The sequence below is a fragment of the Sesamum indicum genome, linkage group LG9 (assembly GCF_026168435.1).
Source record: "Sesamum indicum cultivar Baizhima isolate 11 linkage group LG9, ASM2616843v1, whole genome shotgun sequence".
NCBI lineage: Eukaryota > Viridiplantae > Streptophyta > Magnoliopsida > Lamiales > Pedaliaceae > Sesamum > Sesamum indicum.
In genome coordinates, this window is record NC_142665.1 from 2456342 (window position 1) to 2594909 (window position 138568).

At 35.4% G+C, this 138568-nt stretch overlaps 19 protein-coding genes across 41 annotated transcripts; 9 read left to right on the plus strand and 10 right to left on the minus strand.

Moving 5' to 3' along the window:
• Positions 1-1240: 1240 nt before the first annotated feature.
• Positions 1241-5843, plus strand: GTF2H2 (general transcription factor II H2). Of its 2 annotated transcripts, none has more exons than XM_011091027.3 (5): positions 1241-1451; positions 2013-2305; positions 3075-3536; positions 3742-4114; positions 5077-5843. In XM_011091027.3, exons 2-5 carry the CDS (start codon positions 2021-2023, stop codon positions 5223-5225), a joined length of 1269 nt encoding a protein of 422 aa, XP_011089329.1. In that variant the 5' UTR covers positions 1241-1451; positions 2013-2020; the 3' UTR covers positions 5226-5843. The 2 variants fall into 2 exon arrangements, with proteins under 2 accessions (XP_011089329.1, XP_011089330.1); XM_011091028.3 differs by having other exon boundaries at positions 2018-2305.
• A 961-nt stretch (positions 5844-6804) lies between these two features.
• Positions 6805-21386, minus strand: LOC105170319 (E3 SUMO-protein ligase SIZ1). Of its 7 annotated transcripts, none has more exons than XR_016067318.1 (18): positions 21046-21386; positions 20776-20909; positions 16906-16986; positions 16388-16430; positions 15532-15604; positions 15067-15226; positions 14753-14886; positions 13604-13672; positions 12946-13033; positions 12769-12844; positions 12235-12308; positions 11391-11498; positions 10637-10798; positions 9310-9414; positions 9012-9092; positions 7707-8925; positions 7142-7514; positions 6805-7053 (listed from the first exon to the last, which is right to left on the minus strand). XR_016067318.1 is itself a non-coding variant. In XM_088884750.1 (17 exons), exons 2-17 carry the CDS (start codon positions 20797-20799, stop codon positions 7375-7377), a joined length of 2631 nt encoding a protein of 876 aa, XP_088740876.1. In that variant the 5' UTR covers positions 20800-20909; positions 21046-21386; the 3' UTR covers positions 6805-7374. The 7 variants fall into 7 exon arrangements, 5 of the variants coding, with proteins under 5 accessions (XP_088740876.1, XP_088740877.1, XP_088740875.1 ...); XR_016067317.1 differs by having other exon boundaries at positions 6805-7072; XM_088884750.1 differs by having other exon boundaries at positions 6805-7514; positions 15532-15598.
• A 1317-nt stretch (positions 21387-22703) lies between these two features.
• Positions 22704-35486, minus strand: SIZ1 (DNA-binding protein with MIZ/SP-RING zinc finger, PHD-finger and SAP domain-containing protein). Of its 3 annotated transcripts, XM_011091035.3 has the most exons (18): positions 35260-35486; positions 34952-35080; positions 34331-34411; positions 33814-33856; positions 32962-33034; positions 32426-32585; positions 32112-32245; positions 31008-31076; positions 30484-30571; positions 30309-30384; positions 29794-29867; positions 29045-29152; positions 28269-28430; positions 25269-25373; positions 24972-25052; positions 24127-24898; positions 23683-24018; positions 22704-23393 (listed from the first exon to the last, which is right to left on the minus strand). In XM_011091035.3, exons 2-18 carry the CDS (start codon positions 34973-34975, stop codon positions 23254-23256), a joined length of 2526 nt encoding a protein of 841 aa, XP_011089337.1. In that variant the 5' UTR covers positions 34976-35080; positions 35260-35486; the 3' UTR covers positions 22704-23253. The 3 variants fall into 3 exon arrangements, with proteins under 3 accessions (XP_011089337.1, XP_011089336.1, XP_011089334.1); XM_011091034.3 differs by having other exon boundaries at positions 23683-24898; positions 35344-35485; XM_011091032.3 differs by having other exon boundaries at positions 23683-24898; positions 35260-35484.
• A 3720-nt stretch (positions 35487-39206) lies between these two features.
• Positions 39207-41809, minus strand: LOC110011244 (elongation factor 1-alpha). Its single transcript, XM_011091040.3, has 3 exons — positions 41653-41809; positions 40501-40982; positions 39207-40419 (listed from the first exon to the last, which is right to left on the minus strand). The coding sequence occupies exons 2-3, from the start codon at positions 40960-40962 to the stop codon at positions 39532-39534; spliced, it is 1350 nt and encodes a 449-aa protein (XP_011089342.1). The 5' UTR covers positions 40963-40982; positions 41653-41809; the 3' UTR covers positions 39207-39531.
• A 2511-nt stretch (positions 41810-44320) lies between these two features.
• Positions 44321-46801, minus strand: LOC105170321 (elongation factor 1-alpha). The gene is made up of 3 exons (XM_011091037.3): positions 46661-46801; positions 45443-45920; positions 44321-45348 (listed from the first exon to the last, which is right to left on the minus strand). The coding sequence occupies exons 2-3, from the start codon at positions 45902-45904 to the stop codon at positions 44461-44463; spliced, it is 1350 nt and encodes a 449-aa protein (XP_011089339.1). The 5' UTR covers positions 45905-45920; positions 46661-46801; the 3' UTR covers positions 44321-44460.
• A 2503-nt stretch (positions 46802-49304) lies between these two features.
• Positions 49305-53018, plus strand: LOC105170322 (pentatricopeptide repeat-containing protein At2g27800, mitochondrial). Its single transcript, XM_011091041.3, has 3 exons — positions 49305-50864; positions 51453-51554; positions 52551-53018. The coding sequence occupies exon 1, from the start codon at positions 49558-49560 to the stop codon at positions 50857-50859; it is 1302 nt and encodes a 433-aa protein (XP_011089343.1). The 5' UTR covers positions 49305-49557; the 3' UTR covers positions 50860-50864; positions 51453-51554; positions 52551-53018.
• Positions 53019-54030: 1012 nt separating this feature from the next.
• LOC105170323 (elongation factor 1-alpha-like) lies at positions 54031-56510 on the minus strand. Its single transcript, XM_088884632.1, has 3 exons — positions 56351-56510; positions 55261-55738; positions 54031-55167 (listed from the first exon to the last, which is right to left on the minus strand). The coding sequence occupies exons 2-3, from the start codon at positions 55720-55722 to the stop codon at positions 54280-54282; spliced, it is 1350 nt and encodes a 449-aa protein (XP_088740758.1). The 5' UTR covers positions 55723-55738; positions 56351-56510; the 3' UTR covers positions 54031-54279.
• A 1238-nt stretch (positions 56511-57748) lies between these two features.
• LOC105170324 (4,5-DOPA dioxygenase extradiol) lies at positions 57749-58942 on the plus strand. Its single transcript, XM_011091043.3, has one exon. The coding sequence runs from the start codon at positions 57845-57847 to the stop codon at positions 58787-58789; it is 945 nt and encodes a 314-aa protein (XP_011089345.1). The 5' UTR covers positions 57749-57844; the 3' UTR covers positions 58790-58942.
• A 2668-nt stretch (positions 58943-61610) lies between these two features.
• On the plus strand, positions 61611-64226 carry LOC105170325 (elongation factor 1-alpha). Its single transcript, XM_011091044.3, has 3 exons — positions 61611-61768; positions 62522-63003; positions 63097-64226. The coding sequence occupies exons 2-3, from the start codon at positions 62542-62544 to the stop codon at positions 63982-63984; spliced, it is 1350 nt and encodes a 449-aa protein (XP_011089346.1). The 5' UTR covers positions 61611-61768; positions 62522-62541; the 3' UTR covers positions 63985-64226.
• Positions 64227-64627: 401 nt separating this feature from the next.
• Positions 64628-68865, minus strand: PDIL5-1 (PDI-like 5-1). 3 transcript variants are annotated; one of them, XM_011091045.3, is made up of 5 exons: positions 68481-68841; positions 67864-67922; positions 67577-67752; positions 65006-65112; positions 64628-64911 (listed from the first exon to the last, which is right to left on the minus strand). In XM_011091045.3, the coding sequence occupies exons 1-4, from the start codon at positions 68619-68621 to the stop codon at positions 65018-65020; spliced, it is 471 nt and encodes a 156-aa protein (XP_011089347.1). In that variant the 5' UTR covers positions 68622-68841; the 3' UTR covers positions 64628-64911; positions 65006-65017. The 3 variants fall into 3 exon arrangements, with proteins under 3 accessions (XP_011089347.1, XP_088740760.1, XP_020552346.1); XM_088884634.1 differs by having other exon boundaries at positions 64628-65112; positions 68481-68843; XM_020696687.2 differs by lacking the exons at positions 64628-64911; positions 65006-65112 and adding an exon at positions 65120-67221 and having other exon boundaries at positions 68481-68865.
• A 2182-nt stretch (positions 68866-71047) lies between these two features.
• Positions 71048-72003, plus strand: LOC148786816 (small ribosomal subunit protein eS27y). The gene is made up of 4 exons (XM_088885164.1): positions 71048-71183; positions 71278-71379; positions 71511-71539; positions 71661-72003. Exons 1-4 carry the CDS (start codon positions 71181-71183, stop codon positions 71785-71787), a joined length of 261 nt encoding a protein of 86 aa, XP_088741290.1. The 5' UTR covers positions 71048-71180; the 3' UTR covers positions 71788-72003.
• Positions 72004-73638: 1635 nt separating this feature from the next.
• Positions 73639-77860, plus strand: LOC105170328 (exonuclease V, chloroplastic). The gene is made up of 7 exons (XM_011091046.3): positions 73639-74155; positions 74390-74494; positions 75027-75148; positions 76081-76230; positions 76322-76475; positions 76868-76944; positions 77223-77860. The coding sequence occupies exons 1-7, from the start codon at positions 73814-73816 to the stop codon at positions 77476-77478; spliced, it is 1206 nt and encodes a 401-aa protein (XP_011089348.1). The 5' UTR covers positions 73639-73813; the 3' UTR covers positions 77479-77860.
• Positions 77861-79081: 1221 nt separating this feature from the next.
• Positions 79082-80606, plus strand: AAK6 (P-loop containing nucleoside triphosphate hydrolases superfamily protein). Its single transcript, XM_011091047.3, has 3 exons — positions 79082-79384; positions 80014-80159; positions 80271-80606. Exons 1-3 carry the CDS (start codon positions 79193-79195, stop codon positions 80455-80457), a joined length of 525 nt encoding a protein of 174 aa, XP_011089349.1. The 5' UTR covers positions 79082-79192; the 3' UTR covers positions 80458-80606.
• A 312-nt stretch (positions 80607-80918) lies between these two features.
• Positions 80919-103616, minus strand: RNL (RNAligase). The gene is made up of 27 exons (XM_011091050.3): positions 103196-103616; positions 102097-102585; positions 101786-101836; positions 101504-101586; positions 100464-100563; positions 99981-100059; positions 99427-99550; positions 97642-97748; positions 95899-96027; positions 94928-94992; positions 94656-94820; positions 94140-94300; positions 93982-94013; positions 91317-91489; positions 90497-90576; positions 89852-89917; positions 89484-89770; positions 87872-87979; positions 87149-87246; positions 86751-86811; positions 85568-85644; positions 85396-85467; positions 85235-85311; positions 83921-84001; positions 83621-83723; positions 81951-82109; positions 80919-81620 (listed from the first exon to the last, which is right to left on the minus strand). Exons 1-27 carry the CDS (start codon positions 103343-103345, stop codon positions 81228-81230), a joined length of 3570 nt encoding a protein of 1189 aa, XP_011089352.1. The 5' UTR covers positions 103346-103616; the 3' UTR covers positions 80919-81227.
• Positions 103617-105199: 1583 nt separating this feature from the next.
• Positions 105200-108293, minus strand: SLP2 (Calcineurin-like metallo-phosphoesterase superfamily protein). 2 transcript variants are annotated; one of them, XM_011091052.3, is made up of 2 exons: positions 106808-108293; positions 105200-105802 (listed from the first exon to the last, which is right to left on the minus strand). In XM_011091052.3, the coding sequence occupies exon 1, from the start codon at positions 108134-108136 to the stop codon at positions 106922-106924; it is 1215 nt and encodes a 404-aa protein (XP_011089354.1). In that variant the 5' UTR covers positions 108137-108293; the 3' UTR covers positions 105200-105802; positions 106808-106921. The 2 variants fall into 2 exon arrangements, with proteins under 2 accessions (XP_011089354.1, XP_011089353.1); XM_011091051.3 differs by having other exon boundaries at positions 106606-108293.
• Positions 108294-112312: 4019 nt separating this feature from the next.
• On the minus strand, positions 112313-113480 carry LOC105170332 (LOB domain-containing protein 1). The gene is made up of 2 exons (XM_011091053.3): positions 113186-113480; positions 112313-112856 (listed from the first exon to the last, which is right to left on the minus strand). Exons 1-2 carry the CDS (start codon positions 113414-113416, stop codon positions 112500-112502), a joined length of 588 nt encoding a protein of 195 aa, XP_011089355.1. The 5' UTR covers positions 113417-113480; the 3' UTR covers positions 112313-112499.
• A 7688-nt stretch (positions 113481-121168) lies between these two features.
• On the plus strand, positions 121169-123844 carry SEN2 (splicing endonuclease 2). 4 transcript variants are annotated; one of them, XR_016067249.1, is made up of 3 exons: positions 121169-121361; positions 122508-123387; positions 123475-123844. XR_016067249.1 is itself a non-coding variant. In XM_011091054.3 (2 exons), the coding sequence occupies exon 2, from the start codon at positions 122546-122548 to the stop codon at positions 123281-123283; it is 738 nt and encodes a 245-aa protein (XP_011089356.1). In that variant the 5' UTR covers positions 121169-121361; positions 122508-122545; the 3' UTR covers positions 123284-123844. The 4 variants fall into 4 exon arrangements, 3 of the variants coding, with proteins under 3 accessions (XP_011089356.1, XP_088740687.1, XP_088740686.1); XM_011091054.3 differs by having other exon boundaries at positions 122508-123844; XM_088884561.1 differs by having other exon boundaries at positions 122543-123844.
• Positions 123845-125978: 2134 nt separating this feature from the next.
• LOC105170334 (tetraspanin-3) lies at positions 125979-129053 on the minus strand. The gene is made up of 2 exons (XM_011091055.3): positions 128419-129053; positions 125979-126489 (listed from the first exon to the last, which is right to left on the minus strand). The coding sequence occupies exons 1-2, from the start codon at positions 128932-128934 to the stop codon at positions 126145-126147; spliced, it is 861 nt and encodes a 286-aa protein (XP_011089357.1). The 5' UTR covers positions 128935-129053; the 3' UTR covers positions 125979-126144.
• A 3194-nt stretch (positions 129054-132247) lies between these two features.
• LOC105170335 (uncharacterized) lies at positions 132248-137730 on the plus strand. Of its 8 annotated transcripts, XM_088884330.1 has the most exons (7): positions 132248-132400; positions 132532-132903; positions 133054-133389; positions 133579-133652; positions 134011-134083; positions 134481-134579; positions 137422-137730. In XM_088884330.1, exons 2-6 carry the CDS (start codon positions 132901-132903, stop codon positions 134550-134552), a joined length of 558 nt encoding a protein of 185 aa, XP_088740456.1. In that variant the 5' UTR covers positions 132248-132400; positions 132532-132900; the 3' UTR covers positions 134553-134579; positions 137422-137730. The 8 variants fall into 8 exon arrangements, 5 of the variants coding, with proteins under 5 accessions (XP_088740456.1, XP_088740453.1, XP_011089358.1 ...); XR_016067126.1 differs by lacking the exon at positions 134481-134579 and having other exon boundaries at positions 133054-133483; XM_088884327.1 differs by having other exon boundaries at positions 133054-133652.
• The last annotated feature ends 838 nt before the right edge of the window (positions 137731-138568 follow it).

A 138568-nucleotide genomic window follows, 5' to 3' on the forward strand; every position in this document is an offset into this window, starting at 1 on the left:
GTTTGGTATTCCTACGTTTATTAATGAGATTTTTAAATTTTTTATATACTAAAAATTGTTTTAGTATAATATTAATTTGTTGATCTTTTTACAAAATAAGTAAATATGATTAATTAGTAAAATTAAAAAATTAATTATTTTTCTCAATCTATTTCATATACCAAAAGGATAAATATTTGAGATTTACTCTATTTTTTAATCATACCAAATAACTTGTAGAAAAACTAATATTTTGTACCTCCTAAATTTGGCCATACCATAAGAGTCAAGATTTTCAAAAAATGCTAAGATTCTCGAAGGACTAGCTCTGCAAAAATAAAGGTTAACACTTTGATGCTTAAGTTAGTAACGATTTATGAAAAAATAATAGGAAAAACTTGAAATAAAATGAGAATAATGGTGAATATTCGTGTGGAGTGCAAATTATAAGTTTGAAATAGCTTAAAAACCGAGAGAGAATAGTGCAAGAAAGTAAAAATTTGAGAATAAATGTGATGTAGAACCGTGTTCTCATAAATCTGCACAAGACCTCTATTTATAGGCTTATACAGAGTTGGATACAAGGTCAATTACTGGGTGCCGTATGACATTGGAAAGCTTTTCGAGTCAGCTGTCATCCGCAACAAACCATTGATGATTTGAATAAATATTGGTTGAGATATGTGAGTTTAACTAAATCTTGTCAAATTTGCCTACAATTATGGGAATCAGTTATGGACAGATTTCCTTGCTCGTTTATGACCGATTTACCTGGAATCACTTGAAGATATTTTTGGATGATATATACAAATGTATTGGCAAATCATATGATGCGTCCCCCCAACTATATGATGACGTATTGGCTTAAATGAGTTTATTTCTTGGGCTGCCAGTTAAGTAAGGCAATAGATAAGCCCGTGGACCTTTTTTCCCTGCTGATGGGCCCTTAGCCGTCCTGTGGATGAATTTGGACTTTTTACTGGCTGGATTAGTATGCCTAACTTATGGGCTTAGTTCAATAATTTTAGGGGCATCATTACTGTTTCACTTCCTCTTTATTCTCGTTTGATCAAACCATCCCTAAATATAATGAGTGTGAAACTTAAGATGCTAAAATACGAATAAATGTCATTAAGGGACCAAAAGGATATATATCATCAGCCCATACCATTTAAACTACAACTATATTGGATCCCAATTACTAAATTCCAAATGGGCCGACCCGTATTCTCCGATTGCTCCATAAAAGGCCCAAAACAGGAAAAATGGAAAATACTTGGAAACAAGGAATCGTCTCTCCCAATTCAAGCTTTTCTACTGATCGTACTTCGACTCGTTTACATCCGAGAAAGAACTCGTCTTGACCTGTTTTTTTATGTAGTCTATACCCTCACCAAATCCTTGAACTCTTCCTGCGAATCCACTTTCTCTTAGGCGGGTTGGCGGGTCTGGACAATTTGTGGTTGCTGAAGGTAGAAACCTTCTTCGGTTTTGTTAACTTCTGTTTTGTGTGTTTTGCTTTTGATTGTTCTGGGTTTGAAGAAATGTGGGCTACAGCAGTTTATCTTTGGGTCTGCAGTATTTCAAGTATGCTGAGCTGAGTGATTTGTCTGGGTTTTCTTGCATAGGATACAATGTTAATTGTCTTGATTTTATTTGTTCGGGCATGAAGAAATGTGGGCTACAGCTGTCTAGCTTTCAGTCTATAGCTGAGCTCAGTGATTTTTCTGGGTTCTTGCATAAGATACAATGTTAACTGCACACAAAGGTTATTTTTTGTGTTGAGTTATTCAGTGATGTGGGATTGTCAGAAGACAAAAGATAGTTTCTCTAAGGTTTCCTGTATTTACAGTAGGAGTTATAGGCATGGCTGAGCAACTTAAGACAATGGTGTATGGGGATCTTTGTTTTTGCAATATTGTGGTAGGGGTGTGCTGCAATGTATAGATTGTGGATCTGTCTTGTCTTATTTTTTGTAGGATTTACTATTTTCAACTAATATATATATTGTTTTCTTTCTTTCGGAACAAAAGTTTAGACAATGTTGCAAAAAGAAAGTAATGATGGAGAGAGGCGGTTTAACAGGGAAGAAGAGGAGGAAGATGATGATGATGCGGATGGTAGGGGCCGTGATGCGTGGGAGAGGACTTATGCAGACGAGCGGTCATGGGAGTCTCTGCAAGAGGACGAATCTGGGCTTCTCCGGCCTATTGACAATAAAAGTCTTTACCACGCTCAGTATCGCCGACGTCTTCGCACAACGACAGCTGCCCGAATTCAGAAAGGACTGATTCGTTATCTATACATCATGATTGATCTTTCCCGGGTATGTGTATAATGATTTAGCTGTAGTGGAAGTTCAATGTATACAATAAGTTGTTTCTTGTTGCTTCCCCTTGAGTCTACACTTAATGAACTAATTTAGGATGAATGACAATCAAAATTTACTTCTCCAGTTTGGTTGTTAGTCATTAGTTGTGAAAAAAATTTATGTTCTTTTTACAGTTTAAATCTTGTAGGATTTATTAGATATGTGACAAAGGACTGGATTTGTATGATTTATTAGATACTTCAGAATTCTAAGACTGGTGGATTTATATGACAAAGAGACTTCAGGATGCTCGTTATATATAAGTAACTTCGGTGATGATTTTGATAGAACGCACTGCATTTATTTGTTTAACCTGAATTTTGAATTAGGATATTTGTAGAGAAGCCTGATAGACAAGTGCCTTGACAGAGTATAATTCTTTACGGCTTGATTGGTTTATAGGGTTCATCTGAATCATCTTTAGTCAATAAAGTATTGATAAGGATGATATTGGAAAGAAACTTGTTGCAACTGTTCTGTAAAGCAATCATACTGATGACTACATCCCACTATAAATTTTTTAAGTTGTTTGCAAGTGAAGTGACGTTGTATGAGAATATAATACACTTTTATCAGTTTCTGGAAATATTCTTTCCATAGGAAACTGTATGACAGCGCCAAAAAGTTGGCCAGTAAATCAAACTTTGAGGATTTTTTCATTTTCATGGAACAGTTTTGTTTATTATTTTCATAAATTATTAAGCATTTGGTATTTGACATGCAGGCAGCTGGAGAGACGGATTATAAACCCAGCCGAATGGTTGTTGTTGCTCGACAAGTGGAGGCTTTCATCAGGGAGTTCTTCGATCAAAATCCCTTGAGTCAAATTGGAATAGTAACATTGAAAGATGGGGTTGCACATTCCCTAACAGACCTTGGTGGAAGTCCGGAGTCACATATCAAAGTTTTGATGGGTAAATTGACAAGCTCGGGTGATGCATCTCTCCAAAATGGCCTGGATCTTGTGCAGAGCCTCCTAAATCAGATTCCCACATATGGTCACCGTGAAGTTCTTATTTTATATTCTGCTCTTAGTACTTGTGATCCAGGTGATATTATGGAGACAGTACAGAAGTGCAAGGCTTCTAAGGTCAGGTGCTCGGTTATTGGTCTCTCTGCTGAGGTCTACATTTGCAAATATCTTTGTCAAGAAACTGGTGGATCATACTCTGTGGCGTTAGATGAGGTGAGCGCATTTGTGAATGTCTGAATGATGTTTGCAATTATAATTGATGTAAGTAATGGCCAAGATAGAAGGAAAATGAACAGACATTCGTTGACTAAATCCTGTAAAACTCCTTTCGCATCAATGTTAAGGGAAGACTGAAACATTAAATATTTCCAACTAATATTAGCATATTTTATCTAATTCACAAATGTTTTTATGGCAGTCTCACTTAAAAGAATTGGTCTTTGAGCATGCACCGCCACCTCCAGCTATAGCCGAATTTGCAGTTGCAAATTTGATTAAGATGGGTTTTCCTCAAAGAGCAGCAGAAGGTGTAATTTCAATCTGTTCTTGTCATAAAGAGGCTAAGATTGGTGGAGGCTACACTTGCCCAAGATGCAAAGCACGCATTTGCGACTTGCCTACAGAATGCCAAATATGTGGACTAACCCTCGTTTCTTCACCCCATTTGGCAAGATCTTATCACCATTTGTTCCCTATAACTCCATTTGGTGATGTGTCACCATCAGTTTCAAATGATCCGAGAAATCTTCCAAAAAATTGCTTTGGTTGCCAACAAAGTCTCCTAAATCCTGGTAAGTGTTAACTGAAAAGTTCAATTTTGTTGTGCCTGAACTCTGAAATGCCTATAATTTGATTTGGAGTCTGCATGAAAAAATGCAATAACTGCATTGATGCTCCCATAGATTTGGACTTGAAAAAAGGATTTTAAATGACTCTATATTAGAAGAATTTCAAATCCATTATTTAGCAATACATGATTTAAATTTAGAGCTGAAGGATTTGAAATCCTTTGAATTCACAATTATCCAAACTATTCCAACTGATTTGTTACTAGGGATTTGAAATCCTTTGAATTTGTTGAATTTAAATTATGGAAACAAATTCGAAGTATTTGTTACTAGAGACTTGAGGTTTATGATTTCAAATCCATCAATATAAATATGACCTTGGGAAGTGGAAATGTAGTTTGATTGTTGAGCCACTAGTTTTTCTCGCTCATTAATAATGACACCTGCAACTTGCCTTATTTATTTCTCCGTTCACCTTTGGGTTTAAGTATGCTTTGGATCCTCTCCAGTGTTCCCCACGTTCTGTTTTATTTATATCACTAGTCTAAAATGAGGTAGTTTAACCTGAGGTTAGGTGCTCTTCATTCGTTACAGAACTTATTTGTTGTAAGAGTTGGAAACAGTAGAAACAAGTTAGCTCCTTATTTAAGTAGGCATGAATGCCTCTAGTGTTAAGTTCACCTACCAAGTGACCTTTTGTTTCATGCTCCTCTCGAATCTAATAGCGATGCTTACATATTGTTTCCTTAGTCACCAGACAAATGGAAGCATATATACAGACTTGTAAGAAAAATCAACCGTGCTAAGATCGTATGGAAATTAGAATTACTTATTCTGTAATCCTATCACAGTAGAACACTTCATAACTAATCTATTCCCATACCTGAAGTTTCCCTATAGACGGTTTACTTGGACTTGCCATGATATTCTTTATCCCTAACCTGGGTCTGCTTTTGTTGATGCAGGAAACATGCCAGCTTCTTGTGTTTCTTGTCCAAAATGCAAACAATACTTTTGCCTTGATTGTGACATTTACATTCATGAGAGCCTGCACAACTGCCCAGGTTGTGAGAGCTTCCGGCACTCTAAATCTGTTAGTACTGCGGAAGGATGACCGGATGAGCATACATATGATGTTTAAAGAACTGATATGGGAGTGGTCTTCTGCTTTCACATATAGATTATTGGAGGTGAACTTATCTTGGTGGTTTGCACTGCACCCTTAAAGAAACATGCTAGATAACATCCAAGAAACAACTGGTCTCGAGAGAACGGTATTAGTTGGATACCAGATGATGGTATTATCTTTCTGAATTTACTTTTTACAGATCATGGGTGATCTGAACATATGGAGCATGATTAGCTGGTTCAAATACCAGGTAATTTGAGTACCCTCTTTCTCATATTCCTTCCCGCCCTAATGCCTTGTATCTGGTGAAAATGGTGAAGGAAGAATCATGATGCCAAGGCAATACAACCTGCCTCATTCTCCTGATCAGTTGGTTTTATATTGGGCACAGGAATCTCGGGGACAAAAGAGAGTTTACTAAAATTTGTACTGTTTCTTCTATTCATCTCCGCAGATGTCATTTGCTTCTATTTGATCAAAGTGATGCAATTTGTTTATTCTTCATGTTTTGTCCGGTTCAAGGATTTTGATGAGAAAAGAAAGATGTCGGGTAAAAGAAATTAAGAATAAAGTTGGGTTAATTACATTTTACTATTCGAATTATGATTATTTTACACTTTGGCATCTAAACTCATTTTTGTGTCAACTTATCATCTCAATTTTATGAAATTTTAACTTTGCCATTTGTAATTATATTTTAATCAAATATTTTTATCGAAAAAAATGTTACATGCAGTACACATGTGATATTTAAGGATTTTGTGAAGTGATATTTTCGTATATGCACAGCATGTAATGTTTTTCCGACAGAAAATTCAACAAAAAGAAAGAGTCATATATGACTAAGTGCAAAATTGAGTGGTACGGTACACAAAATGTTTTGATGGCAAAGTGGAAAGATTTGATGGCAAAGTGGAAAGATGAGAATAGTTCGAATGGCAAAATGTAATTTATCCAATAAAATTAAAGAAACTACATTCAATATTGCACGGTGAGAGTAATGAAAAAAGGAAGTGGAGGGCGGCGATGAAACATGCATTGGAGAAGGAGAAAGTCTATATCAACCAAGGTGGTTGTCTTCTCTTTTAACAGCCAAAGTTGCTTTCTGTAACATTTTCTCTTTTCTTGTTCGAGATCATTGTACCAGAAGTTGGTTGATATATATCCTTTTCTAGTACATAAAAGTTGGTTAATACAGACGGCTCAAGGCAAGAGATATAATTTGGAAGCTAACCATGCTAAGATGCACGGCACATAGAACAGGCGGACAAATAGCCTAGCTAAGTATTGATCCACCCCTTTTCGGCTTTTTTTATCCAACAAAAGCAACGGTGAGTGTATATTGCTCCCTTTCTAATAAATGTAACCACTACTAGTTGTTTGCTTCCAGTTTAATTTTATATCTTTCGGCTTTTGTTTAATCAATTCTCCACTTGAAAGTCTTCCATCTGTTCCAATGCTGATTCCATTAATAAAACAATACAAATGGGTAAATGGGGACAAACTGCAGCCCGCCAGCCCGCCCACTTAAGAAATCATACATGCAAATTCTGGGATAACTATAGAAAGCAAAATTGTTTATATAAACTTATATTCCTATAAAATTATTGATTTTTTGTGATGAGATATACAGGCTGCTCTCGTTTAAGATCAAGAGCACAATGTCCCTAAGCTAAGCCTTCCCCCCTCCGCAACTACAACCAAAACTAATAAACCTGACTTCCAATTTCCCCAATAATATAACTATCAGATGTACAATTTTCCAGCACATGCAATTCACCAACAAGCAAGGGGGAAAATATGACTTCCCAACCTGTTTTGATGGACAGACCCTGGATCAGGAAAAATACCAGGCATTAGGAGATTTAATTCTGGAAAAAAACACAGGGTGCATAGCTCACCAATCAAAAGCAGTTCGTCTGGTGGCAGCAAAATGATATTAAGTCACCAGAAAATCACTGTTTTCCAAATGCAGGCATTATATTTAGCTTCTTCAATTGGTATTCACAGGTCGACTGGGCAGCAAGAGTACATCAATGCTTGTGCTTCTGGAAAGGTTCTTTACATGTGATGCATCTGGTAGCGGTCCTGAGGAATTTGAACTCATTTCCCCTGGATGTGGTACCCAACAACTTCACTCAGAGTCCGAATCAATAGATAGATATAATCTTGGTCTTACAGAGCGCCGTTGGCGAGGAAATGTAAAAGGACTATCTGATCTCTCCCTACTTGTCTTACCAGACCTATTGTCGTTCATCCCAAGCAACAAAGATGCTGCCAAGAAAAGATTAAAGAAAATGAAAATACTAAATGACAAAAGAGGCATGGTAACATCTTCAAAGAAGGTCAGAGGTGAGGTACAAGAAACACAATGCATGTAAAATGATTCATAATGCGAGAGATTCAAGAAATGCCATCAAAAAATGAGGTGACATCAACCAACTAAGAAAATGTGACATTGCATACCATTGTCTGCTAATGAGTTCAAGGTATCATCCTTCGATTGTAATTGTTGTGCTGAATTAATACCACTTGCAGCTGCAGATTCACCTTGACCCGCTCCAACACCATCCCCGAGCCTGAGAGAAATCCAGTCCTTAGCACGAATACCGTTTGAAACATCTGGATGGTCTCTCAAATCAGATGGCGCAGCTGATGCATCAGATGGCCTAGTGGGGAGAAATATTTGAAGAGAAGGATCATTGCCACTAAATGCCAAAGGATTATCTACTAAGCCATCATTTGTATTAGACCGTTGAGCACTAGACTCAGAGACAAGTGCAGCAGATCCCATGGCAGTCTCTGCAGTCAACGCATAGCCATTAATAGATGATGAGCAATTGAGCGAACCATGCTGCATTTCAACTAATGCCTCAGAAACGTCCACATCAGAACCAAATAGCTGAAAACCTGGTCCTCCATGACTACCAGAAGGCAATGTCCACATATTAACCCCAAAGTCGTCATCATTTGTGTTGTAAAGACCAAGACATGAACTTCCAACATTACCAAGAGCAGGATGTTCATAATAAGAATCAGGAATCCCATGCTGAGCAGCTGGAAATGGGACTCCACCAGTATCTGGACCAGTGTTCTTGTAACCAGCTTCAGAAGACATTAGAGGTTCGATTTCTTCTTCTGAATCACTGAGGACAATTACTTCAGCCTCCCCTGCTGGTGCAGACGTCGTTCGATCGCTAAATCCATGTGTTGGATCAATGTTCAAGGGAATCGACTCGTACTCAATACCATTGACAGTCGAAAAATCAAGGTTTCCGCCACCAACTTGATTAACACTACCATCCTCACAATCTTTGCCACTGCCTGTGGCACTACTGCTCATAGGAATTATATTCTGACCATTTTTCTCAAAGTTTTCATCAAATCTATTTGCAGTTGTGATCCCCTGCATATTATCTGGTTTATGGAATTCCCAGCAACCATTTCGGTTTTTCTTAATTCCTAGTTTAAGACCAGCATTACTATCAGAGCCAGCTTCCTGTTTTATTGGTTTAAGTTCCAGTTTTGGTTTTGAGTCCTCATCCGCAGATGCACAGATGCTACCATCAGGCAAATGCCACAACCCAAGCTCCCCAACACCCTTACGATCACCTTCTGCCTTGGCACGCCAGGAGCCATCAGGCTTCACCTCAATCTCTGCCACATCTTCTCCACAATTTCTCATCTGTAAGACATATTTGAGGAAGCATTATATGCATGCAAAATTCAAAAGAAGTGACAACTCGGCCTCTAGGCAAAATGAGACAATACCTTTGATGTGATTCGGTTGAAATACGGATCAATAATGATTTTCTCCAAAGAGTAGTTCTTCAGACAGATAGGACATTGCCACTGCATGCACAAATAGCATTCAAAAACATAAATAGGGAAGTGAAGAAACACATCATAAATAAAAGTTATGTGAGTTAGCTGACTTGGATGTACCTCCTTTTACATAAAAAACCAAATATATTCTACCAGCAATAGTCAAGGATTATACAAGAAAAAATTCTATTATCTCAAAGTTAAAGGAAGCAAAAATGAAATAAAAGGTTTCATGTTTATGTACCTTCCTGGAGCGTTGGTTCATTTCCACAAACACTTCAAGATCAAAACAGCCCATGTGTGCACAGTGCTTAAACCTTCCAGCCACTTTCATTCTTAGACCACTCATCTGAAGCACGTATGAATATATATACTACTTAGTTCTAAGAGATGAGAACGATATTAAGCACTTCCAAAGAAGAACAACTGCATGTGTCACCTCGCAGATACGCAATCACAAACAATGACCAACAATGTTCTCATCTATATCATGTTTTTATATGGGACACACAAACACATACATCCAACGATATATATATGTTGGAAATGATTACCAATCTTTTTCTTAATACAACTGCTCCTTAACTTTAATCACACGTATAAAGGGAAAAAAATTATGATGAAATTCCATGAAGTACCATCGATGTAGAAAGAAAATGTACACTTGAACTTAAATTGTTTATTAGAAAACATGATTTTGCAGGCATGCAGACCTATCGAGTTGTCACAAAATAGCTGAAAGTTTTAAATAGTTCATTCGCTAGTAACAACCATTCAGAGAAAAGTAATTGAGAAACCTTATCCCTTAGAAATGTTAATTTATCCCCGTACGCATTTTGACATGGGACTACAGGAACATGTCCAATTATGAATAGCATAGCTAGAAAAAGTCTTTATAGACAAGTCTTTCAGCAATGAAAATGGCATCTAGCAAAGAAACGGAGGACATTTTTTCTGAAAAGGCGAGACAGCTTTCGCCATGATGCAGGCATTTGGATTTGTGATTAGAAGATTTACAGGTGAAACCAGGAAACACGATGTATACAAGTCAAACAACTCAATAAGAAAAGCAGAGCCACTATCTTAACAACAGTGGAAATTGGCCATCAGGAAGAACTTTGCATTGAACTGTTAGTAATTTTAATACAGAGGAGGGAGACTTTAGTAAAGCCGAAAAGGCAGAAAGATTCATAGATCGCATATGGATCTTGAACAAGATCACAATCTTAAAGCATACTTATTGGTCAAATGCTGCAAGGAAGAATGCTAATCGAGGGTCAAGAAATGATCTAAAGCAAGTATTCAACTTGTATAAAGAACATAAGATCCTGCTTGTTATCAAACCAAAGCAGTGGATATTCAAGCCATATCATATGTCATGTACGTGCATCCAACAAATCTTGAGCACCACCAGAGATTCACTTGTGTTGGACAAACAAGTGCAGATTTCATAGATGGGCTCAACAGAAGCATAATGGCACCAGACAACATAATTGATTATACATGCATCATTTTCTTGGTCTTTTTTTCTAAACATAGTTAAAAAGCATGCATATATTGAAACTACTCACAGGACAGCGAAGATTGACAGGAATGAAATCAGCAACAACTTCAATATCACTATCACTATCAGCATTTTCTGTGGCAGCCCCACCCCCAACACATCTACGAACACGAGCCAGTGCGTCCTCGAAACGCTCGCCTTCGTCCTCTTTCGGGATCATGTTGAGAACCTATTAGCAAAGATGGCCTTAGTACCATTTTGTTTCCGCCAATCACAAATGAAGACACTGTTGAAATACCAAACTTTCCACAATCTTCTCAAAGTTAAAAAGTAACAAAGACCAATTCTCCCCATCCTTATAGGCGCAAATTAAAGGACAAGGTGTCATAAGCAGACTGCATATATATAAGCTAGTATGCAAACAACAAAGTATATTAATAAACAGTTCAAGCCCACATAACATGATTAAAAACATTTGGCAAGGACCAATAAAATTCAGAAATCCATATAATCATCCAGCCCACACTCCCAAAATTCAATCCAACTACGGAAAAAACAAAGGGTAATAACAAAACAAGTAGCTGTTGAATAACTAATTTCAACAATATGATTAGAAGTATGAATATTCAAGAAACCAACAGGAAAGTACCATCAGGCTTCCAGAACACCAAAGAAGTCGTCAAGCAGCCATAAATCATACAAGGACAAGCATAATCAGAGAACGCGTACCTCTCTCCTTCATTACTTTGAACCAATTACAATACCAATACTTGAAAAGTAGATAAAGCAATCAAAATATGAAGATGTGGAGGTCAGCTGACCTGCTGCAGTGAGCGTCTCTTGGCAATTCTAACTCCCATACAGAATATGCGAGCATCACATCCTCCTACAAAGATCTTATTAAGTCCGTCTCTAGTGCACGGTGTAATCTGACAAAGGAACAACACAGGCTAAGGAGTAAGGACAACAAAAACAATCAACAAATAGAGTCCTGTAAAATGCCCAATTGAAAAACTAAATTGAGTTAATGAACCCCCTCTCCCCAAGGCCAAAAGGGAAAAGCCAAAAAATGGGGAAAACATTATGTCAAGAATAAATGAAGTTAGCAATAAAACAAAACTAATGAAAGCACATGTCAGTTAATCACATGGATAATATAGACAGTGATGACAAAAGACAACAACTGATACAATCTCATATTCTTTCTCGCATCTATTTCTAGATTTCTCATAAATAATCACCGCCCTAGAATAGCAGCATACTCTTCCTTGGATCAGAGATGATCTCTGAGAGAGCAGAGCAGAAGAAAGGATCCACATAAATACCCATGACAAACATGTGAATTCAGTTGATATTGCAAAATACTTCATTCAAAATCTGCATTAGAAATTTATGATGACAAGTTGCAGATTATGTGGCACAATGAGAAAGGAAGATTTGACATCTAATTTTGGTGGTATAATGGCCAAAAATTGAAAATTTTCTTCATCCGGTTGCCAAAAGGGGCATGAGAAAAATCAATCAGCGGATGATTTTTTAATGAAAACATTCTTTGCAACTAGGCAAAAGGAAACATCACACGACTACAACTAACTAATACAGATAAGGGACAGTTCCTAAGTTTGACAAACAGTTAAAACTATAATGCAGTAAGAGAGAACTCACAACAGGTCCATCATCTCGACCATTTGCTCCCAGCAACTGAGACCCAGGTCTGTTTATTGCCCTCACTGGTACACCTGATAAATCACAAACACAAAAATGTTCTTTGAAAAAGGATAGTGATAGACTTCTATAAAAGTGAAGCAAGAAGAATAAGAGCTCCATCAATTACGTGAAAAAAAAAAAAAAGGAAAAAAGAATGCATAATTTAGTGAAGATCGTATCCTTCAAGCAATTCCTAAACAAATTATAATGTATGCTACAAGCATGAAAGAAATGACAAAAGATGACTTCACACTGTATACATAGTAGAAATGCATTAGCATTACATGTTTCCGCGTACAAATCACAAAAAAATTTGACACTTGTACACAAAGTATAATGTTACAGTAGCACCATATGTGTTCATCTTCATGTGAAGGCCAGAAGAAATAACATTAACAGAGGAACCCAGGTGCTACTAGAGAAAAAAAGAGCTTCATTCGTTGGACCCAGGGTCTATGAGTGAGCAATCTAAGGACTAAGGAGAAGTAATACCATTGACCTGTAGATCTGCATACTGCGGCCACTGCATCCTAAATGTTACCTTGTCGTTAAGAAGCATGCACCACGCCTAATCATCAATAGCAAAGCCATCATAAGCATGGTAGCAATTGGCATATTTGAATCATGGAGAACATATAATTATTACCATTACATTGCTTCCTGACCAACCTGAACATCATATTCTTGTTTTGACAACAAATCCCTGTCTGCTCTTGCAAGTGAAAACGTTTTCTCAATGCTCTGACTAGGATTTGAGCTGGAAGCCACAAATAAGTATCAGATGCACCCAGTTTGAAAATAATTCAAAAATGAAATGTGCATGAAACATAGAAACCCTACAGGACAAACAGCAGAAAATATGTTTCAGAAATGTATGGAAAGATGTGTTCCCAAGTAGTTACCACATGGGGCAAGAAAAACGGCCAGAACATGATAGTCAAAGTTCAAAACTATTTGCAGGCACAGTACTTTGAGAAAAATAAATGAAAGAGAAAAATTGCCACTCAGAAGGTGAATTTTGAAATTTTAATAAATAGAAAAATGAATTCGAAGACAATAATGAACTCACAATAGCTTGATATAATAAATCTAACTGAGGATAAGCGTCAGCAGACAGCAAGTAAATAGCAAAAACATTACAGTAAGCAGAACTTATTTCCTTTTCAAATAATATGATAAACAGTTACAAGGAAATCATAGCAGTTTGATATAATAAATCTAGCAGATGTTCAGGTTCAGCAAGTAGATAGCTGAAATCCTATTACATTATTAACATCTCAAATTAAGGAATTAAAGTCCTTGGTAAGAGGTTAAAGCATGTAGTTACCCATCTGCAGGAACATTTGTGATGTTCAATTTCACAGGATATAAAGGATGTGCAACCGTCACCCAGAAGCTGCATATTAAAACAACATAGAATCAACCATATATATCAAGCGTCCAAAAGGATTCCTGATTTAATCCACACAGAAGAAATCAATTGCAGCTTGGGGATGATAAGGCACTATAGAAGGCATAGTATCTTGTTTCTAAGCTGTTTCCACATAGAATAACAGACTATCTGCTGAATAATTCATGGAAGCAGAAATAAAAATTTTGATGATTTCTGCATAATCTATTTGATAATCATAAAATAAAGCATCCAACATATAAATAAGGTCTTCTTGCTCCTGGGAATCTTCTTCAGAATAAATAATAATGTAAAGGACACCTACAACAGAAGTAAAAGAGCATGATAGTAATATACAGGCTTACCCATTACTGAACTCGACTACTACACCAAACTAAAGAATCTCTTAAATATCTTAACCAGTTATAAGCATGTCCACGAGACTTGCTATACGATTATGATCTCTATATACATGGTAAGCAATCATCAGAATTTTTTCCCAAGAAAGAGTTAGCATAGGACGAAGATAAGATTCTAAGCCAAATTACAAATCATAACATATGCAATTGCATGGTAGCACCAAGATTAATTAAATCTTTTTACCATTGTGAATATGCTCAATAAACAAGTCTAAGCCAACCTTAAAAGAATCGATTGTCAAAAAACCTCATGAACTTATCTAGTATCTACTTTTTCCCTTCTGCTTCGAAGTTCAGATCTTTATGAATCAATTGTGAGAAACAGAAATGATCATCAAACTCAACTTCTCCAAACGAGGAAATACTGCATCCTCGATGCAAGAAAGCAAGTCAGGTAATAGAGAAGACAACTAGAGAAGTCCCCTTACAGCAAAAGCTAAATAAAGAAGTGTTCATCTTTCTTTAGTGAATAAAAGATAAGATAACTTACCAAATTATCATTAAATGAGATAATTTACAGATAAACTACTATACCATAGTGAATCAACAAGCTTCAACAAGAACAATCAGCTGGTATCGACAACAAAAAAGTTCTAGAACCAAGAAGATAGGGAAGATGGCATATAATGATGCTACACATCAAGTGAAAAGAAACATTGTGACTTACGGGTCGGCCCGACTCAGTCTACAAACTTCACAGTAAAAGATATCTGGAGGATTTGGCAGGATGCCCTCTGTGGGTTTCTCGGGAATCAGCACACATGCCATATGCTGCCAGACATTGCACCTAGGATCTTCGCACTGTACCAAAATTTCAGATTGTAAAAAAAATACAGATGCATCGTAGGACCAAAAAGACTTTTTGATCCGGAATGTTATGCCCACATGAAAAACAACAATACATCAAAGAGGATGAAAAAAGTTCGGTACAGGAGTTACATGAACACATGCTTAAGATCCATTAAGCAGATTGTACAATACCTTGATCATTGAATCAGTTGGCAGTGTGCTTCCACAGAGGCAGCGTATCTTTTCCATTTGATGGCGGTCTTCAGTTTCCTCTTTGGGTCTTATGTTTGAATTATCTGAGACAGTTTGTGATTTCGAAGCCAAGTCAGATGCACCGGAGACCTGCATTTTCCTGAAAAGTTCAATGAAAAAACACATGTTTGATCATCTAATGTGGATAAAAGAATGCACCTCGCAGTGCAATCCCATGATAACCCATTCATCGACTTTCATACCGACTCTAATGGACATGCAATTAGGCAAATTGAAAGCATGGCTTGATAATTCATAAAAGCCCTCTAATGGACATGCAATTAGGCAAATTGAAAGCATGGCTTGATAATTCATAAAAGCCCACAAATAAACGTAAAATGAGGAACATGAAGCATTCCAAGCATGTGTTTCGCACAAGGCCATGTAGCAAACAGAAAAAAACACCTGTAAGTGTCATCAACTAGCTTTGCCACATCCTCCTTACCAACAGCATTTTTCTTGGCCCACAATCCTGAAACTGGTAAAATATGGTATTAGATACATCTGGTGTCACATGCAGTGAAGCACTAAGGTGCAAGGACGTATAGCGCATGATGTAATCAATGTGCGCAATTCCTGACTACCACATATTTCAGTCCAAGCATGCAAAAATGACATGTCGTAACTTCATTTGTCTGGAAGTTGGTCGTTTTTATACTCCCACAATCCAAATGTGACTCAGCAGAGTCACATAATTGGTTTCTAAGCAATACTTCCTTTACTACAAATAGAGAGAGAGCAGAGATGTAAGTAGTTTCTTTTAGAGAGCAGCAACTTCCTCAAGAATTTTCGTTCTGCTACCCACTTTATCTTATCTCCTATTTCCTCAAGGAACTAACTTGGAATACTTTATTTCCACTACACAATATATGAACATGAAAATTGCCGATATGTTATTACTCTGCGAGAGTGCTGCTAACTTCAAGTTAGCTGGAATTCTAAATTCAGTCCTGCTCATATAGTAAAAGAAGAAAATAACACAGAGAAGAATATGCAGAGGTATTCAATTATGGATGTAAAAATTAGAGTATCAATATAGTCGATTACAAAGAAAGAAGCTCCTATGGTTGCAGCCAGTACATAAAATGATGACCAGACGTAATAACTGTGCAACTTAAATCCAAATGCCCAAAAGGGAAACGAGATTTCATTTCCAGATTTTAGCAGGAAAGGAAATGGAATAAAATAACACACATACTTGTAGAAACGATTTTGTCATAATTTTGCAAGCTAATTAACTAAAGGGTCGAATTCTATATACCTCGTTCATCGGAGAGAATGGCTAGTATCCGATCAACAAGGTCCTGAGAGGAGACAATGCAAACAAACAACTAAATATCTTCCAAGTTTCAACACGCCATGAGCAGATTATGTGAACAGTGAACCAAGCCTATTCATAGGCCTAATAACTTAAGAAATATTAGGTTATAATATTTACAGTCTCAAGCCAAATACAGGACCAAGATTAAAGATCATTCTAAAATCCAGGTTCACAGGCACACATTGAGTTACTGTGACAAATTAGATAGTTGCTTAACATAACTAGTAAAGACCATATTAACCATACACCAACAAAAGATGTTTCTGCAAGCAAATTAAAAAAAGTTCCGTGATAATAAAGAAAATAGCAACTGGGCGATAAAGCATAAGGTAAGCAACAGGTCATCTCCCCATATCCAGCCAATAAGTGAAAGCAAATAAAGTTAATTGAGACTAGTGATGTGATTAGCTCCTCATTATAAAGATTCACAAAGATCGATAATGTTATTCACATTTGACCTGCTTCTTTCCCTGCTTTGAAAGCCCTAGTTGGGTAAGGACATCCTTGAGCTCCTTTATCCTAAAATATGCTAACTTGTCCTGCAAAACAAAACAAACTAGTTCAGACTTTTTAGATGAAAATAAACACATTAGATTGGCTTAAGAAAGTACAATTTTCAGTTCCCTCGTCATAACAAGACCAGCAGGTGGATGGTTAAAAATAACAGCAGGCAACCTATGATAAATGTCATATGAAGTCTTACAGCAAAGGCAGGAAGGAGCAAACATATAGCATGATTAGATTCTCAAAGTAAATGAGAAGCAGATGTACAATGACTAAGTTTCACGGACAATCAGCTTTAGCACTGTACATTTCAAGATTGTAAGGATCACAAGTTGGGCAGTATATAATTAAGATTTCTCAGGAAGGAAATAGAATAGGCTCTCCGATCTCTCAGGTCCTCCTCCCACTCAACTCCTACCAAATACGCCATTAGGTTTTTGTTCTTACATTGCAAATTTGAACAAGAAGTTATCAAATGATAGGCATAAAGACCCAGGTCTATGCCGGTTGATCCTAAAGATTTCACATCCTCTTCCTTGTATTCATCAATAAATGCAAATGTACACATTACTTAATCTACATCCATACTCAATATTGGAATGGTTATGTAGTTGATTAGATATTCAACAACACCTCACCTTTAGGGATCCAAGTAGAACGGAATAGAATTCATCTAAGGACCATCAAATTAAGGCAGGTTTATCAAAGTCATACATCTTGGACAAGGCTATTGATCTGATGGTCCAAATCTTTCTGGGAGAAAAAAGAGAAGGGTGTTAGCCCAGGCAGAAGATCAGTTCAGTTCTTCAGTCTCGTCCCAATCTATCATTTACCACTACCATACAAACTTTAAATATTATCGTACTCTACCATCAAATCAGTGATCCTAGATGGTCTAATGCCACCAAAGGTCCAAAACACCATGTTTCATAGAAAATACTCTGCACACAATCATACTTGACAGCTTCACCTTCCTCTTAGAAAAATTAGATCCAAGGAAAAAAAAACACTATCTCTTGGGATACAAAGATGACTAGAACTTTAAATGCTAAACTCCCATCTGAGAAAATGAGATAGGCTGGAGACCTCAAATGTCCCAAAATCATAAAATGTGCCAGCAATAATAACCCCATGCATCGTCGTCGACTAGACATTTTTTGCAAACTAAGACAAGTTAAAATGCTATTCATAGCTGATAGCTCCAACATCGGTTAGATTGGAAAAGATTCAGCACAAATAATTGAACGGAATAGAGTTGGGCCCATTTCTCTACACAATCCAATATAAATAAAAACTAGGTGGAGACTGGATCAGATAATTGGCAAGGAGGGATCACCGCTCCAGAGACCAGGGAGCGAACTAGCACGTTTGGCGCAGAGCAGCACTCAAATTGCCCTCAGTTTGGAGAAAACAGCTATGAATATGCACGCTTCTGGAAGAGGAAACACTTGGGTAGATTCGATTTAGCACATAAACAGGAAAGATTGTGGTTTTGCATAGAGAAAGAGAAATGTGGTAGCAAAAGTAGGAAGAGAAGATCCCTTTGAACCTTTGCGGCGGCGACCAGAAATGAGAAAGGAAAAGATCTATTTTAACCTCGGCAACAAAAATCAGGAAGGGCGGTGATGGGCAGAAGACAGCTGGAGCTTGCTGTCACTTTCCATTTATTCTGCGTAGTCCTTTTTTCTTAGAGCCCAAGAAAATTCAGGGATTAATTTGAATTTCGAAACAGCTATTCTTGCGCTTATATTCAGAACAAGATTCAGGAAATATTGCATTTTAATATTAGCTTTCTGAGCAGTTAAATTTTACCAATTATATCACATAAAAGTATTATCTTTCAATTACATGGGTAGATGCTGTAAGTTGCTCATGCTCTCTAGTATTTTTCATTTCAGCCCCTTCCACAAGTGCCAAAGGTGGACCAGTATTACATCCATAGCATACAAGTAGTTCTGGCTAAACCATAAAAGTGAAGATGACAAGGTTTTAGCTCAAAAGTTCTGTATTCATCAAAATTCAAAATGAAAAGAATTATATAATCCTTACACCACTCTGCAAGTAACACATAATAAACTTATCATCCACCAAATTTCCTAAAGCTGGAGAAAACAGGATATGCTTCCCTCATAACCTAACCCTTTGGATTATAGAAGCATAAAGTACAACTAAACTTCCACGTCTCCCTTAACTAAAATTACCAGTGAGGAACTCCTCACTAAAGTTGGATCTAATACTCATGCCTCCAAAAGGAATTTCACTATGATGATTTTAGGTATTACTCAAAACTTAGGGCTTCTGATTCATCAAAAGTATTGTGCTATAATCAGGAGGTGGTGAAATTAGCCGCACGGTTACATCGTATTTCACATAAGCAGAGTCCTAGGCAAATGAAGAAGATGCATGGCATCGTAATTACAATGGATTCTTGCTCTGATGGTTATATGGAGGACAAAATAATTTGTGAATTTCACCCTCCAGTCCATGGCTGGAGAAGTTGTATGGAAGGATGCCATCACATATTGAGCAGTGAAGGCAAGGAAACAATCACCGAATAAAGCTAATTGCAAACAGGAAACAACTTGAAATGTAAAGCAAATTTGGGCAGAGACAGGATAGACCAAGGATAGTGCATGACCATTTGGGAATAAAGTAACAACGATACTAAAGTTCCCAATATGGACTTCATTCTTATGTTCAGTGTTCTTTGTGATATGTAGAACATAAGTATGCGAAAGGACAGATCGGAAATATCTGATCACCAGTCTTGGAGGACTTTCAAATTGTGACCTGATCTTCTGCAAAATAAAATGAGATTTCTAATTCATGGAAGTTACTGCCAGTATGTTCAATGTCTCTATTACCTTTTTGCTACGTGCTGTGGATGGCTGACCAGATTGTCATCACAGCACCAGCAGATGCATGCAGATAAAAATAATTGGCTAAGGGGCAATAAAGTAGGGGAAGGTGATCCAGAGGATCTTGAACCAGGCTGTATAGGTGGATGAAGCTGTTTTCGTATATCTAAAACGGCTGAATGTGCAGCTTCACGAAGAGCTGCTGCATGTGGCTATGGTAGATGGGCAGAGGGCAGGATGATAGAGAGGAATGGTGATCGTGGTGTATAGGGGAACCTACCATTAAATTAGAATCATATTCCTTATTATGTTTAAATTAAATGCATGTGTTTTGCAGGAATACTCGGTGTTTATCCCTAACTGCTTGAGAATTGTCAAACACAGAACGGAGTGGAAAAATAGGAGGTCCATATTTTCTCCAAGAGTTCCATGGGAATATAATTCGTCAAGGAATCAAATAACACAAAACAAAAGATTGGGATAGGACTAAGGCAGAATTGCATATTCTACACCCCGCATGGAAGACTGATTACAGGACATAATAGCAGTCAACTCTTGAAATCAGTTTTAATAAAAAATATGGCTATATGCATTGCTCAAAGTAGCTTAGTGTTGATCAGCAAATGACTTTGCGTACAAAGTTATCTAAATGAATCTAGTACTCAAAAGAACCAATGGAGTAGTCAATTCTAAAATCATGTGAAAGTAAAATATTTTTAACTAGCTAATAGTAATTGCTCAAAGTAGCTTAGTGTTGGTACCCAAATGACTTTCAGGACAAAGCCATCTAAATAAATCTAATACTCAATGAACCAATGATCAAGTTTAGATGAATGATCAATCACCAGCAATTGTTGCCACCATCATTCACTAATGATACAGTAAACTGAAGAATTCGAAACAGAAAGGGAAAACATCAATCCAGGAAAACCAAATTCAACAATACCTTGAAGAAACTAAATTTACCTTGCAATTAGACACCAGGTCCATCCTCTTAAACCCCTGAAGGAAATTACTCTACCACAGCAGACCTCAGCAGAATTAGCAAATGCTCAATTAAATTTCCAGTTACAGTTCTCATGCAGCCTTCCAATTAACAACTGATCGAACCAAACAAACAAAAATTAGCCATCAAAATGCCAACCACCCACATCATCAGTAAATAAGTTCAATCGGAACCAGACCAAAAACAGAAAAACTTCATGCAATTTAATTTTTAAAAAAATGAAATCTTACCCTGATACAGCCAAAACGGACAAATTAACAAAAAAATTTCAAGAAACTAGCGAAAACTGGCGAGTCCTTGGGCGGCAAACGCAATTAGGGTTTTGGGGTGACAGGAGAACACACGGCGACACCGCCTCTTCGCCGCCTCTCTATTCTTTTCTCTCTCTTTCACTCTCTCTCTCAAGATACACACACAAGGTAGGAAATGTGCGTTTTCTTTTGACCGCAAGAACCAGCCGGAAGTGGAAGCCCACCAAATTTCCGGACGTATCGTCGGTTATGGATTCCGGTTAGTTCCCCGCAGACACATCCGGGTTCTGATTATCTGCGGTCGAGTCCATGTGTCACTACGTTTACTTGCTTTTTTAATTTAATTTATCGAGTCATAGGTTTTGACGTAAGTGCGCTCGTCGCATTTTGTCCGCACTAAGAATTACCGAAAATAATAATAATAATAATAGCCTACACCGGGAGCAGGAAGAATAAAACAAGTATGGACACGAGGGTTGTACCATCATGACGATGTTTTGACCTTCTGTACCATGATCAGCAGCTTTCATGTCAATAGTACAATCTCTTGTAAGTGCCATCCATGTAAAGGTAGAATTGAAATTATGTTATGTTGGTGGGGATATTTAGATAGAGCCAAGTCCTAAGGTCATGGATATTATGGTAATGAACCCCACATTAATTCACTCAAAAATATAATAATATTCAATAATTTATACTTATTTATATATAAAGAAATTAAAGCTAAATGCTCAAAATTGGTATTGAAATGCTGTTGCCAGCCATTGAGAAGAGTTCTCGTAAACATGCATATTTATTCGTACAATTCAAAACCGCCTCCAACAATATATAGTAATTAATTTTGGTGCTTCTGTACAAGGGATCGAGCATTATCCTTCTCGTCATTACTGATGGCACACATCTTTACGCACTATTCTTATCGATGTATCCCGCGATGTCAATGATGAATTGTTTATAACTGTAGCTGGTTAATAGCTTGCTTACGACATTTTGTATTCCTTATGCAACGGAATTTTTATCGCTAAGGTTTCAGTAGCATATTAAAATGTGCTCGTTTCCTCTATCAGCTCTTCTCCAACTTCCATTTAATCAGTTTTGCTGCTGGACAACAGTGAGGGGTGCAAAGACCTGCAACTGCACAGAATCGTACGCCTCCTCTTTGATAGAAGAATTAGTTCCAAAGGCATAAAAGTAAGCGAGCATCAAGTTTTATTATTCCTCTCAATGGAACATATAGTGTTTAGACAGGTGGTCCAATTGTGAATAAAATCAAAGGTGGTAATGAGCGGGTGCTGAAGTTAAATTAGCAATCATGTTCTTGTTTAAAGGAACGACATCACCAGGAAAAATTGGGCAGTCATTGCAATAGTCGCCAGAGATTTAGAAACAAACTGGCCTTCCTGGATACATGTATGATGCTGGTTCTTGGTGTGAAGAGGTAGAAAAGACATGGAATTTCACTGCACCAAGGGGGGCCTGCCAATTTGGGATGGCTGGAGGTAGAAACCTCGTTCACACAGTTCCAGGAGAGGCCAACACTTGATGGACAAAATTAATCCTGCTGCTGCAGAGCCAACCAACTCAAGAAATAGAATCACTAATCACATGCAAATATTGAGACGATTATAGGAGGAAAATTGATACACAAAATTATATCCCTATAAAATTATTGAACTTTTACGATCAGATATACAAGATATTCAAGACAGAAGAGCACGAGGATCCTACCTAAGCCTCCCCCCTCCACAACTACAATCAAAACTAATTTAACTTCCTATCCAATTTCCCAATAATGCAACTGTCGAATGTACAATTTACCGGTACTAAACCTGCAATTCACCAGTGAGCAAGGTAAAAAGATGATTGCCAAACCTGTTCTGACCGATTGACCCTGGATTTGGAAAAAGTACCAGGCGTTGAGGAGATACAGTTCTGGAAAATGACAGCAGAGTTCACAGTCACCAGTCAAAAGCAATCCCTTTGGTGGCAGCAAAATGACTTTAAGTTACCAGAAAATCACTGTTTTCCCATGTGCAGATACTTGGCTCTTGCAATTTGCTTTCAGAGATCGACCAGGCAACGAGAATGAGACAGCAATCCTTCTGGAAAGGTACTTCAAAAGTGATGTATCTGGTAAGGTCTATTTAACAGGAAGATGATATTTCCAAAATATGCAATCCAACAGCTTTACTCAGAGTCTGAATCAATAGACAAATATAATCTTGGTCTTACGGAACGCCGTTGGCGAGGAAATGTAAAGGGACTATCTGACCTTTCCCTACTTGTCTTACCAGACCTATTGTCGTTTATTCCAAGCAACAAAGACGCTGCCAAGAAAAGATTAAAGATAATGGAGATATTAGATAACAAAGAGACCCACTGCCGTCCACTAAAGAAGGTTAAGAAAAATAGCCGTAAATCATTACCAGAAAGTTAGAAGATAAAACTGTTAAAAGCAATGCATGACAACAATTTCCTACTTTCACTTCATTATGAAATCACTGAAAGTGAAAAAACTCATCATGCAAGTGAAATCTAAATCAAAAAACACCACAAAGAAAATAGGTGACATCAAATACTCAGAGAGAAAGATCAAATATAAAGTGAGAACCATACCGTTCTCTGCTAAAGAATCCAAGGTAGAATCCTTAGGTTGAAGTTGTTGTCCTGAACTCAGATCATTTGCAGCTGCAGACTCAGCTTGACCCCCTCCAACGCCATCCCCTAGCCTAAGTGAAATCCAGTCCTCAGTACGAATTGCATTCAAAACATCTGGATGGTCCCCCAACTCAGATGGGGCAGCTGATGCATCAGATGGCCTAGTCGGCAGAAATATTTGAAGGGAAGAATCATTGCCGCTAAATGCCAAGGGATTATCTACTAAGGCATCATTCGTATTAGTATGTTGAGAAGTAGACTCAGGGACAAGCGCAGCAGATCCCATGGCAGTCTCTGCAGCCAATGTATAGCCATTAATAGACGATGAGCAATTAAGAGAACCATGCTGCATTTCAACTAAGGCGTCAGAAACGTCCAAATCAGAACCGAATAATTGAAAACCTGGAACTCCCTGACTACCAGAAGGCAATGGCCACATATTCACCCCAAAGTCATCATCATTTGAGCTGTAAAGACCAAGGCATGAACTTCCACCGTTACCAACAGCAGGATTTTCATAATAAGAATCAGTAATTCCGTGCTGTGCAGCTAGAAATGGGACTCCAGTATCTGGTCCAGTGTTCTTGTAAACAGCTCCAGAAGACATGAGTGGTTCAATTTCTTCTTCTGAATCACTGAGGACAATTACTTCAGCATCCCCAGCTGGTCCAGACGTCATTTGATCACCAAATACATGTGTTGGATCAATGTTCATGGAGATTGACTCATAATCAATACCATTAATTGCAGAAAAATCAAGGTTTCCACCACCACCCTGATTAACACTAGCATCCTCACAATCTCTGCCACTGCCAGTGGCACTGCTGCTCATAGGAATTATATTCTGACCATTGTCCTCAAAATTTTCTTCAAATCTGTTCGAAGGTGAGATTCCCTGTATATCATCTGGTTTGTTAAATTCCCAGCAACCCTTGCTGTTTTTTTTAATTCCTAGTCTAAGACCAGCATTACAATCAGAACCAACTTCCTGTTTGATTGGTTTGAGTTCCACTTTTGGTTTGGTTTCTGCCTCCACAGATGGACATATGGTACCGTCAGGCAAATGCCACAACCCAAGCTCCCCAAGACCCTTACGGTCACCCTCTGCCTTAGCACGCCAGGAGCCATCAGGCTTCACCTCAATCTCTGCCACATCTTCTCCACAATTTCGCATCTGTAGAACATGTGAGGAGGCGTAATGTGCATGCAAAGCAGAAAGAAGTGAGCTGGAAGGGATAATATTATACCTTTGATGTGATTCGGTTGAAATATGGATCTATGATGATTTTCTCCAAAGAATAGTTCTTCAGACAAATAGGACATTGCCACTGCATCCACAAACAGCATTTAAAAACATAAATAGGGAAGTAGGAAAAGATAAATCAGAAATAAGAGTTCATTTAGTTACTTAACTCAGAAAGTATCTCCTTTTTCTTAATAAGACAAAATACATTTTATACACAATAAGAGTTTAAGGAGTATAAATGAAAGAATCCTATCTAAGAGGAAGCAACAACAAATAAAAAGGTCTCATATTTACTTGCCTTTCTTGAGCGTTGGTTCATTTCCACAAATACTTCAAGATCAAAACAGCCCATGTGTGCGCAGTGCTTAAATCTACCAGCCACCTTCATTCGTAAACCACTCATCTGAAGCATGAATGAAAATAATATTACTCAGTTTCCAAGCGATGAGCACAATATTAAGCACTTCCAAGAAAGAAGCACACCCACGGGCGTCGCCTGTGCTAATATGTCATCAAAAACCATGACTATAAGATGGATCTCATCCATACATAATGCATACATTTAATCACATATAAGAAGATAAAAAATTCTGATGAGATTCCATTTAGTACCACCAATCTAGAAGGAAATTATATATTGGAACTTAATTGATCTATCAGAAAATATATTTTTGCAGGCATGCAAATCCTCAGAGTTGTATTTGAAACTGACAGCAACATTTCAAAACAGCTAAAGAGGAATTCCCTATCTCAGAAGAACAAAATGGTGCAATTGACAGTAACAACCATCAGAGAGAAGTAATTAGAAACCTTAATACCTTACCAGTGGGCATTATTCAACAAACATTTTTCAGAGGGAACCTCAAAGTGGCTCTATTTCATTATATTCCATCCATATCCTAATTCCATTCATTTAATACCCCTTTGGTGTCGTTGACATAACAGACGTCGTTTCTAGTCTATCTCTTTCTGTTTCTTTTCTATATATGGAAAGTTCAAAAATCATCATATAATAATCCAGAAATTGCAATAGAAAAGAAATAAGGGAGGTTTGTGATCATTTTTCAATCTTTCTACTAGGTAATCTAGTATCCTTATGCATGAAGATAATCAATTCAGTCGTTGTGGTTGTACTCTATTATGGATTTCTGACCACATTCTCCATAGGCCCCTCTTATCTCTTCCTTCTCCGAGCTCAGGTTATGGAAGAAGGAACCGAGAAGAAGGTATCAGCAACAACTGGTTTTATTACGGGACAGCTCATGATGTTCATATCAATCTATTATGCGCCTCTGCATCTAGCATTGGGTAGACCTCATACAATAACTGTCCTAGCTCTACCATATCTTTTGTTTCATTTCTTCTGGAACAATCACAAACACTTTTTTGATTATGGATCTACAGAAAATATTCAAATCATGAATAACCACAACAATCTTTCAGCAAAGAACGCAACATCTAGCAAAGAAATGAAGCACCTAGAAATGAAGGATATCATCTTTTCTTGAAAAGAATACAAATAGCTTTCCCCATGAATAGAATCTTTATTTGTTATCGACTAGAATACATTATGCTCCAGAATGTCTTACATATCGTGTCAGATGTTCCTCCGACCCAATGTCAGATCACATACAGCTTCTCCAATAGATATCTTGGTTTGTTATTACCTAAAATACACTACACTCCAGAATGTCATACATACCGTATTATACACTCATCCAACTATGTCGGCCACAACACGCCAAGTGGCATGCATATAATTAATCAAATTCTGACACATCTAATGTTGTCCAAAGGCATTTCAGGCATACTTCAACGGAATTTTTGTAAGATTTTTGGACCCAATGAATTTTTTAATATATTTTAGAAAGTATAGATAATAAAAACCAACAAAAAATTACAGTATTTTAAGCTTACTTTTTCTCTTTTGACATTTCTTTAGAGAGATTTATTTTGTTCATAGGTCCTCTCCACCCTATTTCCAGAAAAGTGTTATCAAACTGACATACATTTATATATATATATATGAACGGGTGCGTGCTTCACATGAGTACTTATAGCATAAAAAAGATATTATAGAAAATGATGATTGTTGAGCTTTATTATGTCCTAAAATTTTAAAAATATTTCTGTCACATGCCTGCCCTGTGTTGTGTTTGCATCACTGTGTACATGTCCGAGGACCTTAGGTGATTAGATGATTTCCACTCTGAAACTGCAAAACAGGATGTACGGCAACTCAATACCAAAAGCAGAGCACTGTCTTAACAAAGACAAGAATGGACCATAGCATCCCCTAAGCTTGAAAGCCACGGAACTAGGGAACATATATAGATCTTATACCAGCTTATTTTCAAATAGTTACGGTCAGCCAACTATGTTCCTCAACACACTTACATTGCGTATCACCATGCCCATGTCTGAGCATCATAGATGATTAGAATATTTACATGGTGAAAATGGAAAATTGGATGTAAAATTCAGACAGCTTCACACCAAAAGCAGAGCCACTACCTTAAGAAAGACAGGACCAACAAATCATCCTCATCCTCTTAGCATGAAAGTCACTGAAACTAGGCAATGCACATGGATGTTGCACCAGCTTATTGTCTAATGATTACACTCAACTAACTATGTTTCTCAATACACTTACATTCTTCAATTCTTCCAACGCATCTTATAATAAATCACATCAAAATGTGATAGCTCTGTGCAAAACTATCATTTCCTCAAGGGCACACCAGTGAATAAAATATGTCTCAAGCAAATATTTTCTACATTGTGGGCAATCATGTGGGACTAGCAAAAGTTAAAAGAAAATACATGCAAGGAAATTGGCCACCAGGAAGAACATTTCATGACAGCAATAAACAAACTATTAGTAATTTGTGACAGCAGAGGGAAGTTTAAGTGATGCTCAAAGGGCATAGAAATTTAGCAGTGGCATATGGATCTTAACCAAAATAGCACTGTTCCAAGGCATGCTTATTGTTACAATGCTGCAAGGTTAGACATTAAACTACACTGCAATGATTTAAAACAAGACTCAGAATATTCAACTTATATAGAACAACAGACACCCTTTTGTTGTCAAGCAAACATAGTGGAATATACAAAACGTATTGTATATCATATACGTACAACATCAAAAGATTTACTTGTGTTTGAGAAATAAGTGCAGACTTGGTAACTGAGCTCAATAGCAGCATATTGGCAAGAGAACAACAATATAATTGATTGTGCAAGCATTCTTTTCCATACCCAATAGTTTAACCATGCAAATATTAAAACTACTCACAGGACAGCGAAGATTCACAGGAATGAAATCAGCAACAACTTCAATATCACTATCACTATCAGCATTTTCTGTGGCAGCCCCACCACCAACACATCTACGAACACGAGCCAATGCATCCTCAAAAGACTCGCCTTCATCCTCTTTTGGGATCATATTGAGAACCTATTAGCAAAGATGGTCTTAGTACAAATATCTTTCTCCAATCACAAAATAGAGACAAGCGTGGAAATGCCAAAACCTTCCACATATTTCGCACAGTTGTGAGCAATAAATCATTTCTATTTATCCATATAGCAGCAAATCCAGGGACAAAGTGCCATAAGCAGACTGCAATTATGCAAGCTAATACGCAATCAACAAAGAAAACCAAAAAAAAAAAAAGTTCAAGCCAGATAAGACACCCAAAAACAATTTGGGTAAAGACCAATAATATACAGGTATCCATATAGAACCCCATCATCACCACTCCCAACCGCAACCAAGGAAAAGGGAAGAAACTAATAAATGAATAAATAAATAAAGGTTCTAGAAAACTAATTTCCAACAGCATGATAAGAAGTACTTACATATGCAAGGCACAAGCTGGGTAAAAGTACAGAAAAGCCTCGAGAAAACCAGAAAAGTCATCATAACGTCAAACAGGCATAGATCATATGAGGGCAGCATAATCAAAGAAAGTATACCCAGTCTCCTTTACTACTTGAACTAATTAGAGTACCCATGTGCAAGAAGTACATAAAGCAGTTAAAATACAAAAACTTGGAAGATCAGCTGACCTGCTGCAGCGTGCGCCTCTTGACAATTCTAACACCCATACAGAATACGCGAGCATCACATCCTCCTAAGAAGATCTTATTAATTCCATCTCTGGTGCAAGGTGTAATCTGATAAAGAATCAAAATGTATTCAGGACAACATAAATAATCAACACATAAAGTCCAGAAAATGCAGGATTGAAAACTTAAAATGAGTTCATATTGCCTTCTGCCGGACCACAACAGAGGAAACCCAAGAAAGGGGAACACATAAAACGAAAATGAATAAGTCAAACAATATGAAGACGCATATCATCTTAACCATGTGGATAAGTTTTCAGATGAACCAAACAACCGACTCTATCTCATGTTATTTCACATGCATCTATTTCCAGATGTCTCACAAATTATCACCACCCAAGAATAGTAGCATGTTCTTCCTTCAGATTTGGAGATTAACTCTGACAGGTGACAGTGCACAATGGAAAAAAGGATCCATGAAGACAATCCATAACGAACATGTGAGAGAGCTGTGTGAATTGAGTTGAAATTGCAAGATAGTCCATCAAAATTTGCAGCAGCAATCTACCACAGCAAGTTGAACTAGTGTTGCAACATGTGGAAGGAAGATGTAACATATAAAAATTTTGGTCTTAAGGCAGACAAAAGGAGAACTTTCCTTTAATGAACATTGCACATCAGTAGACAGAAAGAACAGTTGTTTAGTTCCTAAGTAAAATAAGATGTTGATGCAGAAGAAAAAAACTCACAACAGGTCCATCATCTCGACCATTTGCTCCCAGCAACTGGGACCCAGGTCTGTTTATCGCCCTCACTGGTACACCTGTTGAATCAGAAAGGCAAAATGTTCCCTAACAAGGATAGTGGAAGACTTTATAAAGGTTGAGAAGCATAACAAAAGCTCCATCAGTTTATAGATCCTATTGCCTCTTCAGTCAATTCCTAAACAAATTATGCTGTACCCTATCAAGCCTGAAGTAGTGCTATACATTCTGGTCACAACAGGAACTAAAAGTCAAGATGATTTAACACTGTATAAAGAGTATAAATGCACTAGCATTTAACATGTTTTCCATGCATAGGTCAAACGAAAATGGGGATGCATGTATACAAAGTAGAATTTTGCAGTTGCGGTTAATGTTTTCATCTCCATGTGAAGGTCAGAAGCAAGAACATCTACAGAGGAAACCACATGCTACTGGGAAAGAAAGCTTTCAATTTCCATTAGATCCAATGTCTACAAGTGATCTCAGGGAAGTAATACCATTGACCTGTAGATCTGCATATTGTGGCCACTGCATCCTGAATGTCACCTTGTCGTTAAGAAGCATGCACCATGCCTAATCATCAATACCACAGTGATCATAAGCCTTACAGCAATCAGCAATCTAAACATGCAAAAGATATAATTGTTACTGTTACATTACGTCCTGGCCAACCTGAACATCATACTCTTGTTTGGACAACAAATCCCTGTCTGCCCTTGTGAGATGAAATGTCTTCTCGATGCTCTGACTAGGATTTGAGCTGGAAAGGTCGCAAAAAGGTATCAGATGCACACAGTTCGAAAGTAATGGCAAAAATGAAATGCGCACAACCAGGAAATACATAGGACAAATAAAGAGGAAGTAGACATCATATGCTTCATAACAAAAATTTGGAAGATGTGGATTTTTATGCAAGAAAGTAGTCAATGGGCAAAAAATAACCCCAGAAGACAATAATCAAAATTCAAAGCTATTTTCTGCCACGGTAATTGAGGAAAAATAATTCAACAAGAAAAGGTCGAAATCTAGAAAATAGAAAACAAATTCGGAGTACAACAGGAAATGACTGACAACAACTTCATACAATAAACCTAAGAGATTTCAGGTTCAGCAAGTAAATAGATTAATCCTATTACACCAATACATCTTGAATTAAGAAATTAAAATCATTGTAAAAGGTTACAGCCTGTAGTTACCCATCTGCAGGTACATTCGTGATGTTCAACTTCACAGGATACAAAGGATGCGCAACCGTCACCCAAAAGCTGCATATTCAAAAATGAAGAATCAACCATATCATCAGGCATTCAAAAGGTTCTTTTAATTCAATAAGCAGATAAGAAGCCAAATACAGCTTGGGATGCACAAGGCACTATAGGCACAATTATATTGTTTCTAAGCAGTTCCTACATAGAATAGGAGACTACCTGCTAAATAATTCATGGATAGGACTTAGGAGAAACAAAAGTTTCATGCTTTTTGCATAATCTATTTGATAGTCATAAAAGAAAGCATTCAATATAAAAGCAAGGTCTTGGTTATGAGTATCTTGTAAGAGAAAAAAAAAGGATAATGTAGAGGACAGCTGCAACAGAAGTCAAAGAACAAAAACGGCGAAAAAAAAGTAATATGACGAAAAGGAGGCACTACTTGCCAATATTAACCACAATCTAGATATCTCTTAAATCTCTTAATGAAAGAAAATTTCACCAATTATAAGCATGTCCCTAAAACATGCTATAAATTATGGTTGGACTTCCTACACATTAAATTCTATGGCAAGCAACAGTCAGAATATTTTTTCCAAAGAAATAGATAGCAGGAGACAACGGAGAAACCTCTCAGCAAAATTACATACCATAACATGCTCAACAGACAAATACCTTATTCTAGTCTGGGGCAGACCTTAATTGAAAAGCACACCTCAAGAAATTATCTTCCCCCCTTTCTTAATTTTTTTTCTTTTGAAATGTTTGGAGAAACAGAAATGACATCAATTTAGTATTGTGGCAAGAGCTCCATATAGGAAATACTGCGTCCCCAAACAGAAGAAAGCAAAACGAAAGCATGTCATAGAGGAGAAGATTAAAAGTCTACTTCCATCAAAAGCTAAAACAAAAAACCATTCATCTTCCTTTAGTGAACAAATAATAAGGAAGCATACAAATTATTCTTAAATAAGATAAATCAACAAGCTCCAATCAGCTAGTATTGCACAAGAAAAAAAATGCAGCAAAATGACAAATCTGTCGGCAGATGATGATGATACTAATCAAACGAAGAGGAACATTGACACTTACGGGTCCGCCCGACTCAGTCTACAAACTTCACAGTAAAAAATATCTGGAGGATTTGGTAGGACACCCTCGGTGGGTTTCTCGGGTATCAGCACACATGCCATATGCTGCCAGACATTACACCTAGGATCTTCGCACTGAAATAAAATGCAGATTGTTAAAAACATAAAGATGCATCACCACAACCAAAGGAACAACTTTGGGAGCACGAATTTTATGCATGCATGAAAAATGACAATAGACCAAAGATGAAGAAACATCACACCAGGAGTTGCATGAGTACATTCTTAAATCCCAATGAGTAAATTGTGTATTACCTTGATCATTGAATCAGTTGGTAGTGTGCTTCCGCAGACGCACCGTATCTTTTCCATTTGATAACAATCTTCAGCTTCCTCTTTACATTTTATGTTTGTACTATCTGAGACAACTTGTGATTTTGAAGCCAAGTCAGCTGCACCAGAGACTTGCATTTTCCTGAAAATTGCAACAAAAGCATGCATTTAAAATCATCTAATGAGGATAGAAGAATAATCTTCTCATTCTAATAACTGGATTCCCCATCTATCCACGGAGTTGGACAACTCGGAATTTTAATTTTTCCACATTTTTTCTCCTATGCAGTTTTATTCTCTATTCTGCTTGTTTTCAATTTGAGCTCAAAGGTAAAAAGTTGTGATTGAAGTACAGTGACTTTCATACTGGACTCCAGATGGACATGTAATTAGAAAAAATTTAATCATAGCTAGATAATTCATACAGGAAGAAAAAAATAATATCAAGATAAGAAGCAACACAGAACATCCCAAGCATATGTTTTGCATAAGTCCATGTAGCAAACAGAAAAGAACACCTGTAAGTGTCATCAACTAGCTTCGCCACGTCCTCCTTACCAACAGCATTTTTCTTGGCCCATAATCCTGAAACTGTTAAGCATGATATTAGATAAATCTGGCATGGCATGCAGTCAAACATTAAGTGCACGGACATAGGAAGCTTGACATAATCAAACTTTTGGGGTCCTATCTACCTAATGTTTCAGTCCCAAGGATGGAAAAAAGACAATGTTGTGTCTTTTTTGTCCGGAAATGGATTATCCGAATACTCCCACAATCCAAATGGTGACTTCAGCAAATTCACTAAATTTGGTTTCCAAGCAAGACTTTCTTTACAAGCAACAAAATAAGGTTGAGTCTTTGAGAAAAAGCAACTTTCAAGAATTTCCTTTATGTTATTGACAAAATATGGTGCCCCGTGTCCTCTCAAGGATCTAATTTGGAGACTTTATTTACTTTAAACAATATATAAACATGAAAGTTAATGATTATTTTTTGCAGGATGCAGCTAATTAACTTCGTCTGAATCCTATAATTGATTCGGTCAGATAATAGAAGAAAATAACACACAGGAGGACATGAAGGGACATTTGATTATGGATACAAAAGCTGCAGCCCAGATATAGCCAATCACACGAAAGAAGCCCCTAAGAACTAATGTGATGTTATAATAGTGAAACTTAAAATTTTCCAATCTTCAAAAGCACAGTCAAGAGGAAAAAAATGCAAATCATCTATTTATAGCAAACTAAATTTTCATTTCCCAATTTTAGCATGAAAAGGAACGGACTGAATATCGCACAACCTTCTGGAAACCAACTTCTTACATTTTTTGAAGATAATCAACTAAAGCATTGCATGCCATTTACCTCGCTCATCGGAGAGAATAGCCAGTATCCGATCAACTAGGTCCTGTGTCAAGACAATGCAGACAAACCATCAAATATCTTGGTTTATGAAAACATTGCACGAACTGATTATGTGAAACTAAGCCAAATAATAGGGTGTTATCACTAAAACAATAAAAGTTTACAATATTACATTCTAAAGGCAAGTAAGGGACCAAGATTTTAAGAAAATTACTCTAAATACAAGTCTCCAGCTTCAATTAAATTACTATGACGCATTAGATATGTTGCTTAATAAACCTGGTAAAGACCATGTTCCACTAAAAAGAAGTGAAGTGTTTGGCAAGCAAATTCAAACAAAATCTAGGCCAATAAGGAAATTATTTTCTGAACTATAAAACAAAAGGCAACTAATCTTTCATTTCCACATCTCCCTTAACCAATAAGAGAAGACAAATAAAGCAAAGCAAGTGTAGAGCAGTTATTAGCTCCTCATTATAAAGATTGACCATAATCAATAATATTTTTGACATGAAACCTGCTTTTTTCCTTGCTTTGAAAGCCCAAGCTGAGTAAGGACATCCTTGAGCTCCTTTATTCGGAAATATGCTAATTTGTCCTGCATAACAAAACGAAAACTCTTCAGATCTTCTACAGAAAGTTAGTTCCCCTCACTGTAACAAGGGCAACAAGTGGGCAGTCAAAAACCTACAATGCAGCAACAGGGAGAAACTGTGAGAATATGAGGAAGTCTTATAGCAAAGGCAGGAAAGAACAAACAAATAGCATGCACAATTGATGGTTTCTTAGCATACATCAGAAGCAGATGGACAATGATTAAATATCCATTGTTGCAAAAAGCAACTCATATCAGTTTTTACATTGCCCAAGCATGCTGCGCATTGTGCAGGAAGACATGGCTCAAGTTCCTAAAACAAGCTCTTCAACTACACAGAAGTGACATACTTCTAACTTATGCAGTAGAACTGCATATCATTTCTGACCTAATGACCAATGACCAGGAAATGTTGGCACCATCATACACTAATGACACAGTAAATTGAAGAATCCAAAAAGAAGAGCAATCTCATAAACAGAAAGGGAAAAACATCAATCCAGATAAACAAATTGAACAATATCCTGAAAAAACTAAATTTACCTTGCAACTAGCCACCAGGTCCATCCTCTTAAACCCCTGAAAAGAATTACTCTGCCACAGCAGACCTCAGCAGAATCAGCAAACGATCAATTAAATTTCCAGTTACAGTTCTCATGCAACCAATCCGCACTGATCCAATCAAACAAACAAAAATTAGCCAAAATCCGAACCATCCACATAATTAGCAAATAAGCTTAATTAAAACCAATCCAACAAAACACGCGCACGCTCGCGCACAATAAAAAAATATATTCACAAGTACAACTCCTCCATGCACTTCAATTTTTTTCAAGGAACTGAAAGCTTACAGTGACACAGCAAAAAAGGGGCAATTACTCCCAAAATTGAAAGAAACAGCGAAAATTGGCGAGTGTTTGGGCGGGAAACGCAACTAAGATTTTGCGTTGACAGGAGAACAAACGGCGCCCCCGCTTCTCCGCCGCCTCTATCTTTCTCTCACACACACATACACACAGTGGTAGGAAATGTGTGTTTTCATTTGACCCCAAAGAACCAACCGGAAGGGGAAGCTACCAAATTTCCGGACGTATCGTCGGTTATCAATCCGGTTAATTCCCCGCAAGCACGTCCGGGTTTCGATTACCTGCGCTCGAGTCCACGTGTCGCGACATTTTGCCCTTACTATTTTACTACTTTTCCAAGTCATTGGTATTGACGTAAGCGAGCTCGTGGCATTGCGCCCGCCTTGGGATTACGAAGAAACAATCCCCTACAGCAGGAGCAGTAAGAACGAAAGAATCTCGACAGTGAAAGTAGTACCGTGACTACAGTGATCTGACGTTTCTCCATCTTGACCTTTCAAATGTCAAACGTACAAGGCCGTGTAAGCAGGCATGTAAAGGAAGAAGGTTGGTTACGTTTTACTTTGGCAAAACCCAATATGAAGGACAGTGGTGTTCTGATTTGGGTGGGGGCCAACGAGGACATAAAAGTAAAAGTTGCGTGGGGTCCAGCAACTACAATTCTTAATTTTGATTTATGTTAACCAACCAGGGAAGTTTATTTTTATGGATTGAATAAATGATTGACCAAGCACCATTAAATAAACGTAAAAATATAATAAATTAATATTTTTTATTAAATATTTATTCAATTGAATAGAATATGTGATATAATTGAATTATATTATTATATTCTCAAAATTAAATAAATTATCAAACTTTATTCATTGCTTAACAAATATTATAGGTAAATTTTGAGAAATTAGACATCAAAGTAACTTTTGAGTGAAATTAGAATCCACAAGCTAATCCTCGACGGGATTGAACAGCTACTTAACATTTCATTCTTTCAAATTAATAATTAATTTGTATATTATATTGTTTAGCTAGTGAATTCATTAAATTTAATTTGTACTATTTGATTTAATATTTAATTGGAAATTTTAATAAATTTGAGTATATATAAATTAGTGATGGGTTGAGTATTTGAATTAAATATATCGTGGCTATTCAATAAATTACTTAATTTATTAGACATAGTTATTGTTATGATTGATTTATTTAATTTAATTGGATTTATTACCATATATTTAATTATATGTGCGGGTATTTAGGTACTGTTATTGTAGTGAGGAATTGATGAAAATTTATAGATTATCATGAAATTTTATTTGAGAAATATTTGAAAATGATATTTTTTTAAAAAAATTAATAATATAAAATACATTTTTTTTTTGAAATAATCTAATTCAAAATTGTCATTCAGAACAGAGTTATAAAGAAATAGATTATTATAATTGACAAACTTTATATAGGTTTAGGAAGATTAGATTGTCTAGTATTTAGAAGAAACGAAATGAGAACCTGAATTTTGATAGAAATGAAATATTAAAAGATTGGTGGAAAAACTTATAAATATACTATTCAGTATTTTGTTTACAATTTACAACAATTACGATATATAGATTCTATGCGTTATCGCTTATTATAGGACACGAAAATAAAATAGAGGACTGAACAACTCCCTATTTACCAATTCTTGTAACATCGATGTAAGTTTATTATATTATTTTTATGTAAGTTTATGATTCATGCTGAAACTAATCTATTTTGAATTGTATGGGTGATTGATTGTTTAGTTTTAATGATTAAATTGTGAAAATGAAATGAGAAAATGTATTGAAATATCCAGTTTGTTGAGTGATTTGTTGTTAGTTCTTACAAATGAATATATGTTGATGTGTAATTGCAAGTAACTAGTTGCTTTAAGAATTGTGATATGTGAAAATGAGGGAGTAGCGAAAATAAAATATAATTATTACGTAAACACCGTTTGATGATCTTGAATAGCATGTGTCAAAATGAGATGACAATAGCTACAATGCAAAGAAAGAGATTTGATGGGAAATGAAAAGAAAGAGCAATGACACGAAACGATATTGATGAGCCTGCATGGCGTGTCAAGATTCACTTAAACATTATTCGATGAATAGTGAAGTTGAATTGGTGGTGAAAAATACTTTACTACTTTTTTGTAAGCAGGTTAGGAAAAGAAGTTTGATTGATTGTTTTGTCACGAGATAATTATATTGTGAAATAAAATGATACGTGTTGAAATCAAATTGATTATATGTTCTTGATTTGTATGGCCTAAAACTATACTAGATGTACATGAATAAATGATGTATATTATTTACTTACTAAGTTGCAAGCTCATTCATCTACTTGTATTTTTCAGGAGTAGATCTTCCGGTGTCTACCAATTGAGGACTAGGTCAAACCCTTGCATTTTAGTTAGGTCGGCATAGTATGCAGTTTTCTCCTCACCCGTCAATAAAAATAAAAATCACATTTTGAAAATGTATAAATACGAATTAAAAATATGGTTAGCTTGTGAACTAATTATAATAATTTAATTTTTGGTGTTTGATATGTGTGTGTATATATATATAATATTGTGGACAAGAAGTTAATTGTGTTTGTTGTGACGAGAAGATTACGTATGTGTATTCCGCAAGAATTGAATTATATGCACATATATATATATATATATAAACAAGATTTATTTTAAGTGCGATATAAGAAAAATACAATTGCGGTGCCATTTTATGCTACATAAAATATTATATATTTAACTTCTCCAAAAATTATAGTCAAAAGTGAACACGTTACTTATATTCATTACTCTATCAATACTAATAGACATAAATTGAACCACTTATAATTATTTTTAACTCAATTTCAACAGTTATTCTAAAATTATTATACCACCTAAATCATTTCACTCCAAATAAAAGAGGGCTTGGTTGATTAGCAAAACATTCCCCAATCTTAAAGTTAAATGTCCCATCATTGAATTTGAAATTAATCTGTGTGACACATAATTGGTTAAAAATAACAAAATACAATTATTATTTTTCAAATATAATTTCATAAATTATATTGTAGTTTTTTAAAAATTATGTACATCAACCTCTGATACATGGCTGCGGCCGGAGAGAAAAACATAGCCAAGGAATATGGAGCGGCACTGAAATTGAAGAATAAGGATAAATTATAATAATGAATCGTAGGTCTATAAATGAGTAGAGTTCTATCCTATTCAAATTCAAATCCCAATAAATTAATTTAAATTCAAACTCTATGCAATTCATTAAACCTCATTTAAGATTATGGTAAGATTATGGTTTTCGACTAGATCCAGAGTTTGGGTTCGGCCAAATCCAGGACTCAATTTTTTTTATTTTTGTTTTTCTCTGATACATTTTTTCTACAAATCATATACTAATTATATTATTTTTTAATTTTTTTTCATAATTTATCAATAAATTCAAAACTATTGGAACCAAATCATAATTAACTCTTCTTTTTATAGAATTTTTTAAATAACATACCATTTATTATACTATTTACAAAAATATTATAAGATAAATAATATTACGATATTTCCAATTTTTTTAAATTTGTTCACTTGAATGAAGATCAATTATAAATAATAATTTAATTGAATAAAGAATAAATAAATATATTTTTTGAATCCAAATTAGGTACATACATCATGATTATAGATAAGTAGAGACTCAACTCAAACCCAATATATATTTTATTAGTGGATCTAATTTTAAATTTGAGTTTGGATCTAATAATATTCTCAAGATCTGAACTTCAGAATTAATCCATGAGTTAAGAATCTACCCTTACCTTGAAATCACGAAAATATATTAATTTAACACCCGACTCCTTTAACATATCTACGAAACTTGCAGCATGAAACATAAAACCAAGCAAATGTCTTGACAGCATGGATAATTATATTATAGAGTAATTGAAGCAAGGATGCAGACACAAAACTCCCGAGCCGCCCAGCATAAACTGAAGCACCTCAAACACAAAACGCAAAATTAAAATTTAACTCAGGCCACAGTGCTGTAAATCACGCCACCGCCTGTCAAGTACCCAGTTCTGGGATCTAATACCCAACAGACAAGGTAGAAATCTACAACATAAGGAAAATAGCTGAGCTAATACAACACAAATTATGCAAATGAAGTTTGTATGACACATTCTGTTGTAATAAACTTCACAAACACCAGCAGGTATTGAAAGAACATGCACCATTCACTTGGCGCCCTTCTTGGCTGCAGCCTTGGTGACCTTGGCACCACTTGGGTCTTTCTTCTCCACACTCTTGATCACACCAACAGCAACTGTCTGACGCATGTCCCGAACAGCAAATCGACCAAGAGGTGGGTACTCGGAGAAAGTCTCCACCACCATGGGCTTGGTGGGAATCATCTTAACAAATCCAGCATCACCATTCTTCAAGAATTTAGGCTCCTTCTCAAGCTCCTTACCAGACCGCCTGTCAATCTTGGTCACAAGTTCAGCAAACTTAACAGCAATGTGGGATGTGTGACAGTCGAGCACCGGGGCATATCCATTTCCAATCTGACCAGGGTGATTCATGATGATGACCTGGGAGGTGAAGTTGGCAGCTTCCTTAGCAGGATCATCCTTAGAGTTGGAGGCAACATAACCACGCTTGAGATCCTTAACAGCAACATTCTTCACATTGAACCCAACGTTGTCACCAGGAAGAGCTTCTTGCATGGATTCATGGTGCATCTCAACCGACTTAACTTCAGTGGTCAATCCAGATGGGCCAAAGGTAACAACCATACCAGGCTTTAGAATACCAGTCTCCACACGACCAACAGGGACAGTACCAATACCACCAATCTTGTACACATCCTGAAGTGGGAGACGCAAAGGCTTGTCCGAGGGCCTCTTGGGCTCCTGAATCAAGTCAAGAGCCTCAAGGAGAGTTGGGCCCTTGTACCAATCAAGATTGGTGGATCTTTCAATCATGTTGTCCCCCTCAAAACCAGAGATGGGGACAAATGGAATTTTATCGGGGTTGTATCCGACCTTCTTGAGGTAGGAAGACACTTCTTTCACAATTTCATCATACCTAGCCTTGGAGTATTTGGGAGTGGTGGCATCCATCTGCAGAACATTAATAGCATTATGTTAGATGTGGCTAAAATAGTAATACTAGGTAATTTAAGCTTACAGGTTGTGTCCTACCTTGTTGCAGCAACAAATCATTTGCTTGACACCAAGAGTGAAGGCAAGCAATGCATGCTCACGGGTCTGACCATCCTTAGAGATACCAGCTTCAAAACCACCAGTCGTGGAATCAATGATGAGAACAGCACAGTCAGCCTGTGAGGTTCCCGTAATCATGTTCTTGATAAAGTCACGATGTCCAGGAGCATCAATGACAGTGCAGTAGTACTTGGTGGTCTCAAACTTCCACAAGGCAATATCAATTGTGATACCACGCTCACGCTCAGCCTTGAGCTTGTCCAGCACCCAGGCGTACTTGAATGACCTCTTGTTCATCTCAGCAGCCTCCTTCTCGAACCTTTCAATGACACGCTTGTCAATACCACCAAGCTTGTAGATCAAGTGACCAGTGGTGGTTGACTTCCCAGAGTCGACATGGCCAATGACCACAATGTTAATGTGAACCTTCTCCTTACCCATGATTTACTTTGAAAAGAATGCTGCATTAAAATATTCTTTGTCAAACTACTGTTGTTGCAGAAGATATCAAAACCATCTAATATAATTAAAAGATATTACAAGACAAATTTCGTAACAAAACTTCTGCAAGATGAAGAATAAATTTCAAAATTCAAATAAATTATCGTCAAATTTGATTTATTGTACAGTAAACAGTCAGAAGTTTATCAATCAAATATTATACATTATTATTGATTTCCAAGATAGAAAAAAAATTAAACAATTAGCTCAGATCCATATAACTGTCTCAGCTCAAACAAAGAAGAGACTCATGCAACAAGGCAAAACATACACGCATCCAGGAGATGACATCGTTTACACAGAGAATAACAATATTTTCGGCAATACCTCATAATTCCTTGCGCACATTGTTGATAATAAACACCAGATCAAATAGAAGGAGTTTTTGTTATAAAGTTGAGATCTATAATGTAAAACATATCTGGTTCGATTAAACATATATCCTTCATTCATCAACAATAAATTACCAATCAATACCCAAAAAGAACATCGGAAAATCAGATTAATATACAAACAAACTTTTATGCACATACATAAATTCATTCCAAAGATAACTGAATATATATATAAACACGGATAAATTTATATATACACACATACACACGTACAGAAAGAAGAAATGAAACTGACCTTGGAGATAAGAATAACAACTTAAGCAGAGAGCTCCCTCACCGGCGCAAAATTAGACAGGGTGAGTGTTTGATATGGGCTGTGAATGAGAGAAAACGAAGAAATCGCTATTTATAGGTGAGTGTTTAAGAAATGAGGTGCATTAGGGTTTTGTTTGGGTCGTCCGATCAAACCAGATCCGACGGATAGAAGTAGAGAAAGACTCCGAACCAGCCACGGGAATTCCCATTTGTTGCTCTCTAGTGCGCCTTGCTTTACCTAATTTTTGCCCGCAGCTTCTAATTGCATTATTGTCCTCAAATGTTTGGTCCATGTCCCATTTCAAGGTGTACATCGGTCGGGTCAGGATCAATACGAACCAATTCCAAAAAACTCGAATTTCTGAATCCCGGCCTAGCTTAGTTCGAATTAGGCCCAATCTATTTCTATTTATTTATAAAATTTGAGGTCCTTTTCGAATTATTACTTTAATTTATGATTAGTTTTATAAATAAATAAATAATAAATTAAATCAAATAAAAATTTATAATAAAAAAAATACAGTTAAAACTTCGTAACTTAAATAATTATATGACTCGCAAGTTTATAATAATAAATGTATATAATAACAAGCAAAAAAAAAACTTAAAATACATTTTTAAAAAAAATAAACAAAGAGTATTAATGAACTAATGTACTAAAAGTTTAAAATTAAAAAAAATGAGATAAAATTTTTAGAGGTTTAAAAATTTTAAAAATCTATTAGAATAGTCAATTTTAAAAAATAGAATAAAAATTAAGTGTTATGCATTATTAAAAAAATAAGCTCTAGTTGGGTCAACCCACGAGCCCAAACCAAAGCCACGATCGGTTCAAAGTCAGGTGATCTTGAGCCATGAGTTGTCAATCCCAAGTATTAGAACTTAGAAGCGGCCCAGAACCAACTTGGTTTTAAAGGGGTTTGAGCCGCACCAGTCCTTATTTATTAGGTCAATATGGTCCTAGGCCGGGCCAATCCAATCCAGCCCACTATGTATCTTAAGTACCACTTATTAATTGTTTTCAGCTTTTTGCCCCTAGCCTAGTTTTATTTTATGATTGCATAATTAATTATAAGATAATTAATCATAATTTAATGAGTTGACTATACTTAATTATCTTAAAAATATAAATTATATTTTTCTTTCAAACAAAATTAAAATTATACTTACACCTCTTTAGAGAATTCTTTGTTTGCTATTGTTCCTCTTTCATTATGATTTGAACAAGAACTGCAGATGTTAGTAAAATATCATATAAAATTCTAATTTTATCTCTAATTTTTTAGTCTCGTAAACTCTTACAAAGGTAAATGTTATATATATATAAAGTAAAAAGTATGGAACTATAATAAAATATCATAATTGAATAAAAAGTATTAATTGATTAAAGTAAATTTTATCTGTCTTTATTATTTTACATTGTTCACTAACGTATTCGATAGAAAGTAAAATATATCACTTTGTCAATATTCAACAATTAGATCCAACACATGTTAAGTTGTGAAGATTGATTTGAAAAGGAAAAGGATAACCTGATTCAACTTAGAAATCCCAAGTTGAGTTGGAGAAGGATAACCCGATTCAAAGTTGAGTTGGAGAAGGATAACCCGATTCAACTTAAAAATCCCAAGTTGAGTTGGAAAAAGGATAATTCATGGTTATATATATACTACTCTTATTTGCATTGTTTTGTTGAGTAGAGTAGAATAGAGTAGAGAGAAAAGAAAGAGTTGAGAGGGTGAGTGTTGTCTTTCACGTGTGGTGAAGACTTGCATACAAGTGTGTGTGTTGTACTCCTCAATTTTTCTCCTCTTTGAGTATTTTCTCCTGGCTTGGTATCGCCGCCAGACGTAGGATTTATATCCAAACTGGGTTAACAAATTCGTGTGTCTTTTATCGTCTTCATATTCCACCTGTTATCCATCTTAACCCGATCCATTTCCTAACAACACAAAAATTGCTAATGCTTTTAAATATAAAGTCAATATACCTAATACACAAAATTTGGTTAAAAAAACAAATAATAGTGTCAAATTATTTATTAATATAAATTCACAACTTTTAAAACTATAATGACCAATCGGTATATCAAGAGTTCCCAAAAATAGGTAAATTAATAAAAAAACAAATGCTTATTTGGGGAGAGAGAACTGTTCCAACTAATTCAAATAAAATTTTAAACAAGTCAACCACAGTTTATCTCTATCTAATTCATTCGGTACCATGTTTTTTCTTATTTGATAATTTATCTAATTCATTTGGTGCAGGTTTACTAAACATTAGGATTCTACGAGTCACACCCTTATATCAGCATGATCTTATATTGTTTGCCGTCATCCGCTTGCATTGACCATAGTTCCAATCAAATTTCTATAATTTGAACCAGAAAAAATTTGCGCTTTTGTTTCGCTTGCCCTCGTTCAAAGTACAAGAAAAAGCAGCAGTGGTGACAAAACCTTGGAGGTTACGCAAGTTCACTACAATTATAATTACTCGCAAGGAAACACCACAAAACTCTCGAGCCGCCCAGTACAAACTGGAGCACCTCAAAACACATAGTACATGAAAACAAGAAGAAAATTCAACACAATACTCCAGGCCGTAAATTCTGCCACCGCCTATCGAGTACCCAACTCTGAGATTGATCACCCGATAAAGACGGTATCAAACGGCACAAGTAAAATAACCAACCTAATAAAGTACTAATGATGTAAAGAAAGTTCTCATGACAAATTTTATTAAGACAAAGTTCCCTTGCACCAGAACCAGATCCCAGAACCTTCACCATTCACTTGGCACCCTTCTTTGCTGCAGCCTTGGTGACCTTGGCACCACTTGGGTCTTTCTTCTCCACATTCTTGATCACACCAACAGCAACTGTCTGACGCATGTCACGAACAGCAAAACGACCAAGAGGTGGGTACTCGGAGAAAGTCTCCACCACCATGGGCTTGGTGGGAACCATCTTAACAAGACCAGCATCTCCATTCTTCAAGAACTTGGGCTCCTTCTCAAGCTCCTTACCAGACCGCCTGTCAATCTTGGTCACAAGTTCAGCAAACTTAACAGCAATGTGGGAAGTGTGACAATCAAGCACCGGGGCATATCCATTTCCAATCTGACCAGGGTGATTCATGATGATGACCTGGGAGGTGAAGTTGGCAGCTTCCTTGGCAGGATCATCTTTAGAGTTAGAGGCAACATAACCACGCTTGAGATCCTTAACAGCGACGTTCTTCACGTTGAACCCAACATTGTCACCAGGAAGAGCCTCTTGCATGGCTTCGTGGTGCATCTCAACTGACTTAACTTCAGTGGTCAAACCAGAGGGACCGAAGGTCACAACCATACCAGGCTTGAGGATACCAGTCTCAACACGACCAACAGGGACAGTACCAATACCACCGATCTTGTACACATCCTGAAGTGGGAGACGCAGAGGCTTGTCTGAGGGCCTCTTGGGCTCCTGGATCATGTCGAGAGCCTCAAGGAGAGTTGGGCCCTTGTACCAATCCAGGTTGGTGGATCTCTCAATCATGTTGTCTCCCTCAAAACCGGAAATGGGGACAAATGGTATCTTCTCAGGATTGTATCCAACCTTCTTGAGGTATGAAGAAACTTCCTTCACAATTTCATCATACCTTGCCTTAGAGTATTTTGGTGTGGTGGCATCCATCTGCAAAATGTAGTAAATCATAAAATTAGGCATAAAGTCATGTACTAAATTATCATACTATATCTAATAAAATTAATTGTACAAGTCATCTTACCTTGTTGCAGCAACAGATCATTTGCTTGACACCAAGAGTGAAGGCAAGCAATGCATGCTCACGGGTCTGACCATCCTTAGAGATACCAGCTTCAAAACCACCAGTCGTGGAATCAATGATGAGAACAGCACAGTCAGCCTGTGAGGTTCCCGTAATCATGTTCTTGATAAAGTCACGATGTCCAGGAGCATCAATGACAGTGCAGTAGTACTTGGTGGTCTCAAACTTCCACAAGGCAATATCAATTGTGATACCACGCTCACGCTCAGCCTTCAGCTTGTCCAGCACCCAGGCGTACTTGAATGACCTCTTGTTCATCTCAGCAGCCTCCTTCTCAAACCTTTCAATGACACGTTTGTCAATACCACCAAGCTTGTAGATCAAGTGACCAGTGGTGGTTGACTTCCCAGAGTCGACATGGCCAATGACCACAATGTTAATGTGAACCTTCTCCTTACCCATAGTGAATTTCTACAAGCTGCAAATTCAGAAAGTAAAAGAAATACCAAATTTTCAGTGAGTAATGAACTAAAGAAAAAGTTCGGACATAAGCATCCAGTGAATGCAAATCAGAACAAAACTGAGGAACAAAGGATTCCCACACACAAAAGATAATGAACATGCAAATCTATCATGCATCATAAAAGTCAAAGGCAATTACGCGCACAATAAACGTGTTTTTCTTTTCTTTTCTTTTTTTTTTTCGGTGCGGTCTTTCCACTAAGTTCACCATCGAGTCCTAGATCTATGGATTTAGAATACATTTCCAGATAAACTATACTAATAATGACAATATTCAACCACTTCAACTGTGAAACCATTTAAACAATCAAGTAATAACAGACAAAGACAAATAATCCTCTTCAAGCACACCACATGAATGAATACATCATCAACCACAAAAAAATCCCTCCAAAACCGTACAAAATTTCGTTCCCAAAATCACTTCAACAAACAAATCATAAGAAAAATCGCAACACTTGAATCGATATAGAGAATTAACAACTCATTAGATTCACCGGATCTAAACAGACACGAGCCTACAATTACAGTCAGATCACTTCAAAAACCAACAATTCTATAACCTAACAGAAAGGAAACCAACTTCTTCCACAATCTCAAACTCAACTCGAGCATCAAACCATCATATACACAGATAATTAGTAAACCGAAAGACAAAATTAATACAACAAGAGAGAAACCCAGAAGCGACCTAACCTGGTAGACAGATACTAGACCAGGGAAATAGCGAGACTTCGCTTGCAACTCGGAGCAAGAGAAGCGAAATGCGGAGAGGGAGAGGCAGTGAGGGTTCCACGGCCTATATATACCCACCAGACAGTCGAGAACTAGGGCTTCTTTTTCTGTGAGATGTTTCCAGGAAAATTACCAAATTGCCCTTGTACTCTCTTCTAGTATCCGGACATCATGGCGGCTTTGTATCAAAATTGTGACGACATTCTCTTATGTCTTTACTTACCACTCTTTTGTCTTTTTACATTTATTTTCCTTATTTACTTTTATTATTTTGCAAAATACAATATATTATAAATTTCTACTCAAATTTATAGTACAGATAAATTTATATTAATATTTAATAAAATATAATTTAAAATTAAAATAATATTTAAAATACTTAAATTTAAATTTATCCTTTAAATTTCATTAATCTAAATCAAATCAATTTAAATACGACTATATATGCATCGAGCTTTTACTTGCTCTAAAAATATATCAGAGTTCTTCATAATTACGACTATATTAATTTTATAATTATACTTGTAAAGTTTCAAGATTTTAGTTTTCAAATTTGAAGTAAATACTATTGATTTTAGTCAAAATAAAATATCATTATCGAATATTATATGTGACACATGTTTAATATGTATATATTTGAATCCATTTTCATAATTTATTTTGTAATTATGACTCATAAAGTATTAAAATTTTATCATTTATTTGTATGATAATAATAGATACTTATATAACTTTGTTATAACTTTTAAATTTAAAGTAGTATATATTTTTGGGTGAATAACAATTTATCCTCTTGTGATATTGAAAATAAGCACATTATCCCCTTATGAAAAAAATATAATAATTTACCCCCCTGTATTTCTTAAAATGAAGCAATTTGCCTCCATATATAAGGAGGTAAATTGCTTCATTTTAAGAATCATATGGAGTAAATTGTTGTATTTTAAAAAATTCAGAAAGATAAATCGTTGTTTGTTTTTTCATAAGAGGTAATTTGCTGTTTTCAATATCACAAGGGGGTTGATTGCATTTTTTCCATATATTTTTATTAAAATAAAATATTATTTGTGATACGTATATAATATATATGTACTTTCAACGTACAAATATTATTTATCAAGTCTAAAATATATAAGAGATATGAGAATATTATTCAATTATTATCTTATATATATATATGCAGGAATTACATGAGAATAATTTTACATTGAGGAAAATAAAATTTAAAATGACACTCGTGGGCAGAATGCTAATGATCCAATCGTTATTTTATTTAATTTTTTTATTGTAAAAACAATTGTGATACAGGTGGATGGTGGGCCCCGTGCCCTGTAAGGAGAACTGAACCGGCCGACCAAGATTGACCTGTCATGTTGTCATTGGTTGATTCCTACACGACGTGGTCGGCCTAAATTCATTACTCCGCTGCTTAAGTATTAAGCTAACTGAACTTTTTGGGCTTCATTTTAGTTTCTTCACATAAGTACAAAATCACCCCACGAATATTTTCAAACAATATATGTTTAATCTTGCTATAGTTATTGTGTAAATTCTAGAACACATCTTGCTCGTCTTGGTGGATTATTATCAAAGTAATCCACCTATTTATACAAGTCAAATTCAATGAGTTTTTGTGATGCACCAAAGAAAAATTATAGAAGAGAGCATTTGTGTGGTGATCAACTGGCTCGTACTTACACTTGTATTTGAGTTATTATTCCAAAATGTATTTGAGTAACTACAAATTCTATTTCATATAGAATATATCCTATACGAATCCTTATTACATTATATATCGATGAGATTCCAAACTCTATTAGATAAAATTATTCAAATGAGTCATTATACCAATATAAAGTTAGGAAATTAAAAACTTTATTAGATAAAATTATTCAAATGTGCCATTGTACCAATATAAAGTTAGGAGATTTCAATTGATTCGATTTTTCGATTAATTAAAAATTGAATATGCCCAAAATGACGTATCAAATATCGAATTCGAATTAGTCAGTTCGATTCGATTATAGCCGAATTTTTTTTAATTTGATTTGATTCGATTAATCTAATTTAAAATAAAATAAATTTAATTGACTTTTGAGCACTGGATAGATTTACCCAACTGAAAGTTTAAAAATAGAAATTGGAGAGAATTGGAAGTGGTGTATATTTTATGAAAAAAGATCCATACGTAGAGATATCTCAAATGCCTTTTCTTTGACTTAATTATTATCTCATCTGTTATTTCTCTTCATATTAATTAAATTATATAGTTGTTATTATTGTAATATGGATTCCAAAATCGCGGTGCAATAAATTCTATGTAGCCATAAACGAATATAATACAGAAAATAATTTAAAATCATCAATTGAATATTAAAATGTAAAAATTGGGTACCATTTGTAAATAATTGGATACTAAATATTACACAAATGTTGGAATACCAATGTAAATTTTACTATAAGATTGAATAGTTTCATGTATAAAAAATAAAATGAAGGTTTCTCTTCAGTTTATTATTTTCCCAAACCAAAGTTACTGAAAATATAATAATAAAATACTTGAGTTTAATATATATATGATTTATTGAAAATTTTAATTGGATTCTACATATATACAATGAAGTTGAGTTGATCCAGAAACGAGTCTGGGAATTTCATCAAACACCTGTTACCGTTGCCTACAACCCGTCCATCTTACTAATTTCAGCCCCTCCCACTCCAGCGCCGTCCTCGGCAACAACCAGGGGCCCTCGTTTCCTACGACCGGCTGTAGAGCTTCACTCCAATCAAAGGAATAGCATACTTGAGAACCTCCTTCAGACTTCATCATCTATGTGAAAATCCACCTTGTTCTTAACATGTTCGCTATACCCAGAAATCAACTTCAACACCATTACTGCAATAAGAACCCTATCTATAGTGGTTTCTACTTAGCCGTATCACAGACTCACGTTTCTACCTCAACCACAGCCCAAAGGCACTCAAATTCAGCCTGTTCTTCCAATTCCACAACAGCCCTCTTTCGGTTTCTCGGCAAAGAACCCAGAAATGCAATCTTTTGTAGACACTCGATGGTTGCTTTGTATTCTTCAAGAACGTATAGAGGGCCCATATCAAGATCTTTGAGAAGGAGAATCAGCAAAAGGGCCAAAGCTGCGGCGAAACCTGTTTTAGATCAAACACTTTTTCAAAGAGCTACATCCCAGCTTCCGCCTAGATTCACACATGAAGAGCTTCACAATGTAATAGCTTTACAAGACGATCCCTTAGTTTGTTTGGAGCTTTTCAATTGGGCTTCCCAACAGCACAGGTTTAGGCACAATGTGCTGACATATCACATTACTATCAAGAAACTTGGTGCCGCTAAAATGTACAAGGAGATGGATGACGTTGTGAATCAGGTGCTAGCTGTTCCTTCTGTTGCTTCTGAGGCTCTTTATAATACCATGATATATTATTTTACTGAAGCTAGGAAATTGATTAGGGCTGTTAATATATATAACCAAATGAGGAGTTCTAGGAAATTGGATTGCAGGCCGTCGATAAGAACTTATAACATACTATTTGCGGCACTTCTGAGTCGGGGAAAGAATTCATATGTTAATCACGTGTACATGGAGACTGTAAGATGCTTGTTCAAGCAAATGGTTGATGATGGTGTCGAGCCTGATATTTTCTGCTTGAATTCTATGATCAAAGGATATGTGCTTTCGCTTCATGTGAATGATGCCCTAAGAATTTTTCATCAGATGGGAACGGTTTATAATTGCCAGCCCAACTCCTATTCATATGATTATTTGATCCATGGGCTGTGTGCCCAAGGCCGAACAAGAAATGCAAGAGAGCTTTGTGATAGAATGAAGAGAAGTGGATTTGTGCCAAGCAGCAAATCGTATAACTCACTTGTGAACTCTTTGGCTCTTGAAGGGGAGATAGATGAAGCAGTGAAGTTCTTGTGGGAGATGGCTGAAAACCAAAGATTAGCTGACTTCATCACATATCGCACCGTGCTGGATGAAATTTCCCGGCAAAAGAGGATTGGAGATGCTTTGAGGTTGCTGGAGGTGTTTCAAGAGAAGAACCTTGTTGATCGGCATATGTACGGAAAGCTTTTGTATGAACTGGAAGATACTTCTAGGGGTCCTAACATCAGAAGTTGATTCAGGTATTAAGAAATGGTTTTGTCGAAAGAACAAATTCCCCCCCATCCCCATTAAAAACAAATGAACGGGGGAAGATGCATTTGAAGTATTAGATGAGGAGATGTCTGATTCAAAATCCAATTTGTTGTCGTTCGCAAGTCATTTTTAAGTCATAGTGGTATCCAAAAATTGTTTCAACAATGCATGGTTCTTGTTTCCAAATGGTCTACGTTGCTGCAGGTATTTGGTTTGTGTACCCTATGCATATTGCTGCTGGTATTCTGCGGATATTATGATCCAATAATTATGTTCTTTGTTTGTTGCTGAAAATAAACACATCTATGTCTTTCCTTCTGGGAAACCAGATTTTGTAATAACGTATCCGTTCTCTGTCAATACATGCCTTCTCAATACTATCAAATGACTAAAATTGAGTAGGTTGTGTTGCTAAGTCTCCATTTCACCAGAATGTGACCCTTTTACTTATTCTTCTTTCCTTTTTTTTGGGTGTTGCGGGGGGGGGGGGTATGAGTGTGTGGAAATCCTGTCTCATGTCTCACGCCAATATATCTTCTTTTGATGATTGCATACTGATAATTTTATAATTGCAGCATAACAAACAGGAAGACTTGAGAGTTTGCGTGCGTCGGTTTTGCATATTCATAAGCAGTGGCAGGATCTCAACTCTGTCAATATCAACAGGATCCAGAACGGTAATTTCCCAGCATTATGGCTTTTTCCTTTTTTTTCAATGTATTTTGCTTTCACAAAATTTTTTATGCATCTAAAATGATTTCTTTGTTGTTAGGAAGTCTAGGAGAATTCATTGGTCTTCTCATCGAGCCTACAGTTTTTATTGATTTTCACACAAAGTATTAATGATGGATAGGATCATAAAAAGTTTAATGGCTTTTCTGCAGATTGCATCCATCAAGAATTTATCAGTGTAACAGATTAATAGGCATTCATATGAGTAATTGTATGCCAGGAAGGGGAAAAACTGAAGAAAATTTATCACATTTCTTTTGCAATAGATCAGCTGGAAATTTTTAACAGCATGCTAACTTCCTTTGGTGGAATCGAATACTATGTGGAACTCTATTCTGTAGTAGAAGGTACACGCCCACAGCGACAGGGAATGAGATACTTTGTAGAAAGTAAAGCATGAGTTGTGAATGTTGATGTTGAAATCATAGCATGTCATGTCAAATATCTTCCCTTGATGAAATTTATTCTCAGTTGCTCTTTATGTTGTACTCATTCAGATTTTTCTTCAAATCTTCAGCTTCTCCTAGTTCTAAACTGGAAAAATAAAACTTAGCCAATGGGAAGTAAATATCAATAAAAAGAAATCCACATTATTCAAATACATCTGTTTCAAACGGCATTGAATTATCCTATTTTTGCAGTGTACCATATCCATACCTGACAATGATAACAAACACAATAGAAAAAGTAAAAAAACAATGCTTTTGCAATCTTCTATACTTTTCAACAAAGCACTTGATCTAAATTGCCCCCCCCCCCCTGCGCGCGCACTTTGAGGTGGTGTCTTTTGTCTCATGTTGCTTGTAAAAGATATCTGCCTTTTCTGTTATATAATTGTAAAGGTCAGAGGCAGGGAAGAAGAAAACCGAGGGAAAGGTAAATTAGTGTGCTTTTTTAATTGGACACTTATGTTTACAGTGGCAACTTTTGTTTGCTTACAGTGGCGGAAATAAAGGTTCTACATACCCAGAGCTGATTGTTGTCCTTGCCATGTTGATAAATAGTTGCAGCACCTTAGGCAGAGCAGATGATTTGAAGAAGCCAAATATTTTCATAGAGGACACTGATTCAAAATCTGTAGAAGGAGATCTTGCTAGCAAATGACAAATCTGCATTGGTTCACTTCTTGCTGGATTTCATTCCTTTGGAGAGATTTTCAGTGACAATGCTTATGTGATAGTCAAATAATGTTTCATTTGACTTGTTAATATTTTCTTGATGTCTTATGGCAAAGGTATTACTACTTTAGCTTGTAATCTTACAATCGATTTTTTTTTTTTTTTAAGTTGTGTTTGTCATAATTGGCATAATTTTGTACCGTCTTATTCTGTAAGAGGTAACATAGCACCCATACACTTAAAAATGAGGTGTTTAATTTCTTAAAAATAAGCAAATTACTGTGCAATTCAGTTGTTGTACACAAGTTGTTACTATCCATTTTGCACCCAACTAAATTTGCTATTTGTTTTTTTAGTCGAAACAACATTACTAAGTGTTTCAATTCTTGTATAACTATTTGTTTGAGAATTTTTTCTACAATATTGTGATTTTGAATATTTTATAATCAAACATTTGGTTTTCAGGATGCTGCCTTGAAAGATAATTGTTTCCAACAATTTTCACTCAAATGTGGAAGCATGAAAATTCATACAATATGGTTGAGAGAACAAGAAGCTTGGGAGAAAAATCTGTGTATATTGAATTAAGTAACAGAGTACATCTTCCTCCTGGCTTAAATACACGCGGCAATTAAGAAGAAAAGAACCGCCATAACAAACTAACCCAAATGCCAGTTGGAGCAAACAGCAGCTGACCAGGAAAGACAAAACGCTAGCCACTAAAAACGTACTGTGTGAACTGCCTTCATCCAAACTATGTAATCCCAGTGAATGATGCCTGATACGTGAGCTCTGTTCCTGAGAACCATGATCTCCAACAAAATGAGCTGATATGGGAGCTTCTGCTTGTGATCTGCTTATCTGACATGTATTTTATAACTACAGACGTTCATGGAATGCGATATAAACCATTCTTTGTGTATTTGCAGGTTCACAATTAGACTAAACACAGCTAGAGGGTCTTGAGCATTTCCGCAGTTCTGTGGTATCGTTTTTGCCCACTCCTAAAAGAAATTAAATAATTTTGTAACCTAAATATATTAGTTAGACATCAAAATACTTGAAAGTATTTTAGTAGAAATAAGAATTTGTAAGTTTTTAAAATTAAATACACAATTTTGTTTCTAAATGTAACTAGCTATATCATTTCTAAATAAATATAATATAAGAATATAATTCCGTGAATATTATTATAAACTAGTATGATTCCATGTTTATCAAATGGGGAAACAGGTCATAAAGCAGGTTTGGGTTCAGAAGGAAACCAAGATAAGCAAATAAAAGAAACTAGTTTGCCGCATCATTGTAAACTTAATAGAATCCATTCAAATATAATTTAACATAACATGTACCAATGCCGTAAATCTCGCCACCGCCTATCAAGTACCCAATTCTGAGAATGGCTACCCAACATAGAAGGCAGAAAAATACAGCATGGCAAGCAATTTAACAGTCTCAATAGAGCATTCGAAAAGAAAATAAAGTTTCTAAGACACAAATTAAGAATATAAAATTTTCTGTAGCCATGAGCAGAGCCAAGCAGCAGCAAAATTCACTTGGCACCCTTCTTCGCTGCAGCCTTGGTAACCTTAGCACCACTTGGGTCTTTCTTCTCAACATTCTTGATCACACCGACGGCAACTGTCTGACGCATGTCACGAACAGCAAAACGACCAAGAGGTGGGTACTCGGAGAAAGTCTCCACCACCATGGGCTTGGTGGGAACCATCTTAACAAGACCAGCATCTCCATTCTTCAAGAACTTGGGCTCCTTCTCAAGCTCCTTACCAGACCGCCTGTCAATCTTGGTCACAAGTTCAGCAAACTTAACAGCAATGTGGGAAGTGTGACAATCAAGCACCGGGGCATATCCATTTCCAATCTGACCAGGGTGATTCATGATGATGACCTGGGAGGTGAAGTTGGCAGCTTCCTTGGCAGGATCATCTTTAGAGTTAGAGGCAACATAACCACGCTTGAGATCCTTAACAGCGACGTTCTTCACGTTGAATCCAACATTGTCACCAGGAAGAGCCTCTTGCATGGCTTCGTGGTGCATCTCAACTGACTTAACTTCAGTGGTCAAACCAGAGGGACCGAAGGTCACAACCATACCAGGCTTGAGGATACCAGTCTCAACACGACCAACAGGGACAGTACCAATACCACCAATCTTGTACACATCCTGAAGTGGGAGTCGCAGTGGCTTGTCTGAGGGCCTCTTGGGCTCCTGGATCATGTCGAGAGCCTCAAGGAGAGTTGGGCCCTTGTACCAATCCAGGTTGGTGGATCTCTCAATCATGTTGTCTCCCTCAAAACCAGAAATGGGGACAAATGGAATCTTTTCAGGATTGTATCCAACCTTCTTGAGGTAGGAAGACACTTCCTTCACAATTTCATCATACCTGGCCTTGGAGTATTTTGGCGTCGTGGCATCCATCTACATAATACAGATAACAATATGTTAGACCTGGCTAAGTCAATATTAAATAGCATAGTAAAACTAAGATACTTAAGCATATAGGTTATCCACCTTGTTGCAACAGCAAATCATTTGCTTGACACCAAGGGTGAAGGCAAGCAATGCATGCTCACGGGTCTGACCATCCTTAGAGATACCAGCTTCAAAACCACCAGTCGTGGAATCAATGATGAGAACAGCACAGTCAGCCTGTGAGGTTCCCGTAATCATGTTCTTGATAAAGTCACGATGTCCAGGAGCATCAATGACAGTACAGTAGTACTTGGTGGTCTCAAACTTCCACAAGGCAATATCAATTGTGATACCACGCTCACGCTCAGCCTTGAGCTTGTCCAGCACCCAGGCGTACTTGAATGACCTCTTGTTCATCTCAGCAGCCTCCTTCTCGAACCTTTCAATGACACGCTTGTCAATACCACCAAGCTTGTAGATCAAGTGACCTGTGGTGGTCGACTTTCCAGAGTCGACATGGCCAATGACCACAATGTTGATGTGAACCTTTTCCTTGCCCATTATAAAACCTTAAAAACTGCAATCAGTGAAAATAACAAGGTTATGCATACATGATAGATTAATCAGGTGGTTATCTAATCTTTATCAGATGGTACAGACTAAAATAATTTCTTAAAGAATTCTACAGGTAATTCCACTCATGCTGTGTCACGAAATCAACGTTTTGGAATAAGAATCGACATCAACTACAATCCACTAAATCAAAATTGCTCATGCTAGTAAAACCAAGAGCTATCATCAAAATGAAAATATTGCACAGTATTCGCAAAGATACGCCAGAAAACAAACAGAGCTCCTTCCACCATACAGATATACAAAACTTAAACAGATCAGCTCGATCCAACCGGCTATATAAGCAAAAAGAAACATCCACATCCATGCAGACAAAGCCAACATAAGACATGTAGACACACGAAGAATCAGAACACTCACATCGAAACCTACACACAAGAAGCCCGGAATACACATTAAAACAGAACCGATCACAATTCTTTGCAATCGATATAAACAACAGAGTGAAACCAGATCCAGACAAAACACATCCAGTACAAACTTGTAAAAAATCCACAAAGCATACCACAACACAGAAAATAAAAGGTACGAAAGAACAAATGAGAAAACATCTGACCTGAAGAAAGACTTGCAATAGAAAGAGAGAGCGAAACAGCCTCCGCTTAAAACCCTAGCCGCAGGAAACAATACTCAGAAGCGAAGACGCAGCAAGGCTGTCTGAGGGGTTCTATGGGTTTATAATGAGAGCTAGGGCTTGCGCTGGGAGATCTTTTGGAATGCAGGTTTACCAAATTGGCCTTGGATCCTTTTCCAAATACACCTCCACTTAAGTACGGCGTGTCCAAGTCGGTGCTGGCATGATGTAGAGAATCCTAGGAGGGTATTTCCGGTATCCAATTTCAGACCTATTCTTTTTGTTAATTATTATTATTATTACCACTTTAATTTCTATGTGTGTCTTCTACTTTTTGGGTATCGTATAAAGGAATATTTTACAAAAAAAATATATAATATGATAATTAATTCATTAATTATTTGGATTTTCAATAAGTACATATTGGTCATCGTTAACATACAACTAATGCTCTTGATTTTTTAAAATCATAAATTCAAACAACATAATTATTCTTTTTAACAGTATTTATTTCACAATTAATTATGTAATTGTCCAGCCAAATTGAGACATTTAATGATGGTTTTGTATCAATTTCATTTGATTATATTAAAAATAAAAAGTTTATTTTTAAATTTGGATCTTATTTTGCATTTAAAACCATAATTTATAAACTTATTTAAGAATTTAATCAGTATATACCATTATTCGTCATTTATAAATTTATTACGCTTCAAACCACATCATAATTAATCAAACATGCAATCATATATACCACAAATACAATCAACGTAAGCAATGAACAAAATATTATTCATCTTAATATAATCTCATCCAAATCACTTATTTATAAAACTCGTCATTAGGGTATTGTAACTCACCTATACTCGTTTTATTTAATTTATTGAGTTGAACAGTATGTGATTTTTACCGTCTCATTAGATGAAATGTGAGATAAATAAATTTTATATCGAAATAAATAATTTGTTGGATTGAAAAAAATATAAAGTGAATTTTTATTTACATGGTGAGAACACTTTTAGATAAAAATATGAATTTTACAAATTGCCTTAACAATTATATTTTTAAAATTTTTCGTGCTTATAAATTTTACCATCCATAGAGTTTTTGGATTAATACATAAAATTTTTAAATATATCTTAGAATTTATAAAATATCATAAATTATTTAAGGATAAATTAAAAAGTACAATAGTAAATGCTTATAAACTGGGTAAAAAAATACGAGTTTCTAACTTATTTTTAGTTTGAATTTTAATACATCAAAATGATAAAGCTTACATATGACGAAAAAGTGGATTGAACAAAATAATTTTACTTCATCTTGCATTATAGTGCTCTTGCAAACGTAAGCACCAACGTAGGAACCGTGAGCAAATAAAGGTAAGAAAATGAAAGCTTACCTGAGTAAGCAACTCATCTCCACCGAAAAAGTCAACATCGACGGGATTGGCGGTTTTGCAGAACCCACCACGGAATGCACACAATTTCTCCCTTCTTTATATACGCGATCGGATTCCTCTCTTTCTGCATCATTCTTGCACTGAAATTCTCAAACCTAACTGAAACCAGCGAGTTCTCCAACGACGCCACGACAATGGCGACTGAGAAGAAGGGGATTAAAGAGACCTTCTACATCTCGCACGGCTCACCGACACTTTCTATAGATGATTCCCTCCCTGCCCGCCACTTCCTCAAATCGTTCCGGCAGAAGGTGTTGACGGAGAAGCCCAAAGCCATTCTCATCATTTCGGGCCACTGGGAGACTTCCGAGCCCGCGGTCAACGCAGTTTCGGGTCCCTGCGAGACTATCTACGACTTCTACGGGTTCCCCGACGTTATGTACAAGCTCAAGTACTCGGCTCCGGGAGCCCCGGAATTGGCGACCAGAGTCAAGGAATTGCTGTTGAAATCGGGGTTCGGGAGCGTGCACGTCGACAAGAAACGAGGGCTGGATCACGGGGCGTGGGTGCCGCTCATGCTGATGTACCCGGAGGCCGACATCCCCGTGTGCCAGCTCTCCGTCCAGACCCACAAGGACGCCGCCCACCATTACCGTTTGGGGAAGGCGTTGGCATTGTTGAAGGACGAGGGCGTTTTGATAATCGGTTCTGGCGCTGCTACCCACAACTTGAGGATGATTAACCGACAGAACGGCGATTCGGTCGCTCCCTGGGCTTACGAGTTCGATAATTGGATCAAGGAGGCGCTGCTGGAAGGCAGATATGAGGATGTGAACGATTATGAAGAGAAAGCGCCGTACGCGCGGGTGGCGCACCCAAGACCCGACCATTTCTACCCGCTCCATGTGGCGATGGGCGCCGCCGGGGAGAATACTAGAGGTGAGGTGGTCCACCATAGCTGGAGCTATGGGACGCTTTCTTATGCGTCATACAAGTTCTCGGATAAGGCTGAGTACTGAATAGAAATCTGGAGTTTTGATTTCTGATTGATTTAGTATGCAGATACAATGCTTTCCTGTACATGAAGTTCTGTTCTGCTCACGTTGTGTTTGACATATGTACTGAATGAGTTAATTCTTTTTCGAAGAGTGCAACACCGATCGTTCAATGTATACTTCCAGCCAAAGACTTGAGGAAAATTTACTTTTCAAACGATTTTTAGGACTGAAAATCATAAGTCCATCCGAAAAATAGGTTATGCTTATTACGGAACTTGTTGAAGAAATGAAACATAAAGAATCATTTGATTATAGGTTGAATTGATCATGAGAATAAGAACAAGAACTAAGAATTAAGCGTGCCACAGAGGTGGAATCCTTCTCAATGGAACCGTGTAGTGTAGAAGACATGTGGTTTTGTGAAAGGCTTAGGAAGAATGGCTAGCGCCCAGTTAAAATGGCACAGTAACGGTACGTTGGTGAAAGCTATTTTGATATCTCGAAAGATGAATGTGATGACAGTGTTTGAAGAACGAACTGAGGTGAATCAAGAAAATATAGATGACACTGTTTCATCTCCATTTCTCGTCTCAGCTGATCGTAAATGCAACAGCATCCCGAATGACAACTGTGATGTCTTTGATGGTTCCCGGGCAAAAAACAACCATGTATGTAAAACACCAAACTAGACATGTATGAGCATTACTTCGACAGTGTGTATTCTGCTGAGCCCTTAGAATTGGAATTGGTATACTTCCTCAACAAAGTGAGCACAGTATCATCATCAATTACCCTCGACTTCTGATCAGTTTTGGGACAAAGGAATGACATTCCTCAGCGGATGAAACGCTGACACAGTGTGGATGAGGCATGAGCCCCTCCTGTTATATGAAGTACTTTAGCAGATTTTCAATGACATTTTTGTTTTTTGAGAAGGCAGGGGAGAATTAGTATGTGTAGATGCTGCATTTCAAAATATGTAGATGATAAAATATGCATAATTAAATAAAGGGAGAGAGGGTCCCTTGCAGAATTAGTATGTGACACATATTTATTCTTTGTGCAGAGGCGAATAGAGAAGCTCGAGGGGACATTCGGGGTGTGGCAGTGGCTCGAAATGCACCGAGGGTCTCCCATTTAGTCTTTGCTCATGACACGCTCATCTTCTGCCAAGCATCGATTGGAGTTATGAGAACAGTTCGGCATATACTGAAACTGTATGGAGTTGCTTCTGGCCAGCTAATTAATTTTGACAAATCTTCGGTCTTTTTTCAGTCGTAAAATTCTAGTTGAAGAGCGCAAAGAACTGGCACGTATCCTAGGAGTCCAAATTAACATAAGCCCTTCAAAGTACCTCATTCTCCCATTTCTGGTGGGGAGAAATAAATGTGTGGGGGGTTGGAAGGAAAAGCTTTTGTCACAAGGAGGTAAGGATATTCTTCTTAAGTCTATTATTCAAGCTTTTGTCCCCTCCTATTGCATGAGCGTGCAAGCTTCTAATTACTCTGTTTAAAGAAATCGAAAGTATATCGGCTAACTTCTTTGGAATGACCCCTTCAAGAATAAGATTCACTGGGTGGCTTGGGGAGAAATGAGCTGGAGTAAGAAGGACGGCGGAATGGGATTTCGAAATCTCCAAGGATTCAATTTAGCGATGCTGGCTAAACAAGGTTGGAGGATTCTAAAACATTCAGACCAACTGATCAGCAGAATATTCCGAACAATGTACTTCACATTGGGAGAGTTCTTGAGCGTGAGACGGGGTCTCCAATATGTCGTTCACATGGAGAAGCATTCTTGAGTCTCGTAAAGTTATTAAGGCGGGGTGAGATGGAGAATCAACAATGGTCAGCGAGTGCATGTGTGTGATGATCCTTGGTTTCCAAGGCACCATACATTTCTTCCTATTACTCATCGAAACCCTTTCCTACAGCATGTTTGGGTTTAAGATCTTATGAGCTCTTCACAAGATAGTTGGAATTATGAGTTGGTGGGTTTTCTCTTTTATCCTGAAGATGCTGAAATTATTAAATCTATTCCGGTCGGAGGTTGCCCTCCTGTCCATCAAGCCTTCGTCAGCTAACAAAGCGGAACAGAGTAATAAATCTGATAGCAGTTGGTCGTTCATTTGGAAGGCGAAGGTACCACATAAAGCTAGAATTTTTGCATGGCGTTTTTGTCATAACGCTTTTCATGCAAACACTTCTGGAGAGGCACTAGCTATTCGTCTTGCGGTTGATCAATGCCTTTAGTTTGGGTGGGGCTCTTGCATCGTGAAAGGGGACTGCCGATCGGTTATTCAAAAGATTTGTTAATTGGAGTTGATTTTTCCACCATTGGTCCTATTATTCAAGATATCAAATCTATCATCCCTATTTTGGGGTGCGTTTCTTTTTCCTTTGTGTAGGACTGCTACTTGTTGAGACTTTGAGGGCTGATGTCCCATCATAATTTATATATTTCTCTTATTCCCTTTAAAAAAAAAACATACATAATTTTTTGCCTTCAAAACTATTGAACATTGTAAATGATTTTGTATGTACCAAAGGCTATTGTGTTTGTACTGTAAATGCAGTTATATAATCAGTTGTTTATTGTTCAGGAAATTTTGTTTTAAAAATAAACCAGTTTTAAAGAGAAAATATTTAAATAGGGAAAGCAAATGAAAAAACATAACTGGTAATTTGAGAAAAATAACGAGGGTTCAACTGTAAATTTACCGAAGTGAGCTAAGAGTAACGGGCACTAAGGCAGCGGATGGACGCGGCCCTGTTCGGAAAGACTTGTTCATTTCCATCCGTCGGATCTCGTTTGATCCACGGCTCAGCAGAAACCCTAATCGTCACACTCTCTTCTATTCTATCGAACTCCCTTTATAAGGCTCTTTTTCCCACCCCTGAGTTTCTCTCTCATTTTCTACTCGAGTCACAAAATTTCTCTCTCTCTGACTCTGCAATCGGCGGGCGGGAGAGCTCTCTTCTAACTAGTATTCTCTCCAAGGTTAGCCCCCTCCCCCCCCCTGTCTACATATATATCTCTATTTATGTATGACTTTATCTATGTAATTATGAATGGAATGCGTTTGTGTATACTGGGCATGTTTAAATACTTGACTGAACATATAAGTTTTGTGATTTGTCAATTTTTCTATTTATAGATCTGTTTAAACTGATTACTTGTTGTTGATGACTTATTACGGCATGTTCAGTTGAAATAGCTTTCTTTTTCTTTGTCTATTTATTTAGTATCATGTGCTTGAGTTGCTTTCTAGTTGTAATAGGCATATCTATAAAGTGATACAGTGGAAGGTACTGTTAGATCTGTATAGAAACTTGATCAAATTTGAATAATCTAAAACAGTTTTCTATGGGTTTAGGACTATGGAGTATTGTCCAAAATATTGATTCTCTCTGTGGAAGATGTTAACTTGAGATCCGTGTCTTTTGTTTTCAATCTTTGCTGTAGGTATTTTAATTTGCTTTATCTGTATATGTTTGTTTACATCAATATCTGTTAGGTTAATTAGTTACTTTTGGCAGATGCTTATTATTTATGATGTTTGATGGATAAACTTGTGACTGATAATTGTACAAACTAAATAGACTGTATTCATTTTTGTTTATTTGTTTACTTAAAACTTTCAAATGACTTTTGATGAAGCTGTTATTTTGATGTTTTAATGTAACTTTAATCATAAAGGACTGTTCTGGTACTTGTTCAATTGCTGTGATCTGACAATATATTGCTTTGCAGTATTATTTCCAAAGTTAAAGATGGGTAAGGAGAAGGTTCACATTAACATTGTGGTTATTGGCCATGTCGACTCTGGGAAGTCAACCACCACGGGCCACTTGATCTACAAGCTTGGTGGTATCGACAAGCGTGTCATTGAGAGGTTTGAGAAGGAGGCTGCTGAGATGAACAAGAGGTCATTCAAGTACGCCTGGGTGCTGGACAAGCTCAAGGCTGAGCGTGAGCGTGGTATCACAATTGATATTGCCTTGTGGAAGTTTGAGACCACCAAGTACTACTGCACTGTCATTGATGCTCCTGGACACCGTGACTTTATCAAGAACATGATTACTGGAACTTCACAGGCTGACTGTGCTGTCCTCATCATTGACTCCACTACTGGTGGTTTTGAAGCTGGTATTTCAAAGGATGGTCAGACCCGTGAGCATGCCTTGCTTGCCTTCACTCTTGGTGTCAAGCAAATGATTTGCTGCTGCAACAAGGTGGATAACCTAGATGCTTAAATTTCTTAGTTTTTCTATGCTATTTTACATTGACTTAGCCAGGTCTGACATTATGTTTTCTGTATTATGTAGATGGATGCCACCACACCAAAATACTCCAAGGCAAGGTACGATGAAATTGTGAAGGAAGTGTCTTCATACCTCAAGAAGGTTGGTTACAACCCTGAGAAGATTCCATTTGTCCCCATTTCTGGTTTTGAGGGAGACAACATGATTGAGAGATCCACCAACCTGGATTGGTACAAGGGCCCAACTCTCCTCGAGGCTCTCGACATGATCCAGGAGCCCAAGAGGCCCTCAGACAAGCCCCTGCGACTCCCACTTCAGGATGTGTACAAGATTGGTGGTATTGGTACTGTCCCTGTTGGTCGTGTTGAGACTGGTATCCTCAAGCCTGGTATGGTTGTGACCTTCGGTCCCTCTGGTTTGACCACTGAAGTTAAGTCAGTTGAGATGCACCATGAAGCCATGCAAGAGGCTCTTCCTGGTGACAATGTTGGGTTCAACGTGAAGAACGTCGCTGTTAAGGATCTCAAGCGTGGTTATGTTGCCTCTAACTCTAAAGATGATCCTGCCAAGGAAGCTGCCAACTTCACCTCCCAGGTCATCATCATGAATCACCCTGGTCAGATTGGAAATGGATATGCCCCGGTGCTTGATTGTCACACTTCCCACATTGCTGTTAAGTTTGCTGAACTTGTGACCAAGATTGACAGGCGGTCTGGTAAGGAGCTTGAGAAGGAGCCCAAGTTCTTGAAGAATGGAGATGCTGGTCTTGTTAAGATGGTTCCCACCAAGCCCATGGTGGTGGAGACTTTCTCCGAGTACCCACCTCTTGGTCGTTTTGCTGTTCGTGATATGCGTCAGACAGTTGCTGTTGGTGTGATCAAGAATGTTGAGAAGAAAGACCCAAGTGGTGCCAAGGTTACAAAGGCTGCTGCAAAGAAGGGTGCCAAGTGAAGACAATTCTGGGAAGATAAATCAGTACCAATTTTGGTTCAATGCTCCAATTTTCACATTGTCTTTTTTATTTGGACAACATTTTTCTGCTGTTATGGTGAAGAAATGTTTTCATCATTGTCATCTAGCCCTTTTACGTGGATGGTAGAGTATTAAGCAATTTGGATTTCAACCTGATTGCTTAATAGACAATGGTGGAAGATTTGTAGACATTCCTTTTTATGGTTAAGAGCTTCAGATGATGAGATGCGTTGAACGAGTTAACTCTTCAATTTTTGTTTAAACTTGATTTCCTATCTTTTAAGGCTCTTTATCTTTGTTATTGACAGTATTTATTGTTCAAATCTTCCTGATTCTTACCTGGGTAATTTGCTATCTGGCTGTAAAATTCATGTTAACAACTAAAATGGTCATTTTTAGGAATAGCCTCTTCAATCTTTTTATCCTTTATTATCGTGCCCCTAGGCCCTGTTTACCAGGGTGACAAATAACCCCTCTGCACCGCAACTTATGACCTAGTGATCTCGACTCCTGCGTACATGAAGGAGTGCTTGGAAATTGATCAGCAAAAAACTTTTGAGGAGCAACGACTTGCAAAATGATCTCAACAGTATTAACGAAAATGTAAATGATCTCAACGGTATTAATGAAAATGTGTAGACCATCTTGAAGCTGGAGATAGAAAAATATTCCTGAATGAGAATTTCTCATGGTACAAAATTTTGCTCAAACGATTAGATCCAATGGAAGGTAGCAGAAGCAAAAGCTATTCTGTTTGTTGTATAAGTCTATTTCAACAATCTATCCTAGACAGCTAATGCACAGCATCAGAAGAGTATAGTCCCAGGGTGGGTAGTCGAGGACACACTGTAGCAGGCTAGCCATCTTAGCAGCCAAAGGTGAAGACCCGAGTATGAACTTCCAAAACTGCCACAAACAGTGTATGGGCAATTTGTAATATGGAGAGGAAGGGGGGAAACCAGCTTTCAATTAATAGAAGAAAATAGGAGGCCACGGTCACCTGAAAGGTTAGTTACAACTCGCCATCATGGTCAAGTTGTGCTTTTGCAGCTGCTTTTTCTGTTTCTTCCAGAACAAACGTTTTGAGTGATTCGACATCCCTAGCTCCTGCGACATTCAGTTTTGTCAGGGGAAGTTAGATCCAGTATATATATTACTTCTTTCACCACAATGCTCAGTATATATATTACTTCTTTCACCACAATGCTCATACTCAGTATCAATAACAAGTTCAAACGAGGACCCAGAATTTTCACTCACTAGGATTATTAATATGACTAATGGTGTCCGTGTTCTCAAAAGGAAAAAGGGGGCCACATGTGCGGATGTACTAGGTGTAAAGCTCAGCTGTAAACCGAAAACCTAATAATTGCATTATTTTCTCGTCCTTGCATTCAGTTGTGATACAAGAAGAGAGATTTTACAGAGTAAGGCCAGGTTCGGACCATCTCATATTTACTTCTGTTTTCTCAAGCACAGATACTCATCTTTTTGGATACATTTGTTTGAAACAAATTCAGGAACTTTTGGGAAAAAGAATGGGTACAATCTCGGAAGAGATAATTGTACTGTTGGCTTTCTCAGACTTCACAGGTCAAAATTCCAGGAAAGTACAAAAAGTGATCTATAATTGTTAAACCTAAGTTATATGTTTGCACTATGTCGAATAACAGGGGAACAGGTCCAGGCACTAATTTTCATCACTTTATTGTTTGTATAATGAAAATATGGAACTTTAAGGAACTCTCAAGGGATAAAATGGATGTGAAATAAATGAGAGAAAAATAAGCAATTTTAGACAGCTAAATTCAACTAGCATATTATTTAACACTAAACTGAATATATATGCAACAAACCAGTAATAGCCACCAAAGTGGTCACAGGGCAGGGGAAAACCCAAGTGGTTGTAATAAGTAGAAGTTAACTTTTACACCTAGCCCAAATCTCATTTCCATCTCAAGAGGCATGGCAGAATAAGTTGATACCTACCAATCTGTAGCTCATATTAAAGTTTACGGCTTTATAGTTTTTCCTGTTCTGATGAATTCCTTTCTGAGGCTCCATAAGCATACCTTTTTTGCAAGACGTCACTGTGTCAAAATTCCGATGATAGACTGAACTATGATCATCCATTTAATCTTGAACATAATCCACCGATTTTTTGTATAACTTTCTTTGGCTCTCTACTGAACAAAGAACATATTGAAACCAATACAAGGAACAATCATATAATACTAGGGCTATATTGGAATTCATTTATTCCAAATTTGATAATTCTTTTTTTGGATTAGTTAGGAGTTTCGATCAGATTTGGTCTTAGTCTTTCATTTCCCAATCAAACTACTAGAAAGGAATTGAAACCGTGATAACTTAAGGTATAATTGCAGAAAAGCACATTTAAGTCCACAAAATTAAGTTTTCGATATTAACAAATTTTATCAGTATACTGCAGCACTTAAAATTGTCATATAAAGGTAAGCCATGCCATAAGACCTTTTGATAGTTAAACTCTAAAGAATGAACATCAATAGAGTGTGAGAGCAACAATGTCTTTAGCAGGTCTTAACGACTAGATGCATACGAATATTCTTTGCGATGATTTAAAGAAAAACACAACACTGCATCAACTAACTCATAAGTAGCAACAAATCGCATATAAGCCAAAGTAAATGAAAACCAGCTTGCTTGAATAATACTCAAGAAAAGTTAAACCCAGCTTGATTTTTAATTCTGACCTTTCAAACTAAATTGACTGACCAGCTCTAACTCCAACTCAAGTACCAGTTACCATTTTAGATAAAAGGGGGAATTTGTGGAGCGGCTGGAGCCGAACAAACAGGATACTGATAATTTCTTAAATAAAGATACAATAAAACACGTGTTATTTCGAAAACACATGAGGTAATTAATGAAGCATTTTTTAACATAAAAATGACACAATCATGGGAGGAGAAGACAAACGATTGATAGCCGCGAAGAACCTATTCTTCTAGAAGTGATTGATTTATTGAAAACATAAAACATGTGCATGATTTGGATTCAACAAGATGACAATACAAGCAATTTGACTTTTCCCCTTCATGTAGTACCGTGACCCATGACGACGGATTTCATGCAAGTGTTTCCCATTAACTGCTGCGCTGCAGAAGGTTATTAACCCAGCAACATGTCCATATACTGGAGATTCCCAATTGATGAGACATCCGATGCTGCTCCCTTGACAATTACAAAATTTCTTGGTTCATCTTTAAAGGAAAAAATGTAGTACATTGTTTCTAAATCTTCTCTTTTTATTGCTTTCTGTATCTAACTGATACCAAAATCTTGTTTATTGATCACATAGTACTGGAAATTTGGAACACTAGGTCTGGTTTAGCACTGATATTCATGGGAATGAGCAGACCAAAGCACAAGGAACAACAATTTATTATGTAGGTTTTATCACATCATAAAAAATTGTGGATAAAAAGTAATGGGGCAAGCTAAATGTAGTTAAGATGGAACAAGAAAGAGAAGAGACAAAGCAATCAGTTCTCACAGAAGTACAGCTTAAAAAATAAAAACAAGTTACCTTGGTACTTTGTAACTTCTTCTCCATTATAGAATAGCTTGAATGTGGGATATGAATGGATATCTACTTTAGAACACACTGGTTTATTTGTTGCACAGTCAACTTCTCCAATCTCTACTTCATCCTCACCTTCCATCTCCTTCCCCAAATCCTCCCATAATGTCCCCAAATTTTTGCTGGAAACATATTGAATTGTTAGTAAGCAAACAATAACTTGTACTCGATCCAAGGTGAAACTCATTTATAACAAGAAAAAGACAGGCATAGGACCAACAATGGAAATTTACCAGTGCTTGCACCAAGGCACGCAGAACTTAACGAACCATGCTGTATCTTTCTCCTGCACCTAAATAAACCACACAAGGGGCTTGAAAATTTTGAACCACACTACACCTAGATAAATCTAACAGACTCAGTCCAACTCGTTTCACATTCATCAATCATTAACATTTTACAACAAGTTCCTCGCTCCGAATATTTGATGCCATTCATTATGCTTTCAGCATGTATAAAGATAGAAAAAGCTAGTCAAGGTGAGAGACATTAAAGGGAAAAAGAAAATTGATTTGGAAAAGAAACCAAAAATCAACTATAATAAAGCATCTGAGAGCAAAGATCATACTATTACATTAGAGATTAAACACGCATCCCAAACGCCTTGGGCTAATATTTTTGTCACGTAAGATAGCAAAAAAGAAGAATTCACAAATAAACAAACAAAAACACCACATTCAGCTAACATTTCATCATTAATTGATACAGAAAATCTGTGAGTTTATCACCTCAAGCAACCCATATTACAACTTGATCGAGAAAGCGTATCCAGAACCTTTAAATACGCGTGATCTATGACAGAATCCCAAAACGCGTATGTTTTCTTAACAGGGAACTCACAAACCCTTACCTTGTCACTAAAAGTTTCGGTCGTTAATGTTATCACTTCAGCATTCGCAGAGAGATTGCTTATCGAACTCAAGATAACAATGGAGGATATAAATAATAATAGAACCGAAACTGAGAGAGTGGGGAAACGGTTCCACATCATGACCGAAAGTTGCCCCGTATTGTTAATCCTCAGAATCGGGAGCTCCCGGGAAGAACAGTCGGGATTCAGAAGCTGGAGAAAAGAACCCTAAATTCTGGTTATGTCAAAAGCAAAAGAAAGTAGGGTAATGGGTCCTTTATTGTTTTTTTCCGCGAAGAATAATTTTCTCAACAAAGGTTATCGAAACATTGCACAAGTTGAACTTCTTCAGATGCCAATGAGATGTTAGGAAGATTTTAGTATATTTCAATTATACATTAGCGGTCATAGGTATTTGGAAATGGTGTCCAAATGGAACCTGCATTCTCAAATGTTATTGTTATACAATTGAATTCCACATATTCAATCAATTCAAAAGAGAAAAAAATCAAATAAATAAATTTGTCATAAAACTAATTTCATTCCATTAATAATCATTCATTTTCACTTATCAATAATGTGAATTAAACTAAATAAGGAACGACAATTTTATTATCTTTCAAAAATTTTACCTATACACAACATACTCGTATTATTTAAATATATTTTTTTTTCCATCCTTATTCAATTTCGACGCACCAATCACGCTCTTTAACACTAAATAAGATCCAAGTCCACAATGCGAACTTTGTTCACCCTTTCTCCATATTCTTATTTTTAGATGTTAACAATTTAGTAGCTCATTTGTAGGTTTATGTTAAGTATATAAAAGATATTAAGAATCATTTTGCAAGAAAACAAATGAACGTTTAAAATCAATATAGTTTGGACATAGATATATTGAAAATAATTTAAACAAAAACTACGGAGAAAAAAATTATATATTTTACTGAAGAGACTACTACAGAAAAAAAATTATATATTTACTACTGTAAATATAATCAAATAGAAAGAAAATCATCTTCTATTAATACAATATATGCAAATCAGCCTCAATATTCCCCCTCGAGTATTGCAACTGAGTAGGCATATGTTGCATCTTACATTTTGTAACATGCAATGGATAAAGTGATTATCAATTTCAATATGTTTTTTCGCTCATGAAACATGTGATTTGCTACAACTGTACTACAATGCAAGTCCACTTGAATGTCACAACACAACACCATTGGCTTAGAATGGGTAACTCTAAGAATTGCAAGAAAATGACTGCAATCATATGAGTTCACTAGTGGTTCTGACTATGAACTGATATATAGCTTAAGCATAAGACCACAATACTACATTTTCTTTTTTTCTTTTTTGTCTTTGTTTTTTTAAAGAACGAAATACCCAATGAGTTATTTTCGTGTAAGACAATTAGCTCAATTTAAATTACAATAAGCTTTTGAATCTTACACCGTTATCAACTCTTCAAAATAATCAATTGATCTATCAAATATTTGACAAACCAAACATCTGAGTCCATATGTCCTCGTCAAGAATTTTATGAGAGTCAAATCAAAATATAAAATGCAAGAGAGATGTTTGATGATATAATCATAACATAAATCAATTGTCCTACTTATAAGTGTTTATATAAATTTTTACTTATAAGAAAGTGTCAATGAAAATTACAGTTCAAATTTACAGGATGTATTTATAATTTTATCAAAAAATATAAAGTATTTACTAATTAGATAAACTCGATGTAAGGCTTATAAATAGGCCCAAATGAAGAAAGTCTTGCAACATAAATTGTGAGGTATCACTAGGCCCAAACATTTTCTGGTAGCATCAATTACACATAAATTATATTTTTCTTGTTTCAAAAAATTTAATTAATTTCAATTCTCATTGCCATCGTTGATAAGGACATGCCTCTAATTTTATATAATTTTTTTCTATATACTTACAGATTATCTATTAACATAAACTTTCATGTTGATAGAGAAAATCGAATCCATAACTATTTAACTAGTAGCGATCCGTTAAGTAAAGAAGTGTGGCTATTCTTATAAAATATGAAAATACCTATATATATAAAACAATAAAAATAATTAAGACAAAAGGATGATAATTTTTTTTCAATTCAAACAAATGCATATTTACATTTTTAAATTAGATGAAAATTAAAAAATAAGTATAAAAATAAAAATAAAAACAAAAACAAACAAGGCACATGTCTATGTTTGGTTATGTGTTTATTATCATTTTCTTGTTTTGAAAGGGAGATATGTGTTTTTATTTTTTTAGAAATCTTGTGAATTAGTTGATGTAATTGTATTTCTTGTGAAAATATTTTATTATTATTAAGTAAATAATTAAAAAAATTCTAATATATTATTTATTTTTAAATATAATTATCCTATGAAATACTAATTAATTAAAAATAAAAACAAAACAAAACCGTTTAACATTTTTGTTTGAAAGTTAAAAGGCGAAAGTTTACAAAAGTTAGAAGCAATAACTTTGTTATTAGACAAAATTAGGTGGTCGAGATTCAAACACCACGCGATATCCGACGGCGCACGCATCTCACTTGTGTATATAAAGTGTTGCCAAAACCCTAGATTGAGACTCTCTTCTCTCGCCACACTCCAGCCTTCTAGGGTTTCTCTCGCCTCTCCACCCGTTCACGCTATCTCTCTTCTGTTAAAGATGGTGAATTTATGATGCATTCTCAATAATTCTCGATTTTGTGTTTGATTTTCGATTTTGTTTTGGCGTTTATTTGACAACTGATGCTTGCCAATAGGTTCTGTCAAACGATTACGATTTGCTCAACCCACCGGCGGAGCTCGAGAAGAGGAAGCACAAGCTCAAGCGTCTTGTGCAATCTCCAAATTCATTCTTCATGGTACTCTTGTTCGTTTCTTCTTCCCCCCCCCCCCCCCCCATTGTATTAGTGCTTTTAATTCTTTCTGTTTTTTTTTTTTTTGTTGTTGCTGTTGTTGTTATATTGTATTTATTTGCTGTTTGTGATTGTAGGATGTCAAGTGTCAGGGTTGCTTTAACATGTAAGTTATATTTTTCTTGTGTCTTATGTAATTGAATTTTCTGATTTGAAGAAGTTGAATCAAGTGATGTATGAAAAAACAATATATATGTTTGCTTATCTGTGATTTGATGTGTGTGCAGAACCACCGTGTTTAGCCATTCGCAGACAGTGGTGGTGTGCGGCAACTGCCAGACAGTGTTGTGCCAACCCACTGGAGGGCGCGCCAGACTTACAGAAGGCTGCTCCTTCCGGAGAAAGGGTGACTGACGGACTTGATACTATATACTCCGTTTGCATTCTCGAGAAGGTTTAAATAGTTGTCAGGGTTGATTTGCTGAGTGAGAATGTGAGGTGGTCGGTTTTTTGGGTGAATGTTGTCTCTTTGGATTTCTAATCACTTTTAAGATAAGTTGGACTAGGAAATACTATTATGTCATGTTACCTAATTTTATTATTGAGCTTGAGAATGGATTTTCATTACAATTTTTTGTTAGCTTGTTCTTGAAGCATTGTTTGTTAGGTAAAATTCCGTTGTTCCTTATGATCTATTTTTTGAATTGTTCGATGTCTGTGCTTGAAATGTGTTTAAAATTGCACTGCTGTTGCATCTTTTTCCTATGCTGTATTCACATAACCAAGATCAACAAACCTTGGATGCTGCTGTGATCTTGCCAATCCCAAAGTTTGAAATGCATGTCTGAGACTTTGCCCTGTAGCTTGACTTGTGATTTTAATGCAACAGAAAAATATATTGTGTTATCATCCAAAATAGACGTACTGGAGTAGCTATCTTTGTCTAGTATTTGCAGATTTTCTCTCATTTATTCTTCAAATACAAAGGTTGATGGATAGATTTGTTTACCTTCACATTGGCTGGCCTTTTAGTGTAGGACACGCATGCCTCAGTTTAGTTTTTTTGCCTTGGACTTCTTAATTACACGGTACACCATGCTAATAAGGACGTCCCCAAGTTCTTATGTGAAAAATTCTGTTACATTCATTGAGGTGCTTAGAGGAGAAGTCTGTTACCCATATATACTCACAAATTGGTTGGTGTATTGAAGGATCATAGGTGGGATGCTGATATCTTAGTGAAACTATAGGTCTTCTTTTTTAGTTGAAACAATTTGAAGGATGTTGTTGATATAGAATATTCTGTTACTATATGATAGATTATTGGTTATTGTTTTTTTCTACAATAGTTTCTTCTGTTGTTGCCTCTCTATTATTGTTCTTTTTGTTCGAGTTAGTTAAATCCATTCCATGGTTTATAGCAGACTCAGGATCTCCTTTTGTGTTTTATTAAGGAGATCAACATATGTTTTTCATCCTGGAATATAGAGTTATTCTTGTGCTGTGATCAATGGTTTCTTGCATAGTGTTAGCAAAACTAGTGTTGCTAATTATGTGTTGATTATTGGTATAGGATTCAGTGTTTCGCTTCAAATGAGGAGCTCCTTTATTGCCCCTGGAGAAATACTGTCTCATTGCAAGAATTTTTTTTGGTCTGATTTCATTTGACAATAACATTGAATGATAAGATAAACTGAAGTGCTCTCTTATTGTGACCAAGTGCTGCGCACAACTGATGATTCCACATTACCTGTGTCGGTACAAATGCCGTCGCTCTAAAAATGCACCAAAATCCTAAAGAAGATCCCATTAATATGAAAACATAAAAGAAACTAATTTTGAATTACACCACCACCCACTCACCAAATTTTCCTCGTTCAATAGTAAATACTGTTTTGCGTGTTCAAAATCCTGAAAATTGTTTTTTTTCAAAAAGAAAATCTATTGTCCATCCATAATATAAGCTGCTTCCGTCCTCCTTACTCCATCAATCTCACCGTGATTTTATACGAGTCTTGCTTAGACCTAGGATTTATAATCTTTTTCCTAGCAATAATTTAATTTAATTTTACAATAGCTCTCACCCCTGTGCCTCTTTTGACATTTGAGCATCAAAACAGTAGATTTGACGATTATGTGCAATTCTATCAAATATTAATTTAATGAAATTATTTGCTACTCGAATGACTCCATTTACATAGTATTGATTTTTTCGTCGATTAGAAAAATATGGTAATAACTGTCTTAAAAACCTTATACTAAACTTACAAGATGTTACCAAAAACAATGCAATTGTTTCGCTATACGATAAGCATTTGGTGCAAGTACAAAATGGTCCCCACTGGACCCTCGCACATGGAATAACTTTCCTTCTCCATCGGGGGTGGTCGTTCTAACGGTCACTTCACCCGAATAAGCCGCGACCGCCGCTGCCCATATCATGACACACTCACCCACCGACACCTGTTCCGATGACAACACCTCCAAAATCCCCGTTGAGATCATCGCCGAAGAGGAGATGGCACTCATTGAAGCTGCCTTAGCCGCCGCCGTGCCTTCCGCTCTGTTTCCCCAGAATTCTAGGTCAATTCGCTCTATCACTCTCTTGTCCAAGCGTCGGCTATCTGCTTGTACGTTCACCGGGTCACCTGACATCGAGGACTCGGGTGGGGTTGTTGGCTCGAATAGCCCCCAGAAGAACAAGAAGACTAGAGTCCTCGAGTCTTTTCTGCATCGATTCCGGAGGGGAAGAGGTCTATCCGTCACGGACATAACAGCCACGGTACTATAACTTTTCCTTGATTTTATCGTTCCTTTGCCGCATTTATTACTTTAAACGTTGAAGTCGGATCATTATTGAGAGAACTGTGAACTGACAATTTTCCAACAAGGGGAAGTGATTTCCATTTTCTCGTTATTGGATTTGGTACGCGAAATACTTTTGAAGAAGTTTTGTTGTTTGCAAATATTTGCCCAATCCTGAAACTTGTGTCTTAGTTTTCTTGTTCTAATTTAGGAATGGTGTGAAAAGCAAATGGAATTTATTCTACTCGTCGGCAAACCCGGAAAGACGAAAGCTATGCAAGCAGGTAGTGCCCGCCATGCAGCACTTGAAGGAGAGGTATATCTCCAAACTCTTATTTTGAAAAATACGACCAATTTCTCATGGTTTTGGTTTTTTTTTCTTGGAAAATCCAGGAAATAGTAGTACACATTTTTCTAGTTTTCTCTTTTCTTTTTGTTTCTGGGAAAATGTTATGCATGACGGCATGCATTATATTGTGTACATGGCAGATCCCATATGAAGTCTGTTATTGTACTGAAACTGAGCTGATGTCTAATGTTTCGCGCAATTACTTAACATATACCCATGTCAATTTGTTCATGGTGTCATTTAGTGGAAAAGGATATTTAGGTGATTATTTTTGACTTGATATATTTGTAACTTGTTGCCTAATTGTTTGTTTCTTTACTTAATCTTCTTGTTGCTCCTCAATTGTAATTTTGGAATATTTTGATGCTTCTGTATTTGATCTTCTACTGCTGCATTCTCGACCTCTGTCTGATCAGGTAGAGTATGAATAGGATTGGACACAGCTTCGCCACTATGCTCTTTGGTAGTGTTTGTGACTTTTTCTTATGAATTTGGACAGGTGATCAAAAGGGTAAAGGTTCATGTTGAATCAGCTGAAGATATGTGGGCGCTTAAATTTATGAATTTTATTGTTGGTGCTAATCAACTATTATTTGATGGATTAACGCGCGAGTTACCTTTGTAAGTTTGTTGTCTTTGTTGATTTTCATATACAAATAAATGTATGTGATGTTATTTTACATCAGTGAAATGGTTGAATGTTGATGATTTGACACGTGATGGCCAGCTACTCATGCATTAGATAGAGTGCGGCACCTGGTGAGGTTAATTTTTCTTGAGAGTTACTACCTTCTACATCTAGAAATTAACGCTTCTAATCTATGAATGGTGTTTTTCTGGATGAATGAAATTTTATTTTGTGGGAATTTACTCCTAGAACTTAATGCTCCTAGTTGGAGAACAGTTTAGGAAAGGATGAGGGAATATGAAGATCTGTATACTGATTGCACAATGTTGTCATTTGAATCAAGTGCACCATGTTCGAGAATGCTAAGTGAATACTTCAGAGGAAGTCTGCAGAGAGGATAGTTTTTAATGATCAATATCCAAGTTGCTTGAGCTCATCTTTAGCAAAGATTCACTAGCTTTGCCAAGAAAACTCAAGACAAACTTCTCTCCTGTGTATACAGTTTTGTGCGATGGAATGAGAATTCTGACAAGAAAAAAACCTACTATGAATCTAACCTAGCTAAGTCATATTATGGATAGCATGTTATTGAACTTCTGCCATAGAGAATTTCTGCAACTAGTGCTCTGAGCTCAGCTTGTTCTGTCATTTGCAGTGTGTGTTGGTAATAATTTATAATTCCTTCTCTTTTCTTTTGATTTGGAATAATTCATTAATTCACTATGAACTCGACCAACATTATTTTGCGAATTTTTGCTACCTTTAGCTGAATTCCAATCATTATACTGTTAATCTTGTGTGGATTCGATGTGTTGTCCATAGAAACCACTATTGATGCTTCATGTTTACAGTATGCTGTGTGAATCAGGGGAATGTAAGTTGTTTACTCTGACTTATATTAGATTTTATCTTAACGTGCCTCCAGAGTAGGCTTTGTAGAAGGTGTATGGATGGTGGGAATAATAGATGAAATAAGGATGCCTGAGTCGGAGGCCAAAAGACTGCCAATATTGGTTGACACCAAAACCCGTGTGCGAGCTACACTTCCAAGTGAACCACAAAGGAGAAATGGAAGGTTTAAGATTACTCATTTCAATTGGTGACACAAGTTTTCTTTTTGCCTCCCTTCTCCCCTCTCTGAATTTAGTCAAAATCTTGTTTGGCAGGCTTCAATTAATGTGCTACAAGTACATGTGGGACAGTTTAGTTGCCGAAAAATTTCCATCACTTAAGTTTTTTGATTTCTTCTCATTGAACCCCAATCACATTTTATCCGAAGAAATTAGAGAAAGTACATCAACATCAGGTTTTCCTTCAGAGGTAAACAATTTCTATCTGATCTGTCTTTTAATATTTTTTTTGCATGGAGATGTTCTATAGATGAATTGGTTAAGCTACTCAACACCATTTGTAATATGCTCATTACTCTGAAGAATCAACTGGGTAGAGATCCATTTGAAACCAGCTGTTATCTCATTCATCGATCGAAAGAAATCTCAATCTGATGCTGAGAATAATGCTAAAATACCTGCCAGACAGTGTTAAACTAAAACAAAAATTATCTTACACGAAGCACGATGCTAATTTGCGGATCACTTATGCAAGTGAAATCTTATTTGTGGGAAAACTAGAAAGAAGAATGTTATTAAGAAAATTTTTGAATACTGCTGTTGATGCTTGCTTTAATTTAATATTTGTTTGGTCTAATGCAGACTCTCAATGATGTGGTGAGGTACTATGGAAATAGTTGTCGCCTGCTGCCTCAGGCTCATGACCAGCTATTGTTGAGGTGAGCTTGGACTCAACCTCAAAGTAGGTTTGGGGTCTTGGACATCCTGCATGTTTCTAGACTTGGTTGGATCTTATCCCAACGGATATTTTTGGTCTGCCAGTTTCCCCAAAAGAAATAAAACAAGTATGGGATGGCAATAGAACTCTCATCCGTTGTCATGTTAAGTGGCACGATCCTTTCCTGTTTCTTCATGCATGTTTTTGCAGTCTGTATTTTATCCCAACATCTCACTTTCCTAATCCATAATAGATGAATTTGGTTTGTGTGGTGGGCAGATATGAGTTACAGGAGGATCAATCGTTACTAGGCGAAGACGCGTTTGCTTATGAGCCCAAATGGGTTAAGGATCAAGTTAAATCTTGTCTTGAGTTTTGGCTGGGGGAGAGAGAAGCCAGCTACCCTCCAATGGACGAACGCTGGAAATGCAGATCTTGTAAGTTTGCCTCCACATGTCCTGCAAACTCTGACCCCAATGGTTCATCAAGCAAAACAAAGAACGAGGACATTCTTTCTGCTGAGACGCCTTCATAAATGAACCGCCAATTCTTAGTATTCAGTGTTCCCCTGCAGAGAAGCAATCAGTTTTGTTGCAGCTTCTTTGCGGTTCTGGCTGAGGCTGCTGCAAATTTAGCTCTGCCCATCTTCATTCATTATTTATTCACTTGTTATTGTTAAATTGTTGTTGTAAATAACCATGGAATACTATTCATGTACCTCCCGGTGTGTGGGTTGTTATAGTTCATTTGTTGTTGTACAATGTTAGAAAACAGATGATCTATCAATCTGCAACGATAAACGTTTAAGGTTGTATAGCTTCTAACAGCTGCAGGCTGGTGCTGCAAGAACCGAGCACTTATTTCTGTAGTATTTTGAAGCATTGTTAATAATCCCAGTTTCATAATTTATGATGAAATGTGATGTCCAAAGAAGAATTTAAGGAGAAATTTGAATATAAGTTATTTTATAATGTCTATTCAGAAAAAAACAATACGCATATGCAGACTTCCACAAACTTGACAGATTTCTGTAACGGTATCCGGGCTTGAGAAATTACTGTTGTATGTGAAATATCGGGTTAAAAGCAAAATACCTCCCGTGTTAGAGATAAAGAGTAAATTACCCTATGTGATAAATTAAAAAACAAATTATCCCCCGTGATTTGAAAAATTTAAAATACTGTCTTTCTGCACAAAATTAAATGTTGGTGTGAAGGGAAAGATGAAAATACCCCTTCTTATATATGAAAATACTGACTGCTGAGTCAAAATTAGGGTTTTTATTATTGAACTTGTTTCTGGAGAGAGAGAAAGAGAGGCGACTGACCACGAACCCTAGAAGCAAAATCCACTCAAAATATTTGAAAATGCACCGTTAAAACTACTGAATATTGTAGTGATGTGATTTGTAAGTATTCTAGTAACTTTTTTTTTGTTTTTTTTTCATTTTTTAGTTTATTGATTTTTTATTTGTTTATTTGTTTTCTAGAAAAAATAAGGACGTAGCTAAAGTACTTTTTCAGATCGAGGAGAAAAACTTGTATGTAAAAAGGTAAAATGTTTAACCCTTTATTCTTTGAGTTTTATTTTTTTTGATTTTATTCTGACTTTTCTGTTCTGTTTTTTTCTTTTTTTATAATGTTGGATTCATTAAGTAAGAAATGGTTATCTATTATCAGTTTCTATATAAATTTTAAACATAAAGCTTAAGATATGTTAATATAGGACTTATTTGTTGAGATGACTTAATTCTGAGGGTATAGTGCTTGTGAGTGTCGAAAACACCTAACAAACCGTCATTTTGTTCCAAAGGTTACATAATTGATTCTCAGAAAGAAGTGATTAAGCGTTGAATTCACAGTTTTATAATTGATTGTGTAAATGCATATTTTAATTAAATTTCACAACTAACATCATTTTAAAATAATGAAGAAATTTAAAAATGATCAAATGTGAATAATGGACAATTAGATTGAAAATAGTTTATGTGGGATTAGAAGTAAAAAATATAGTTTTAATAAAATTCAATTGTAAAAGTAATTATTAGAAAATTAATCAGATAGTATAAAAAATTAAATTTGCGCCTTTGATTGTTCAATCTCATGGTCGGGGAAATATAAATTCGTCTAAAGTCGCATCTCAGTAACAGAAACACGCAAACAGTTGGAAGGCCAAAAGCCCAAATTCATCAAACGTTCACTTGTTCGGAGCCCTAATCACCCGCTCTCAGTAGTCGGCAGCGTGTGGAGATGGCGCAGAAGAGAGAGAAGCCTAACATACTGATTACCGGAACGCCGGGAACCGGTAAAACGACGACGGCTTCAGCTCTGGCGGAGGCGACCAGTCTTCGGCATATCAACGTTGGTGATTTGGTGAAGGAGAAGAACCTCCATGATGGCTGGGACGAGGAGTTCGACTGTTACGTCATCAACGAAGACCTTGTAAGTTGTCTTACTTGTACATGTCAATATAATGGAACTGGGAGGGGAGTGAAACGATGATTTTTGGGCAAAATCGTAGGCAAGGCTTTTGTTTAATTTGAGAAATAAGGGTGCGGGAGAGATTTTCTTTCTTGATTATGTTATCTGCAATGATAATGAATGCATTGCCAGTGGAATATAGTTGTCGCAGTGGTTGGTTGAAGCTTTGCAAACAATGCAAAGTATAGATGTTTGAATAATTCTGTCGTTAGGGTTGCGTTTTACGGCATGGAAATGAGCCTTGTTCTTGGAAGCGAAAAATATATGTACTGACCAATTAATAGCTGAAGGCACATTTTTCTATTCTTAAGTTGGAGGGCTGTATTCAGAGCATAAGCCTGTGTGTACTGTGCTTCAAACGTGTAAATCTATGAACAGTGGAGGTGTTTTGGAGAATCTCAATCTGGTTGAATATAAATATGCATTGAGAAATACGCTCTGGTGGTAAAATAGCTTAGTCTTGGTTAACAACCTATCTTCAATCTTTTAAGTACTCGGGACACTTCAGAAGTGGGAATAGAGCAAAGAGTATTACATGAACCACAAGTTTTGGGCATAGTTTCTATCATTATGTGGCTTGATTCTGTCAGGTGTGTGATGAGCTTGAGGATTTGATGGAGGAAGGTGGAAACATTGTGGATCACCATGGTTGTGACTTCTTTCCTGAACGTTGGTTTGATCGTATCGTGGTTCTTCAAACTGACAACTCAGTGTTGTATGATCGACTAACTAAGAGGTAATATGCTTCCCGCTTTATCTGATTGATTTTTCCTGTTGTTTCATTTCTGATTTTTTTAACTTGTAGTTGTGTGCTGATAACATTACTTGGTCTGCTCCCATGTGGCAGGGGTTATACAGGGAAAAAGCTCTCAAACAATATTGAATGTGAAATATTTCAGGTTTTATTGGAGGAGGCCAAAGACAGTTATCGAGAAGATATTGTCGTGGCACTAAGAAGTGACTGCATTGATGATATACATAGAAACGTCTCTACTTTAACTGATTGGGTTAGAAGTTGGAGCTCCTTATCTTGATTTCACATCTTTGTTTAAAAGGAACACGATGATGTCCCACAGAGAAGAGCAAAGTTTATATTATGGTTATCTTATTTGATGGGCTACAGTTTTTGGCTTTTAAGAGAGTGGAAAATTTTCATTACTTAATCCATCCTTCATTTTTATCATCTCAACTGCTCAGTTTAAATATGAAACAGCAATCCTTCTCGCTAGCGACAACTGACATACTTATCTGCTCATAACAAAATCAGGATTGACAAGGGATTGTTGTACGTTATATGTAGGCGTCCAGATGAATAACGTTTTAAAAGATTGTTATATATTTCTCGTTCAAGTATAACATGTTTTCTTTCTCTATTGTCAACAGGAAACTCTGGGTTTGCGATTCATTTTTTTCGAGGAATACATTCTTCTGCTGTTTTGAATTCAAGAAAAATTACAACCTACAATCACACAACTCTTTCATTGCAACACGTGAATGTCTTCCACAAGAATAACATTATGCCTGAAATTCTCATTAACATCAACAACGCACAATGAAACGGTGAACAAAGTTTTATTTTGGTTTGTGGGACAAACCAAAATAGCCCTAAACGAAGCCAACAAGAGTTTTGTTTGTTATATTCATCATTATCGAACGACCAGAGTGGAAAACTCATGCTACAAAACTTCTCTCAACTTGCAGTAGCATTCACGCCGTACCTCTCAAATACAAAACTGTGGGAAGCAACAACGATTGGAGTACCCGAATTAAGAAAAGAGCTAAACTAACAAAGAGCTAACAGCACTCAGAAGAATTCAAGAACCCCAGTTATGTTGATGGGCGGGTTGATCTCAACACGAGTAGCCTTTCCTTCTGCAAATAGATGAGGCAACGTATTTGCTTCTTTGGCTGCAATTCCCTCTGCAGTCCATAGTGTTACATGTGGCCATTCATTTTTTGAATTTATTTTCTCCCCATCAACCACCCCAGGGGAAGCTTCCAATGCTGCCAATTTGTCTGAGAATAATAGTGCATTCATATGAATAGGTACATTTCGGTGCAGATGCGGACCATAACTGGCTACAGCAGCTACGCCATGACTCCTCTTGTGCGCAAGAGTTACATGGGCTTTTGTGAGGCTGCTATTTAGATTCTTGTTCTTGAGGAAACCTTCAACTTTAGGATCCTTCTGACCTAACTGTGTCAGCAATAGCAATAAAAAATAATCATGAGTTCGATAGAGAACACATACCTGAAACTACTTTCTGGATACAAAACTAGAACAGGAAATCAGATATGGATGAGAGAAATTAATGTTAGAGCAAGAATCGAGCTACACACATGCAGACATCATTTGAGTGGCTATGCTACCCACCACATATATAGTATCCAAAAAGATTACAGACTTGGGTCAAGAGTAAGCAGATGAATGAAATAGGCACTTGGGTCTTCCATAGTGTAGAAATTCAATAACATTATCACATTATGCTCCTGTTCATCAAGCTGTCAACCGTGCATATTAACTTACATCTTGAAGGAGACTTAGGATTTCTGAAACCGGTAGACTGACAGCTGCAAAGACGATGGCTCCGAACCTCCGTTTTTCAGTACTAGGTGCTGTATAGTCTCCCTTAGCAATTGCTCTTAGTTGTTCAAGAACCTTTTCAACGGCAAATTTGAAAGGCACCTGAGGCCACAAAGTAGGAGATTTACCACTACAGCTAACAGGGCAAAAAACTGAAAATCTTTGACAGGAATAGAAAGTGGATAAAAAATCTGAATCTTTCCCAGGAAGAGGTGGCAGACCAGAAAAGATAAACACTAAAATTATGCAGATGAGAAATCATCAACTTAGTCACTGACTGAGCTGATGCAGATTTTGACATTACAAGTTCGTAAGTTGGCATATTTGAGTGATACTATTTGCTTTGTACCATTTCATTCAAACAAAGACGCAGTGCCGAAACAGATCAATTTCAACGGTCACAGTTACACTGCTCTTCTACCAGCTAATAATTGTACAGTCAGTAATTCTACAGTCATAATATAGTGTGAAACTCACAAGCATGCCTAAATCTTGAGACGTAACTTCTACACCAGGACATATCCGCTGTCTTTGGTTTCATTTTCTGAAAAAAGGGTCTTCCCAAGACATGAAACCAAATTCAACATCGTTTTAAGGAAGGACACACCGTCCCTCTCATTAAACTGGCCATTGCCTCTTCTAAAAGATGCAGGCCCATCTCTGCCTCAATTATACATACATACACATGTGATTATATACAATAAAGTGCATGCATACAAAAAATATATATCTACAACTTAGGTAATTTTGTAGTATATTAAACAATTTAATTAATACTAAAGAAATTAACTAGTTAAATGATTATTGAAATGCTTACTAATTAATCAAAATAAATTATTATCCTATATATATCAAGCGATCATATATATTGTTATTGATTAATCATACATTATTCTTTTTGTTTGTAGCGCATACGAACTTCACTCTTATATATCATATATTTATAAGATGGATGCATCTTTAAAGGTTAAATGCACACACCCTCCAGAACTATAGGAGGTATTGCAAGTTCTTCTAATCCTACACTATAGATACTCAAAAATTGTTTTTTATAGAACTTCCAATTAATGGTTATGATATATAAGTGCCTGTGTATTTGTCTAGTGAATAATATGGGCTACTTGGAATTTGACTTGATGACAAGAGATATCATGTTGTTTTAAATATAGAGAATTAAAAAGGAAAACTTTGGTATCATCATCATCTCCCATTTATTACTAACTACAAATAATCCAAATTACATGCATTATCTATGCATAACATAAGACTGACTGGAGGAATAACCACAAAATTAACTTTTAATTTGTCTTATATGTAAAAACATAGAAAAATCATAAAAGTAATATACCATTAGACATAACTACAAATTTGTTGAAAAACTCACATATTAGTTTTGGAAATACTCCAATTTATTCAACCAAAATAAGGGTTCCATGGTAACGTAAAGTGCAAGATTTCAACTAGTTTAGGTGGTTAAATTCAGTTTTCTTAAAGGTTCACAGCAAAGTATACATAACTATTATAGAATTTCTGTCAAAAGAATATTCCCAGGACACCAGGATACCTGGATACTGAGGATAGAATCACTGGTTAAGAACAGCCATAAAACTGACCTGAATAGAATTTAAATATTCACTATTTCCAAATAAAGTATCACGTAATTGCTGCTCCCATTTGGTCCACTCTTGAGCATATGTGCCTTTGGTGGACTCCATTCTACAAAGAATATGAAGAAAGAAGGAAGTATTATCAAACTAAATCAACAACCAGCAGCCAACCACAAGCTCAACATTATTGATGAACTCTTATATGCAGACAGGTTGTTGAGGATACATTATAATAATCCCAAAAGACAAATGCAGTTTTTTATCTCAAACCCAAAAGATAAAATACACAAATGGGGCAGTGACCACCTTCCATGTCTTCTAGTATGAAGCTTGTATAAATTTATTCCTTCTTCCAAAGTAGACCTAACGCATTCTGGCAAAGGAGATCTTCACATGCAGAGAGAAATAGAAAGAGCTGTAAGTCCTTACCAATGACAAGATAATAGGATATAAGCATTCCACATATAAGGCCCACAGCCATGAAATACGGCCAAGAGAGAAAAAAGATAACCCTTTCAAAATTCAAGTAAGGCATAAGACTATCTATTAGGTCTACATTCAACTGCAATTGCGCAGATATAGATCAGAGCAAGCCTAAATGGGAGCATAGTAAACATGGAAGCAGAGTTTAGTCCCAAAATACTTATTTTGCTATCTAATCCCCTCTTTTTTCTCTTGCGGACCATTCTTCATGCTATGCCTGCATCATAGTAAAAGCAGATATAATCTTCCATATCGTTGAAAGCATTGGATTCCAGGTCCTGCACTATGACGATATTGCATGTCTAACCTCGGATTCCGAAAGACAAGTTGCTACAACAAAAAATTGCAGCAATGAGACTCTAGTGATCATGTCAACATAAGGTGAAGCCACGTAACAATGCGACTCAGCAGTTCCAGAACCCATTTGCGTGCCCAATAATGCAGTACGTAGCTCTTACCCACTGTTTAGATCAAGTTTTCCAATAACACTGAAACTCGTCAAAGATAGACCACATGGCATGCAATGCATTTGAGGTAAATAATTTCAAGCTAAAAGGATGCATCCTTTTCAGGCAGAAAACTTGCATCTATGCGTTCCTCAGATCCCAGGTGAGACGCTGGATCTAGCTAGTTGGCCCTTGCATAACGCATGGTTTTAACCTGCCGATCAACTGCCAGGACCAACTATTGGCCCACTAAAACCTACTAAAAAGAGGACTGACCCAATAATTAGACACTAATTAACTAAGGGATCATGTAATTCATGTCAAAACCAAGAAGAATATTGGGTAGTAGGGTGTGCTGTTGACCCATTCTTAGCAAGTCATGACATGGTCATGTACTGCATGTAAATGGACTTGTTCCAATTGAACCCTACTAAAATGCTATTTACTCTAATCACAATCCATATTCATCGCAATACCCAAGCGAGTTGAATCCTTGAATTCATCCTAAAAAGTATAAGAATACTTCAAGAGGAGAGCATGGATCTACGAACAATTGACAGGTTAAATTAGACTGAAATAAAACTTTGTAAAAAGATAACAACAAAAGCACATACCATATACTAAACCAAATTATAGCACTAAAAGAATTCAATTCTTGCACAACTAGTTAAATCCTGGATATATGAAAAACCTGTTGGATTCCAACAAAGGGATCTTCACAAGTGAGCCAAAACGTTCTATTAGCTCAGACTCAAACTCCCTGCGACTCTGGAGATTACAGGAAAATGGTATCAAGAAGAATAGTTTGAAAGGGACAAAATGACAAACCAGAACTACATAAAATAACAGTACCTTGCCATCATATAGATGATAGAACATTAACAAAACGTAACCAGCATTTGGAGAATTCTTGTCAAGATTTCCCTTTAAGATAAAAATCAAAACAGAAACCAGCATTGTTGGTTAAAATTTTTCTGAGGTGGTGGAACGGCCAAGATGAGACAGTAGCTAAATTGATTATTACCGGATGATTATCACGGTGAAGCACTCTGAAAATAAAAACAGCAAGAGCATCAAGAGAGAAAGGATTTGATTCAGTTCCTGCAAATTTTCCAAGGATAAAGTAGACCAATAAGCCAAACAGAAACCAAAGATGATATTTGAAATAATGAGAAAATTTAGAGAATGACCAAGTACAGTTGACTGGTTCATATTTCTCAGACTGCAAAAGATACATTGAACAAAAGCATGAAATAAATGAGAAAATATCAGGAACAAAAAATATGGCTCTTTACATGCCAAACAAGGACTTCCAAGTATGAATGTGATGGAAATACCAAAGCAATCACAAAGCACTCAGTAATATCATTCAACTATATTTACCACATCATGTTGGCCAGTGGATTCCTCATAATGTGGTCATAGTAGGATATGCTGAATAGAATGTTGTATGATTTAGAATTGAGTTGTACCAGTACTATCAATTGCAACATTTACCAAAATGGCATATGCTCATCCTATAATTGGTTTCAGAGCTATCATCACAGTTCGATTCCTAGGAGCAATTGGTAGGGATAAATGCTATGCCTGTATGGCAAAAATGTTAAGGGTTCGCTCTCGTGTGTGGCAACAGATCCGTAGCTGGAAGGGGGGGCGCAATTGAAAAGCAGCACTAAAGCTACTAAGCAGTTTAAAGATTTGAGTTGCACTATTGCTTTTACCTATAACTTTTAGCACAACAATGGTGATTGTTCCTACAAATTAGGTTGTGTTATATGAATCATAATGCCCTCATTAAGAAATTACAGGATATACTAAAAGCCCAAATAGAACATCCAGCTGGAGGTCCAACACGTGCCATATCACTTTTGGTTTGACCAAAAGCAGGTTATATGATCACCTTCGATGCTGGGATAATTGATGATTAATATACTCTGGTGCTCATAAATGTCACAAGTAACAGATATTATCGAAATCTGAAACAAGAATTCTGGAAGGTTTATGCTTGCATACTACTTTCAGGTAATAAAAAGTGAGATTCATCATATACTATATCTTCAGTAAGAGAATAAACTGTTGAGAACACAGGCCTCGGAAAGCATTCACCTCATCATTTCTGGAATGCTTTCAAACAAGAAAACACAAAACTGATAGCATAAAGGTAAACCTTGTGCAAAGATGATAAACATCAACAGGAGGAAAATAACCTTCTGAGTCAGGTACAACTGGAACTGCAGAAGCTTTTGTGCTACGACACATGTCCTCAATCTGCAAAAAATCATATTACTAGATTAAGCAACTCCAAAAAATCTTATAAGTACGGGGAAATGCAAAGTGAAGAATCATTTCAAGGAAAAGACAAAAAGCTTGTATCTTGCTTTCATTATACTTCCCCTGCCAGAAACAGAAACAGCACCCTGGCCAACACTTGAGTTACCCAAATTAGGCTGTATATGCATAGTATTATTACCAACATTCTTGAAGTGGAAAGCATAATCTGCACTACGGTGAATAACCTTCTTTTGTACAAATTAGAAAAACTACACAGATGCTATTACACCAGAATCATAAGCGAGCTTAAGAATGAAAAGGATGAATATATCACCTGGCTCCAAACTTCTTCATTGGGAGCATTCTTGTCAGCAAGCAGAATAGAATAAGGCTTCTTCCGGCGCTCTTCAGCAACCTTTCCCCAATACTTTCCTGTAATGTTACAATGGCAAACTGAATTTACAGTACAAAAACAGAAGACAATCTCCAGGAAAGAATGAGGAAGTGAACAGTTGTTGAACTTTGACATGGGAAAACAACCTCAGAAATGATTTCACTCTCAATACAAAGATCAATAGCTTAAAATATATATATACACTAAGATATATGGTCTTCAGGAGTTTGCAGCATATGATATGCGTTAGCCATATCTCTCATGCTTGCGGTTGAGTAATATGCCCTTCAAGCACCCAAGAAGTTTCATCAGACGAGAGTTAACTCTGTATGATTTTAACAGGATGGTTATGTTTCATCAGAAGACAATAAACTATTGTAGTCCAAATATATGAGAAAGTTGATCATCATGGGAACTTGAATTGAAAGATGCAGAGGGCATGTTTACAAGTACCAAATCAGCAATATGATTTGACCACCAAAATAACAAGAAATCACCCTAGCTTAGATCATATGCAGAAAAAGGTGGAAATCACACAAGAAATCGTAGTTGATTAATTTTATAGTATGCCTGCTAAGTAAAATCAGAAAGATTACAAGATAAATCTCAAGAAAAGCATAGTCGGATAAGTACAGGAGTTTATTGAAAAAATAGGAAGAATACCTTTGATAAGATCACCCATCAAACTACGGACTGGACGATCATCACCAAGTCCTCCAGGAGCATTCAGTATCTCTTTACAAAGTGCTGACTTAGCACAACCAGGTATTCCTAAAAATCGGCAATTATGCTGCAGGTCAGAAAATACAAGAGTTGGAATGAAGGAAACTGGACAAACATCAGGCACATGATGATCCTTGTTCAGTTCAATATTGTTGGGGAAGGGGGAAGATAAGGAAAACACAAAAAAATCAAAGAATGATGCCGTTGCCAAGAGGAAACATGAGTAAATGCTTTACATGTATGCTTCTTTAATTTCTGCATGCACTCTAGGGTATAAAGGTTTCAAAAATTAGACGTAGGACAAACAATGCTAGGGTTACTATAACAGTGATGTTTTGTGTTGTTCTGCACCAGAATTATTTATGTTAGCTAGTTTCAAGTCAAAAAACTAAGATTAGGCTGAATTTATTTCAGAATGTGCATAACCTTTTTGTTGTAAGAAATGAAAACTTTTAAAGCTGGGCCTTAGTAAGTTTGCCAAATGGAAGCGGAGTGTCAAATTTAGTCACCTGATAGCAGTAATGCGAGTTTATCATATCTGATGGCAGCTAATACCTGAAAAAACTTGACCTTTTACTAATCAGCATCCTAATCATGTTTAGTGTCATCATCATTGTCATCTTCTTCTCTTCCCTTGCTTCCTTATAGGCCCTTCATCTTTCTCTAACTACCCCCTCCATTCTTCATTTCATTTCCTGTTTCTATTACGTGTCCAATTTTATTTCTGAAAGTTACAGCTGCAATCCACGGATTATTATAAGCTGCGTGTGGCAGGGTGCAGCAGAAATCTTATAAGAGAATCCCTAGCATGTTTCTACTACACAATTAGGCTGCACCTATACAGCCAAGCCTATGCAAAAAGATGATAAATGGAAAATCCTGATCAAAGAAGGTAAGCACAGGAAATTTATAAGTTGTCTGTAAACTATGGAATGCATCATGCCTAAGAAATTATTTAGAGTATTTAAAGGGAGATTTCTCCAAATAAAAATTTTCCTTAACATGCACCAAAACAAAGACTCCTGGTGTTGGAGAACATAAAAGACAGAGGGATTGATAGCATGTAAGATGAGTTGAACTTTAACATATAATCCTAACATGATAAACCGATCGATGTTTGGGAGAAAATAATGTATGTGGAAGTGCAGATCTCATGGAACAACCTTTTCGCCTCTTGATATGCCTCATGAGATAAATAAATTCAAGGAGTAAGATACCACAGGGACAGAGTTGACATTGGTTTCTTACACTTAAGTCTCCCACAAGAAATCTTCTAATGAAATCCCTCATTAGAACTTGTTTGCTGTGGTTTGGTATCTTAAACAGCTAAATTTCTTACACTTGTGATAATGTTCCAAATTCCCTATATAACTGGTTCAAGTGGACACCTCATTAGAACTCACCCCTTCAAAGACTCTATGCAGCTAATTTTCTTGAAAATGGCTATCAATAATCACAATGCTTGACACTTAATTCATTCTCAGCAGATCAAACAAGTGAAGTGAAATAATAGCATATAAGGAAGAGTGCAGGAGTCTAGCATAACTCCTACCAGGGAAGAAGACGATTAGCCCCTCGTCTTTCCTAATGGTTTCCTTCACTGTGGGAGTCAGACGTGAAGGTATTACATCTCTCACGGGCTCCAGGTCACCCTCTTCATCTCCTCCATCAACAATGGCCATGAAATCTTCAGCTCTAACCGAACTTCCAGCAGCTCCCACCAGAGCCCGATTTTGTGCACTGCGCTTTGCATACTGTTCAAGGAATGGTTCGGCTTCACTAAGGTATGTGGATGATGGAAGCTGCTTGTATCCATATTTTCTCCGTATAAACACAGCCCTTGACAGAGGCAAAAAAACAAATTAAATACAATATGACGACCTCAAAGCCAAAGGAATGCCAAGAGAAATCCAGAAATACCATTCATCCAGCATCTTGCTGAGTGCTCTTTGCTTTGCAGGTGATGTATTCCATTTCTGCATTTGCCTGGAATGGAAACAGAACAGTTATAGATACAGTAAGAGGACTGGGCATGCCACCATATTTGTTTAGAAGACAATACTTCTGATTAGTTTCAGTACACGTCTCCTTTATTAGATGAACTCGGAATGGAGCACATCATTAGAGGTACTGCATGGATTACAGCATCTTGAAATTTGGAAAAAAAATTGAAAGAAATAAGAAGTCCCTAAGAAACAGATGATGTAGTTCTCAATATCAATACAAAGTTGAATTGCTAGTGTAGATGCAAATGCTTACATGATACATCACAAAAAACTGGTCCTTAATTAGTCTCTCACGTGAATTTACCTGGATTTGGACATTAAATAACAATAATTGTGCTAAAAATATCTGGAGAAGTTTTCTATAACACTGAGACGAGAAGCAGAATACACTCAAGGCAATAAAACTAGTCAAACAAGGAAGACAAATTTGCATTCATCTATAGCATCTTCCAACATTTTTCAGTATTGCTGTCAAATAGCACACACACACACAATACCTTAAGACGGGAAAGTATCATATTATAGTTACCCCTTAAATGTGGTGCTATAGGAAACTAACCTCAGGTAGTAGGTCCTGTATGCAGCTTCACCTTGTTTAAAAAGGATGGGTAAGCCATTCCGAATCAAAAAGGTCCTTATCTGCATATTTTAAAAGTTGAAATTTAAGAATAAAACTAATCCATCCATCACTTGCTAATGAACCTCGTAGAGTGACAGGTCCCGAAACTGTCAGCAGGTGCAGTGTATGAGCTGATTATGAATCAATATAACCATCTATTCTTATTATGTGAGTATTGGATGCTTGATTTCAAGATTATTCCCTCTCTATTGTTTGTCTTCTGAGATTTATAGATCAGTAACCAAATATCATAAAGACAAAATAGATAGAAGATGAGTATCTAACTTAAAATCCAATATTTGAACAAGTACAAGAATATCATTACTCGCTTTCAGCTAAGTCATATAACCAAATACAAGTAATTAATCAGATCTCTTTCTCTACAACTGTTATGTTCATTACTCACTTTCAGCTGAGTTTTATCTCAGAAATCAGAGCTAGAATTAAAACCCAACTTCAGTCTGTCGACACCACAGCTGGAGTTTTTTAGTTCATCCCATTCATTTTTCATTTTTCAGCAAGTTGTTATTGTCTTGAGGAGAATAAGTCATATTAGCAGGTTATGCATTTTCTGGGGCAGCAAGCCTTTACTCCCAGTCACAGCTAAATTGCACCATTTGTTAAGGGATAAAAGTATGGCTTAAAATCATCCCTCGGCCACATAACTGTAGATAACATCTTAAACAGGAAAATAAAATTGATCTCATATATGACCAAAATAACTGAACAGTATATGACTGCGAGCCAACGCATCTCATACCTTATACGTCAGAAATTTCAACTTGATCATCAGGTTTGCATCTTCATCAGCTAAATCATCTTTTCCAGATTCACCATTTGCTCCACCAGTTTCTGGTAAAGCATTGGTTTCCTTGGATAACTCCCCAGTCCTCCCCTTATTAGCCTTGTATAAGTTTAGGTCGACAAAAAAACCTGGAAAAGCATGAAACACGTGTAAGCTGATTTCTGAAGTTGTTATCATATGTTAGCAACAAGGAAACAGTTCAGAAAAACCAAAATAAGTAAGTGATCAACAATAAGAAAGAATCAGATAATGGAGAGAGAAGCAAGGGAACAACTAATCCCTCCTCTCTCTCTCTATGGGGCGAAGTAATTAAGTGTTATGAGGTTCTGCTCAAAATGCCTTCTCTGTTTTAGCAAAACTTGCAACTAGGCCCTTCCTACTAGAGATCCCACCAGAGATTGTATGAAAACATGTTATACAATTTTCCCATTTTCCTTTAAACCTGACATAACCAAGCTGCTATACTGGAGCTCTTTCTTGTCCAATATTAAAGCAAGTGTACAGCATCAAAAGCCACCAACAAAGAAGACATTCTAGTGAGAATCACAGAGAAAAATCATTATAGATTTCACAGGGCAATAAAGAGTGCCAACAGAAAGGTTCAGTTATTTAGATGGCACATTCCAGTGCATGACTCTTCCAAATGAGCATAGTACAAAAATGCAATTTCATATTTTCATCAAACATAGTTTCTAAGAAATTGCATGATTCTAGAAAGTCATCAGAAATTTTGCTACCACTAGGAGAGTACGAGCATATTCATATGATAAGCCACTATTCTACAGAATATCAGCCCTTTATAAACAAAAGGAGAGAGATGCCATTCAGTCATTATCTTGACCAAATATCAGCTCAGTCGGAAACTTTTCACCTACAATAAGTAGATTCACAAGGAGAGAAATTCCATTCAGTCATTATCTTGACCAAATATAAGCTTAGGCAGATGATTTTCACCTACAATAACTAACTTCACAAGAGAATACTGGACCTAGTGGTAAAGTGACAAGCTACAACACTTTCTTATGGTAGCACACAACACCTTATCCTGTTTTCTCCAACAGAACAGACTCGTCATGTCCCTTTCAAGGCTTAATACCACAGAATTAAGAGTACCAGTGTATGTTGCAAACTGTTTGGCAAATGGATAGCCAAATTTTGGTCCACTAAGAGGATGCCCAAGGACGACTGCATGTCCTTGTTACAAATTTATGTCTATACAACGTGATGTAGTGGTAACAATATGGAAAACTATTATCGGCATCTCAAGATATATCACCTAAGATTATCAGCTGATACTTAACTAGTATTGGTGATCTATAACTGCCAGAACACATTGCCGAATGTCAGGAAACTAAATTAAGAAAAAAGGCACCAATATTAGATTTAAAAAAACAGACACACTTGATAACAAAATATCACCAACTAAATAACAAAAAACAAGTTCCAAACAAAAATATGAATTGCTATGCATTATATTGTAGATCTAATTCATCACCAGTTCTCAAGTTCAGACTATTATTTAAAATCATCAAAACCTTGAATTTTCCTAACACCAAAACTTTCCATCACAGGATCAGTACATCATGTCTTTCAGCCATTTGAAAGTCACATATCTCACTTGTTATTCATGACAAAATTGATAATCCTGCACTAGATGTGATCAGATGCAGCAATTTTCCTTTCGGTCATTTGGAAGATATGAAATAGTTGTCAATTAACTATAAAACAACATAATAACAAGTTCCCGCACTAGACATCATCATAAAAGCAGTGATTACGAAAGAGGTGAAACCTCAAGACAACAAAACTAATCCATCAAGAATAAGTACAAGACAAATGAGACCAAAAGGATTTGTTTTCAGTTTTAGCCAACAGATGGCCTGTCCCCGTTTTGGTATATACATGGTCTGTCGCTACCTGCTCTACTCAGCATCAGCTGACAATAAGTCTGCTGTTGGTTGTCAAATTGTCTCACGCTGTTGTAAGCCCTAAACAGTCCACCAATTTCAAAGATCTCCTTATTGAGGACATGTTAGATGGCTAGCTTGGGTCTGTAAAGCAATGCAGTACATGTTTTCATCACTCCATGGCAAAACATTGGGATATATAAGTCTAGGCAATTGGGGCAGCAATTAGCAATAGTCTGACAGTATCAAAACCATTGGGAGTACAACATAGTTGTGGAAAGTGTTAAAAGAGCAAATATTGCCTATATGTTGTCATTATTCATATTAAAGTGTGCTGCCATTATATGTCAACAAAAAAAGTAAATATGTCAACCAAAAGGTAAAGCAGTACACCAATACTGAAGTAGTTGTCAAAAGTGTTACACAAGCAAATATTGCCTATAAGTTGTCATCGTTTCATATCAAGGTGCTGCATTTATATGATGACAGAAAAAGTATATATGCCAATGAAAAGGTGAAGCAGCATATCAAATACTATCATAAAATACTGCAACAAGCAAGGCCCTGACTGTTGTACATTAGTTATATGGGAAACTCATAGGATGGTTAACAAGTGATACAATGCTCCACATGAGTTCTACATATACACTTTGAAGAACAATAAGTAATGAATACAGAGATACATTCTCCAGATTGACAAGTGAAATATATACCTCGATAAAGTGGCCATAATCCTGGATTGTACCTGCAATATACCATCTTTCTTAGTAAATAAACCACAGGCTAGGCACACTGGCATACAATGGCCAAATTTGTCTTATGTGGATAAACGAAGGCATTTATAATAGATATATAGATTTCATAATTGGACCTCATCTCTTTCTGATACCGTCTGAAAGCTGAATCACTGTGGACATGAATAACCATCTTAAAATGAAGATCATCACTTGTAACAGAGTTGATCTTGTGAAAGTTATGATAACACTTAAATGCAGCTGGGAAACGTTTCTCCCTCATCAGACGAACTATTTCCTGATGAAAAGATTAATAATGTTAACATCATTGAACTAGAAGACAATCATATATCAAGATACTAGAGAATACCAACATAAACAAACAACAAAATCCTACAAATTGCAGAAACTATCAATCCTCTCATCTAGCGAGGACAATACAATACATTGTTCGAAAGCTAACAAGGAAAAACATCAGCCAGCTGAGAGATAGTTGTGCCACTCCCCTACCCTCAGAATTGTCAAGTAAAAATGAAAAATGCAGCATTGGTCAAACAAATACTTAAAGGTAAGCATTTAACATTTCTAGATTTATCTTTGCAACTATCTCAATTTGAAAATCAGTAATACATTGAACAATGAGAATAGCCTACCTGTACTTTAGCAGTGGAAGAATCTGCAGGACGCGCTTGTAGAAATTTTGACAGTACAGATCGATCTGCATTTCTTGAACGAGAATCAGCACCCTCACTTCCAACCCAATCCAAGTAATTTGGGCAGAAGGAGGTACCAACACTCTCAAGAAGTGCCTTTATTTGCTGTAAATTATGCCCAAACAAAATAAAGAATATGAATAATTTCAAGTACAATTTCTAAACGAGTAAGTGTAAAAGTTGATATTTTACAGAAGAAATATCATAGTCACCTCCTTCTCATCAGTTCTATTTGCAGCACATATTTCCCGCAGACTGGATCCAAGATGCTGGTCAGCTGAAATACAATATGTAGATACTAAGTTTACAAAACCAAGAAATAATCAGACCAGCAGTAGGATAAGTATGTGGTATCACCATATATGTCAGAAAGGAGGGATAGAAAACATATAGGAAATTGGAAGCACCAAAGATATCACTCATGTTTGACAACCCATAATACGAAAGACAAAAAATAAGAATTTCCAATGCTCCAGATTGATGCCAACGACAATTGTTCTCTCATTGAACTAGGAACTATAAAAGCAGTTAATCATAACAAAAATTCTAAAAAATCTTGAACCCTCTGTTTTTTTATAAAGATTAGAGCAAATACAAATGTTGCTGTTATCAGGACAGATTAATACTATGGAGAAAATTCTTCCCAGAGTTCTTGGCATCAGGCTAATCATAACCAGTAAAACATCTTAACTCGTCCTTTTCTTTACAATTGCACCCAAGAAGATAACTGAAAGTTTAAATCCAATCTAAACCTTTCCACATGATACACAAAGCATTTTGTAAAAAAAGAGACAACAGCATTTCGAATCGCAAGTTGCACTCATGATATCCATCATACACTCTCCGAGTTTATAAATAAGAACATCGACAGACTCAATAAACAAGAGTTCCCTACCGATGAGAACTAAAACTGACAGCTCACCGAAGGGCGGTACAAAAGTTACTGGAAGGAGGTAGGACAAATAACCGATTCTTTAAGAGCTCAGATTCATGATACTTTTGGAACCTACTTGTCTAGTGTGTTTGGATTATGGCCTAAACAGTGAATATATGCTCATATTTTCGCCCTTCACTTTGGATTATGGCCCAAACAGAGAATGATGACATCACAAAAACTCGAATATCAAAGACTCTATTATATTTTCTGTAAATAAGAAGGGTAAATTGAATAAAATCAAGTTACCTCCCTCCAACGGTGGTGGAGGATAGTCCCTAAGAACCTGCTTCATATGTTCTGAGCTCTCATGGCTTACTACTCGAGCCACTAGACCTTCCAAGATTTCACCCTGCACCTTTATATGGTCTTTTGATCCTGCAGGTAAAATAAAGAAAGTCAGCTTTTACATGCAACTACTTCTCATAAAACATACATATGAAACATAAAGCAGCACTTGCTATATCTACCCTGGACGTTGAAGACAGGAATGAATGGGGGCAAAGAAACAAAAAGCAAAGCAAAAAATACCAGCTCCATACTAATATCTGATTCTAATTTATTAAGGAGGGGAAAATATGGGAATATTGTCAAGACTAGGGGTGCAAACCAGCTGAGCTCAACCCGAGACTGGCAGAATATCAGGCTCAAGTTCAAGTACACCATTTTGAGCTCGAGCTTGCGAACCGAGTTCGTTGCTCATTTTTTTATTTTCAACATTTTACTTTTTTCAATACAAATACATCATTATAAATATATAATAATAAATATTAATTACAAAAAGTGTTTTGTGATTGTGTTAAAAACCATATGCTACAATAATTTGATCTTATGAATATATACTTCATAATATCTTTACTATAAATCTGATATTAGTTTGGTAGTCACATAAGTAGAAAAAGTATAGAAAATATACATCAAATTACCTAAATCCTTATACATAGTTCTGTATAGTTATATATTTACCAAATAAAAAATATTAATAAATTATTAAAAGAATTCAACAAATACTCATAGTACGCCATTTTGAAACATATTTGTCCAGATATTTTTTTTTCGATTGAATTATATAATATATTGATTTTAATAAAATGGATAAGCATAAGCTATTTTTTAAAACTAAAATGAGAATGATCATTAAAATACATTTTTAAAATATGATGATCGAAAATTTAAATTTTTATATCTTTCGATTATACAAAAATAAAAGAAGAATTTTTTAAACCACGCAGTAATCGATCTCAATTTAGACATACATATAATGCAATATCAATGAAAATAAGTGAAATTGTTCAACCATCATTATTCTTATTATCTTTAGATTAATTCATGGCGATCACCAAATCTCAATATAAGTTTATAAACAATAAAACAGAAATATCACATATTACGTATCCTGAGACAATATATGCTCACAAATAGATAAAAAAATTATAAGTTAATTGTTAGAACTTGATGAAGCCACGGAACACTGAACATCGGGGGTGTCAAGGGCCACAGGCTTGATTAAGAGTCACACCAAAAGCTAGTGACACGATTACGCGAAAAAGGATGAGAAATAGCAAGAGTGGTATAAGAGGCGAAGGTGGTTTGGGTATATATTAATACAAAAAACTGTGCAGTACACAATTGAATACTGAAGACATATTTTATATAATTTTGAAAAAGAAAATCTTAAAAGGATGAATTGCCCCCTCAGCATTTTTCATAAAGTGGAAGCGCCAGGACATAGTAGGAAAAGATTCTGAATAGAAGAAGATGCATTAGTGGCAATGATAGATGATAAAAGTTTTTTAATAGCCTAGCTTGGCAATGGTGAAATCAGCAGAGTACATCAAATAGAAAATAACACTCTTAACAACCAAACCACATAAAATTCACTCAAAGTAATAATAGGACCATAGTCAGCTAAAACTACATGATTATTTGATAGAAAAATAATGGCTTTAAATAGTTAGGAGAAGTCCCATTTTCAATCTGAATAAATCTTACCAGGTATAGATATATCTGCAATTTCATCAAGTGCCTTACATACAGATGTCGCTGTTCCCTCTTCACAAAGTGCATCATAAGCAGCAAAAAATGATGTTACCGACTTTCTGAAAATGAAGACACCATACAAATGCATAAGAATTTAGGTCTTAATTTTTCAGTAGAGCAAGGACAAAGGTAACAATAAACTCAACAATTTAAACAAAATTGCATTCAATTTCTTGAAGCGCTACATGAAGTACTTGTTCGGACATTTACAAAGAATAGATGCAACAATGGTATTAAACCCACCCCATATATAGGAATATAGGAAGTAAAAAAAGCACCAAAAGATAACTAGTTTTTCCATTCATGAACACCTACTTTGTATCCAATGGCTATATTTCAAAACAATATTTTATTACTATTACATCCTTTTGACTTTATATATATTATAGTTACCCCTTTCAAGCACAAAATATTACTAGGGGATGTTGGACGAGGGTTAAAATGGAAAATTGACGTGAGCATTTTCCGTCTAAACCACAGAAGGAGTTAGTTGTAAACGGAAAACTTTTGGAGAAGGTGTGAGTATAATTTTGAAACTTCTTTGGGGGAATTGTTATTTCACATTTAGAGAGAGGGTATAAGTGTAATTAACCACTATTAACTTCATAGGATCTCAGCCTCAATGCTAAGTCTAGAACTATCTCCACTAGCTTACAAACTACCTGGACTCCTCCCGTACTACATGTTTTCAATTACATCTACATTGAGTTGCTAAGAAAGTAACTAGAGGACATCTTACACCATTGTACATGTATACACATTTATAATATAGTTATTTATAGCCAATAACGATGGCTCTAGTACTTCAAACAGAAAAGAAAAGTCAGCATCATGAACAAAAGTAGATAAACTTGTGAACAAAAGGGTTTAAAGAACTTGAAAAGATCTTGCACCACAATCATTTTACAATAGACTTTAGGAAAGAGTACAGAAGGCGTAACAGAACAAATCCACCCAGCTTAACTTATCTTCTTTCTATTTTCTTCTTTAATGGTGGTTCTTTCACGATTCTATTGTCGGTGAATGATTATTCCAATAAGTTTGCACTTAAAAAACGATTAACCGGACAAAATTAAAAAATACAATGGTAACCATACAACTTTATTTTAGCTCAACGTTACTACCAGATTTTGAAATTGCTTTGGCTTCTAAACTTTGGATAAGTCCTGCTGTTCTTCTCAAACATGGATAGGGAAAACCTTGGGATCATATAGGATAATTTACTTCAGAATAGGAAAAGGAAATGGAAATCCTACAAATTGGATACTCGTGTGTCCATGGGATACATCCTATTTGGAAATATAAATTAGTGCAAATGGTCGACAATGACAACACTGCAGCATGTAAACTATGATTTAACCAAATTTGTTGAAACCATTAGTTAGCAGGCGAAACTATGGTCATGAGCCATTAGTTAGCAGGCGAAACCTAGACCAAATTCAAAAGAATTAGACCGGCCTTAATTCTGCACGAAAGGAGTAGCCTTATTTCTTTGTCCAACCAGGGGCATTTTGGCATCTAAGTCTCATTTTAGTGGATCAAACTCATCCTGTTAGTAATCTAAACCCAAAAGTACCATATCAACAATTCCCAAGCAAGAACAGGCACTTCACTATATGAACAGATAAAAATTTAAGGGAAACCAGTCGGTCATCGACTAACAAGCTTCCAAATCAAACTCATGGTGCAATCTCAGGAAACAAAATCACTTCATTACATTAATACACCAAAAATCACCTTGTTGAGAACAACCACACATGATTTGTTGGTAGGCGCCATTTTCTACAAAATGCGATAACATCAGGAGTTGAATAAAATTTTGGTTTTCCACATCCCAACTCAGTTACTGCAGTCACAACCACTGCCAAACATAGAAAAAAGTATCAGCCGAGGCACACACAACCAAAATTCATGCATAAATTTGAAAACAATTTACGACAAAATATTCCATTCCTAGTTTCAGGTAATTTCCAACATATAAAATGAAGAACGCTAAACAATGACGCATTCTTAATTGTGTAATTCCCACAATGTGAACTAAAAGTCAATTTTCTATACTTCTGAAAGAGAGAGCACTGAAAGGAATAAAACAGACAGTTAATAGAGCCCAAAGACAACAAATCTTTCAATGATGTAAGCATGTCAAGGAAAATACCAGAAAACTGGCATATTTGATAAGTTGATTCTTAAGCACTTAAGATAAGTGTTTAAATACTAGTTAAAATATCCACTCTCATGGGATATTTATGTAAAGTGAATATGATCATAAAGTACATCTTTTTCTGCCTCACCATAATCTTCACGAGGACGTTGCCCATGGTCTCCTAATACAGCAGTAACCAGCTCCATTGATATGCACATGCGGTTCCGCTGAGTAGACCAAAAGGTTAATGTTCATTTTGAGATCGCAAGAAAAACCAGTGAAGGAACACGGAGCATACAAAATCCACATGTTTGTGTAGAAATCTTTGCATATACTCGTATACTTCGAGCATAGTTAGGAAGTATTCGGTTTTCAATACCAAAAAGTTCTGTAGACCATGATAGATAAGAGGATATCTTCATTGGACATAAAGATAAAACGAATAAAGATCCATACAGCTACAGAAAATGATGACAACTCATATTCTCTCAACTTCACTCCATAACCTCCAACCAAGTTCAAAGTTTCAACTTCACCACTATTAGGCAAATAGAAAAATTCCAAGCCTGCATCAAGAATCTTCTCAATGTTGTAGCAGTCTCCACTATTAAAATGACCAGATCAGATTTACCTCGAGGAACTCGTTGAACTCAGCCTGCTTCTTGCTGGCTTCTGGACCCCAAGCTTCACGGAACATGCGTCCAAGTACGAAGACACCGACAGCAGTGTAGCTGCAGGTACGTGCATGTTGCTCAGAAAACTTCAGCAAAACATAAGGAAATGCAGCAAGTGCAATTAGGAGAATATGCACCCATCTCACAGCTCAAATCACCTAATTGTTAAGCACAAGTTAAACTCAGACTTATTGCATGGTTAAAGAGTTTCAGGCGGGCCCACTTGAAGCAACTAGATAATCTGAGACATGAGCAACATGACCAAGAGTTACTAACTTGTCATGTTGGAATGCAAGGCTTGTGGTTCTTCATTCCTTTCGGGCTTAGGCGCCCTTTGTTGTTCGAGGTAGAGCTTGAATATTAAATTACAGTTTAACTTTTTCACATCCAATGGAACTTTTATCTTCTTGGGCGTATTTTCCTTTTAGGATGGGTGGGGGTTGTCTTTCGCATTCTAACTGGGTTCTCAGAACCAATGTTCTAATACACAAGAAGCATTACTTGAAGCAGCTGTTGGCAGAATTAATACGGAATCTGCTAATAGTAGTTCAGAAAGAATTTCCAGTTAGAATCACCTTGTCAGACTACTGTCATGGTCCAGGAACTGGAATCACTAAGGAGTCGGGCATTCATAACTAAGTTCACAATTCAAAGAGTTCTGTTACTTTTATTTATCTACATGTGCATGGGAAAATGGGATTCATTATAGTGGAAAACAGTAGCCCAGATTCCTTCCATAAACTGGTTAGTAATATTGAGTTAATGTTAAATTTCTTGCTACTGTCAAAAGAGAAAAACTCCCCTATGACTGTACCAGTTTAGATAAATCAGTACTTAGCAGTCAACAGTGAAATTTCATAATCATTGCAAAAGCCAAGTGTAATGAGCAACAACACGGAATACTACAAAAGTTTGCATCATCACACAACTCCATGATCAGAGAGAATGGCAAAAGAGAAAGTGAAGGACAGCAAGGACCATCAAACAATGGGCTTACATATTGCCAAAGCTATTCTTGGCATATGCTCCTCCCTCATGTCCAGCGTACATGAAAAGTGACCCAGAGTGCTTGAGCGAAACCTGAAGAATTGTCAAAGTTACTAAGAGTCCTAAAATGAATATGGTGAAGCCAAAAAAGGAGTCGGATATTGTACATAAACAACTAATTGGGTGATAGCAAACAGAGGGACAGGAAGATGCAAAACAATATTAAATTAACCAAAAATTGGTCTGTAATGATCTGCAATGAAAAGCTTGCAGAGGAAGGTAATTGTCCCACCTCCAATGTAGCTAAGCCTTTGGAAACCACCTCTATCATCCTTGTCCTGACCTGTGACATTTAAAGAAGTTGCACATGTAATTTTGGCCCTCGAATATGGTTGTATCAAGATATTAACTTCCACTTCTGGTGAATTAAGTTACAGGATGACCCATGTTATACTAATAACACAAGGCATTTAAATAGAAACTTTCACTTGAAACAATGAATAAATCTCAATGTCAACAGATCACCTCAAACTTGTCACCAAGCTACTATACTCTGCATCTTGTTTTATCTGGATAACCAAAAGAAAAGATGAGATATCTTACCTCTTGATCAGTCTTCTCGTTTTCAAATTTTGGATAAAAAGTCGCTCTAACTCGGGCAAGTGAATATGTTGAGTTGTCCACGATGAAGTTATCCAACAATTTACCACTAAACAGCTTACTCAAAATAGGATTTGGTTTCCCATTGGATTCCGACCGGATTCCATTCCCCAAGGCTGTCGTTTGATCAACTGGAGCTGTACTGGTTTCTACAGCTGTACCTCCAGTCACTGTTCCATATGCCTTAGGTTTCCATTGAGCTTTTTGTTCGTGAACATGTCCATGATTTGATACGCCCAAGCTCCCGAACTGTATGGATGGTGCTGAAACAGGAGACTGCACTTTGCTTTCTGCAACACTCAGTGTATTAAGCCTGTCAGTTACAGCTTCAGTAGTTGCATTTGAGAAAGCCTCCGACACCGATGTCGGTGTAGATGGCGTATTGAATTTCGGCTTCTCTACCCATCTTGGTCCAATGGAACCTCCCCGTCGCTGAATTTCAAAATATAAATCCAATAACCACTGGCACGGCTTAGTGGGAAGAGACAACCAGCTAAGACTAGAGAGCAATTTCAAGCAAAATATACTTAAAGCAAGATGACTTGCAAGGACTAAGTTCAGTAAAGGTTAGTCGGGTACACCAGAAACAAGAATGTAAGACGCAGTGGAAATATTAATCAGATTGCCCACCTTCTCAAGCCCCCAACAATTCAGACGTACCACATACAAAAGGTAAAAAATATTGGAAACAAATTCCAAACTCCTGCATTGATGAGACTGCCGATTTCAGACCAATCCAACAGCAAATCACTGACCAAAAAGCTTAAGATAACACAACACTCTAATTATTAACCGAACATCACAGACAATAAAGAATCACCTAATAATCATCAACACCAGCACTCGTGACATCCCTTTGCCAGCGCAAAACGATCCTCCACCGGTTGCGGAAAAAATAAAAAAGTATCCAACAATAACAAATCAAAAGCAGAACATCCACGTACGACAACACCACGAATTTCACAAAACAATATATGCTACAACATTCAAACACCCATGCCCCCAATCCTTCACACCAAAACTCACACACACAGTAGATTACCTGGTTGCGGGGCATGGTCGAGTGTGAAACAGACGAGTGACTGAGTGTGACTGGGAAAGGGCGAAAGCAAAAGAACCTTCTGGAAGAATAGGGCGAGCGAGAACACAAAGTATGAGCTAAGCCGCAGAGGGTTCTCTGCGAAACCGACATTCAACAGAAGAGCAATGGAGAAAAGGATATCTATATATAGAAAGAGATAGAGAGAAATGGACGGAATCAAACAGGGATGGGGGGAGGGCTTCGGCGTAATTTACAAATCACACCGCCTCGCTTAGATATGATGATCTTTCGCGGACCGAATCGCGAGTTTGAATAATCGACGAATCAAAAGTCCATGGCATGCAGAGGTGAGGGAGCAACTGACGGGCTCTGTTGTGGAGTTTCTGCTTCTCTACTCTGTTGGCCTCTCCATCGAACGACGTGTGCACAAATTAGAAATGCCGGATTTTTCGCAAGGTTCATAATTAAAATTTTCTAATAGTCCGCCATCTATTTATTTATTTATTTAAATTAACTTATCATCTTAATTTTATAAAATATGTACTTTATTATATATAATTATTTTTTAATTAAAAAAAATATCACATGCATTGTATTTATAAAAAACAATATGAATAAAATATTATATCTATAGTGCATTTAATGTTTTTTCCAACAAAAAAAATTATAATTTATTGTAAAAAATTATATAATAAAATATAAAAATAATAGAATTTGGGTAGCAAAAAATAATTTACAGAAAATTTTATAAAAATATAATATTTTATATATATAATGGTGGATGTGGCATATAAAACAAATTAAATAATAGAAAATATAACGATTAGGAGTAATTATACTCCGCTCCCTTGAGATTTAGTGAAATTACATGTGAACTTTCTGTGTTTTTTTGACAAAATTATATCTAACATCTTTATGGTTTGCTTCTACCTAATAAATAAGTCAGTATGTTAGTCAAAATTTATTATTTTATTTAAATTTAAAATATTATAATAAAAAATAATAATAATAAAAGTGTATTAGATGTAAAATAAAGCTAAATTATGTAAGTTTTTAGGCAAAGTTAAACAATTATCTACTTATTTAATTAAATTTAAATAAAATCTAAAAAAGAAATTCATTGAATAGTTTTTGGTAAAAATAAGTTAAACAATCATGTAATTCCTAATATGTCCATTTTATTATATTTAAATTAGTATCCCCTACCCAAGCACCATGAAATTATATTTATTAATAAATAAATAAATATTTAAAATTTTAAAGTATAAAATAAATAATAATTTAAAAGTTAAATTGACATAATTAATGAGTAACAAAAGTATTTGGAACATAAAAATAAATTGAACTTATTCTACTAACAAAATTTATAGTCTGCATTTCATATCCGCTTGTAGTTGATGAGTAAATAGTGTAATTTGAAAAGGTTGAAGGATGAATTTACAATTCTAACAAATTGTAAAGTTAAAATATGGAATTGATATAATTACAGAATTAAAATGCAATGTCGCAAAATCAGAATGATGCGTGTATTATTTACCTGGCGTTCTTTCTTGCCTATGGAATATCAAACTTTGGATCCAACTTTGCAATGGTGGTGGCGGGTAGGCGGAACTTCTTGGTATATATAATATATGCATAGGAAGAGGCAGCATACTCCGATCCAATAACAAACTGATACTTATGATAGTACAAAGGGTTGGGATGGATTAAACTGGACTAATTGAAGGTAATACTAACCATTTTGTGCTAAATCGTTAATAATTTTAATATTTTCGCAAAGAGGTATAATGTCTCGTTCAAAAGGTCAATACAGTGACCAAATATTTATGCTCGAAAAGATTTTAACCAAACAAAACTCGAGTTGAACTTGAATATCTTAATTCTTTTTGGTAATTGACCCGTACTTGAGAGCTTATCGAAAGAAAGTAAAAATCTAAATAATTTTGATAACTTTCATATGCCCCCACCCAAAAAAAAGGAAAAAGAAAAATAGAGAGCAGTAAATACTAGTATTAAGAAATTCTTTTTGATTGATGAACAAAAAACGCACACATACAGTCTTTGAATGCAATTCATTTTTTCCCCACAAGCACACAGACCAAGAGTAAATTATCTTCTAACTCTCAGTATAAGACCTCCTCCCACGCCTACCTACTCCATCCCCACATGAACATCATCAACATTCAACAACATAATCATCATCCTGGTAGTACTGTATCTTTAGACCCTTAACCTTCTTTACATTTGGTTAAGGGTCTCCAAGATTGTGCCAGACGAGCTCCTCCTCCACGTCAATTTCCTTCACCCTTCATTCAGAAGCTCCAAATTCACAGAAAAACTTATTTAAGACAAATTCACAGCACACAAATATAGGAACTCAGACAACTGCAATTGTCTGGTTTTTCAACAACCTATTCATAATAAACTCATGCAGGACATGATGCAGCTACTTTAATTCCATTGAGCAAATCAGAGTCCATCTGCCCCATAGAAATTCGGTTACTCAAGTTGTCCAGACAGTTGCTGCACATAACCCAAAAACTCCCTTAGCTCCTTCAGGATTATAAGCTTGACTTCCTAATCCACACTTTTTATCCTCTTTATGCTCTGTAATCCGTTTCAAAGCATCAGTAATGAGTTACTCAAAGCATCTATCAAATCATAATTGTACAATCATTCCCACAACTACTGATTCAACAATGCAAAGCAGCAGAAAAACTACCCAAAAAGAATGGACAAGAATTTCCAGGATATGTCACAGAGCACCATATCTCCATTTTTACTTATTATATCATAGCATATCTCAACTGCAAACTCCTGGAAAATCTGTTAGACTAACCATAAAGCTATCTTGGCTTTATGGCAATCTAACTTTCAATTGTAATTTAAGTGATATATATATATATATATGAGAATCATAGCTCATAATTTTTAAAGTCGAAAGATACAGTTGGGTAGGCTTTAGATAAGAAAGTATTGCATGATAAAAAACTTAGATGGCGACAAAGGTAGAAGTTTTCAAAACAGTAAACCATATGAAGCTGAGAAGATCATGAATACCCTATACAAAAATCATGAACATAATCAGCAAAGTAAGAGGTCTTTAAGCCATCTATTGTTCACATACTAAACATTGCCTTAGGAAAAGTACCATAACCAGTGCAATGCTACGGTCCTATAGTTTTCTATCAGCTGTGAAACCTCAATAATTCTGGCATTATTACACAAGCTTGATTACAAACTTCAAGTGAAATGCAAATTGTGCATAGCATTTGTGCATTCTGAGAGATGGAAATATACGGGATGCAACCAAAAAATATGTGGAAAACAAAATTAGTTCAGCAGCAAATAATTAAGCCAAACCTTTGAACATATAACCAACAAAAACCCGGGCAGAAATAGAGACTCACTTGTATGTAATCACAAGGGTCAGAGCTGTTTAACAACTGAACAATGTCACCGTTCATGATTAAAGGTATCTAACAATTTTCTGATCACCTTTGCCTGTGACTATTTTGGCAATTAGGTCAATTGAAAGGAGTAACAACTCCAAGAATTAGTAAACCTTGACGAACTTGAGGCATTTAAACAGATCAATACTCAAGCATTCACCTGAGTTTGCCTAGCAACTTCAGGGACTGAATCAAGCCCACCCTTCTTATTGCCATGAAATGACTCCTTGTATTCTTTCAAATACGAAAGGATATCCCAATAACCCATCAACACTCAAGCATTCACCTCGACTTGCCTTGCTCTTTCTTCAGGAATCAATGATCCAAGCCCATTGTTCTTACTGGCATGCCTAGGAGCCTCATATCCTTTAAAGTACAGAGGATTGGATGTCAAAACCCTGAGTTCAGAATGTTCATTGATCTCCAAAACCTCTGGAAATTTATCACCACATAACTTAGACATTCCCACATCAACCCTTATTGCACGGTTGCCACAAATAGCATTAATACCATCAGACTGAATTGTATGCCCCATGATCATCCTCTTCACCCCAGGAATAGTCTCAAGCACGTGCTCAAGCATCGAACAATCACAGTCCTTGGCCAACTCATGCGAGAAGCTTCTCAGCCAAACAATGGAGTTCCTTCCCCTCACCAACTGATTGGCTACCTTCTCCTTCACCCCGCGAATCCAATCCCTAACCTCCTCATTCACACGTTCCAAGCCATAAAGAACGTGTTTCTGCAACAACCCACCATGAGCAAAAACTGAGTCCCCCACTACAACAACTGTCTGGTTTTTCGACAAGAATCTATTTGCAATCAAGCCACTAGGCCTCAGAGCAGCAAAACGAGCCCTAGCTCCATTCTGAAACTCCTTATTAATCCTCGGAAACTCATCAGGCACGCCATCAAATAAATCCTTAACCACAACATTTTCATCCATCCCATCACACCTCTTCTTCATAGAATTCCCAACACATTGCCACACTCCCCAATTCTCGAACTCCCTGAGACCCTCCGGGGTCACATACCGGAAGTCCCCATCCACATTCATGATTTCATGATTCCCATTCATGGTAATAACCAGACCACCAGATTTGGCAGCCTCCCTCTTCAATTTCTCGAAGAAATACAGCAACTTAATCTCATCTCCCCCTCGATCAAAAATATCACCAACCTGAACAACGGTGGTGGAGCCGCCAGACCAGCGATCCTCTGGACCGATCAAACCGGCGAGCCTCAAGGCCTTCTTGGCCTTGGGAAGGTCTCCGTGGAGGTCACCGATGGCAATGAGACGTGTGGGCTGATCAAATACAGTTTGCAACGGACTATTACTGTCCTTAATCGGGTCCGGGTCTGGAGGCAAGAAAAGGCCGCCGCTGACGGAGAAATCGACGAAAGTGTCAATGAAGGAGGAAACGAGGGAAGGGACAGTTCCGCAGTCGACAGCCGAGTTGCTGCTGCTTGGAGGCTCCGTATTTGCCATTTTTCTACTTCTTCACCCGTATTACTTGTCAGAATTTCTGCAGCGGAGGTGTATTTCGGAGGTTTCGGCAAATGGGGGAGGAGTGACGAGGAAGAAGGGAGCTGGGATTTTGTTCTTGATTTGCTGTGCAAACCATCTTCCAACAAGGGAAATATCTTAGACTTTTCAATTGAAAAATATTTTTAAAAAAATTTCACAATGGGTTAATGGCATTTTACCTAATGGGGAACGGCAAATGAGTAAAAAACTATCTAAATAAAAGAAAATAGGTACCCACCTTTTGAATAAAAAGTTGTGTTCGTATTTATTTTTAGCACTAGTTGTCGTGACACTTAGTTTTTGTATGTATATAATAAATAATATTTTATATTTTAAAATATATTATAAATAAAAAAATTATATATAAATCAATAAATCATATTTTATTTTTAAAAAGAAAAGAAATAAACAAAGAGAAGAAAAAGAGAAAATAAACTAATGAGTATTATAGGCATAATAATAAAATTAATGTTATGATGTTATAACTGCCGTTTGTGATATCAAAAGATATTCTTTTTATATAGTATAGGTGATAATTGTCATTATATATATATATATAACATTTATTGTGTTGATGGCAAAGGAAGAATGTAATTTAGTATGTAGGGTTTTAAATAAATAAGTAGAGGTAAGACAAGAATTAGCATACAAAAAATGAATTACTAATTACACTGTAGAGGAGTGAATTGCATAAGAAGTAAATAGTATTGGTTCACTGAAATGATTTTTTCATTTCGTTGTCCTTGTTTTGTGCACGCGCATAACAAAGTTAGGATGGTGGTAGACAATTTTTTGGAGGAAGGTTAATGATTCCTCCATAGCTAATAAACGTGTAGAATATGAATCTATGGTATGCATGATTAAAGAGCCCTTATATGCTGTCTTTGGCCTTGTTTATTACTCTCCTTCTGACTGATTCCACCAATGTGTACATTGTTATTGTGTTGCATGTATAACTGAAAGCTCTTATGTTGTTGTCTTTGGTAGACAAAAAACATAATCAGCTCTTCTATGACTAGCAAAATATAAAAACAATGTTGAAATCATTAGAACAAACTAAATTGCCGCCATTTAGGGGGAAATGTGTTTGGTTTCAAAAATTTTTAGGAAATGTTTTCAGACAACAGCCTTATTTTCGAACCTGAATCATGGTCTGCCGCAGTCCATTATCCAGAGGCATAAACCTGTTATTATTTCTGCAACAAACTTGATTTCTAAAAATGAAATGTTGAATCAATATGCCGTTGAATCTGCCTCTCCTGCTCCAACTGCTCCAGCTATGCAGCTTTCAATGTAGTTGTTCCATCATTGCCAGTACCAACGTGCCGTCAGCATCTGCAACACCCAGGGATGCCCAGCTGCCCATGTCTCCTGATGAAAATATTCAACCAAAAGGCAAGTACATGGATGACACGAACTCTGTATCTAGCCAGGAAAAAGGGGGAGAAGTTGTCCTGGATATCCAGTGAGCATTGGGCCGGGATGCTACTGGAATGGGCAGGCAAGAGTTTCCAGGTGGTGAGTCTGAAGAACAAGGCGATCTGTCGATCAAACATACCAACTGCAACACCAGTATACAGGGGTGGTTCGGTTTCAAATTAGTAAGTAAAACATATTATTGATTCTTTTACTTTGAGTTCATACATTTTAAACTGTTTCTTGCACAAATTGTGATAGGATGGGAGACCACCTACTTATGTTGAGCTGTTTGAGAGAGGCTGGAAAAAAGAAACGTGAAACATGGGGATAGAGAAGTTCAGCTGCGATAGCGTTCCTTCTCCATCAAGTCTGTTTGCTTGTTCGACTAATAACTTTGATCAGTCCTGTATTCCACCTTATGCTTCTGACCAGGATGAGAGCTTCATAACGAGATTATTGCCTCTACATTCGGGAAAAAAGCTACTTTTCGGTCTTGTTAGTTGTTTGGGCTTTCTTGTAAATGAATACAACTTCATTTTGAATTATTTTTATTTTCACTATAATTAGCTTAATCAAAATTTGACATTGTTGTATTGCACATGTAGAGTTGATACTAGTGTTTTTTAAATTATTCTAATGAGTTAAAACTATTAAATTAGTCTTGCAATTTTATATTTTTCATTTTTTAAATTCTATTCTTACATCATTTTATATTATTATTACTATACTATATAAAATAAACTAAATTACTGTGACTAATTAATGAGAATGTATTCTATTTTATAGTAGCAATATTCTATAAGAGTCTCATATTTTAGTGAAATAATTACTGTTCAGAAAGGAATTTCATCACTACAGTAACACTAAAATCATATCCTACAATCGTATAAAATGTCTACCCTCACCAATAATACTATGTATCAAATGTTGGATTCTTCCAACTTAGATAATGACACAATACAGTTCATTAATTTGCACTGCCTCCACATAACTTGATATCCAAAGATAAATATATGGGTGTAAGGCCTAAATTTATTAAAAAATAATAAATATGTACAGTATATCATTTATTACCTTTTTTGAAATAAAAATATTTCTATAACTTTGATTTTAATTATTATCACATATCAAATTATGCTCTTAGAATATAAATTATTTACGAGATATTTATAACTTACTCATTAATATAATTCTCACATCGATGGACTGATTAATTGAATCTACAGCCGTTGTTTTATTGGAGCAGAGACAAAAATGTTTGACGGCTAGACAAGGGGCAGTGGACATGTTAGTTATTAGTGCAATGAGGCAAGCTGTGTGTGTGTATAGCTGCTGAAATAAAAGCATGTTCATGTCGAAAAAATGGGGAAACAAACACAACCCACATGATCATTTGGACTCCGACAGAGCTGGATTTGCACCCCCCATGTCCACGTGCGCTGTATGATTCTTGTTTTTTTGGTTATTTTCTTTTAATTAGTAAGTTAATAAGTGAATCTTAGAAACTAAAATGTGTATTCTCAGAGATGAATATATAGTCTAATGCGAGAAATTTGCAATAATCATTGATTGTAAAAAGATGAAACATAAGTTGAGCAAAGTCAAATGGAAGTTGATTGAGAGAGCCGCAAACAAACAATCCATGTTAACTCCACATCCTTTATTATTGACCCTTAATTTGTCTCATGGATTTTTTTGTGTAGTTTTGGTTGCTCACCATCGATTTTATTAGTACTGATTTATATATGTATCAAGCTATTGAATAGTTAAGAATTTTAGACACGAGATTTTATTGAATAGACAATATCTTGTTCGTTTATAGTTACAACTCAAATTCTTGATATGAATTTTGAGTAAAATTTTTAAGAATAGTCATACATAAGGATATTTTTGCATTCTAGTCAAAGAAATAAGTCAAAAAAAAAAAACAAGGATTTTGTCTATCGACCTAATTATTATTGTATAAGAAAGTGATAGAATGATATAACGAATAGAAAATTAAGATCGTCTTTCTTTTTTTCTATTCAGCTAAGACTTGCTTCACTTCACTTTTAATTTTTAATATTTATATTGTTAATTCAAATCATTTTATTTTTATAATTTTTTTGCATAAAACTGAAAATATATATATATTGTAAATCTTGAGAATGAATGTTAATATATATATATATATATTTATTTATTTATATTAAGTATTGTTTCTAAAAATTATGATTGAAATAGAATTTCCAAACAATAGTATTTATCAATTCAAGAAATAATTATCTTGTGCCTCTAAAATAAATGGAAATTGGGAGGGATCGATTCGTTGAAAAAGATTAATGTGTGATATGATAGAAAACATTAATTAAAAAAAAAGTTAGGTAACCAGAAAGATGTCTCAAGTTTGAACCAAAGGCAAGTTATGGGACATAGAGAGTGACATCTCGTCTTTTTAGATGATAAGAATAAGATAACACTCACCAATTAAAATTTCTATTTTAAATATTATTATATTTTTTATTTTATTTGATATATAAAATTTATTTTATTTGGAAAAAAATATATATCAAATAAGATACAAAATAAAATAAAATAAAATTTGTTATAGAAAATTCAATCTGCACCACTTAGTCTCATCTCTGCCTCTCTAACACAATGATTAGAAATACAATATAACAACTAAAACCATACTCCATCTATTGATCTTCTTATTATACTATATATATATTATATTAATTACGATATCTGAATCACTTAGGATGTGCATAAATACTCGATATTTCTCCTCTTCTTATAACTAGGAGAATGAAATGTATGGGTATCAAATCAAACTCAAGTCAAACAATAAGAATTCGAGAAACTAAACAATAATAAAATCTTCGAATTGTCAATACATGTCGACAATACGATCTTAAAACGAGCATCATGTCCAGAGGGGCTCCCAGAGAAGTTCAAAATTGTTTTCTTCGAGGAAGCTAGTGTTGCTCTGGTAACTATGGGGACTACTGTTGAAATCGTCAAACGACTGTTGGTCGTGTTGGGGCAACGTTTGGGACGACTGTGCCATTTCGTCACAAATGAGGGCCATGAGATGGGCGTTTTGTGTTTGCATGTTGGCAATCTGTGCCTGTGCCTTGGCGAGTTGTTGTTGGAGTTCATTCACTTGGTTTTGGAGTTGGCAGATTGCACCGGCACAGCCGTAGACAGGGTCTCGTAGCCTTGCGTTGGCCTCGTACACCATGCTGCTCACTGCATCAGCCCTTTGTGCCTCTGGGAGTTCCTGAAGAGTATTGAATAAGAAACATTAATAATTCTTAATTTTTATAAAGTCCCGGCTAGAATAATATCTATAAATATACTTAATTTTTTCAAATTTTTAATTTTAAAAAATTAAATAATTAAAAAAAGATATAGAATATGATCTTATGAGTTAGATGAGAGTAGGAAGCAAGGGTAGGGTGGGATGCAAAGCTGAGTTAGTTGGATTTGAGGGCTTATCAAAATCCAGAGCATTAAGTGATTTATGAAATGAGGATGATGAGTGAGAGCAGTTATTACATTGTCCTTCTGCAGTTGTACATAATCAATAACGTCAATCAATTAATATACCTGCAACAACTTGATTATATTGCTGGCGCCAAACACACGATGAGCGGTGGTGAACTTGAGTGGATCAGTGGGAGGAAAGTAAGGAGCCAAGACGCATTTCTCCACGCATCGTCGCCGTAGAATCTTACAGGCGGCGCAAGGGCTCATCACCACCGCTGCAGAGGAGGAAGATGTCGACGACTGGGTCTGGGTGCTGCTCACTCTCGCCACCTCGTTTCCCTCCATATTCATTAACTAGAACTACGATGTCGTCGTCTATTTAGGAAGAAGAAGACCAAGATTGAAGAGAGGTGTACTGAGGTTAAGTGTATTTATAGGCAGCACAGCAGAGCAGAGACACAGCCGTTATCTTTGAAATCAATTCAAGGAAAATTCTTGGCCGTGTATCACATGTGTGATTGTTCGTTTTTTTTTTTTTTAACTATACATCAATCCCAATGTATGTTTATTACACTTACCATATGATTAGTTCAAGTTCGATCAGCCGAGTTCATACTAGAATTTTCCCTTAATTACAACTAGTTTTGGTTCGTTGCATATCCTCGAACTATTTCACCTCGTCAGGATATTCAATTTGTCCTAATTATAAATACATTTTTATTAGATTAAAAAATTATAGTTACATATCTTGAAATTTGTTATATTTTTACATGTAATTTCATTTGTTAAGATGTTTGCAAATTTTGACATGTGATATTTCAAAAAATCTCCATAAAATTCTAATGATAATTTAATTATTTTTCTGGACTAAATTGTATTTTAAATTGAACTTCAGCCAGTGCATCCCTAATCATTTTGTTGGTATCAAACTACTTTAAAGTAAAGATTGTCGATAATAAATTGATGAAAAAACATTTAAATATGACGACATGGGCGAAACGATATAAAAAGACAGAGAAAATAAACAAAATGGGTGTCATATGTCATTATCTATTTTGGACATTTTTATGGTATTGTAAAATTTTATTTAATATTTGTTCTGTTTTCTTTCTGTAGGAAAATTTAAGTACTTTTATACTTGTTCTATTGTATTAGTAATATAATTATAATTTTTAATTTAATATAAATATATTTGTAATTAGATTAAAGTTTTGGGGGCGTGGATTTAATTTTCTGGATCTATCAAGAAAACCCCACAAGAACTGATGAAGAAAACTAGAGTAGATATGAAGCAAAAATCTAGAAGTGAAATTCCACTTGAAAAAATAATAAATATTCTTTTTATTTTTTTAAAAAAAAAAGAGAGAGAAAATACGGATAACATATGTGGAAATCAAAACTAGTAAAGTACATGACTCACTCTTTTTATTTAATTTTCCACCAACTTTTCTAACCCTAAGGAGAATTTCTAGCCCTCGGATTAGGTGTGTCCCCACATTTGATTAAAACTTCTCCAACTCTTTTGGATCTTAATCCGATTGGTTTTACTAATACAACTCATGATTTCCATTTTAATATATGGAAAATTCTAATTTCATCGTATTTTAGACGAATTAAATATATTTATCATATGATTATATTCATAAAAAATAACAATTATATAACCACTGAACATAGAAGTTGAACCATAATTACCCAATTACCATAACATAACATGTATAGTTCTATACTATCTGTTATGGCTCAGAACTTTGGAATAAAGAGTGATACAATATGAATTATAAAAAATTCCCTTAATTATATTTAATTGCTTAAAAAATAACCAAATATTTTGATTAATTAATTTCATCAAGAATTTTATGTTCGTACATATTTAAAGTTCATTTATTTTAATAACTTTGATCAATTTTTCATTTATCTTCTTTTTTTATTCAATTAAATAAATATAATAAAAAAAATAAAATTAGCACACACATCGATTGTGCTCTAATTGCTAGTGCTAATTAAATGAAAAAATCTGTAATAACTATTGTTGATTTTAATAACTATTTTCGATTGAAAATATATTAAAGACTAAAATACCCTTAAAATGTACTTATTTTTCCATCATTTCTTTAAATTTTTCATCATATTTTTTTTTCTAAATTTTATGATTATTTCAGATTAATTCATTTTCTATCAATTTTAATCAATTAATTATTTAATTAAAATACATATAATAAAAATACAAATTATGTACAAACATGGAATATTATAGTAATTGAGAATGTGGGGGTAATTATGGCAGATGGTGTGCAACCAAAATGGAAGACAAGTGCAGTTTTCCTACTCCCCCAACCACCATTGGCGTACGTGTCGGTTTCAATCATGTAATGTAATTAGAAGGGAGGACTCGTAACGTGGGGCATCATCATGGTCATGGTCATGGTCATGGATGGGCAGTTCGGTCAGCCGCTTCCGCACCGCACATTCACTTATTTGCTTTTGTTGTTTCCTTCATTTTTTTTTTTTTTTTGGTTTGCACTTATCTACATCTATATTAAAAAAAAATAAAATCATTTTTACCTATTTCAATTTCATTAATATTTATATAGATTTACAAGACTTTGAATGAATATAAAATAAATATTATCATATAAAACTAATTATATATCATTTTTTTTATATCAGTCCTTATGATACATTTTGTAAGTACATGATATTTTTTTCATTAGAAAATTTCATATTTAATTTTTTTTCATTGATCCGAGGACTATTTCTAAAGAATCCTTGTAAGCAACTTATAATTCTTAGAGGCTCTTCTGTTTTATGACGATGATTAGAGTCGAAGTTTTAAAGAGTGTACTTACTATTCATCAACTCGTAAAAATCCCACTTTTTCTAAATAAATTAAGGATTTAATTTGTGAAGTAAATGTGGATTTAAATTTCTACGTAATGTTCTAACTTGAACGTTGATTGCTTCATGTGGTCAAGTTTTGATTTTTTTTATAGTATATTAACTGTAAAAATCCTCACGACATTCATAACACAGGCGCAATCCTCCTTAGAGGGTTTGTGGGGTGTTATCTCTATTTTTCCTCTTTATAACCAAAACTAACAAGTTAAAAAATTTTTTGTATGATTTGAGTAATACAGTATCCATCGCTTTCCTATGTTTAATATAAAAAAACATATATAAACATAAACCTAATTATATATATATATACACACACACAATAGTCATGATTCTATTTCTTGACTCTTCTTACTTAGATCCAAGCAAATGACACAAAATTTCCAAGTTTTGTTCTAACTTTGAAAAAAATGTTGTCCCAAGTTGGAAAAATAGCTTTATGTAAAAAAAAAAAGAAAAAATCTCACTCTAATTAATCCCACTTATTCAAGAGTTTCCATGTAAACTTGCTATCCTTTCTTGACTTTACAGTCGAAGCAGTTTGATCAGGTCTTCAATATTTCTTCATCTTGCATGTGAACCTGCCAAAAAACAAATACAGTTGTAAGCTTTTTATTTTTAGTTTTCAGATATATATTTGGAGTTATTCTTTTTAATTACTTTAAATTGTGAAAAATATATTCATTAATTTTCAGCTATTAACATTGCAATTAATGAATACTTGGCAAAAGCAGAGATATTACATGGGAAATTTTTTATTTTATTTTTACTAAAATGACCACATTTTGAAAAATGAAGTGTGTGTGACAAAAATATTATTTTTGATGAATAATAAAAAAATATTAATAATTATAAAAAATAATAATAATAAATTATTAATATGACCAAATATTTTCAAAAAGAAGAAATAAAATTGGGCAGTCTAAAATTGGTACGATCAAAAAATTTTCTTCTGTAGCAGTATAGATTATGAAGAAGTGATAATATATGGAAATAATAAAATAAAACCAAATTAAAATTTCTAGAAGACACCTGGGAAGCAACTTAAGCTTAACATTGAAAAATAGGTCCATTGGAAAATTTCCAGCAAGCTAGAAAGAAAAAAGCTTAACATTGAAAAATAGGTCCATTGGAAGATTTCCAGCAAGCTAGACAGAAAAATGAAAATTCAAATATTCCAAAAAGAGAAAATAAAAATAAAAATAATAAATAAGGAGTAGTATACTTCAACTGGTGTGTTAGTAGTGGGATAGTGAAAGCTAGGTGTATGTATAAATGTTGTCAAGTACCGTATAGGACTGGGCATAATTATGGCGCAATTAATTGGTCAAACATTCTACTTCCTACCCATTAATACACTTTTCTTGACACTCTGATTGTGACATATGGAAACGGACACGAATACAATATGATACGGATATGATGATACAAAAAAATTTTAAAAAATTAAAATACAATACAGCACTAACACAACTATATATAATATATATTTTTTATTTAATATTATCAATTTCTCCTAAAATTAAAATATGCAATATGAAAAATATGAAGACAAAATATAAATTTATTTTAAAAAGTAGATAGAAAATATTTTAATCATCCAAATTAGTTAAATTATCATGAGTATTTCTCGAATTTTTTCACCTAAACTTTTAGTTTGACTGAATTAATTCTTTTTATTATTATTATTATTATTATTATTATTATGCCCAAAACTCTTTTTTCCTAAAGTCACCCTATTTTTTTTTTTGAAATTATAAAAAAAATCCAAAACGTATTCAAAACCTGTAATCTTTTTCTTTTTATTTTTTATATTCAGAACGGGGATGTCATGTCCAATACTACACCAGATTATAGCACTTAAACCTCACTCTAACACCTTTTCCATAATTATGGAATATATACATTTCCACCCTTTTCTCATTGAAAATTACATAAACTTCCCATGCAAGTTTATATGTACGTACGGCTGTAAATAATGCGAGCCGAGCCGAGCCCATCACTATTTAAGTTTATTTGAATTATTATCAAATTTCAAAATTTATGCTTGAATTGATTGTCGATCTACTCGAACCCGAACGAGCTTTCATTAGATCAAACACGAGTTGAACTCGACTAATTTGATAATATTTCTTAGTATATTTTATTAATTCTGTACTTATCCACCCAATACTTTAATGTTTCACATGTTTTGTTATATGAGTATTTTTGGAGCAAATTTTGTAATGCTGTGAGTTATTTGATGTACATTGAGGTTGTATCTAAAACTTGAAGAAATCATTTCAAATTCCTTAGAATAAATCTATACGGAATTCTGATTTTCAAGCAAATATGAGAATCAAAGTAATAACAATGATCACTTTTTGTGCATTTATTTTGCAGCTTGTAAAAGCAGAAGTAGGTCCACAAAACTCAAGTCCCTATCAATTAAATTGCAAATATTAATAGAAAACTGTTTACATATCTTTCTATTTAAATTAATTAATTTAAGTACTTTAAAATATTGAAAATTTAAAAAAAAAACTTATTTGCGATAATAAACTGATAAGAATTTATTTTAAATATTTACAAATATTCTCCTATTTTTATTTTTTTTTTTTAAAAAAAAAGCTTATTATAAGTACTTATTACGAACTTTGTGAATGCCCTTGGGCCAAACATTCTTGACCATCATTATCACCTAAGTTGCATACCTAATTAATTTGTGTCCATATCCAAAATGTGCAACACTTGTCATTTCAAAACTGTTTTGGCATACATATTTCAAAATGGAAATGCATTTCGCGTGTTACCACGTGTGTGTATATATATATATTTGTTTTAAACCAAGATATATTCTTTTTTACCGAACAAAATTTAAATAATTTTGATTTCAATTATTATCATCGATCGACAATCAAAATATACATAAAAAACTGTATAACTGACACGTTGAGAAAAACTGACTATAAACTCTAAGTCTATGTTTACTTTAAATGATTGAGTCAGTTATTGTAAGATATCTAACTATATTACTCGTTTACTTGTAAATATTATGATCCGTTGTTAATTCCATAAGTCAATTATAGATCTTCATAAATATTACCGCACAAAGGTCTACGTGCATAAATTCATAATTCAAATACAAACAATTCGAACTTATACAAACAGACCCTCTTCGTCATCTTTCAAAAATTTATTGATTATGAATTTTGATGAAAGGGTAATTTTAAAAATTGATCTCGAACACAAACACTTTTCACAATCAATGCTCAACTAATTAGAGCCAACATTGGGTTCAATAACACATGAAAAATCAAACCTTTTTCTTTGTGGAATTATTACGTCGCAGTCACGTATCACGACTCTCTCATCTGCCCATTCTCATTAATTAATATATAGCTATTGAATGTGGTTTGAATAATCCAATTCTTGAGTCAGCAAGAATGAGACTTTGCAGAAATATCGATTGAATTTTGTATTTTAAAGTTTGTTAGAATTTTTGTTCCATTTAGTATATACACGTCTACTTATTTAAAAACTAAATTATTTATTTTATTTAACGAATAATTTTATACATGCACATGTGTATATTAAACAAAATAACAAAAATATAATAAATTTTTTAAATAAAAAATTCAATCCAAACTAAATAGGCCCATTAAATGGTTTGTTTTTTTATTGGGAAAATTAAGTCAACATTCATTAAAATTAGACCTAATTATAAACATATTATGCCTTTTATAAAATGATAAGTACACCCCAATTTACATTAATACTTTCTTGGAGACAAAAACTTATAAGTATACCCTTTCAGATAAATTATTATTGACCCCTAAAAAATGATACTTACAATTTTGCAAAAAGTAAATAATATTTATGTAATTAGACCAACAGTAATTTTTTTTTGGTGGATTTGAAGCCAATGAAGGAAAATGGGATGGATTGAAGCAATAACAAAGTGCAAATAGATAAGACATTTAAATTATTATTCTTTATATAATTAAAAAGAAAAAAATAGGACGACCAATATAGTATTTCTTTTCGCGTGTGATTGACTAATTATAAGAATCACAGTTAGATTTAAAGTTCATAAGTCACTCAAATTTTTTGTCTGTAACTAATATGTGGTGGTGGTGCTTGGCAATATCATCATTCCCTAAACTAGAGACTTGAGACGGCTCTGTTCCCATAGAAGACTCCAATTATACAAAATGCAGTGGAATTGATGTCCATTTTACAAGATATTGTTCGACTTGATTAAATCCTAACGATTTTTTTTTTTTTAAACTTCTGGCTGGGGAGATTACACTTTGAGCCTAACAAACGACTCAAGTTTTTCATCAGCAGATTATGGGAAACAACAATTTCAATAATTATTTTGATAATAATGTGATAAACAACAAGACAACTAAAGTGTACAACCAAACTAGAATTTTGATAAGGTTAATGACCAATTCCCCTAAGCTCAAACCTCACAGAATGTAGAATTTTCTCATGTATATTAAAGTGTTTGGTGGAAAAAACATGGGTTTTAATATTCCCAAAAAGTAATGATGATTCCAACACTGCAAATTGGAAGTATGAAGAAATGTTATTTAAATAATTAGGATTGGAGGAGAGGACAAGTCTGAATAATTAACGTAGAGGTTGAATTATTAATTACTACTTATCATCAAACTACATATCTTAATCAACCGTTAACTGTCTTTTCTCAGTCTCTCCAAAGTCTTGGTGGCTAGTTGAGTTAGGTCCGGACTTCACCACTTCACTACTCCTCAATTACTTTTGTTTCATTAATTATTTCGTTTGCCTATAATTTTCGTGTTCTGGCGGCCTTACGGAAAAATCACTTGACCACAAAAAAAGAATAATTAAGTGATAATTTTAATATTCATTAATGATATATATTAAGTTATAAAAATTTGTCATAAAGTTGTCACTGTAGTCAATTAGTAAGGCATGAATACTGATGGTGTATTGGCACTAAGTAATTATTATCGTTGATTTGTTACTATTTATTAATAATTATATCGTATCAAGAATTAAAAATAAAAGACATAGTATGACTATATAATATAGTGAAATGATGATTGATATTGGGCTTCATGGAACTGAGCCCAGTGGAATATCTGTAGGCCCAGCCCATGAAACTTCCACCTAAGCCCAAGTCCAAAGCAAAAATAATTTTATCTAATTTATTGTCTGAATAATGTGTTGTCTAAATTATTTCATTTTCATATCAGAATAGTATATCTACTACCACGCAGCCTTGTCGCCCGGAGCCGCCGTGTCGGCGAGTGTATTGGACTACCCGTCGCTTTGTATCGACCAGCATTTCAACTTGGAAGGGGGAGGGGGTTGGAGTTCGCATTTGGATTCGGCCATTCCTGAGGTCCCTGCTCAAAGTCAAAACTCTAAGGTGCATTTATACGAACAGCTGGTGTTCATTGGATGCTTTTGGGGTTGAAGTTTTTTTATTTTATAAATGAGTCCATAGTGCGACGTTTATGTAGAATTTTTTTCTATTTGTGCAGCGACTGTTTGCTTTTCTTTTGCATTTTTATTTAATTTCTTGGCGTTTTTGTGTACTGTGAAGTTCCCGCGCTGTGTGTCTTTCAAATTCCGGGATTCCTCTAATAATATTATCTTGGTTTTGAAATTAAGTTGGTGCTTGTGAACTACAGCGTCGGTGGATTTTGTATCGTTTAGTTAAATCAAGATGGTCATTGACGATCATTTCTTGTGCCTATGAGGCTTTGCGATTGTAGTTAGTGACTTTACTAGGACAAAGGAGAGAAGCCAGATATGACTTTACTACGATCACTCAAATACTTCTGTTAGTTTGTTGATTTTTCTCCTTCATTCATTCTCTTTTGGGCTGATACATATTGTTTTCAAGTTGGTAAATATACGTAATGGTGCTCCTGAAAATTGGTTGTGTTAGATCAATCCCATTGAAAATAATGTGTTAAGATAGTCTTTTCTTTTATTATGTTATTTCGGGATCAATAGATTTAAATTCTTGTTCCTTATTCTTTTCTCCTGAAATTAATTTTCTATTTTCCTATTGAAACTGGTCATTTTCGATAGGAAAGTTCGCTCTCTTCTGGTTCACGTAAACTACACAGAACTTTGTTCTTAGTGCCTGCATTGTAGTTACTATGAAGCCTGGTTTGCTTCAATGTCAGGGTTTTTGTCGCACCATAGCTAATACATCTGTCATTTGCAATTCTATACTATTTGTAGTTAACCAGCAGTTTGTTGCTCTCTTGTGGTCTGACAAAAGATAATTACCTTTATCAGCATTCATGCCTTATGTATAAAAGTTTATTTAATGCATTTATCATAAATCTTTTTACCTATTGAATTTAATATAACAGATGGTGGGCGTTTACTATAAGTCTGCTATTTTTACATGATATATGGTTATCTGTGTTCTTGAAAATATTTTGAAGAGATAATTATGGTAATCATGGTTATCTCAAAGCTCTATATCCATGGTGGACGAAAAGAAAATGTTCTTGTACTATATTTTGCTTACTTTCTTCACTTTTGGCATTTTCAGAAGCATAAAGGGTCTTATCATATCCTGTGAAGCAGATTATGGCACCAAGGTGGAAAGGAAGAGCGGCTGAAGCAAAAGCCCTCGCCGAACCCTTGTCCAAAATTGTATCTCGGCTTCAATCCTCTTTGGTTGAGTCTAATTGTCAAGGACTGCTTTCAGGGTGTAGCGTGCTTCTTGCAGCAGATCCTGAGCAAACTGAACTGTTTAACCATGCATGTTTTGGTCGTCCCATTATTACCTCAGAGAAGGATAAGCAATGGTTTCAATTAAGTCTCGAGGAAGCTCTTTACTTATGCTCTGTGATGAAATGCATCAAAATTGTTGGTGACGATAAGTGCGTAAAAGATGAGGAACAGTTGTGGCACTACATGACGTCCAAGAGGGCTTGTTTCCCAATTTTGTTCAAAGCATATTCTCATCTTCGCATGAAGAACTGGGTGGTGAGGGCAGGATCTCAGTATGGCGTTGACTTTGTTGCATATCGTCATCATCCAGCTCTAGTGCACTCTGAATATGCGGTTCTCGTCTTATCCGATGAAGAGGGAGACAGAAGCGCCCGGCTGAGGGTTTGGTCCGATTTTCATTGTACACTTCGACTTTGTGGTAGTGTTGCAAAAACTTTGTTGGTTCTTCACGTCAGCAAAAATGGTAATGGTGCTATGTCTTCTTCAAGTTTGGAGCATTACTGTGTTGAGGAGAGGATTGTCACCAGGTGGAATCCCGAGCAAAGCCGCGAGAACCAAGCAATTGTACAGAAGAAGTTATGCAAGTCATGAACTTAGTTCTCTATGTTATGCAATTCCGGATCTGTTGTAAGATTACCTTACCCTGTAAACACATGGAGATCATTACAAAAAGCTCCCTCGAGGCTTAAATACAGGTGAAGTCTTTTACTTTTCTGAAATTACATCTACCTCCCCAAGCTGCATGTTAGAATTGAATTTAGTCAGATTGTAAACACTTGCAGAAAATATGACAAGAAGGTAACTGTAAAACAAAAGAGTCACGTGGTTTGGAGAATTCTTTTCCGTACACACGGTTCAAGATTGATTCTTACTGAATTGTTTCGAGAAAATTTAGTTGAATCTGGGATCACCAGATTTAGATGTAATATTGGGACAGAATTCGCACTCGAATACAACCAATACTCTGTGGGAGGTGGATGTAATCCTGGAAGACCAAACGTTTGGTTTTTGTAATTATATTGAAAGCATAGGATTTGTCACAATTCATGTAAAGCATGATTGATCACATGCATGCTTTTCTCCATCCCTTTATGCAACACTGTCGTTTTGCTGAGCACTATAGTATAGTATGATATTATCTTTTCAAGCCGAGAGCTTTGTATTGTTAGTTTCTTTATTTAGTGGGTGACTCCACTCCTCAATTTAACTCAATTTGTTTGTAGTTGTGCTTCTAATACATAATGAAAAGCAACAATTATTACAATAAGTGCGTTTTGTAATAGCACTTAAAAAGCAATTAGTAAGCCAAAGTCATTTATGAAATATATAGGGATTGGAAATTGGAGATGCACATTTGCTGTTAATGGAGGGACAAATATGTTGTTTTGTTCTTTTTGGTGATCTTTTTTCTTAAAAAAAAAATATTGATAAAAAGTGAAAATAACTATTCAAATATTAGGTTAGTTCTTGGGATTTGACTGTTTTATGTTGAACGGAATTATGATTATTCCTTGAAAATATTATACATTTATATTACCAAAAAAAGTTTAAATTATACATATATATTTGATTTTGGGTTACAAAAATGCAGAATCAGAAGGGAAGCCCACTCTTTATCAGAGCCAGGTTTCGATCCTGGGACCTGTGGGTTATGGGCCCACCACGCTTCCGCTGCGCCACTCTGATTTTTGTTGAAGTTCTATCCGTTAAAAGCTACCTGTATCGTAATCTCCTCCTTACTTTTATAAAAAGGATAATCATATATTAAGTCAACATCTTAATCAATATATCCATAAATAATAATCACATTACAATAAGTAATAAAAAATATATTACAAAATTACTCACCATATCTAAATTCCAATCACATTTATTTATTTTTTTATCTTTATTCAATTTCAAATCTAATACTAACTTGAGCGGCAGAGTGTTAACGTCTTTTTTGCAGGTCGTCCATCGGCCCAAACATTGAACAATAGTTCATATCCATTGAACTCGTGCATTTTTTGAACGCATCACATTTTATTTTTTAAAATTAATATTTAATTTAATTATAATTATAATTTTTAATTTAAAAAAAAAAAACAATATCAATCACCTATTAATATAAAGCCAATCTTTTAACATCAAAATATGATGATCTGCGTCAAAATCCAACCCCCACCATATCACCCCACTTCCCCGGATCCATGTCCAATTTCGGATCCTCTTGCACATGCAATTGCTTATATTACATAACTACAACACAAAATGAATCTATTTTAACAAGTAAACATGCCACCTTTCTTGGAGTATAAAAAACACCCCATGCATTTCCCACCACTTTTCCATGTGGCCTGTCACTTTCTTCACTAACTTCCCCAAAAACCCACACATCAAAGTAAAATAAAATCCATTTCTATTTTCTATTCTATTTAATATACAGATGTGATGTGTGTAAAAATTAAATTATCTATTTCATTTAAAAAGAAAATTATATTTATAGACTATTGATATACATGGTTCAAGGAAATTTGACTCAAGGAAGAGCAAAAAGGCCCAAGGTTCTTCATTGGCAATTTAAAAGCTCGTGGGGGGTGATTATCCAAAATATTAGTGGGTTTAGCTCAAGAATGTGGTCCAACAAGTGGTGACCGACCCAAGATCCATATTTAAATGCTCCCACATGGCGTACACCTGAACCGTCAAGTGTACCTTATAAACAACATGGAAGACACATGTCAAGAGAGATTCCCTAAAAACTTCATACTCTTGGATAAGAAGGACTCCTTGCGGATTAGGAGTCCTCGTCTATGAAGGATCCCCTCAATGTGGAGAATGACTTGCATCAATAAGATTAACAGAAGACAAGATTGTGGCTTACCCAACAATTTTTATCTATTCTGCCCAAGAATAGGTCACACGTGCATAATCCCAACGAATGAGACACCCCTTAAAAATATAGGTTTGATCCCTAGGCAATGGATGCCTTCCAAATGCTGGAATATTGGTGTCAACTCTAAATTTGCCTTCTCATTTGCACTCTTAACACGATTCTCATTACAATTTATATTTCGTAATTATTTTATTTTAAACCTAATACTAACTTGAACATCGAAGTGTTAACGTGTTTGCTTTTGTAAAATTTCATTTCTCAAGTTTTTCTATTTCTTGGCCCAAGTCCAAACTCATCAGACCCATACTATTTTCGTACACATCATATATATATATATAGATATTAAATGAGATTGAAAATACAATAAGATTTGAAATAAAAAATCGAACCGAAATAAGATGCAAGAAGCAATTACAAAATATACAAAAGGCAAATTTTTCTTTAAAAGAGAGTCAAGAGAACCACAGCAATTACAAGTCCCTTTTCCATCTACTAAAAACTAAACAAACTGCAATTCCCACACTGTGCTTGAAAATGATCTTAAAATTTCAATAATTCATTCCTCTGGTGAAAGCTTCTAAAAATGTATCCTGCTGGGCTGTGCCTTCTCCATCCGGGTCTCGCCGTAAGGCTCGTCATTGTCGATCCGTTTGTTGTGCCTGAAAGCTGCGCAGGCAACGACGTACAGTATAACGAGGAGGATCAGTATGACGATATTGATGACTGAGACTTTCCTCCAGCTCTTCTTCAAGCTGGCTAACACGCCGGCTTTACAAGAGTCGCAGTTGTAGCATAGTTGTTCTTGGTCGTTGCTCCACCGCAAGCAATCGGGGTCGCTTCCCACGAGTCCACCTCCGGGGTTCCAGACTGTCTCGTTTATGTACGTGAAGCCACATGATGTGGGGGGTTTGCAACATCCGGACTACATAAACCATGGGTTAAGACTTTCGTTAGCGAAAAACAAGTAATACATCCATGACCATGAATCAAGAATTTGGATTTGAGAGAAAGAACTGCAGAAAGACGCCAAATCACTCCATATCATATGAATCTACTATTTCGACTCCAAAAGGCCCTAAAACGAGAGCTCAAGATTCCAGATCCATTGCATCATGAAATTTTCAATTAAGCTCAATGGATTGACCATTATAAAATTCTAAAATCTTTAATCGCATATCCATCAAATTTAAACACAACCTTAGATCAGATGATACAAGTATTTTTAGGAGCTAAATCCCTATCGACGACTTTCAAACCAAGGGAATAAACGCAAAGTGCATCAAAACATGAGATAAGCCAAAATACTATGACCTGCTTTTCAAACACCATATAAAGAAACATAAGAAATAAAGGTCTGGCATACTTTTAACTTGATTCCTTAGCTCACCCAAATCAATTATTGATCTTTCAAAACTCAATAAAGTAAGAAAGCCAATCAACCAGTTTCATCATCAAAGTCATCCTCACCAAACCAACCTTTTAAAAAATCTATACTGCAGTTTCTCAGGTGTTACATCATAGATATTTCTACAATTCTAATAACTTAAACACACAATTAAGTCAAATCATTCTGAATATATTACATACCTTAGTCACATATATCTTCGCCAAAAAACAGTTGCTAAGCATTTAAAACGTTATTAAGTTGTACTGAAAAGGGGCTGAAAACATAAAGCCCCACACATCAGCAACTAGAATATCCTAGAACCCGCTAAGAAAACTCCCAAATTATTACCAAAGCCTGCTCTTGATCAATTTCAAGGAAAAATCCTAGTAGTACACAACATGGTGTACACAGAGTGCAGCCCATCCCTAAAATACAGAAAAGTTGACCTCAAAACAATAGAAAAATAAGCAATAGAACTGACAGCCTATCTTCATCCTTATAGAATTAAATACCAAGAAAATATCCTCAGTCATCACTCATCAGATGATTAATATGTAATAAGAGGACCTATCTGTTAAGTCAGACCATGTGAAGAAGTATGGAGCACGTCACTGGCAATTACTCATCAATGCTTGCGAAAAAGGCCCATGTCATGAAAACTTCCCTTACTAAGAAAAGAGTACTTGAAATGTATACAAAAGAAAAGGGAAGTCTTTTTGGCTTCTGGCAGCTGAGGAAAGACACATGCTGAATTTACAAGAAACCATTCTAAGTTACAGCAAAGAAAAAGGAACCAAGAGGACTAAGAACAGTGCTGAAATGTTGCTATCTATCCTTTTTCATTACAAGAAGCAAGCAAGTAAAGAAAAGCCGAAAATGGAGGATTCTTGAAGTAAAGAGGATTTTCACCGAAAAGCTCATCCATCCATCCACAGACTCCAATGAAAACGTTCAATAAAAGAATTCTACTTTATTCATGAATGTAAAGAAAAAACCAGCATCTTCTTCTGAAGATCAACTGAGTCTGAGTGCCCATCATTAAAAACGACAAGGAAAAGTGGTTTTCATGTCTCAATATTGCAGGATAAAGGCTGAAACTTTGAAAAGATGACTCTATTCACATAATCAGACAGAAAACTATGGAGAGCCCAGGTGTTCCCCTATCATTTCTCTCAACTTTATCCATCATTTTTTCTATAAAGTGAATGATTGTTTCATTGACTCTGAACTGCCAATCCCTTTTGGTAAAATTCCGGGTTTATCTATTAATCACAAGCATTAATTGAAAAACAGTGTTTAAATTTGAAGTCCAAAGACAGTTCTTTTTTGAGCTGCTCCAAAGTTGTAACTTTTTTGAAGAGTGTTGGCAGCTTTTGGGCACTCACTATATCAATTAGATGAACAATAAAGAGTGAAAAAACAAAGTAAGCTGAAAATTAGAGAAAAAAATCACTTTGTATTTACCTCAATAGGACTGAGTTTTCTGAGGTAGAACATCTCGGCGGACTCAGGAACACCCGCAAAAGTCCTGCCCATCTTCCGACACACATGAGAGTCCCTTATGCAAGAACTGATCTTACTCCAGTAGCTCTCACTCGCCACCCGATCCGCGAGCCAAGTACCTGAGTAATCCCGGAGCGAGTAGTCGAGGTAAACCCGGTTCAGGACGGGCTGGCCTGAGCCCTTGTCGGTAACGGCGTAGGCAAAGATGACGAAGCCTATGAGGGCGGCGACGATAAAGAACATGGCCCACAGGTAGAGGTACATGAGGAAGTTGTTGCGGTAGCAAGCGCCGGCGAAGCCGGCAAGGGAGACGACCATTATGGCAACGCCGATGATGATGACTGGCCACTGGAGGAACTTCATGCAGTCGGTGTTGTTGGCACGGCTGCTCAGCCATATGCCGCCGCCTAGGATGGGGATTGAAAGGAGGAAAGTGAGGAAGTTAAGGAAGCCGATTAGGTGGTTGCTGGTTCTCATGGTGCTGCGGGGGGGTTGAGGAAGTTTTTGAATTTCTTGTTTCTGTTTGTGCAAGTTTACTGTAATGTACTGATGTATGTTTCTTGGGAGGAGATATGTATGTGTGTGTATATATATAGGGTGTGTAATAAAGGTTTTGGGAAAATTAGATACTTTGGTTCGAGTGTTTGTAGCGTGGCTCAGTTTTCTTAATGTGATTGACTAAACTACCCTCCACAAATTGGGTGACTCCTTCATCTTTTGTTCATGTTTCTTAGTAGGTCAAGCTTTAAATCCACTTGCATTTATGATCTTATTAGTAATCAATTTAAGCAAAGCCGGGATAGGTAAATCTTTAAAAAAGAAAAAGATTTGTATTTAGATTTGAAAAATAAATATAATTGACCGATAACGAATTAAAATCAATTAATAAGAGTTGATTGAGTTTGATTAATTAAATTTAACAAACCAAATATTTTGATCGTTAAACTTTCAAATTCTATTTAAGCTCGATTCTATTAACATAAATACAATAAAATTTATTCGAAAATATGAAATTGATCGAGCTCGATTCATATTTAATTCGATTAAATGAACTCAATTCAATCAATAAATAAATTAAAATTGCATAGATTTTTAAAATCGATAATAATTCAAACACGTTTGGAGGTCAAAGTAGTAAAGCAAAAGATGAGAGGAATTATTTAAAATCAAGAAAACAACAAATAGTGTGGATTTCATAAATATGAATATGGTGGTTGCATTACACACTCATAGCTTAGATACTTTTGGAGCCCAGCAAACCCACCACAATAAATAACTTTATTTTTTCCTTTTTAATTGTTCTAAATAATTTGTTAATAATATTTTGGTATATAGATAAGTCATTTTCTCTTCCCTTTTCTCGTTTAATTTGTTGTCCTAAGTTCTGTTGTTTCTTAAACTGTAATTAAATAATTACACCAACATTTTAATAAATTAAACAATATATTAGTTCAATAAATTCATTAATATAACTAAAATAATAAGATAAATTATAATATTTACAGATCTACATAAAATGTGACAAATACACATACATAATACATCCCATGAAATTTAAATCAATAGTCTTAAATATATTCATAAAATTTTAACCATAATTATTAAACTAAAACATCATTGGTTAATTAATCCAAAGTTCTGAAAGTAACAAAAAGTTAAAAGCCATTCCCCACTCATGACTCGGGAATCTTCTGCTCTCAATTTATTAATCTAACACTAATATCCCTAATAAAATCAAGTTTAGCTCAATTAATTATTGTGATTATCTGCTAACCATTTCTTAGAAAAAAAGATGGCAGGTACCATAAATGTCTTGTTATCTCAAGGTTGGGGTTTTACCAACAATTTTGAAATCATATGCTTCAAAACATATGTATTTATGTATGAATATTTATCTCAATTTATTATAATTTATATAATTATATTTTATTATATTGATCGTATTATTTAATTTATTAAAATATTAATATAATTCGTGTAATTATAACTTGTAAAAAAAAAAAAAGGAAAGGTGAGAAGTAGTTGGTGGAATTATTATGAAGAGTTGAACATAAAGAGTGAAAAGTTGTAGCGTTACTTTTTGTTTTTTGGTGGAAATAAATAATAGAAAAGAATTATGATTTAACAGTAGCAAAAATTGAAAATAAAAATTAAAAATAAAACTAAATTGAAGTTGAAGTGATGGAAAAACAATTCATATTTATAATTTATTAATAAGCTGTAGAAGTTGGTGAAGAGTTGTTTATGTCTTTTGGCTTACATCAATTTAATAAAAATAGTTGAAAAATAGAAATTGTAAAATAAAAATACTAATTTTGATTTATTTTTAAAAATAAGTTAATAAGCGCTTGCAAACACCCTCTTAGTCGAGCCCCAATATCATGATTTTTTTTACATAATTAATCAATTTATTTATTAATTAAATTGAGATCAAAAGTAATATTTAAATGAAGAGAGAGAGAGAAAGAGAGAGAGAGAGAGGATTCAAAATTAGGAATCAGAGTTTTGTGAATTGATTTTATTGAAATGTGAAATAATTTAATTTGTTAATTTACATAATTAAAGGCTGGAAATATTATTAAATAATAAAATTGTAGAGGAAGCAGAGTCATTTATGGCCCACAAGAGATTAATAATCTAATGTGCAGACAAATTTCCATATGCCAAAACGGTCAACTGGTCGGTGGTTATGACGAGTGGTCCCCCTGCCTTACATTAATACCCCTAAACTATAACCTAAATTACATCAACATCCTTCAATTTACTCATGATTTGTTATAATTACACATAAATTTTTTATAATTTATTTAATTATATATTCACATAACAAACAAACAACATATTTTAACAAGACAAGTAATGGGGCAGGCCAGTAATGGGCTTCTAAACATCATCTAATGGGCCTATTGGGCCAGATGTAGCAGGCCCTTTGAGCAGATGAGGAAGGCATGAACTGAAAATGAAACCCATTTAACCCTTAAATTTAATCCATACTCAAAATTTGGAAAAGGATTCTTAGTGGCAAATATTTATTTTTAATTTTGTTTAGATTCTGGTGTGAAAAGAGAATATATAAAATTGTAATGTTAAATTAATATATTTTTAATACGTATAAAAGGATATATTTTCACTGGCCTTAAATAGCTGTTTGGTTAAACTTTTCCATAGTAAGCTACAATTCAATGATTTGAATTCCATCTGACGAAGTGGAAGCAGAGACGCGCGGCGTGGCGAGGACTTGAAGAAGATGATGATGATGATGCTGTTGCTCTTGATCTTTTTTTTCTCTTTTTTTGAATTTTATATTTTATAAATTTTAACATATGAATTAAATTAATTATGTGTTTTTATATTTAATAAATATATTAAATATTAAAATTTTATTTATTTTAATTTATATAAATAATATAATTTATTTGTTGTAATTCACATAAATAATTTTAAAATATTATTCAAGACAAAATACCTTAACTAATATTATTTAGGAAAAAATATCATGTAAAATTATTTACTATAATTTATATAAACAATATAGTTTCATAATATATTCAACAGAAAAACAAATTAACTAATAATATTATAGGACAAAAATCATGTATTTCAATTCTAAAAACATATAAATATTAAATTAGTCCTGAATATTTGATACTTTCATATGTAAAAAATGTATAATGATGTAATAATATTTTTTACATATAAATATTATATGAATAATAATTGTTTAGTATTTGTAATAAAATATGAGAAAAAGTAAAGAATTAATCAAAAAAATAAAGTGGGAATATAAGCATAAATATCAGAATACATTGGTGGGCGGTAGAATAACAGTCTCCTCTTTCTTCTCTTCTTTCCTTTTTTTCTGATTTCATTCTTCCACCATCTCCATGGAATAATACACTTCCACGTCAGGGAATAGCAACATTTCTCCCCAACTTCTGATTGAGTAAGTTTGGCAATTCCACATTTTCAGTCTTGTTAGTTTCTGTGTATATATATGTATCTTCGCCTCTTCTGAAGAACATTAAACTGAAAACTACAGAAATCAAAATTTCTTTCTTGATTCTTGCTCTACAGTTTTCAATGAGCACTCTTCCCTCTCCTTCCATCGTTTCCGCTCAAGATTTTACATGGTATCAGAGCCATCTTTGATGGTCTCTGATTAACCCAAACAAGAAACTCCATAAATCGATTTATTGATTTCAAGAATTGAAGGTGACAATGGCAGAGGACCCTGAGGTTCTGAAATTACAGCCAGGAGACAATCCAAGATTCACTCAATTTCTTGTTTTTTCGAGTCCTCAAGTACGTGGGTGGGGTTGTCTGGAGTTTCTCAAAAAATGACTCGTGAATTCATCATCTTGTGTTCCTGGCTTCTTGGCATTCAGAGAGGTGGCATTCGGAGAGGTCACCCCGTTTTCTTATTTTCAGATTTTGATTCTTGATATGGTACAACTGATTACTCTTCTTCTGAATTCTTGTGTTGACTTTGGAAAATGGATTGGGTTGCCTTCACTAGAAAATTACAATTATTTAGGAAAAAAATTTATGACAAAAATTGCCTGTCCATGCAAGTAACTCTGCGGTATTGTGTTTCAGGAAAAGGCGGAGACAGTGGAAGACGAAAATGAGCATGGAGAGGAAGAAAGAGATGGAAAGAGGTTGCGTATTGAAGAGGGTGAGTTAAGTGAAAAGGAGGAGAAGGAGCAACAAGAAGCAAAGAAAATTAGAATTGAGGAGGGTGAACTTAGCGATGAAGGATTATTGAGGGCTGTAAGATCACTATCGCCGTCATCTTTGTCATCGGTTGAGCTGGAAAGTGAAATTGAAGCTGCACCATCACCTCCCAAAGAGAATAATATAGTTGTAGGCAACAACAAAAATGATGGAAAACGTAGCACTAAGAATAGACAGTTGCCTTGGAGGATTGAGTCGGTGATGTTCAGTCGGATTCCTCCTGAGTTGTTGTTTCACATCCTCAAATTTCTCTCTTCTGAGTTATCTGGATTTGTCCAATATTTTGCACAATGTGTGTGTGTGTGTGTTTCAACCTGGGGTTTGTTGTTTTTTGTTGAGTGGTTTTTTATTGACATAGTTTATACTTTTCTTATAATGGAACTGCAGGACCTTGTTTCTTGCTCAATGATTTGTAGATTCCTAAATTTTGCCTCTGCGGACGAATCCTTGTGGTGTCGCCTGTTAGTACTCTTTCCTCTGCTCCCTTCACCAGCCCCAACCACCCCATACATAAACTAAAAGAAGTAAAAAGAAAAAGAAAAATAAAAACAGAGCCTGGTCCAACAGAGGGGATTTCTTACCTTTCTACTAATGCTTTTTTCGTGCATGATTATTGCTGTTGTGACATCTTTTTCATGTTCTGCTTGGTCGTATTGCACTTGTATGTTGATGAACAATCTGATAAGACACTCCCTTTCTGCTGTTTTCCATGGGCAGCTATGTCTGGTCTGTGCATCCTAGAAACTTGCAATCGTCTACATATATATTTTCATCTATGAACTTCGAATGAGAAAATTTATAAATATTTGCTGCTTGTAGATATTGTATGCGGTGGGGTCTATTGCCACCTAAAAGGCCGCGTGAATGTGCTTGGAAGAAGCTTTACATCCAGGCAAGTTTGGTTTCTAAGTTTTAAGTTCTGTCATTTTTTAACAAAGAAAAATTACAATGTGAAAATGCTATATCTTATCTTAACCCTTCATAAATGGAGGAGTGTGTTGTCACATACTGTTTGTTTGTCTTTTTCGACTTTCCGGAACCCAATTTGCTTTCACGTACTTGTCTTTCTATTGAATTGGATAGTTCACATTGAGAAATCTTTAACTCACGTTTTTGGCTTGCTTTTGCTTTGTCTCGGCAACTTTAGAGTTTTTAAAATCTCTATTTTCTATCAGTTTTGTGGATGTGACCTCCTTTTCTTTTGAATTTATTATATTTATAGCTATGAAATGATTTTGTGGTCGGAAAATGTCAATTATTTCGCCTATAGCTGATCATGGTTAATGCAGCTCCCTTTCTATGGTTTCATTGTCATGCCACTCTTGGTCCTTGTTGAAATCTTTGGAAAGGTCTGTTGGTAACGAAATCAACGATCTATTTTAGGAGCAGTAAGTAATGTATATGCTTTTCCTAGTATTATCTTTGATACCAATCAATTTCACCTATGTGGGTCTTGATGCATAACTGTGATTCTCTGAAATCTAAGTGCCATCCTCCACTCTGTTTCTTGTATTTGAGCTTTACTTTAAGAGATCTTAACTCGACTGTGATGAAACTTCGTAAACCAATTGCTAGTCCCCTAGTTTATGAACCCACAGAATTATTTTTGTGATGTGCATCCAAAAAGGTTTCTTCCTTATGCAGTATCTGTTGCTTATGCCTTTCAAAAAGTGCCTGAATGATTTATCGATGTTCTTTTCTTCCGTGTGTTAGTTTTTACATAATTCTGTTGCTTATGCCTTTCAAAGAATGCCAGAACTGTACTATGGAGGCTATTTCTTTGCGCCAAACGCATGTAGCATACAATTATAAAAGGGTTTCACCTTACTTGGTATATCATTTTTTAGTAATACATGTGACATGCATTTATTTGGTTCTTCACGTGAAGCATTAGTTAGTATATAACATCCAATGTATTTGATTATACAAGTCAAGCATACAAGTATAGGTGATCTATAATCGTTTATTGAAACACAGAGGGGCTAGAATATATTGGTTGGCAAGTTATGTGCGAACTAAATGGCTTCGTTTCATTAAGCATAGTGTTGAAAACAAAAGGTTTAATTCGGATTTAAACGCTCAACTGAAACACACGTTGGTTGCTAAAAGTATGCATTTTGACGACATTCTAGAACCTAATGGTAGTTGTATCTTCATCTTTCTTTCTTCATGTTTCTAACGAAAGGTAACCAGTGCTCAATTAATTCTTCTCTCCTGATTTTTTCCCCATATTTTTAAATCGAGAAAGGTTGAAACTATTGATTTTACACTTTGTAAACTACAAAACTCGAATTTACTGCACTAATTTCTGTGGAAATCCCTCACTGTCACCATTTTGATTTGGAAATAATGGGATCATTGAATTTTGAGGTTGCTCAAAATGTGGAGGATGCAAGCATTGGGTTGAGACTTAAATTGGAGAACAAACCTCCTCTCTCTTTGTGGACTTATTCCTTATTCATTTATTGAGTTGGGTTTTCTTCATGTGGTGGTTTCAAAATTTTTTGTTGTTATACATTTATTATCCTTGTGTGATTTTACAGAAACCACATTCGTTTATGTTATTAACATCATCATCTTTGCAGGTGTATCATAGAAAAATATGTTGGAAAATTTATATTATACAACAACGAATTATTTGATTGGTGAACCTTGAAAATAAAATGCTATATGCTAAAATGTTGAATGGTTGTCTAGATGCCAAATTTAAATTTCTCTTCCAAGATGAGTAATTTTTTGTGAATATTTGTAATTTCAGTTTTTGTTAAATGATTTTTAAGGAACACAAACTTTTGGTAACTTAATAAATATTAACATGTAGAACTTTTTTCCTTTTTATTATTAAAATGGAGAACTTGTTTTCTTTTTATTATTAAAATGAAGAACTTTTTTTCTCTTTATTTATGTTACCCACAATTTAGTTTTCTTTTTTACTCAAAGATTTGTTCTCTCATACCAAATGTTTTTTTTGTTACCCAATGAAGTTTTCAAAATCGGTATGAAGTGTGTACTAATTTTTCTTCAAAGAAAACGAAGTATAAATGGACAAAGTTTGGAATGTATTTAATCATTATTCATCTACTTGCTTTTTGAAAATGCATGAAATGTCGTAATTTTTCACTTCCTGATAATTGTGTTAAATTTTTAATTTTTGTAACTAATAACTCATTTAAAATATTTTTTTAGTTCTTTGAAAAACTTAAGATGCACGTCGTTTCCTATTTTTGAAAAAATGGATTGATGTAAAATATACTTTTTGATTTTCAAAGAAGTGCATAATTAATTTTTCTTGTGATAAATGATAACAAAAGGCATGTATTATTAATGATTGTACTTGTCAAGATACTGAAAAAGCTTTTTAAGATACGTAGTCACAGGTATTATGAAAATAATAAATATACTTGGCATCTAGACAAATATTCATCAATTTAGTATGTGCTATTTTATTTTCTAAGTTCACAAGTGAATTGATTTGTGGTTGTATAATAACAATATTCCAATAAATTTTGCTGTGATGCACCTATAAAGTCCAGATGTCAATAATGTAAACAAATATGGCGATTTTGTAAAATTTGTACAAGAATCATAAATGTTATGACAGACAAAAAGTTTTGAGACAACAACATGGGAACCTAACACAATTTATGAATCAAGAATAAATCAACAAAAATAGTGGAGGATGATCTCCCGTGTAGGCCTCAACTCTAATGTCTCCCGCATCCAACACATTTAAAGTTGTCTCAAAATTCATAATCCTATGTCTTCCAAATGAGAATGGTGAGAATGTGAAGGTTCTGTAGAAATTAGTTACACATCGAGTTCTTGTAGTGTACAAAGAAAAATCCAATGGTTTTGTCATTTCTTGAATTTTAAATATGGGGAAAAAATTTGTAGAGGGAATGGATAGGGACAACGGTTGCTTTTTTGTTAGAAAATGACAATGGGGAAGAGAGAGATACACTACTTTGGTTCTAAATGATGTTAAAATGCATTTTTTTAAGCAATCAAAGTGAAGTAGTTTTAGTTCAGTGTTTAAATTCATATTTTGACCTTTAGTTTCCAGCACTATTCTTAGTGAGACGATGTTATTTAGATAAGCATAGAACTGAAAAACCAAATATAGACTCTAGCGCCTTGAGGTTTAATAAACGAGTATGGATAGACCATAGATTTCATGTTACAATTGCGTTGTGTATTACTTATAAAGACTCGTCCATTTGTTTTCTTCAGGTTGACATTAGAACAAAGGAAGCATGGTTTAAGCTAATATCGGTCATCGACTAATGTAGTCGAAGTGGCGTATCATACGACACCATTGAAGTTGATATCAACAAAAGAGTTCACCCGACGAACCTATCTTGGACTTGTTTCATAGCGACGGTCTCAGATTGTCTTCCGAATATGTCTAATGGGTTTTAGAAGATTTTTTTTTAAATGTAAATTAGCACTCGTTGTTTATAGAATTTCAGCATTCTTTGTATGATATGAAAGATTGTACTTGTATTTTACCTAAAGCAATAAAGACTGTTATTCGTTTTATGTCCAAAGAAGTAAAATTTTTAAATTTTGTACATTTCCTGATTTCTATGAACTAGTAAAATGCAAGTGCATTGTTGTTAAATATAAACTTTTTTAGAAATATTTAATTTATATTGAATGGCAATAACAGAAAATTCAATAAAATTGAGAAATATTTTAATTTTTTACAAGGTATGAATATAAAATAACATTATAGAAAATACATAAGTTTTTAATTGTACGGTTTATATATGTTTCACAATATTGAATGATAAAAAAGCTTGTTTACTTTTATTCGTTTGGAAGTACCATCAGCATGGGGGCATGAAGAAATCCGAGATTCGAAAAATACATCTTTAATGCTTTCTTTGTTTTATATATCTTATTTAACATGAGTTAAAAGTAAAGAAATTTATAGTAGAATAATACGAGTTCCTTTTTCATCTATATGTTTGTCAACTCTATCTAGCACACGTCTGTAGTGGACGCATATTGATGTGTCAAGTTTGTAAAATACATTTTCAATATTATAATTATTTTATTTATATATTTTGTTAATCTATTTTCACAAAGAGTAAGAAACTAGAGAAAATTGTAGTAAAAAATACGAGCTTTTTAAATCTCTGTTTTTAACACCACTATCAGAACACCCTTTGTTTAAGGTATGTTGGTGTGTGAAGTTCGAAAAATACATATTTGACTCTCTAGTCTTTTGTATTGTTGAATTTATTTGATTTATTTTTGCTAAGCAGGATAAAAAGTAGGGAAAAGTATTATTTTAGTCCTGCTAAGTATGCTTAATTTTAATTTTAATCCAATAACTATGTCTATTTTTGTTTAGGTCCAGTAACTTATGAAA

What these genes read in the sequence shown, in the direction of transcription:
- LOC105170319 (XM_088884749.1), bottom strand. Translation starts at nt 20,799, where the DNA reads ATGGACCTGGTGTCTAATTGCAAG. An exon ending in CATTCTCTCCGATGAACGAG is followed by an intron (nt 15,605 to 16,387) that starts GTATATAGAATT and finishes ATATTTTACCAG; the next exon opens with TTTCAGGATTGTGGGCCAAG. An exon ending in TCAACCGAATCACATCAAAG is followed by an intron (nt 8,926 to 9,011) that starts GTATTGTCTCAT and finishes TATGTCTTACAG; the next exon opens with ATGAGAAATTGTGGAGAAGA.
- RNL (XM_011091050.3), bottom strand. Translation starts at nt 103,345, where the DNA reads ATGTCGGTTTCGCAGAGAACCCTCTGCGGCTTAGCTCATACTTTGTGT. An exon ending in AAGAATAGCTTTGGCAATAT is followed by an intron (nt 100,564 to 101,503) that starts GTAAGCCCATTG and finishes ACGTACCTGCAG; the next exon opens with CTACACTGCTGTCGGTGTCT. An exon ending in GATGGGTGATCTTATCAAAG is followed by an intron (nt 87,247 to 87,871) that starts GTATTCTTCCTA and finishes GTAACATTACAG; the next exon opens with GAAAGTATTGGGGAAAGGTT.
- LOC105170335 (XM_088884327.1), top strand. An exon ending in GAATCCTTGTGGTGTCGCCT is followed by an intron (nt 133,653 to 134,010) that starts GTTAGTACTCTT and finishes TGCTGCTTGTAG; the next exon opens with ATATTGTATGCGGTGGGGTC. An exon ending in GGAAGAAGCTTTACATCCAG is followed by an intron (nt 134,084 to 134,480) that starts GCAAGTTTGGTT and finishes TGGTTAATGCAG; the next exon opens with CTCCCTTTCTATGGTTTCAT.
- LOC105170334 (XM_011091055.3), bottom strand. Translation starts at nt 128,934, where the DNA reads ATGAGAACCAGCAACCACCTAATCGGCTTCCTTAACTTCCTCACTTTC. An exon ending in GAAAACTCAGTCCTATTGAG is followed by an intron (nt 126,490 to 128,418) that starts GTAAATACAAAG and finishes TGGTTTATGTAG; the next exon opens with TCCGGATGTTGCAAACCCCC.
- LOC110011244 (XM_011091040.3), bottom strand. Translation starts at nt 40,962, where the DNA reads ATGGGTAAGGAGAAGGTTCACATTAACATTGTGGTCATTGGCCATGTC. An exon ending in TGATTTGTTGCTGCAACAAG is followed by an intron (nt 40,420 to 40,500) that starts GTAGGACACAAC and finishes AATGTTCTGCAG; the next exon opens with ATGGATGCCACCACTCCCAA.
- LOC105170324 (XM_011091043.3), top strand. Translation starts at nt 57,845, where the DNA reads ATGCACACAATTTCTCCCTTCTTTATATACGCGATCGGATTCCTCTCT.
- AAK6 (XM_011091047.3), top strand. Translation starts at nt 79,193, where the DNA reads ATGGCGCAGAAGAGAGAGAAGCCTAACATACTGATTACCGGAACGCCG. An exon ending in ACGTCATCAACGAAGACCTT is followed by an intron (nt 79,385 to 80,013) that starts GTAAGTTGTCTT and finishes TGATTCTGTCAG; the next exon opens with GTGTGTGATGAGCTTGAGGA. An exon ending in TATGATCGACTAACTAAGAG is followed by an intron (nt 80,160 to 80,270) that starts GTAATATGCTTC and finishes CCCATGTGGCAG; the next exon opens with GGGTTATACAGGGAAAAAGC.
- GTF2H2 (XM_011091027.3), top strand. Translation starts at nt 2,021, where the DNA reads ATGTTGCAAAAAGAAAGTAATGATGGAGAGAGGCGGTTTAACAGGGAA. An exon ending in ACTCTGTGGCGTTAGATGAG is followed by an intron (nt 3,537 to 3,741) that starts GTGAGCGCATTT and finishes TTTTTATGGCAG; the next exon opens with TCTCACTTAAAAGAATTGGT. An exon ending in ACAAAGTCTCCTAAATCCTG is followed by an intron (nt 4,115 to 5,076) that starts GTAAGTGTTAAC and finishes TTGTTGATGCAG; the next exon opens with GAAACATGCCAGCTTCTTGT.
- SLP2 (XM_011091052.3), bottom strand. Translation starts at nt 108,136, where the DNA reads ATGGCAAATACGGAGCCTCCAAGCAGCAGCAACTCGGCTGTCGACTGC.
- SIZ1 (XM_011091034.3), bottom strand. Translation starts at nt 34,975, where the DNA reads ATGGACCTGGTGGCTAGTTGCAAG. An exon ending in CAACTGATTCAATGATCAAG is followed by an intron (nt 32,246 to 32,425) that starts GTAATACACAAT and finishes ATTTTATTTCAG; the next exon opens with TGCGAAGATCCTAGGTGTAA. An exon ending in AGAGGCGCACGCTGCAGCAG is followed by an intron (nt 28,431 to 29,044) that starts GTCAGCTGATCT and finishes CTTTGCTAATAG; the next exon opens with GTTCTCAATATGATCCCAAA.
- LOC148786816 (XM_088885164.1), top strand. An exon ending in CTCCAAATTCATTCTTCATG is followed by an intron (nt 71,380 to 71,510) that starts GTACTCTTGTTC and finishes TTGTGATTGTAG; the next exon opens with GATGTCAAGTGTCAGGGTTG. An exon ending in TGTCAGGGTTGCTTTAACAT is followed by an intron (nt 71,540 to 71,660) that starts GTAAGTTATATT and finishes ATGTGTGTGCAG; the next exon opens with AACCACCGTGTTTAGCCATT.
- LOC105170323 (XM_088884632.1), bottom strand. Translation starts at nt 55,722, where the DNA reads ATGGGCAAGGAAAAGGTTCACATCAACATTGTGGTCATTGGCCATGTC. An exon ending in TGATTTGCTGTTGCAACAAG is followed by an intron (nt 55,168 to 55,260) that starts GTGGATAACCTA and finishes TGTATTATGTAG; the next exon opens with ATGGATGCCACGACGCCAAA.
- LOC105170332 (XM_011091053.3), bottom strand. Translation starts at nt 113,416, where the DNA reads ATGAATATGGAGGGAAACGAGGTGGCGAGAGTGAGCAGCACCCAGACC. An exon ending in ATATAATCAAGTTGTTGCAG is followed by an intron (nt 112,857 to 113,185) that starts GTATATTAATTG and finishes AATACTCTTCAG; the next exon opens with GAACTCCCAGAGGCACAAAG.
- LOC105170322 (XM_011091041.3), top strand. Translation starts at nt 49,558, where the DNA reads ATGTTCGCTATACCCAGAAATCAACTTCAACACCATTACTGCAATAAG.
- SEN2 (XM_011091054.3), top strand. Translation starts at nt 122,546, where the DNA reads ATGGCACCAAGGTGGAAAGGAAGAGCGGCTGAAGCAAAAGCCCTCGCC.
- PDIL5-1 (XM_020696687.2), bottom strand. Translation starts at nt 68,621, where the DNA reads ATGATGTGGAACCGTTTCCCCACTCTCTCAGTTTCGGTTCTATTATTA. An exon ending in CCGAAACTTTTAGTGACAAG is followed by an intron (nt 67,923 to 68,480) that starts GTAAGGGTTTGT and finishes TGGTTTATTTAG; the next exon opens with GTGCAGGAGAAAGATACAGC. An exon ending in GTGCCTTGGTGCAAGCACTG is followed by an intron (nt 67,753 to 67,863) that starts GTAAATTTCCAT and finishes ATATGTTTCCAG; the next exon opens with CAAAAATTTGGGGACATTAT.
- LOC105170321 (XM_011091037.3), bottom strand. Translation starts at nt 45,904, where the DNA reads ATGGGTAAGGAGAAGGTTCACATTAACATTGTGGTCATTGGCCATGTC. An exon ending in TGATCTGTTGCTGCAACAAG is followed by an intron (nt 45,349 to 45,442) that starts GTAAGATGACTT and finishes TACATTTTGCAG; the next exon opens with ATGGATGCCACCACACCAAA.
- LOC105170328 (XM_011091046.3), top strand. Translation starts at nt 73,814, where the DNA reads ATGACACACTCACCCACCGACACCTGTTCCGATGACAACACCTCCAAA. An exon ending in TCACGGACATAACAGCCACG is followed by an intron (nt 74,156 to 74,389) that starts GTACTATAACTT and finishes GTTCTAATTTAG; the next exon opens with GAATGGTGTGAAAAGCAAAT. An exon ending in CATGACCAGCTATTGTTGAG is followed by an intron (nt 76,945 to 77,222) that starts GTGAGCTTGGAC and finishes TGTGGTGGGCAG; the next exon opens with ATATGAGTTACAGGAGGATC.
- LOC105170325 (XM_011091044.3), top strand. Translation starts at nt 62,542, where the DNA reads ATGGGTAAGGAGAAGGTTCACATTAACATTGTGGTTATTGGCCATGTC. An exon ending in TGATTTGCTGCTGCAACAAG is followed by an intron (nt 63,004 to 63,096) that starts GTGGATAACCTA and finishes TGTATTATGTAG; the next exon opens with ATGGATGCCACCACACCAAA.